Source organism: Genypterus blacodes, unplaced genomic scaffold, assembly GCF_046128005.1.
Source record: "Genypterus blacodes isolate CSIRO-AG114 ecotype Tasmania unplaced genomic scaffold, CSIRO-AGI_Gbla_v1 ptg000055l_1, whole genome shotgun sequence".
Classification (NCBI taxonomy): Eukaryota; Metazoa; Chordata; class Actinopteri; order Ophidiiformes; family Ophidiidae; genus Genypterus; species Genypterus blacodes.
Window position 1 is genome coordinate 5,819,766 of NW_027466867.1, and position 143,258 is coordinate 5,963,023.

The following is a 143,258-nucleotide window of genomic DNA, read 5'->3' on the forward strand; positions in this document are numbered from 1 at the left end:
CCATCACTTTCCTCCAGCTGTGTCTGCCTTCAGCCCGTGCATGCTGGGAGATGCAGTCCCTCCGGGGCTGTGCAGAGTTTTTCCGTGGAAAAAAAATCCCACTCCTCTCCTACTCCGAGGATCTTTAATGTATTCACGCTATCTGAAAAGCTGTGGGGAATCCGATAATTGGTATCCCTCAGTACTCTCGGCTGGGTTTTCACAGCAGTGGAAACAGAGGGCGTATATGCACTCTAAGCTAAGCTCAACCCTGTCAATCATGCACATATGCTAAAGAACCCCATCGATGAGGGGGCGGGGGTCAGACAATAACAGTGACACGATCGTCTGCTGTATAACCACATCAGCAGGTTCACCTTCTTCATGTGTCATTTGTTTTGATCCATCTGTCAACCGGATGGAGCTTTTGGTTAATGAGCTCCTTACTCCACTCAGAAAGACAGTGCAAAAGTCTTATTGCCACGGGGAGAGGAAATGGAAATGAAGTCAGGGTGCCATGAACGACACCAGCCCCCAATCAAATGCCAGCTTCTCCCACATCGAGAAGCCGATATTTTGGACACCTCCCACATAATGGCCGAGACGTGCGATTGCACTTGGAGGCATTGGAGACGAACTGGCATTTTTTTCCTTTTTTTTTTAATCTGTCTGACTGCTGCGGTGGCATTTGCACATAAGAAGAGATCTTTATTCGGCATCACAAGTTATTCCGCCTCTGCAATTTAACGCCGATCAATTGTAAATGTCACATGTGTCAGGCTTACTGGTGGGAGTGTGTCTGTCTGGTAGCTGTAAACAGTGTGATTCCTCTCCCCCTGGTGTGTTTTTCCCTCCAAGAATAAGAGGGACGGCGGCAGCGTTTGGTTGATTGCAGGCTGCCGTCGCCGTACGTTTCCCTTAGCATGGCGTGTTCCGCACGTGTGTGTTAGCTTGTCCAAATCTCAAATCTGTGGAGAGGACGCAGACACACACACATGTGGATATGAGATGTATGCTGGGTAGAAAGGTGCAAACACTTTCTCCTGCTGTTATTTTGATTTAGATCAGTACATTAATAAGTGTATTATTGCTTAGTCACAGTCAAGACAGTTGAGTTGATCACTGATGTGTAATGACGAGACAAATATAATATCATCTAAATGGATGTATGCATTTATATTGAATCCATCCATCATCCATCCTGTCCATCTTTATCTGTCCGTCCGTCAGTCTGTCCGTCCCTCTATCTGTCTGTCCATCTCTCAATCTATCTCTGTCTATCTATCTCCACCAATCTGTCAATCTCTCTATCTGTCCATCCCTCCCTGTCTCTGTCTGTCTGTCCATCTCTCTCACTCTCTCTCTCGCTTGCCCGCCTGTCTCATCTGCTCTTTCTCAGAGTGTATTCAGAGTTTGTCTCATTCATTTTCAGAATAGATCGACGCAATCACATGCCATTGATCCGATGTGATCTGTGTTTCAAATCAGTAGTTTGGTATTTATCCGTCTCATTTATGTAAGATCTGGTTTTAAAATCCGATCAAAGCTGGAAGTAAACGTAACAGCAGCCCTTCCCTTCCCTCACTGACCATGTCCCCTCACTAAACCCACCCAGCTACTTTACCTCACACAAGGTGAACTAATTTCACCTTCACAAAAAAAGAAAGAAAGAAAGAAAGAGGAGGAGGATGAGGAGTAGGAGGGGAGCGAGGAGGAGGAGGCAGGACAACCTTGATCGCGTTGATGAAGGCGATAAATAAGGACGGAGGGCGGAGGGAGGAAGATGCTGAAGGCAGGCGGGCGGGCAGGCAGCAGCAGCAGCAGCACCAGCAGCAGCATTCCCGGCGCCTCCATCATGTCAGAGTATGTATGTGCTTTACAGTGGTGGTCCTGTAGAGAGCGGTAGATCGTCTTCATACGCCGCCGCGTACACTCGCCTTACTGTACTGTACATAAGCAGGAGGGAGGAGCGACTGTGTAGTATTTCTTTTTTGATTCTTTCCCCCCTCTGTCGTTGCAGCCCATGCAAATGCTACTGGAAGGCAGCGAACGGGGAAAAACGACGCGGATCCACACGCTAGCTCGGTAGAGAGGAGGCGAAGCGGAGCGGAACGGAACGCGGCGCCACGGGAGCTACTTTGACGGTACGGAGGCAGGACGGAGCGGGGCTTTGGGCTCGGACGTGCCGCGGCGGTGTGGCGAGTGCTGCCGCTACACTTGTGCAGAGAACCCCGGGGGGAGAGCCCTGCCTTTGCCTTGGCTGACTTTCTGGCGCTTCTTCGTTTCCGCCGAATATCCCCCCCCACCCCCTCCACATACACACACACACACACACACACAAACACATACACACACACACACACACACACACCCCTCTACAACCGTGATCTACAACCTCGGACCGTGCGTGGAGACCCTGCGGTGAGTATTATATCGCTGTAGCGGGATTGACCCCACAGGACGTCCGCGGCGGCGGTGTGTGCATGCGTGTTTTTTTTTGCCCATGCTAGCTCCGGGTAGCGGGTTTGACAGATCAGCCCCAGCAGCAGCCCCAGCAGCCCGGGTACACACAGTCCAGCGCAGGCGAGGGTTTTAAAGCTGCTTTCTCGCCGTTCCGCCTCATACGATGGCGGTTTCCTTCCGGGTAGGGGAAGCGGCACCAACGACGCGGTAACACTGCGGGGTTGGAATGGTGCAAGGCCAACCGACCCATGCGTTTCTGCCGGATTGTTGTGCATAAATGTGTTGTTTGTGCAGACCGACAGGGCCCGAACTTGGATTGATGCCTGCTGCACTCCGGGGCGCGCATGGTCCACTCAGGCGCGCACACGCACTGAGACAAGAGACAAGAGACAGACAGTAAGACAGAAACCGGATCGATAGACATCACCAGCTATACTACACCCATAATGTTCCTATAGGGAGCCTTTGTTACATACGCACTGCTTAAGTTACCCCCTTTTCACGTTTCCTCCTAGAGGCGCTGCAGAATCCCGCGATAACCTTGTTGGCGCAATAGTCCTTGTTATTATGTTGTGATTATAAGGTTAATTTATCTGCACAGCCCACCTTGAGATGTACACATAGGAGGTATGGATGTGTTGAAGGGTTTAAGACACACACACACATCTTGCATTGGCCTGTACACAGACATATTTGGGTGATATGGAATTAATTGCACAGTGATTTGAGGATTCAGGCTCAGAGCTTTTGTGGTAGGATAAGTAGGTTTGTCCCTAATGGTAGCTGCACGTATTGTTATGCACAGTGATGGATTAAGTGTTTATTCATACTCAGGTTTGCAATCATAGGTTTGCAAATCGAAGTGGGATGCAAAATGTGCATGATTTTGGGGGGAAAGGCAGATTTCCTCTGGGAGTTAAAGGATTCAGCAACTTGAGCAATGATAATACAGACGCGGGGCATTTGAAAAAAACATTATAATTTAGTTGTACGCCTTATATTCAGCTGTTGGTGTGTTAAAGCCTTTTGTCGCCACGTTACAGCACGCTGCAATATTCGAATCCCTTAATGTAACCACTCCAGCTCCAGTCAGGGTCAAGGTTTAGAGATTCTCGCTCGTGTTGGTCTCCACAGTAGTGAGTTGCGCCGCGCTGATAAAACAGAAAGTCACAGTCTGCAAGCTGCGCGTCCTCTGGGCTCTGTTCGTCAAACCGGGGGGGGCGGGGGGGAACAGAAGCGTGTACACCGGCTGCTGTGAGTCTATCTGTGCAACGTGAGAGGACAAACACAGCGCTGTATAGAAATCAAACTTTAGCTGTCGTTCTCTGCAGCTCTGTATCTGAGCCGCTGAGCCAACGCAGACTTGAACACAGATAATTTTCACATCTGCTGGTATGGCCTCAAATGCCCACTATGCATTAATCATTAGCCATGGGTTTAAAACGCAGTGTTCTTTCCCCTGGGTTGATTATTAGCTTTGGCCAAATCACCATTCAACTATAAACATTTTCTCCCGGTGTATGCCCTGTTCAAATCGGTACATTGTGCACTTTGGAGAGGGCAAAAGCCACAGTGATTAAAATCCTGCTTGTGTCAGACCCACAAAAAAAAGGATTTCCTCATAAATGTGGGTAAACACAATGCAGCACTAAGAAGTAAACCTGAGGAGCTTTTGAGTCATTCTGTAGGATTTGTATCTTTTTTTTTTACTGGATTGTTTTTTTAGTTCTACTGGCTGTTTTTTTTTCTGTGTGTGCGCTGCCTCTGACTGTGATGTAACAGTGTAGTCGAGGGGAGGTGGTTGGGTCTTAGGCATTAATCTCACTGCAGCCCCATGTGACCTGGTCTACATTCTCTCCTCTCCTCTCCTCCTCTGCTCTCCTCTCCTCTCTTCTTCCTGTTTGTTTGGGGCTCCTTTAGGGGGGTGCAGAGGTGACCTTCTTTAGCCTCTCTCAGCAGCGAGCACCCCAACGGGCCTCTCTTTTTGTGACCCCACTGTCTGTTCCTGTCTGTTTCCCTTCGCTTTTCTCCCTGGCCTCCTTCTTTTATCCCCTCTCCCTCTCCCCCTTGTCTAACCCTCTTTCCCCTCCCCTCTGCCTGTGGCGGGGCGGCAGCGCCGCCTGCTTTGCAATGTATAGAGATCAGTTATATAACCTCAGCTGTGCAGTCGATGTCCTGGTCTGCCTCTGCTGTATAATGATGTCAGAGCCGTCTGGAAAGGCAGAGGGCATTCTGGGTAGACCAGCATGTCAAGAGCTACAGTAATCCTGAGCTGAGAGCGGTGAGTGCGGTGAATCTCTCCCCCTATGTCTCTGCGGGTGGAATGAAGGGTGAGGTGCAGCTTTGTTTTTTGTTTTCTTTCTTTTTTTGGCTTTTGAATCTATTACTTGCGGGAATGATGATGTCACTCTAATCAATTTTCAACAGTTCACTAATTGACCTTAACTAATTAACTTATATGTTGAACCCGACACCAGTGCTGGGTTGTTGATTTGACACCGTTCTGGTGTCAAAGGTGACATATTTGATTAACCCCGGAGTTCGCAGTGCATTACGTGTTTGCTTGACCTGACATGCCCACTGCCGACGATACAATAGGAAGACACGACGGCTGTTATTCTATTCCATTTATTTAGTTTGACCTCGGCCGATTGTTGCTCTTCCCATAGAAAACGGGGCCCCGAGGAACCCTTCCACATTGTCTGTGTTTTCGCCTATGGCTAATTAGATTATATCGCCCATATGCTGCAGACGTGCAGGATGTTCCTCGGCTCCATTCAGCCTGTGTGAATGCAGCCAACCAATAAATGTCATCTGATCATCACGGGTTTCTGCTCTGAAACTGGGTTTAATACATTGGTGGCAGCGTATATAGCCCCGTGTTTTTTTGGGATTCGTCCTCGCAACAAAGCCATAATACAGATTTGATAAGACCAATTATACTGCGGAATCTTGCCTTTTCATTATTCATGCAGTCCATTCTTTCCAGTCACCATAGGAATACAGATTTTGGCACAATGGTCTCAAATGTACCCTGAGTGCCCGCAGGATGGTATGCCCAATTTGTCCTCCTAATTCTGTGGAAAAAAAATATATTTAGAGTCCATTTTAATCCAAAGCGGGGCCGGACCACAGTGCATCAAATCACATAGACCTAATGACGATACTCATCAAAGAATATGCCAAGTCAGCTGATGCCAATATAATGCCCATGACTAATAAACACTATATTCTCTGTGCTCCCCCTCCATAAAGGAAACTTCATGCCCCCGCCCCTCCCGCCCCCCCTGCTGTACTGCTCCATGCACGTAATCATGCCGCCGTCCTTACTGGCAAACCTCATTAGCTGACAGAAATGAGATCAACCTCTCAGCGTGATCGGCCGAGTTCATTTGCGAGGCGTCTCGGAAGCCCCGGAGAAGCTCCACCGCTGATAAACACGCTGTTGCGGTTGAACACGACAAGAGATTATCAGAGCTCACTCCACTGGTCTTAACACAGGCCACTGGGGGTCCTGCTGTCCTCAAGATAACAACCGCCCCCCCCATGTCCCCCCCGAACTCTACCGCGCAAACACACACTCGCAGACACACTCGCAGCGCCCCCTCGGCCGCGGCGCGTTCCAAGTCTGTGGCTTTTCTCTTCTTAATGAGGCAGGGTTCCTTTTATTCTGCGGGTCATGTCATTTTTTATTCAGTTATTTCTGTTTAACAGTGGTGGTTTCCGCGCGGACGGCTGCCAGCAGCTCCCCCCCGCCCCCCCGTCCTCCCTCTCTTATTACTGTGTACAAAAACAGTGACACTCTCGGCCTCTCCCCGGCCCACGTGCCCGCCGGCGCTGCAGGAACGTGTAGCGTAACGTAGAAATCGAAATCACCAGGAGAAATGGCGTAACGTATAAAGCGGCCTTTTTTTACGGGCCAGAGAAAGGAGCCCAGGCCGCTTTACAGAGCCGCACTTTGCTCTTATTAACACCCATAAGCGCGGCTCTGCCCGGGTACGACTGGGGCCACTCACAACTGGCTTTTCATCAACGGGAATACTTGGCACCGGGGCCTCGAAAGGTTTATTTTTGCCAGGGCGAGGCAGAACGCTTTACGAGGAGGGGGTCCATCTGACATTTGCTGGCACAGAAGCTCTCTCTCTCTCTCTCTCTCTCCCTTTGATAGCTCCTTCACGCCGCCGAGTAGAAGTGAAGTCACTGAACATTTACAGACAAGTGAAACGAGCTTTAAATTGGATAATTTCTTTCTGCTGTGTCATAAACAAACACTCTGGCATAAATAAAGGGATTCCCATCATCTGGATTTGAGATTAAATCGGCAATAACAATATAAATATCTCTGCCTCGGGGGCACAAGTTAATCAATTTATAATCACCACGTTCCCAAGTGAAATGAATGTGTGTGTGATTATGAGTGTGTGGATGTGTGAGCATTAATGAAAAGAGAATTCAAAAGGAGACTAATAAGTGATAAAAGCAGATTGATGCTGGATTTGTAGTTATTTTGTTATGGCAGATTCATATTAGGATTAATTGATGCACACACAGCACCTGAGTGTGTACGCAGTAGGCTCTACCTGTATGTATGCACACACACACACACACACACACACACACACACACACACACACACACACACACTATCTTAGATACTGTATACATGTGTACCCTTATTCTCTGAGGCCAGTATCAACCACCTGCTAAAGGACGAAAGATGATGTCATAAGCGTTTGTGGGATTAGAGGCAAAAGAACAAATCAGTCATAACGCGGCCCACACTTGAAAATTTTCCATCCTTTAACTTATTATCTATCGAGGTAATGAGTAACTCTGAGCAAAGAGATGCTTATAAAACCGGACAATTACAATTTTGGCAGCGCTCCAAGTCCCGCCGCTTCTCCCCTGCTCTTCCTACAAGTATATAGGTCATCACTTCCTCGCCTGTACAACAGCTCGGGCCTCTTAATATCCACGGCTGCAGAGTGCTGCGTCCGTGTTTTCGTCTTCGTCATCGTTTTTTTGCATTATAAAAAAAAGCAAACCCCCCAAAAAAAGGCAGCTTCTTTTTCATGGCTGGCATCGTTCTCTCTGAGGAAGCTGCCGAGGCTTTTAAATGCGTCTCAGAACGCGGCTTGATCAGACGGAGAGAGGTACAACAGGAGGCTTTATTGCTCCCTGTTCCGTAATCTGTCACGCTTGAGGAAATTTGGATGGACTTGTTCCAACGCCTGATGGCTTTGGCAAAACTACAGCGCAAACTCCAGGCTCCTGATCGTGTCGTCTGCTTCAGCACTGATGCCACAAAAATGTATTCCTGATCTAACTGTGTTGCTGTCAGTGCGCTGTACATCCCCTCAGATTTGCTGTCAGTTCCAGGTTAATAATTGGAGACCCGTGTGTGGATTAATCTCCTGGCCGTTAAAGGAGATTGTGTTTTCTGTTATGACTGCGTCTGAAGTCAAAGTTCACCTTGGTCAGACAGTTTAGATGAGCTTCTCTGACGTGTGACCGGTGACCCACTGCCTGCCAGGGCCCCTGCATGAAGTAATTCTCTTTTGACATCGTCCCATAAAGCGGGAAGTGGGAATATTCTGTCTCGCACGCCGGCGGGGCTATTTTTTTTTCTTTCTGCCGGTTATTGTGACTTGTGCTTCTTTCAGGCAGAAGGTTGAAGTCGGCCCACTTGTTAAATTAGGTCAGCGCGTTTGCTAAAGGAATCACCCACAGCTGGGTCTTGGCTCCGAGTCCCCTTCCTGTGTGTGTGTGTGTGTGTGTGTGGATGTGTGTGTACGTGTGTGAGCGTCAGGGCAGAGGGAAGTTTGGCAGTTGGGGAGGGGAGGAGGGGGGGTGTTAGGATAATGAGGCAAGCGGAAGTTGCTGTTGTGAGGGTGGCGGGGGGGCTGGCTGGGAAAAGGAACTCCTCATGAACTGCTTTGTTGACGCCCGAGGCCAAAAAGCGCCCGTCAATACCTTCACCAGTCACCTATTCACACACTCGCTAGCTCGAACGCACCGGTTCACTTTATGAATCGGGAGGACGACGACATGTGAGACGCACAGTGGCGATAAGATGAGGCTGAAGATAAACTCCGCCCTCTCTTTGTTGCTTATCAAGATGATTGTAACTTCAATCAAAACACAGAGATGCAGCAGAATGTAACGCTGCTATTTTTTATTTACGCCTCATTTCAGGTTGTAGCATATCGATGTCAGGATAATAATTGGAGGTACATATTCCCGACACAAATTGATTGTTGGCGCTGTGTTAAGGTGTAACAGGAGTCCAGACGGCCTCTACTCATCCTCCAAATGAGTGAATCGCTGAAATTCACATGCTCCAGATGGTGATTGTATAGATTAGTGGGCACAGGCTGGGGTTAGATCACCTGACAGACCAGGTAATGCGGCGTAATCGGCACGACTATGGGAAGAGAAGCTGTATTTAATCCTGTTTTGGAGGGAAATAGCTTTTTAATAAGGCTGTGATTCATGCGAAGGCTATGCGCTAGTTAGGTGAGGAGGACATTTATTCAGACTTAGGTGTGAAAATAACATATCATTATAAACAACACAGGGGTGCTGCGCTCATGCTGGCACTTTGCCCTTTAAAATCAAGCTAATTTATGGTTACTAAAGGTGAAGAACAATAGCACGAGCGCTGACACATTTTTTTGGCTCGTGAATGCTACGTAAGGAATCCTCGAAAAGCTTGAATTACCAGTGTGAGAGCGATTTAGAGATGTAAACAATAATGCCTGCGGTATACACATGCAGACGATGAAGTCTTTTTCTGCTACCTACGGCTCGCACGTCGGCGTCCAAATTTAGACGCAACCGTGGAGCCGCGGCTTTGCCAGGCATTTCGCGTAAACCAAAGCGTTACTCTGGGATGGCCTCGGGGACATTTTAGCGCCACAGATTAAAGCAGACGTGACGGCAGGTGAGGGAGCCAGGCTATGCGTTTCATCTCCACATATTAGTATTTGCAGCCAAGTTGCGGGATGGAGAGAGAGGGAGGGAGGGAGAGAGGGAGGGAGAGACAAGGTAGGCGGTTCAAAATGCCAATGTTAGCTCCAAGGGCCCTGAGGCTGTGTGTGTGTGTGTGTGTGTGTGTCCATGCAGTGGTTGTTTATGCACACGCTGAGACTTTCGCTGATCTGGCAGGCGTACACATTCCTCATCTGAGTTGTCTCAACTGCAGCCAGATGAACAGAAGCAGCCAACAGTGAGCGCTAAGTGAGTGTTCGTGCAGTTCTCTCGCGCCCCTGAACGCAACACATCTCCTTTTGCACGTGTCTGCTTGGCATGTGGTAAGTACGGCGTGGTGTGTGCAGATATGTCTTTTTTTTTTGCATGTATGTGGAGGTCATGCACATCGGCTTTTGTGTTGTGTGGAGGACGGGGGCGGGCTGGGAGGGGGGGGGGGGGGGGGGGGGGGGGGGGGTGGGGGGGTACGGGGGGTCATGTTTCTTACATGACCCACTTAATATAAGCGTGAGGCAATCACTGTGATTAGCTCACACGACCGCCCCGCACGCCACGGCTTTAGGTCCAGATACACTGGACACTCAGACCGTACGGCCAAGTCATACTGAAGTGTGTTCGATTAGACAACACATAAAATGTTCACACACAACTATGCACAACTGGTATATCTGGAAATACACGTATGCAACATCAACGTATACAACATACATTCATCTGTGCAAACCTGCAGACAGCCATTCTTCATTCAGCCGTTGTGTCTCAGGCGCCCAGATTGGCATACAACACTGAATAACAGGTTGCCTGAGACGCACAATGTTTGCACACGAGGGAAAGGAACGCTATGTACCATACGTCCACCTATGCACAAAGACATTTTTCACCCGGTCACCCACCCTGTTTGGACAGAGCCGTCTGCTGTGGCTGCTCGTTGCTAAAACCCAACAACAAATGCGCGCTTTGACTTTGACTCTGTTTAATGCGAGATGACATTGAGCTGCCAACAGCGCCGGATAATTGGGTTAGCGGTTCGGTTCCAACTTCCTGAATCAAAACCATCGCTAATACGCCATTAGCGTGTCATTAATGATGACAAAATGCCTTTCAGTTAGGAGCGTTGTGTAAGATTTATGATGACTGTGAGAGATAGAACTTTGTGTTATGATGGTACAAAGCCGTAAAAAGTGTTAGATTCTAATGTCACTCTTTTGTAGATAATAAATGTAACAGGAATATGACTCCACCTGTCTGTCTGATTTGGCTCAGTGGAGGCTCAGAGTGAGAGACGGCAAGCCGACTCAGCTCAGGGGGGAGGAAGAGGAAGAGGTTGTAGATGCAGGTTGTGTTCCTTCAGCCGTTGCCCCTGACCCTTTGCTCCGGGGGTCTCGGCTGCCTCTCCAGCTCCTTCTGCCAACTCTCACATCTGTCTTCCTCTGTGCCGAAGCAGGCAGCCCCGACCCCCTGTGACCCTGAATCAGATGAGAGAGAGAGAGAGCGAGCACAGATCACGTGTCAGACAGCGAGTTAATGTATTCTCTGCATGTGCCTGTTTGTATGGGTATCATGTGAAAGTACATCATTTACAGTCCATTGCTCCCCCTTGTTATCGCTCGATGTGTGTGTGCGTGTGTGTGTGTGTGTACATGCAAGGATGTGGGCCGGTCCTTATCTGACACAGGGGGATTAGCTGACCGAAGGCGACCCTTGGCCTTCTCTACCCTCTGCCTGACTGTTCCTTTCCTATTGCGTTTCCATGGCTCCTCGGCCGCCGTAAACTTACCGGCCGCAGCAAAACGCCACTTTGCATTTTGCGTTAAGTAAGCCAGTTTGGTGAAAATGGACCAAAACTACCACAGGAAGAAAATGCAAATGTGCATACGGGCTACATAGGGACATCACTCTTCATGGATGTGATAACGTGTCTGTCTCAGGGCGAGTCTTCTTCGTCACGTTCATGAACTTCATTCCCATGTGCGAGACATGTCCATTAGGCCTGTGTCAACTCCCTTTATCATTACAGATGAGCACCACTGTTATTCCAGCCAGTGAATAATTGATTATTGGACCATTTCTTTTGGAACACAGGGCTCTCTCTCTCTCTCTCTCTCTCCCTCTCCCTCTCCCTCTCCCTCTCCCTCTCCCTCTCCCTCTCCCTCCCTCCCTCTCTCTCTCTCTCTTATTATGAATACTAATGAACACATACCAACACACAAAAGCTATAAAACCTTTTGGCAGCTCGAGCGTGGCATTGGTTGTTTTCACGTTCTATTTATTGCAGTGCCACGGATGAGGAGTGTGTGTGTTACAGTGCCTAAGCTTGTGGTGTGGTATGGTGTGTGTGTGTGTGTGTGTGCACATGTCCTGTGGCAGTGCTCCATCATTGAAATGCAGAGCTCGCCCGCAATGCCAATGAATGTGAGTCAGAAAGCTTCTTTACTGTAGAACAGAGGACGAAGAGAATTAGACAGAAAGGGGAGAGAGAGAGGGAAAGAGAGAGGGGGAGAGAGAGAGAGAGAGACACAGTGTGTGAGCTGAAAATGGGTCAGACATCTGAGAGGCAGGCCTTCCTTTTTCCTGCGATGGGTGTCTGTGGAGACATTACTGCACCTCTTTCTTCTCCTCTTCCTTGCTCTCTCTCTCTCTCTCTCTCTCTCTCTCTCTCTCTCTCTCTATCTCTCTCTCTCTCTCGCTCCATCGTCCTCCTCACTTTCCCCTGGCCAAGCAAAAGTGCAAAGAGAGGAGAGTGTTATTATGCTTGGAATGTCTGCAGAGGACGGGCCTCAGTTTTGGATGCGGCCCAGCTGATCAATCTCCACGTTGGCTCACTTACAGCACTCTCTGTGTGTGTGTGTGTGTGTGTGTGTGTGTGTGTGTGTGTGTGTGTGTGTGTGCGCGCGCGCGGGCGGGCGAGAGTGTGTGTGTGTCTGACTGCACACATAACAACCGAGCTCTTCAGCGACGTAAAACCAGCACTTTGCTCGAAAAGTGAACCGGCGTAACCACACACTGTTACACACAGATTTAATCCTGTGTGGAAATGACCTGTTCTCCACACGGAGCCGTGGAGGAAACGGTGGCCGTGATTCACCAGGTGGTTTGGCAAAGAGCGTCCCCGAGTCAGGTGGCGTAGCGCTCGCCGTAGCCGTGACGCCCACTCCCAGCAGCCCTAGCAGCCCCCGTTCGGCACAGGACAGCCAAAAGACAAACCGTCGAAAATAAAGAGACACACGTCAAATCTGAGCGTACGGCGTTTCGCCTCCAAGAGATGTTCCCGTTTTGGTTTAAGAATAGACAGCAGCCGTGACATTTAATATGAAGCGTTTGGCAGCCAGTCCTGTTCAAACGTCAGGATTTGTCAGCGGGAAACAATGTCTGCAGTGGAGTCTTGCGGGGATGCTGTCGTTTCTACAATGGGGATTATCTCCGTTTTCTTTTCGTTCTCGCCAACGATTCGGCATCGCAGCCCGCCGGCACATCCGACCCCTCGTGAGGAGATCGTTTCAGGGCGTTTGGCGTGATGCAGGATCACTTCCAGGACGCCGCCTTTCCCCCCTCTCTCCAGAATGTACGCCGCCTGTTCTCGTAACAACTTCACGTTTACAGAAATAATCCGTTATGCGCCCGCCGAGAGAATGAGTTCATGTCTCCTCCCCTTTTTATTCTCATAATGCGGTCAGGTGTACAGCCATAAACGGACTTTAAGGAACAATTAATATACTTTAATGCTTTTAAAGCCCTGAACTGTAATCTGTCGTAGCCATCTGGCCAACTTTGATACCATTGCGCGCTAAAAGCAAGTCACAAGACCGCGGCTCATGTGTAGGCAGTGTTGTGTCTGCAGCAATCACCACCATGCTAGGCCCAGGATTAGTTCTCTCTATACGATTGTCTGTTGCTTTTCACCGTTTTCACTCAGCGATTGCTTTTCTCACAGGCTCCCAGCAGGCAGTAGAGTAATAATAGCTCCGATTCTGTCAGAGTGTTACGATCTGTTCCAGAAATGTCACCCACCTACGGGCTCCTTAACCCGACTCCCTTTTTCTTGACTTTCTATTATTTGACTTTTATTTGCTCTAACAAACGGCTGAAATAATGTTTACCTGGTTTGTCTGTACTCCAGCGCCTGTGCACAGACGCTTTGTGACGGTAAGATGCCGAGCGAACGGGCGCAGATACAGACGTTTGAGTGATTTCTACGAATCCATACCTCTGTTTCGTACCTCCCCGTTTGCGGTTAAGGCAGCGTGCGGCAGCCTTTGGAGTGCTGTCAGGTTTCACCTTGCCTCCAAGCAGCTGGCGCTCTTATCTGGCCTGATTGTGCCGATGCATATTTATCCCCCCTGAGTGGCTGAGAGCTGGCTTAGCATATGGATTAGTTTGGGAATCAGATGCATGAACACACCGAATTGCCATAGGTGGAAACTGTCCGGTTAAAGCCAACCGCAGCGGGTTCGGTCAGAGAATCAATCATCTGCGGTTTTAGCCTATGACCTCTGACCTGATTTATGGAAACAGCAGCCTCTGTGTGCTGATGCAAATTCTGCCCCTGTGTCTCTTTAGATCTTTCGAACATAAAGCAATCGACACCTTTTTATGAATCAAGTGTTTGGCGTATTAACCCACCGACGCAGACCCAGAGACGGCAAGTCAGGTGATGGAGAATGCGTCAAGTATGCCAAAGATATACTGTGTGTGATTATGCAGCGATACCCACGTGTCGCTTCAGAGCGTCACTTTGAGCTCAGGTGAAACTTTGCAGCTAAAGATGTAACTCCAGTTCCAGAACAGAACCCTATTTAAAGTCTGTGTGCGAATTGTTTCTGTGTGAACGCGCACATGTGGACGAGGGTATTTGTGTGTGTGTGTGTGTGTGCCATTTCCGTCTGTGTTTGTGTTTTACAGAAAAGCCACAGATGGGATTTATTACTCGACTTGCCTCTGTCAAATCAATTACGCCTCCTTCAAAAGAGAGAGGCAGATTTGGTCCTGTTCAGCGTAAACTAATTGAATGTGACGTGCAATGGAAAACAATTTACTTTAATAGCCATACATCAAGCCCAGTGTGTTTGTGCTTTTATATTTCAAAAAAAAAAAAAAAAAAAAGTTCCTGTTTGTTCTCGAACACATCACGCATGTTCTGTTCTCTTTCGCCAGTGAACGCATCGTTCTCTCGGGACCTTTTCCTTGCTGTCGGGCGTTAATCATCCACATTTCTGGTGTTTGCCACCCTGAAATCTTCCCTTATATGATGTTTGTACAGTAGATGTAAATAACAGCCGTAGCAGCATGGGCCTCTACTTCACAGGAAGGTTCCTAAGGACATGATCAGGAAATACCTCCACCATGTAAAGCAGACCTCCGTCAGCATCACTGAACAAATATATACCTAGCTTTTGTAAAGTCAGGTTAGGTTGATATAACATAAACTCCCTTTGATTCCCCTGACAAGCCTAAGCCTTAGGTTAGACACCTCATTTGGCTAAAGGATTAGACGACTAAGCCTTTTAGCGGTAAGCTGGTCACATGAAAATCTAACATCGGTTAGCATAGACTAGAAAACCTTGCATCTCCTGTGGGGATTTTCACCTCTTTTGAACTCGGCTAGGCTCCGCCCACGTCATCCCTGACTTGGCAGAGCACGCATGGATCAGTGGCCACGTGGATTTCACTCCTCGTATAGAGGAGCTGAAGCTGCTACCTGTAGGATTTGGTTAACTCCCCTCTGTCAGGAATCGCTCCAACAGGCTTTTCTGTCTCTGCTCTCTGGAATGTTTGGCCCGATGAACACTAACGTTTATTCGCAGCGCTATGAAAGACTCACCGGTGGTCTGTTCTGATTACAGATCTCTTCCCGACCTGACCCGACCCACCCCCCCTCTCCACCTCCGAGACCTACGCTGGGATGAAAGCCGGAGTCAAATGTAAAGCGGCGGCGCTGGACTGAGAGCCAATCGGTGAGTACCATTTCCAAGTCACTCACTATTCCTGTTCCCGCACATAATTAATGAGCGCCGAACACACATCGGCGGGATCTGTTGCGTGTATAGTTACTGCGATACAGTACCGTGATAGTGCCACAAAGACGGGGGGGCGGGTCGGTTTTGTTTTTCTGAGCTGGAACACAGTGTCTCATTTCCACAGGTGCAGATATCGGTTTCGGTGTTAGGGGTGTGTGCGTGCGTATGTGTGTGTATGTATGTATGTATGTATGTACGTCGCCCTAGCCCACTGACAGATCCTGTCTGCTTCCCACATGCTTATGTGTGTCAGTGCGACGTGGTCGGGGTGTCGCGATACCAGCCCGTCCAACTGCGACGCTATACGTTGCGAAGTCTGGAAATTAGATCCCAATTTTAGATACCCAGGGTGGAGGGGGAATAGGGGTGTGTGTGTGTGTGAGAGAGTTAAAGGGTTTGGAGAGACGACACACTTGATGTTAAGAATCTCAAAAACTGGTCAACATATAACAATAGTGTGATAATGCAATTAAACGCAGATATGATTTCTGTAAGAAGTGACACGTTTGGACGAATGGAACCGTTTTAGAAATTCAGTATCCACTGTTTTATGCTCTTGATAAACCCACCACACGGTAAATTGGCAGAATATCAACATTGCAATGTGGATTACTGCAGTATCTGAATACTAAGAGGCTGCAGCTTTTACTCCAGCAAGCTTCAAAGAAAGATTTATGAGCTTGTCTCTCTCTCTCTCTATCTCTCTCTGTCTCTCTCTGTCTCTCTACCTGATTTTGGCAGCCTGTAAAGACGACGGGGGGGGGGGGGGGGGGGGGGGGGGGGATTTGTGCGCTGTCAAATCCTTGCGCACGTCAAACAAACAAACGCCGCTTTTTATTCAAGACTCAGCAATTCTTCAGGCGAATCTCCGAAGCGGCGCATACTAATTCACGTTAACATCCTTACAAAGTCAACTAATAGATGCGAGTTGATGTTTAGCCGGCGACTTGTTCAGCTTGTACTCTCTGAACCTTCGCTAACCTCCTCTGGAGCAGAGTTCAGTATGTTCACATCCTTGTACTTGGTGCGCAGCTCTGACGGCGCTGACAAGACAGTGAGTGGAATTCGTTTTGGTCGCTGCAACAGGTTCGCTCGGCCAGTTCTTTTTTTTTTCTCCTTTTGAAAGATCTGGTGGCGAGCGGCCAGCGCAGCATAGCACAGTCAGACAGACAGACCCGGGAGTTGCAACAGTCAGCACTCCTCACAGAAGAGGGAGAGAGATATCTCAACTTGCACAATGTGGAACTCACAAGCCGCCGCCGGTGTTTGGTGAATCGAGGAAAAGGAGCTCATCCGGGCGCGGGATCTGTCAGAAGGCGGAGAGGTGACCGTGGAAGGCTGCGAACAAAATACATCACTCCCTCGTGGCGCTCAGGTGGCAGAGAGCGAGAAAGAGAGGGACGGGGAGAGAAGGAGGGAGAGGGAGAGAGAGAGTTCTGTGGCACTCCCTGCCCATCTGTCATGCCTAGCTGGGGAATCACTTTCACACATACACACACACACACACACACACACACAAATACAGGCTCACGGATACAAATACAAACACACACGTGTAATCAAGCTGGCGAATACAAACATCTACATGCACGCGGGCAAACACACACACACACACACACATGCATTTTCACACACAGCCGGGCTGAAACGAGCACAATCTAGCGTTTATGTACAAACATCAGCGGCGTGATCTTTGAGCCACGCTTGCGTTCGGCGCCCTTCATCCGGGGAATACTGGGATCCATAAACTGGGATAGATTAAGAATGTGACTCGGCAAGCTGCCAGTGCTTGAATTACTCGACCCCCAGTTTCGACTTCGCCACCTGGCCGGGTCTTCCCAGAACCGTCTTTTTTGGACAGCGCCCATATTAAGACTCAATTTTAATTTAAAGGACCTGAATTTTCCCTCACACGTCCATTCAATCTCTCCCTGGCACTGACCGGAAAACTTAAGCCTTCCCGACCATTAATGCCGAGCAGGGGACACGGTGACATTTAGAGCGAAAAGCCTTACAGAAAGCATCTCAATTTATCTTTTCTGACATTTGAATAAGCAATTTTTCTTGGTAATCAATAGGCTAAACTAATAACCTGCGTTGTGGCTCTGCGATGTCTAGACGAGATATGTGGAGTTGTGGTAATTTTGTTTCTCTCTGCAAAGTCTTGGCTTCATTTGGAAAGATGTGATTTACCAAGCCAGCTGCTAAATGGCATTTCCAGGAACCCAGGAAAGAAGGAAGAGTGAATAATGGATCTCGCTAATAGCAGTTAGCAACCCGTCTGTCTTTGTGCCGCTTAATTGACGGCCGTCCAAACTCTGTGATTGGGCCAAGCGTTGACGCGGCGTAACCGCGGGTGTCTCGCATTGTGTTGTTGTTGCGAAGGCTGAGCGTAGCAACTCGTAGCCGCCGCCGCTGTAATGTCGGGGTTGCAGCTGCGTCGAGGTGGTGTAGGCGGCACTCGTGGAGACGGTGAGGTTTCTTGGACAGCTCTCTCATTCTCTGAAAGGAAGTGGGTTTTCGCTGCCGCTCCACAGAAAACTGAAAAGCACAAAACGCTCGCTCCTGGTCGCAACGCTCTTTGTTGTTTCTCTCATTGTTCCGCCGCCGTATCATCGTCTCTCTTAACTACAGGGCCTGTGTGGGGTCAGCAGGAAGGCACAGGCGGAAAGCGGGAAAACCACAACTGGCATACGGCCAGGGAGTGTTTAATATCATTCCTTGTTACCATTACTTACTGTGCCGTTAACAGCTCTATGTGTATTCTTACTTGAGTCGCTTGGCGTTACAAGGTCCAAAGGTCAAGTTAAGGTCTGTTTTATGTCATTTAAGGGCTGTCTGGAGATGTTGGAGGAGCTAACGGTGTCATAACAGCACTTTGGAGTGTGTAATGTGTCGAGTACAGCTTGTCTTTTCATCGCAGCGAAACACATTTCCGCGCCTCGATGCTCCATTTTCAAGCGAAGGCCATTACGGACTGCCGCATTTCTGAATGTTCAAGTATCATCACATCCTTTTTGGGCGCCGTGTGCGTCGGTGTTAAGAACGTGGCGTACGTTTGCCTCTGACCTCTTTAGATGGTAACCGTAACACCGCAGTGATTTCCTGTTTTTCTGGATAAAGGACACACAACGCTCCCCGCCAAGTCAAATATAGGCCCCGGCCATAGGTAATGTATCAAATGCTGAAATTGGCTCACGCTGCTCAACACCGTTTAATATCGCAGACTTACGTTCCTTTCAGGTGGAGGCTCCGTTTGAGATTTTTCTCTGTAGTTTTCATATAAAAAGGAATTTGTTGGCAGCTTTTTGGCACCGTTTCACCGAGGCCGCTCAGTTGGAGCACGCCAAGGCTTTATTGCTAACAAACTGGGATAACCCAAATGTTCTGGATGTGCGAACGCTTGGAACCGCATCGTCCAGCGTTGGGATGGTTTTTAAAAACTATGAGATCTTGTCCTCTTATTGGGTTGGAGTTATTTCCAGATGTGTGCATTAGCTGCTCTGCTTTCTCCAGCAGAGTCGTACGCTCTCACTCAAAACATACCTTTTTTTTTTTTAAGAAGTCTGTTTAGAAGATTGTTTTAATGTTTATGCCGCCAACGTGCATCTGGAATTCATTTATTTTCCATGAAAATACAACAATATGGACTTTTGAAGGCTCCAGTCAGGAGAAATCCAGAGTTTAACGTATGAAGACGATTTCCTCAGCTATCCTCCCGCTGCAAGATCTACAATCCTTTTTAAATATCAGTACTTTCACAGTTTGGCATGGCGTTAACACAACCTCACGGTAAATACAGGAGAATTCGACTCGGTTCTTCTTTCTCCTCTCAGCGTAAATCACATCCCTCCATGTTGCGTATCGCTAAGCTCCCTGAATTGCCATGACACCCGTCCAACCGGGTGTCATGGTGTGAAATGGATATGATTGTATCGAGTGTTACCCAGCAACAATGAGCGAGTTCTTTAAGCCGACCAGACTGGACGAGCTGTGCCAAGTTCACAATGCAGGCTACTGTAGTTGGGTTTCGCTCGGATTCCCCGTTTACTGACACGGTAGTAACGGCTCCCGTGTCCACCAGGTACATGTGTCCTTTTTTGTACGCGGACAAAACCGTCTTGTCTACTTATCCGCTCCATCTCCTGAGAACCCCCATTTAAGGATGACTTTGTAGCCTACTTATCGTCAACACTTAAATCAGCATTTTGGCCAGTCACGAGTGTGTTTTATGTAGGGCATGGAGCACAGACTTGGTCTTTGTTTAGGAAGGCATCAGCGTTTTGTAAAAATATCAAACAGAAGTGACTTTGACTCTTGGCTGACGCGCTCACTGAAGTGTCACGGGACTCTTTGGACCCTCCCACTTCCTAATTACAATGCATGATAGGGCATGTGATATAGATAACGGTAATGAACCATGTTTGAGGGGCATATAAATTAAATTGATGTGTGTGTGGGGGCCCCGCTGTAATCGCATCACCACAGCTCCCCTGGGCGATGTGCCTGCGATGGTGAGGATATTATCTCCTGGCACATGGCACTTCAGTTAATGTCCTGCTTGTTCCTGGCCGCATAGGCCATTTAATCTCTCCCATATCAGACATTATGACCGTCTATAATATCTCGGCTTGAGTATCAAATGTGTGTAAATGCGGATGGACGCCTCGCAATGTTCGTTCGCTTTTATAACGGGGGAATTCTCATAAGGGCGTTTGTCATTGGCACGCAGTAAATGGCTTCTTATCTAAGTATCTGACAACATCACTTAGTCCACTGTTTAAACACAAAACACAACCCCGCCGCATTGAACATGGCCGCCTGTGTTGGGAATAACAAGGGGCAAAGGGCGAAATCGCAGATACATTCTTAATTTCTGCCCCCGTAAAAACTGAAATAAGGTGGCAGAAGAAGCCTCAGAAACACACTGATAATGGTGAAAATCCCTAAACTGTGACGGCCCCCGAACCAGCGACTTAATGCGTTTTAATGAGTGGCATCATGCGGTCAGTCATGTGAATATTTATAAAACACGGCTGATGTCTCTGATCTGTGTGTGTGTGTGTGTGTGTGTGTGTGTGTGTGTGTGTGTGTGTGTGTGTGTGTGTGTGTGTGTGTGTGTGTGTGTGTGTGTGTGTGTGTGTGTGTGTGTGTGTGTGTGTGTGTGTGTGTGTGTGTGTGTGCGTGCGTGCGTGCGTGCGTGCGTGCGTGCGTGCGTGCGTGCGTGCGTGCGTGCGTGCGTGCGTGCGTGCGTGCGTGCGTGCGTGTGTGCGCTCTGAATACATGTATTTGTCTGAAATGTAAGACAACGTTCTGGTGTGTTTTCTCCTCTTGTTCCTTGCCTTCTCACCCCCGCTCCCTGCTTCACCTCTGTTTTTCTCCTCTCTCTGCTTAATCTTTCCCATGGCTCTGTCAGTTGAAGCACTGAACAGGTGCAGGAGAGAGGGGGACGTGAACTCACACAGTTAGCTGTGCTCGTGTCATACGTGTCTAATGTACAGTCCGGTCCGCCCCCGCTGCCGGCGCACTTGACATGGCAGGGAGAAAACGAGGTCAAAGTACTCGACCACGGCAACTGCGTCTCTCCTTTATCGGCGTCCCTGACTGTGTTTGCTCGCACCCTTAACTGTCTGCCAGGGTTCATCTCGATATATGATTGCAGATAAGCGGCGGGCATTGCTTAGACTTTACATAACATATGGCTGAGTCCATACATTGTCTTTCACCTCACGCTGAGGACAAAAATCCCAAGCGTCTGCTGGCTGACTAGCTTAATGAGTAACACGTCGCTGTAGATAAGCAGTGCTGTATGTCTTGATTTGATATAAACTAGGTCATTTTATTGCGAATGCCCCGAGGCACGACGTGTAAGAACACGCTGGCTCATACGCTTCTATACTGGGTGTATATGATTATATATCTTTACTCTGTAGGAGGTATTTATATATGTGCATGAAGCCCTGTGTGTGCCTGGGTGTATGTGTGTGTGTGAATATGAGCTGTGGTACACGCTGTTCTTTGGCTGAGTGATAATCTGAATGAAGCGACGGTGGTGCAGAGAGTTGGTGTTAATTTCAAAGCTCTCCTCTGCCCAAGAAAAGGCTCATTGTGGTCTCGGCAGCACTCTAAGACTCGGGGAGAAAAAGGAGCCTTTCTATCTGGAGTCAGCATGTTTATTATGTCCATATTGCAGTAAACACAGTTACAAAGCTCTGGATCCAGTGAACATTACCATAATCAAGACCAGCCCACTGCTGCTCGAGGGCCAGAAGACGAGATGAGAAAAGGCAGAGAGAACAGAAGAGTTGGAGAACAACTGGAGGGGGAAAAGGGCAGAAATGTCCTGAGAATACTGGGCAGCATTAACTAGTTTAGAGAGGGGCATTCCAGCTCCTTTGTTGTCGGCCCACAACTATTCCAGTCTTCCCTGCTCGCTCCTACTCCTTTGCCACACAAATGAGCTGAACTTTGGAGGACTCCCGCTAAAGGTGGTCTTCGTTAATCGGCGGGTCACGGGGAGAAGAGGGGAAGAGCCTCCGAGCGCCCCGAGGTCTGGGACGGAGGCTGGCTCACATCACACAGGGGACACTCGCTGTGACATTCATCGTCTCTGGTTCGAGTTTAGCGGTCGGGCATGCGGAGGGATTCTCTGGAGTCCCGGCGCCTTCGTCAGACACGGGCGCAGGAAAGAACCTAAGTTCACGAAAACCCTCGGCGACGCCTTGAACGCATACACGGGGGCACGTGAGCTCACCTGTGTACAGCACAGCATGCATGCGTTCCCCCGCAGGTGAATGCTTGCACAAACATGCAGCTTTGCAAGACATTCTTACACCTATTCCAACAGGTACAGAGGAGCCAGACAGAGGAATGAACCGGCTTACCTTTTTGGATTTGGACGCCTTCCAGATCAGTGAAGCATGTTCTACACCTTCTCATTAAAGACGAACAATGTGGCGAGATAGCGGCGCTGATTTTAACTCGCCGAGACTGGTCGGGCCGGATAAGTGGGCTTCAATTCATGCCTGGTTTCATTTAGGTCAGCGGTCGTTTGGACCCGGGCTCGTTCTCCATGAGGGAAAAATTAAAAAGGCCGGCTTCCGTCCTGATCAATCTTATTAGTTGGACATAAATCACATTAATCTAAGGCTGATTTAATAACGCAGAGCTCCCGACCAAGCTTTTCCGCAGATTAATGACCCACACACCCACATGGTCTCATTCGCCTAAGGGCAGCGGTGGATCCCAAAACAGCTCTCAAAATACAAATACACAGGCAACGACTGAACCCACTTAGCACCGTGCAGGATCACTTATTGGCTTTGCTGAAGAAGTAGAAGAAGAAGAAGAGAGCACAGCCGTCGTTTGACCATGTCCACATCAAGGGTGGGGGGGGGATCAGCTGGAGTGAAGCCGTTCGCTCACAAACCCTGAGTGGAGGCCGTAGTCCTTGATACTGCAGCCGGGGCGATGCTGTTAGCGGTGTCAGATACTGACGGAAGGCCACTTTAATGTCTCCTATTATCATTTATATTGCTCCCAAATGACTTTGTCTCATTCAAGGTCTCATTCTCTCGTTTCTCTTTTTGTTTTATATCTTTGTGTCACTCTCATTGTCCTTTCTTTTAGTTTTTAGCTCCCTCTCTCTTTCTCTCTTTCTCTCTCTCTCTCCCCGTCTGTCTGTCTTTGCACTCGTGGTTTTTATCTGTTTTTGCTAATTGCCGACGTGCCTTTTGGCAAAGCAACTCCCGCACAGAACCCTGGCCAAGTCTGCCAAGGTTAGCTTCGCTGAAAGGGTGCCAGTGCTTGTGTGACACACCTCCAGCGTGTGTGTTTGTGGGGGTGTGTGTGTGTCTGTCCAAGGACACACGTGTTTATTTGTTGGCAGTTACAAACTTCTGAGTGTTGCAGGTTTGTCTCATAAAGGTCCAAACACTTTGAGTCTGGACTTTTTCAATCTATGTTGCACCGCTGCAATATAATAAACACATTAGAGTGCGTCAGAATACAGATAAAGTCGTGTTTTGATGCAAATCACGTCTCCCAGCATGCACGTGTCCTCAGGAAACCTGCAGCCTCAGCAGCGACTTCTTACCCGTCTGTGCGTGCCGCGTGTTTGCGTTGGTCAGGCTCACTGATGGTGGTCCCCCCCCCCCCCCCCCCCTCTGTTTTCCTTTCTCGCCTTGACATCTACCTGCCATGCGGTCCCCTCTGTAATATTTCACGGCTCGGGTTTCGTTTGGAGAATGTGAGAGAAGAGAAGAGCGTAATGATGTCATCTCCAGACACCAACTGTGATTCAATAGAAACACCTTGAGAGAGATATTAGAATTCGTCTGATCTCTCAAACTATAAATGACTAATTCCGTCTCAGCTGATGTAGTTAAAGTGATCGCCTGATGACATCTGTGTCAACTGTGTTCTTACACATGGACTTTACTGTCTAGCAACACAATGTCGATTCTATTTTAGGGTGGATTTTCACTTTAATGTTGTACAATCACTCGTCTATTTAAGTCCTTGTAAATCTTCTTGTTTACGTGTCCCTACATAACCACATCGCCGTGCGCGTGTCCCCGTTTGTCCATGCGTATCCCTGTCTGCATTTGACCCTATATTTGTGTCCTTGTGTGTTAATGCGTCCTTCTCCGGCTGTCCCTGTGTGTTTATCACGGTCCGAGTATGTCCTTGTCCATGCGTGTGTGACTCATTTGTGTATATGTCTGTGCGCGTTACCCTCAGTGTGTGTGTGTGTGTGTGTGTGTTTGTCCCATCTAGCCTGTGCGTATAGCGGTGGGAGACGACTGCAGAGGCATTCCAGGGGACGTGGCCAGGAGTGAGGCCTGTGTTTTATGGAACATACTGTACTAAGCTGCGGTGCTGCAGTAAAGGTGCTATAAATAGAAGGTGCTGATAAAAAGGAAGAAAAAAAAAAAAAAAAGAAAAGGGGGGCTCAGTGTGAAAGACTCGCCAAGCCGGTTCCTGGATCGCTGCAAGTCCAGGCCGAGCCGCGACCGCTGCCAAGGCACACAAGAGCCGAGGACGACAAAGACCACCGTCCTCTCATTTTCCTTTAAATTAATGTGTTTACATTAAGGGTTAAGGGTGGAGTCGGGCTTTCAGCTCTCTTATGTACTTATGATATGGAAACATTGCATACATCCGTACGCAAATGTACCACACCGCAGAGGCATTGAGCAGTTCAGGTTCGCAGCCCACATCCGGCTCCTTCATGGAGGTCCGTGTCAAGATTTACTGAGAACAAATACGTGACGAATGGGACGAGAAATATGGACACAAATACGTTGGTTATAGTTAAATTCAGTATGAACAGGCTCTTGGTGGGATGAGGTGGATGTCTTTGGCACTCAGGATCAGGAACTTTATGATTTTTACACTCAAGTTTCAGTTCTGGTTCCGGGCGGGATGTGGGACCCCACTCACAGGAAGTGGATTGAACCAGAGGGCGGGGCCGGTATCTGCCACGGTTTAGCCAAAATACGCGACGGTTTTCGAGCTTTGGTTGGAGGGCGAGACTCAGCTGGGGCTCGACGGAATGAGATGGAGCTCATTGGCACTCGCGGCCCGGTCGAGCCTACGTGTCAATATACAGTATGATGTCACCTGAGCAGGACTACAGCTGGTAGGGGTTTCTCCTGAAGTCAGCTGAAACACAAACTGAGTCGGGACGGATCCGGTGCCGGCACTCGTTTGCCCCCATAGGGTCTCGTACTTGTTCCTTCATCTTGTGCCTTGTGCTTTAACCATGAATAATGCATGTAAAGATAAACCGATTCCACTTAAAAATGCTGCAAGAATAATAAGTCATAAAAAAATGTCTTAAACATTTTATTTGTTGACATTTGTTGCCCCTTTCTCTAAAACTAAGATGGTAATCGTAAAGAGAGGAAATCAGGCGTGTGTGTGCGTGTGTGTGTGTGTGTGTTTGCTTTTACTTTGCAGATCCAGATGTGACTGAATATGTGCTGGGGGTCAGGGGTCACATTTATGGAGCAAACAAAAGTAAACACAGTAACAGTCGTAAATGTCTGGATTTACATTGGCAAAAAAAAAAAATCCGGATCATATGCGCTCTCTTAACTCCCCCTGGGGTGTTAAACTGCATCGCTTAGCAACCAGACATGAGAATTAAGGTGGATTATAAACTGCAGAGCGTTTTGCAGTTTACCGCTTATTTTTGTGTCAATTTGCGGGACTCTTGTCTGAAGAGCCGCATCTGTCAGCAGACCCCCCCGGCCCCCCCAACTCTGAATTACCAGACGGATATTCTGGTCAGCGCTCGCCGCCAGAGAAGCTTGTTTACAGTAAAATGCGGCGAACAGTATTTTCCCGTAAAAGTAGGACACAAAATCTGGGTCGAAATCCGTTTTTTAAGTCCTCCTCCCCTCCCCCCACCATGCTGAGACAAATGACGCCAGTATTGGTTAGGGGGAATCGAGGAGCCTTTGAGCAAGGCGTCTTCACCCTGCCTGCCTGTGCAGTGTGCTGCAGCGGCCTAAATCCTCAGCTGACATCCAGCTCTCTGTAGCCCCTTGATGACCTTGTTTTCTTCCCTTTTTTTGCTCTCATCTGTCCTTTCAATCTCTGCTCTGACTTTCACTCTTTGTGTGCGCACGCTTACACACATTACACACAGTTATTTCATTTTCACCACATTCCTCTCTCTCTCTCTCGCTCTCTCTCTCTCTCTCTCTCTTTTAATACCGGAGTGGTGGGCCGGCTCTTTTACGGCCTGCCCTCCCTGCTTACTGTGTTCCTTCAGGAATTTTGGCCAGCGTTCAACAATCCTAAATCAAGTACAGGCCGCTACAGGACGGGGCCCCTTTTCGCTTCGCGTCTGTCACCCCACATGTTGACCCCAGGGAAGTGTGTGTGTGTGTGTGCGTGTGTGTGTGTGTGTGTTGTGTGTGCAGGGGAGCGGACTGATAGTCAGGCCCCCGTCCCGAGCAGGTTCTTTCCCAAACCAGTTTAGCTGTCAGGAGACGTTCCTCCTCCTCTTCCTCCTCCCTCAGGCTTTGCATCTTCTCTGCCCGATAGAAATGTCCAGATAAGATGTTTGGTCCTGCATAAATCTCCATCTCGTCAGCGATTGTAACTCCAGGAGCTCCTCGGTTACAACATCTCTCTTCATCTCTCAGCGTGTCTTCATCCTCGCTGAGTCGGCGAGCGTCTTCTTTTTTTGTCCGTATCCCTCCAGCTCCAGTTTTAGTCTCTTTGAATAACAATGAGGTTTATGGTTCTGTGAAACTGATAAAAAATTTACATTCTGCATCGGAGTGCATGAGCTCTGTCTTTGCAGCGCGTGTGTGTGTGTGTGTGTGTGTGTGTACTGCACATTTGGGAGCTCCTCACTGGTTTTGTCTTTTTCCTCCCCTCCTCCGGCTCCATTTTTCATCTCTCCAAAGCTCACCCTTGCATCCGCGGCTCTGTGATCCATTTTGCGAGAAAGAAAGAAAATCACACACACACAGAAACACACACACACACACACACACAGAAACACACAAATTCGAGTGGAAAGAAATTTGTTCTACAGATGTCAGAGCCCAAAGCTTTCCTTTCTCTTCCTCTCTTCCTCCCATCCCCCTCTCCCCCCCCCCATGAGTTGTCTGCCTTCCGTTTGCCCTCTACCTCTGCCTAACCCCTCTGTCTACCCCCTCTATCTGTCCGTCTGTCCGTCTGCTCGCCTCACCAGCGTGGTTTCGTACCAACATCTGTCGACGCAGTGCTCCCTCTGCCGTGCTTTTATGTGGTTTCATGAACATGAGACTGTGTGTGTGTGTGTGAGAGAGAGTGTGTGTATATGTGTGTGGAGGGTCAAATCTACATAGCATTGTAGTCTATTTGTGCCCGTGTGTGTGTACGTGCGTGTGCGTGCATGCGCATGACGCTCAGATGACAGGCCTGCTGCACATTACCGCCCTGATTTACTGAGTTTGGCTGCGGCGCCAAACATCACCACCCCACCCCCCCCGACTCTCCCCCACTCGTCCCTCTTCTCCCCAGTTCATCCCTCTATAGTAAACGACTCGGCGGGGCCCTTTAGTTGTCCATTGTTTTGGGGTCTGGTGCAGATTCTTTAGTAGGCCGGCGTCCTCCTATACGAGCGAGGGAGACATGTGCGCTCCGGATGTTGACGCTCCGCATCTCGCCCGTTTCGCGTCCCGTCCCGTTCTAAATCAGAGCCTAATTTTTGTCGCTCGCCAAAACACGCAACCCACCTGGCTCTTGTGCGTTATCTCGCTGCCAGTGCACACAACAGCCGTCATCAACAAATACAAATAACAGAAACAGAAAAATGGAGCCAGGTTGGAAAGAAGCAAAAAAAAGCGCCCTCAGCTTCTGGTTTCCCGCTTATTTGCAGTTGGAATGTTTTCAATTGTGGAAATTTGCATGGTATTGAACAAAGGCATCAAGCGAATTTAGGGTAAGAGGGATCGAAAACCCTTTGTGACAGGGAAGGGATGGTTTCTCTTTTTATCTGTCATCCCTTCATCTGCTCTTAGTCTGTTGACAGCGAGTGTTGATTCTGCAGCACAGGGCGGTGTTGACTCAGTCGGACTTGGCAGCGGCGGGCGGCTAAACGGCAGATTAGACTTTGCAAAGGAATCACATTTGCTTCTACCGATCTGCCATTATACGGTCGTTCCTGTCCTCAGTTTGTCCCGTTTTCGCGCGACTATCTGCCACCAGAGGGGACGAAGTGCATGTGATCAATCATCTCACACATACAGTTCAGTTTGATATTCTGACCCCTTTCAAATGAGTTATTTATCTACCTGTGCAGGGCTCTTATCAGATGCCACGCAGCCGTAACACACATGTTCCCTCGTAAACCAACAAAGCAGGGTTCCTGATCCAGAGTTCACACAAAGCGTTTGCCAGTTTATCACCGATTTTTATCACAGGATTACGTATCGGCGCACAAAAGACGGCGAGCTCACACCCAAAGGAGATCGCCCGCCAAATGATTGTAGCCGTTGTCGGGTTGTTATCTGATCCACCCAAAACATAGTAGCTCCTATGTTGGCCTATCAATTATGTACTGGGTCCAAGGCCTTCACAACTGAGTGACCCACCAAAATAAGAGCGCGTCTCCCCCCCCCCGCTCATCCTGAAAGACCGCGCCCATCTCGTCTTGTTAAAATTCTTCCTCACGGTTTATTCCATAGAGTTTTATGTTATTTGATTGTTACTTGACAGTCCCGAATTATCTATTGCACCACTGATTGGTACCTTGTTATTGTTGTAATATCACATTGGGGCATCTCTGGCAATTCCCACCTCAACATTTGACGTGTGAAGATGTTGTAGTTGTCGCTTTCCGTCGCCATCCCTCCCCCTTTTTCACCTCCTGACACGCCGCACGGTATCGGTTCGGCAGCACGGCGTTGCTGCTCCGCGTCTGGACTCTAGAAGCTGCCACAACAGCAGCACATGTACACAATCTAAGAATTTGGCAGAGCGGTGGGAGCGCGAGGCTGCCAATATTGACACTTTTTTTTTTTTTTTTTTTCTTCCTTCCCACCCGTTGCCTGTGGGTTCTCCTGCCAGACCGCTGCTCCACAGTTGTTGTGTTTATCCTGCGAGGAGGAGGAGAAGAAAGGAGCAGATGGAGGTGGGAATTGGCTCGAGCCTGAGAGGACTTTGGTTCGGATCAGCTGGGAGATTTTGGCGGCGGACAACCGGCACGCCGCATTAATGAGCTACAGTTTTTATTTATGACGCCCGGCTTAATGTTTTGTTTCCTCCCATCTCGATTTTTGCGACATACTAAAACGAAATCCGTGTCCCCTTTTTGAAATGAAAGGCGATTAATATGCATGAGCACAGTTTATTTCCTTTTGTCAGCCATCTATGAATCATGTGCTTCTAAAATAGCCCGTTATTTTTTAATAAAAAGCCTCTAACTGGCAGGTAATTTATTTCAAGGCTTCTCCTTGTGTGCACGGAATATTTTTAGCCGTTATAGCAATTCACTGGTCTAATGGCTAAAATTGCAGGTTCGGGTGAATTGTAGCTCTATTAATCATTCTATTAACTGCTGGCAGTTGAGCAGAAAGTGCTAAGTAATCTGGTGGCTTTACGTGAGAGCTGCTACTCCTCTGTAGCTTCAGTGTTGTGAGGCTGAGAGTTTTATTTAAATATAAGTCGGGGTGTAAAAGCTAAGCCGCAGAATCAGGAAGGCTCGGTGTAACCGTGTGTGCGCAGTGATAAAATATATAGATTGATGGCCGAGGGTTTAACATCGTAAACAAGCGGAGTAAAAGTGAGCCAGTTTTGGGTTTGAGCTGAAAGAAGGCTGTTCTGGAGGCAGGTTGAGGCGGTGCTGTATGTATTATGCAGCACGACGTCGCTGCCCTGACCTGAGCCGGGGCGTGCATAAGGAGGTGGTGAAGGACTCGGCTAGAGGTCAGCGGCTACAGGAATAATGTCGCCAGGCAAACTCCAACCATGAATCAGCTCCCGTCCACCCGTCTCCTCTCATAACCGGAGTCATTAGTAGAGAAATGGACTGACCCCGGGGTCGGGCTCGCATAGAGCAGTTTGTCCGTCCGGCGGAACGGTTTATGGATCGGCTATGACCTCACCCCTGGAAGTGAGGCGGGAGGACGGGAGGTCAGCTGGTGCTTGGCGAAGTTTGAAGTTTGCACGTACCTAACCCCTCCTCCCGCCTCCAACCAGCCCGCGTCTGCCCAGCAGGTGAGCACATCACGTTCAGCAATACTGATTGTTGATCGTTCTGGGAGATTCCTCTCTATAAAGAGTTAGGTTGCACACAAACCACTTGCATTTCTCACCCGCCTTGTTGCTACCCCGGGCCAACAAAAATTACAATGTGAGATAGGACTGAGTACTGTCCGCTGTCAGAGGGCCCATTACTGCATTTTAATGTTCACAGTTGGAGCTGACTGCATGGTGAATGGTTTTACGTCCTGCTGTGGTCCTAAAATGCGTAACGCTATGAAAAATAGGTGGCGGGGAGCAATTTGATGGCTGGAAATGACCTCATCCCCTCTTCCTCCCTCCCCTAAAAATGGAATATGCGACTTTTTCAGCCTGAAAGTATAATCTTCACATTATCACGGACGTGACGGCTTTAATGCGTGAGTCGGATCGCTCCAGTGTCTGGTCAGACCGTAAAAACACAGTTGGCAGAACAAAATTGTGCCCTTTCATCTATCTTGCATTCTAGCTAGATACTGTATTCCACCTTTTTCTACTCCGCGGGGAAGCACTGTGTAATCTAAGAGCTATAGGGCTGCAGAAATGACATGGTGCCGCTTAAGTGAAAACCTCCGTGTTGCTCGTACACAATAGCTCCTCTGGTGTGACCTCTGCAGCGATGACAGAGCAGTAAACACACACACAGGCAGGGAGGGAGGGGGGGAGGTGGGGGACCCTCACCGTGTAGAGCCACTTACAGACAGAGTGCACTTTAGCACAAGACAATGTGAAGTACACAGCCAGCATTACATTACTGTACTTGTACCATTGGAACACAGCCCATGGAGTGGTGCGCGCACACACAAACACACACAATAGGTGTACTCATACATGCACACATGCACAGCAGGATAGTATTAAAAGCCGGGGCCAAGACAAATACGGGTGTGTCCGCGCCGAGGCCTTTCTCCTATAGCATTGTTGCAGAATAGTACAGTTATAACATGGCCGCCGCAAAATGAACGCCTCTGTTACACAGCGCTCCATACCTCCCCCTCCTTCTCTCTCTCTCTCTCTCTCTCTCTCTCTCTCTCTCTCGATCTGTTTCTCACTCACTTTCTCCCTTCCTCTCACTTAACTCAAACGTCATGCTCTGGCATCTCCCCCACCCGTTGCCTTTGCCCTCCGACACCCACTTGGCACCCTGTCACCCCCTTCTCTTCTCGCTCTCCCTCTTGCACATCCGTCTTTGTTCAGACGTACCTACAGAGACCGTATGACAAAGCTGGCGGAGGCGAAAACGGTCGATCTCATAGGATTTATGTGCTACAATTGTGTCCTTTCACGCCGAGACGCCGAAAAAAATCCACAGAGGAATGCAGAGGGGAACACGAGCCCAGAGAAACATGCACCAAGATACATAACGTGTGTGTGTGTGTGTGTGTGTGTGTGTGTGTGTGTGTGTGTGTGTGTGTGTGTGTGTGTGTGTGTGTGTGTGTGTGTGTGTGTGTGTGTGTGTGTGTGTGTGTGGTGAGGTTTTATGACATTTCTGAATGGAGCCCATCACCAAACAGTGCAGCAGTGCTCGGGGTGTTAAGAGGATGAAGATGACATCAGGGATGAGTTGCGTAGTCTGGAGACTTTTTTTTGAATGGCAGCTTTTTATAACCTCTGAGTTTTGAGTTTGAACTAAAGGGAGTGATGTGTTATGAATGAAGTATTTCCAGCTATTTCTGGCCGGCGTGAGTGTGTGTTTTGGTCCGCGAGTGCCTGCCAGTGGAAATCAAATGTGTTTGTAAGTATTTAAAAGGGTAACAACCTTGTCTTCACTCATCTGCTCTGTGTGTGTGTGTGTGTGTGTGTGTGTGTGTGTGTGTGTGTGTGTGTTTCGTCTGTTTCCACAACTAAATACAGAGCAGAACAAACCTGCTGTTCCTCTAAATATCCGTTTGTGTATACCTGCTGTTTAGAACTGTAAGCGTTTCAACTCGGTGTGTGTGTGTGTATCAGTGTTACCAATGTGGCCGTACAAATATAACTACTATCCCAAATATAGTAAATGAATACTCTGTTTGACTGATTCCTCCATTGTATTCCCCTTTAATCGCAAGATGAATCACAGATGAGTGTAGTGCTGCTGTTCGTGTTTGGAAGTAATCATAGTTCTATTTCATCCTGACTTATTATTGTCGGTGTGTGTGTGTGTGTGTGTTTGTTCGTCGCCGCTCTGTGAACCCAGGTGAAGACGCCCTGAGATGGCTGCTCTCTTCTGCTCTAATGAGAAGTGTTACAGTCCCATACTGGCAATTCCTTAGGGAGTGCAAAAACAAATACAGTGTGTGTGCTTGTCCGTGTGTGTGTGTGTGTGTCTGTTTGCGCTGAAGGGAAGAAGAGGAAGAAGATGGGTTGGAAAATGGTGGCGCCTGTGTAAGAGAATGATTCAGGCTTCAGATAATGGACAGTGTGTGTAGACGTTGCTTATTGCGTCACGTGACATCATCCTATCATCATTATCACGTGATCGCTGTCATGATATTGCATTTTTCATCTGGCGTAATTTGCATCCGTTTAGTTTGTCGCAGTGTTTGAAAGACTAATTGTCTCATGGCGCAATCCTCAGCATCAGGGCCCCTCTGTGTGTCTCCCGGCTTTCATCCCGCGCGTTCTGACGGCACCCGCCTAAGCGCCCCCCCCCCCCCCCCCCCCCCCCCCTGCGGGTTATGTTAACGACATGGCCACACAAAGGAGCTGTCCGCTTTAATCGCGGGAGAACGTGGGGACTGGCGGCGTCCTCTCCCCGCGTTCCCTTTCTTTGATATTCCTTCCTCTCATTCCACCCAGTTCCTTCCTTTTTCCCCAACGCTCCCCTTAATATCGGAGCCTTTGATTGTGTTTCCCCCCCCCCACCCTCCAACGCGCTGAGGAGAGGTCGACTAATCCCCTGAATCGAACGTGTCACCTACTCTTAAGCGGCAATGAATAGGCCTTCGATGGCCGCTGGGCTCTAATCGCATTTAGCCGCCACGATGGAGGCTCCTGTGCAGGGTCGAGCCCCGGATCCCATTCAGTGCGTGTGTGGAAGTTTGTCGGGGCTTGTTGACACACACCTGTTGAGCCTTAGTCATCCTCACAGAGAGATGTTTGCTTTTTTTTGCAACGACAGGCAGGAATTCAAGTGATGTTTTGTTTGGAACGCGATGTTTCAGACGCCTCAACTTCTATTATCTGCCCAAAATCCACCTACGGAGCTCCAGGCCAGACTGTTGAGCGTCCAACAACCCCCACCGCCAATAACCCTAGACTCCCGCTTAAGGAGCTGGAATCTAATAATGTTCTGTCTCTTAGATGTGAAGCAAACCAATGAAGTGCCGCTAACATTTATCTCCTGCTGAAACGGGCAATTAAAATCACTCGACGCGGAAGAAACGGCTCCAGAAACAGAAGTTTGGTCGGTTCATTGACTACAGACCTCATCGTGAATTATCTCCATCAGCTACTCCATGAATTACCCGGAGGAGCTGACTCTCATCAGAGGATCGCCGTTTTTATCCGTCTCCTTCTGAGGAGAGGTTTAGTAGAGATTTCTGGGAGGGGGAGGGGCGGGGGGGATTGTAGGCCCCCGTGTCATCTGGTCACCCCGTCTCAAAAGCAGGTTACATGTCGGGGCGGGTAGCCGGACTAATTGCATCCTGTGCCCGTCTCACCGGGTACGACCCTGATTAACCTCCGGCGGCGGCGGCAGAGGGAAAGCAAAAAGGTGACCCTGTGCGTCTCAAGTCGCCAAACGAGTCGATTTATGAACTCCTTCGTTCCGGTTTCGGGAACGAGGGGCGAAAGGAGAAAGTGCTCGGGTCTGTGAAAGGAAATTACGGCGACCCGTTCCTCTCAGTTCCATCTAATTACCTCTGCCGTAATTAAATATAAGTCATGTTTACAACTTCTGAACTCTCATCTCGGCGTCGGAGAAGGAACACTTACAGGCGCCGTTATTTCACCTCATCATTACCCAGATTTCTTTGCGACGAGCCCATTACGCCGCCGCATAGTAATGGGTTTAATGAATAGTGTAATTAGGTCTGCGGGGTTTGGGACACGGTTTGCGATACATCCTGAGGTTTTATCAATACCGCCTTTAATCATGCGGCACGTGTTTCCTACTATTTTCCAACAATCCCAGCAGAGTGTACATGTCTGCGTATCGGACCTTGGTGAAGTCTCTTGTATAAACAGTAAAAACAATACCCGAATTTGACCTGTGACCTCTTCATTTCACACTAAGGGGCACTAGATGAAGCCTGATATAGGAATGTAGGAAGGAAGGAAATGCTTCCCTCTTGCTCGGTTCAGCATGTGGCAAACATTTATGCCTCTCCCGTAACGGAACCGATGAAACTGGTCAGCGCTACACCAAACAGAGCGTCCGTCTCTGTCTCGTGCGGCTACAGACCGTCCTCGCCGCTCCCCTCGCTGTCTTTCCGCACACGTTTACTCTATGCAAATGCGGCAGCGAGGGCGGCGGGCCAAAGTGCTATTTGCAGCTTGGACCAACCAACGGTACATTTAAATTCACCAACCCCCCCTTCGCATTGTCCTGGCCCTGGCTCTCTCCCTTCTCTCCTTCAACCACCCAGCTGTGCGGGCCCCCTCGTCAACGCGGCTTTGTCCCCCTCTCTCCCTCTCTCTCTCTCTCTCGTGCCCGCTCTTCCTCGTTTCCTCCTTATTGCGCGTCCGTCCTCCTCCCGAGTGCTGTGCATTTTACGACCGCCCGTAGACTGAATCTGGCCTTTCATCGGGACAAAACGGCCGCCCTTGGAGTGACACCGCGAACATGCGGCCACCCACCGAACCCCCCCCGCCCCGTCCCTGCGTAGACTGACACCCAGATGGCCTGAAGGACATTTACTGTAGTTTGTGTGTTTGTGTGTCAGGCCTGTGGGTGTTTTTGCATGCATATCCATGTGTGTGCAGAATAAACGGTTTCTAACCCACACTGGGCTACATTCTCTGCACATGGTTTGACATTTGAATCCTCCCTCAGAGTTTTTGGTGCTGGCTGCAGTGAAAGAATGCATTAAAACCCATTTGTTTTGAACTTCATGAAACATCTAAACTAGCATGAAGGAAACAATTTAAATCCCCAAAAGTTGCAGTACATCAATGCCAGATGCGCAGTGCTGGATTCCACAATGTGTACTGTGTTGTGCCCCATACTGTCACGCAGTACCCACCATGATGTGGGTACCAATGGCAGCATTGTACCACAGGCGTACAGAACGCTCAGGGTCTTACCGCGGGGGGCAGGAGCCACCGTTCATTCCGGAGGGGTCACGCCTAAGCCCCCCCCCCCCGCTCGGGTTAACTGCAAACCCGGGATCCCCTCACTCTCTTGATTAAGGTTGTTACCCCCTGAGGGGCTCGTGTACAAATCCTCAGGTGGCTTTGAAAGTTGGGTCTAATTTGTTGCTTTTTATGAGTGAGTGAATGGGGTCAAGGCTCAGCCCCCGGGGAGGAGGGGAGAGTGTGAAGGTAGTGATAATTGGCATTAGGGAGTCGGGTAAAGTAAATGCCACTAAGGAGGAGTTGTGTTTTCACAGCCGCTCTCACAAAGCTGTAGGCAGGGGAATCTTGACTTGCCAAGCCAGCGCACATTGTGTTTCTTTTTGCCCGTACGATGATGTAATCTGCTCCCACCACCATCTGAGTTTTATGTCAGAAAACAAGCAGAGGGGCGGAATCTTGGCTCGACATAAAGTACAGCTTAGATAACCAGTTTGATCAAAACCATTACGCTGGGCCCCGTCTTCTGTAAGCCCCGCTGCTGTGACTCCTCAAGACAAACGCTTTCATATCTCCAGTTATTAAGAGAGGAAAAAGGAATTGTCAAGAAGGCACCAAAGAGGATTTCTTGAGGTGTTTGACGCATCTTCAATTGCTCGCCTGTCTCACGTCCAATTATGATGTATTTTGCTGGAATCACAGGTGTAATTGCGGCCTATGTGTGTGTCAAGAATACCCCCCCCCCACCCCCCCTCCCCTCAAGAGTGAGTGATCTTCATGACTCGCCTTGTTTTGCCGGCCGCTTCGTCTGTAGCGCCAGAAGATCCCGTCCCCCCAGTCCCCCCCAGAGGCGAAACAGCCGAGGCAGGATCTGATCTTCTCCATCCACCATCAGTCACAGACATGACAGGCGGCGGGTGAATCCCCCCCCCCCCCTTTACCCCTCCCGCCCCTCTTCCCAGGACTTCAAAGCTTTACATTTGCCACCAGAGAGCAGTTGTGGAAGGGGAAGGAGGGTGGGGGAGAGGGAGCGAGGACAGGATGGTGGTGAACTTGGGGGCCCACTGACAGAAGTTACCCTCAAGATGTTTTCAGTTGGAACATCCTCTGAAGCGGGTGTACTTTACTGCTTCTGTTTCAGGCTTTCAGAGTCCACAGTGAGCGCTTTCGCATGGAGAGATCACGCTGCGGCGCTTTTCACCACGACGGATTTCAGTCTCTTAATGGACAAAGCAGAGGAAGCAGCCTGTATCAAAGACGCCGCTTTGTAAATAGTAAAAGTGCCATTTTAGTCTCAGCGTGAGTCAGAATCGTACAGAGGCAGCGCCACCGCCGCTCTCTCCGGCAAGCGGTCCAGCCTCTTAAAAGCTCCGGGAATGTGTGTTTACGGGGGATTTCTCATGCGGTGACGCTGTGTGTAGAGGGGCACGCAACCCGCTCCTCCTTGTGTCTGGTTGGGAACGCTTTCCCGGCTGAAGCGCGGGGCGGGAAAATTGAGGGATGAACCCAAAAAAAGACTTGAATAAGATAGAAACCACCAAGACCAATCACCCCCTCCCCCCTCCGGACTCCGATCACAACCGCATCTGTTCCTGATGGACGTCGGGGATGAGAGCCGTCGCTCCGAGCTTCGTGTGATTGTGTGTTAACTGCCGTTTCCAACAACTGTGAACAAGCACATCATAGTAACTCAGATTGCTATATTCCCTTGAAAGGTTTGGCATTTGATGGGTGATGACCAAAGCCACACACACACACATACAGTACACACACACGATTTATGACTTTCATGCCTCAATATTGCTGGAATTTGTTTTATACCTGCTTTACTCGACATTACACATAGTGGCTTTTAAAGTTCAACTATGCGCTTTATTGACTCAGTATTTTGTTTTTAGTATTTTTATTTTTATTTTTGAGTGTTTATTTCTAGTTATAAAGTTTTGAAAGGACTTGGAATAGTAAAACAAGCTCATGCTGCGTAGCTGTTTATGGTCTTGATGTTTTTTGCTTTATGGACTTCTCGTACACGAAATCAGCAGCTATTTTGTGCTTCGTCTCCTTTTCCTCTTCGCTTTCTATTACTGGGAACATATTCTGAACACCCCGGGGCTACGGCGTGACCTTGTTTACTGAAGACTACGCGAAAAAGTCCCTTTTCATAGCAGGAAACAACAACTTTAGGGTGGAAATAGGTTTAGAATAAGCTGCCCCCTTTAAGAAAAAGTCCCAAATTGTGACTGATTTTGAGCTTTCATATGCATCACCTCACTGTTTTGTTTTCTGACCTCACTTCTGCGCACAGTGACAGGAAGTAGGAGGTTGTTGTGTCGGCTTTACAACCCACTTTGCCCCGACCTACTTCGTGCGACAGTGTATCCACACACCAAAGCCACTTCGAGTGTAGAAGTTCTCGTGCGGGTGCGTTCAGCCGCCGTCGCTGTGCGGTGGCGTGCAGGTAGCTCCGCACTTCACTGGCCTGGAGGAGGGGTGGCGTGTGAGCCTTATTAGGGTCTGCAAGAGGCTCATCCTATGCTAAGCCTTATATGTGGACAGTATGTAGGCCCTGTATATGACATTATCTGACATTGAAGCTGAATCTGCTTAGATACACCAGATAAGATAACCAGCCGGTACAAATATAGAAACACCCATGTGATCACCTGCCGCGATCAATCCAGTGAAATTCAACCTGACACAGGGAAACAACTATCAGCGCTTGTATCGTGCCAGCAAATTTTCCGACGTATGGAACATGCATTTATGGCAGGACGGTCACCGGTAGGAGTGTAAACAATCGTAGGAGAAACTTAAATGAATCCCTAGCTTCTCCTGCTCCAAACGTTTCCACAATTACCCATTTCAAATGTTCTTCCAGTGTTTTCAGGCGGATGTGCTGTAGTTGGAAGTGTCTTAACAGCGTCGGAGCCGTTAACCGTGTCTCGGCACTCTATTTATTTCCTCACACTTATATCCGAGGTGCAGGTTTGTTACATTCCATTCGCGGCCTAATTGAAAATGAAGCCCTGGCAGTAGATTGGAATGAAAAGTCGAAATGAATTCCCGCACCTGCTTTTAATACGGCGCTAATGAACATACATTAGGTAATTATCCAATCTGCCGCTGCCGATGGGTAGAATAATTAGTGTTTGAGCGAGACTGTCGCACCGCAACAAGGCAATACAAACACCAACGCAAGGATTCATATCGGTGTTTGACAACTCATTGCTGCATTGCTGGCTAGCTGCCTGTCAGATGCCTGCCTGGGAAAACACCCTCTCTCTCTCTCTCTCTCTCTCTCTGTCTCACACACACTCCCGCGTGCACACACTTTTGTCCCCCCCCCCCCCCCCCCCTCCTCTTTTCAAGGTGCTCAAGTGATATGATTAGTTGACTTTGGCTCAGGCAGGAGGGCATCATATGACTGCTTTCCTGTTCAGCTTGCTTATTGTTTGCCTTCAGTTCCCTTCGCAGCAGTCGGCTACCTTTCCCTTTCTTTCCCTTGTCTTTTTCTTCTTCTTTTTTTTTTTTGCCCACACAAGCCTGCCGGGGAAGAGCCCTCCAGCTAATTAGAGACTTGCCAGTGGAATTTCACTGTGACAAAAGGAGCCATTCATGTCGGCGGGCCGGCGAACGGGCCAAGTTGGCAGCGGGCGCAGTATTGCTCGGAGGAGTTAGCAAAACGAAGAGACTTCACTTTTGAAACTTGTCTCCTTGAAAAGCTCAATGTCCGTCTCCCCCCCACCCCCTTTCCTCCTCCTCTGTTTTTTTTCCGTCGATCATCTGGTAGCGTGGGAGTGTGGATCCGAGCAGGCCCCCTGTCGCAAACTGTCAGCGCACCGGCTAAACCCCCATCTGAGCTGGCTGTCATCTGTAAAGCTGCTCCGGTGTCCCTGTGGCATGTCGCTCCTTGACTCCTGTGACACACTCTTCGTCTCGCACCTTAGTCGGCACAGACGGTCCCACAACGCCACCTTCCCTCCTAATCCAACATCCCACCGACCACCATGTCCCTCTTTCCCTCCTTCACCGATCAGCCCGACTATAAATCCGACCTCTCTTTCCCTTCTCGACGGAAAATGCATTCTTTATGTTCAGACTGAGGGGAATTCCCCCTGTGCGCACACACACACACACACACACACACACACACACACACACACACACAGGCAACATGCAACACCATCTTTAGTAACCCATCATCCACTCACCCAAAGCCACGCAAGTTCTTTTCCCTCACATTGCCACACATATCATCAGTGGGCACACACACATAATTAAACATAATAAACAAAAAACATCAACCCGTATGACATCACACACGCAAACCAACACACACTTCACAACACCTACAGACGGCGCACTCAGATTTCACTCTTTTCTCTCTCTCTCTCCCCATATGGTCCTGTCGCCATGTCTGATGGCCCCGCCCTCTCGCCACAGGCTCACACCAGTAGTGCCATTGTCTTTGTGTGTGTCGCCATGTCCCGGCAGCAAATGTCCCCTCGGGCTGGCATGCCTGCTGACGCTCGTGGGCACGGGCCCGTCCACTGTGGAATGTTCCGGCGAACACAAGCCGACTGTTTGTAGCATGGAACCGTCCGTAAATGCGTAGAAGGCGGCGTTACATGCGATATACGTGCAATAATCATGATTGTGATGTTCTGACACTGCGCCCATTCTGCTTAAAATTAGAAATGTGTGGGTCAGACTGGCATGCCACCCCTCCTTGATTGCTCGCAGTACACGGAATTTAATTTTGGCGTCCATTGTCTCATAAAACATCCCTATTGTCCCGGTTGGTGCACGCATAGCTTTGGTTTTGGTAGTTTTGTAACGCCCGCGCAACACTGCAGTACTGTGGTCACCATTTGTTTTGTTACATTCTTCTTCTCACCAGCTTCAGTGCTTTTTATTCTCCTTCCTGCTGGCGTTTCAAAATAAAAGCTGACTATTTAGTGAAGCGGCGGATGTCTTACGATGATGATATTTTGCAATTGGCAGCTGAGATAGCCTGAGCTGACAGGAAGTACACGTCCGCACGCACGTCGTCATGTTGCTCTGTAGGTGCTCTGGTTTCCATGCCGACATTAAAGCCAGCGATGCTGTCAGGAGGATGTTTCTGCTCCCGTTATGGCTTTTGACGCAGGCACTCGGTTTAATGTTTGGCTTTCATGTCTGCCTGTGAAGTAAACAGGCCGTGGCTCCCGAGGCCAGAGATGCGCTTTCACACACAGACGGGGAGTGGGGAGTGGGGAGAGGGGAGAGAGGGGGAGGGAAGAGAGGGATGGAGAGGAAGAAGGATGAAAAAATAAGGAGAGGGAGTGCAACGGGGCGACAGATGGAAGGAAAGCAAGGAAGGTCAACAGGAGAGGATGAGAGAAGACACGGGGAGAGAGAGAGAGAAAGAGAGAAAGACTGTGAGGGATGGAGGGAGAGGGGATCTCAGGGGGAGGAGGGGCTACGTGTCCTTGTTGGCCTTTGTACTGTATGGCCTTGTTTGTTTTCTTTATGCTATATCTCCCCCCCCCCCCTCTCCCCTGCCACTCGCTCGCCCAACCTAACAATTCTCTCTTTTTATTTTCTCCAGGGTGGAGACGAGGCCGACCACACAACGCAGGAGGCCCGGGGAAATCATTAACCGCACGCAAACACACGCGAGACGACTGGTAGGTTATTTTCAGTCCGTCTCCCAGCCTGTGTGTGTGTGTGTGTGTATGTGTGTGTGTGTGTGTGTGTCTGTCTGTGTCTGTGTGTGTGAGCACGCACACACACACACACAACAACCGACTCAGCATTTTCGGGGTTTAGAGTCCTACGACGACTCATTTGCTCTAATGCAGTTATAATCTTATCATGCGCACACACGCCTCCTTCACACAACCCCTTCACACACACCCTGTCCCCCTCGTGAACACACAATTTTGTAACTTAAATCTGCGCTTCCACTAAGCTGCAGCGGCTCCTGCTGATTGGCTGCCAGCCATTCCCAAATAGGGTCTCGCTTTTCCCCTCGACATGCCGCACAGAAATACTCTGATTATATGCATATTTCTGTCTTTGCCCTCCTCCTTTTTTCTCATATTTTCTGTCTTCAATACGGGATTGTTGGAGAAACAATGGAGGCGTGGGGGGGGGGGCTAGGGGGGGCTTGCACTGGCGCATAATTGCAGTGTAATCCTGCTCTAAGTCCCTGCAGCATTAGGAAAGCAGCGGAGGCATATAATGCGTAACAGGCGACGCAGAGTTAGATGGAATAGCCCCGCAGTTGCCGGGCCAGATGTTTGGCGCGAAGGGCTTTAATGGTCGAGAGCTGACCAACTGGCGAGCGGTGATGTCATTCCGGGCGAGATGGCCCCGTACCAATTGGGAAAAAGGAGCCACAATCGGTTCCCATTCATTCGGTGTCATCCAGTAACGCGAGAGCCCTTTGCCGTCTGCGCGGCATGTGAATTCTCCGTGACGAGCTTCCGCAGCCGCCAGCTCCGAGTGTCGCGACCTCTCCAGCCGGGGCCGGAGTGTCCGAGCGGCTCCCAAGAGGAAGGCCACGAGTGTGATTTCTTTTTTTTTTTCCACCGAAGGAGGAGGCGAGCTTTCGTCACCGGGGGGAAGAAAACCGTCGGAGGGAGCGGAATGAGGGAAGGGGGGATATTTTAGAAGGTGTTTTTTGCCGCAGGAAGTGCGTCTTTTAGGCGGGGGTGGGGGTGTTATAGACATTAGGCTTACACCTTAAGGTTCAGGGGTGCGTTCATATGAGTGCATGTCTGCTTGTGTGCGTGTGTGTGTGTGTGTGTATCTGTGCAGTATGAGTAGCTGGGGTGTTAGGAGGTGGGATCGGTCTCCCATCACTGGGCTACAGGCAAGCATTCTTAACACCTCATAAATCTCACCTGGTGCTACACGATTGCTGCTGACATGGCTGCTGCAGTACACACACACACGCACACTGACACGCACGCACCCGTCTACAGAATGTACAGCACACACACACACACACACACACACACACACACATCTCTGTTTTGGATGCATACTTGTGTAGTACACGCCTGGTATGAGTACACACGCCAAAGCAGCGATCTGAGGGTCGGGTCTTGTCAGTGGCGGCGGGATCGGAAAAATACGGCGATGTAGAATCTGAGCCGCGTCGGTTGGAACACAGCGGCTCTTGTCGAAAATGTGTTTTTGAGCGGCAATATTAAGTAAATAAATTCATAAATAAATTACATAAGTAGAGGATGAAGCAGACAGTTTCTTCTTTGGTTGCGTCGCGGTGAGTAAGAAGAACATGATGTGCAGGAGCGGAATGCCTTTAAATCGTTCCAGTTTAAGCGACGCACCGATGCTGATCGTGGTTCGGTTCCAAAAAGAAAAGGGAAAAGCGCAATAATATTATCTTTCCCATAATCCCAAACTGGCCACAGCGGGCCAGAAAACACACCAGGTTAGCGGCTGACACAGGTCGACACTCAGAGTTATGACCTCCACCTGTTTTCCAGACATCACAGGTGATTCATGTGTCCCTTTGACCTACGCTGGGACAGACGTCTTAGTGTTACAGTTGCCAGAACTCCTGACGGTCCGCGCAGCGCCGTCACGGTTACCTTGCGGGCGGAAGGAGAGGGATATCAGCGAGTCGGGTCCTGTAGCTTTAACTCAGGGACTGCGTTGCAACGCTCGATGCCCTCAGCCATCAGATGAAGTCATACAGGAATTCCTCGTCACAGCTGTTTGGCTGAGTCACTCAGACGACAACGTGTTGGTTTCGTGTATTATTCTTATCAGGTGATGTGATTTTATTGCTTATATTAGCGAGCGCTGGCACCGCATCAAAAAAAGAAAGCGCCCGGCCGTGTGGGATGATTTACGCTCCTCGCTCATTCCTCCTGAGAGCAGATGGCACCATGTCAACAGACAAATCCGCAACAAGGGACTGGCTACACGTGTGTGTCTGCCTTGTGTGCCTGGGTATGTTTGTGTACACCTTGAACAGACCTGTGGATCTATATATACGGTGCATAGCAACAGGTTTGAGGTCAGCCGCAGCCACCTACACACTAACCGGGCTCCCGTCTCTCTCTCCCTTTGGACACCAGGACCTACGGGACCCAGCAGCCATAACTGTGATCTAATCCTAACCCGTCTAACTTGATAGTAAAAATCGCTCCAAGTGATATTCAACCGCACAACATTATTTAATCCATTATTTGCAAAGACCTTGGGGAAATCATTTTGTTCAAATTTGGCTTTGATATTCAACATGCAGTAATCAGCATATTCACTCAGTCCTGATAAGTTTGATTGACTTTAAAGTGGCGCTCTGATAGGATTCATTTATTTTGACTTAATGTGTTTATGTTCCAACTCTGATTCCAACATGTCAGCCTTTCAGCACATTTTCCCAGACTTGTTCTCGATTTGGAAATGACTATAATCACTCCGCCGCTTTTCTGTTGTTCCTTTTCTATTTTAACGCCTGCGGCAAAGTAGCAAATTAAAGAAATAACCCCTCGCACGTCGAGCAGGATCAGTGCGGGAACAGTTACCGCCACAGGCAGCCGCTGTGCTTACGCGCCGCCGCTGTTGGAGCGCCACTCTCTGATCTGACAGAGCAGCCAGAGGGGTTTGTATAGATAGATAGATTCCCCCAACCTGTTTACCCTCTCATGTCCTGGAGGTGGCTCCACAGGTTTGGCATGTTTACCGTTGGGTCACAGGGTTTAGCGCTGAGTATAGGCGTCGCACACGCCCTCCGATCCATGTGTGTGTATGCGTCACGATAGCTATGTGTGCATATAATACTAACCGTGTAAAGAATACGGGTAAGTTGGAGTTGAGTCTGCGAGAGATAAGATTGCAATCTTTGGTACTGCCGGCGCTAAGACACACACACACGACAACCATACGCAATTAAACACACGCGCGGGGTGAATGTGGCGTATATCTGATAGCCAGTGACTTCCTTTATCTGCTGCTGCCGTGGCCCAAGACTGGCACCTTCATGTGCACACTGATAAACTCTCCACCCACTCAGGCCCATAGAGACAGACACACACAGATACAGAGGAGTTGTTCAGTACAGTACAGTATGTACCCACAGATGTCTCACACACACACAAACACACACACACACCGGCACATTTGTTTACGTCATTTGCATGGGCAGCGGCCGATGGATTGTTTTCTCAAGCGGTGTTTCGTCAGCTCGGAGATGTCAACACCTCTTAGTCCTCGGTGCGTTTGGTTTGGTTACGCAGCCTGCAAGATGCGACGCATAACGCGTATTTGCGGCGAAACGGCGCGCATGTGTAACTGCCGTTGGTTTGGCTGGTTCCCTGTGTGTCCTCGTGCGTTTTCCACACATGCAAACGACGCTTCTTCCCTGCCCCGGAGCCAAATTGATATAATTAAAGGCTACGTGCTGCCTCTCCCTCCTCTCTCATATCATATCACAGAGGCGTTGAGAGGACGGCACACACTGCCACACCCATCGCTATCCTCTTCTCACATGCCCACGCAGAACACACACATGCCTGTGAAGGCTTGCATTGTAACGGCAGGCCAAAGCCACCAAATCACACACTCCCACAGATATACACAGAATTGTACACATTCCACACACTCGTACGCCATCGCACAAATGCACTAGCATATGAGCACAGAGCCTGACATATTTAGGTTGTTTTTTCTTTAGAGTAAATTTATGCACAGATTCATGCTGCCCTCACACTCTGTGATGGACACACACACACACACACACACACACACACACACACGACTGGAAATACAGGCAGGCAAGGAGGAATATTGCCAGTGGCAGCAGCACAGTATGTACTGTAGTGCGTTTGAAGTGCTGCACCTCTGGCCACTGACAACCAGACACACACATGCACACACACACTTTCGCAGAGGATCATGGTTTCATTAGCCTCTAAGTGTGTTTGCTTGTCTGTCAAAGCATTATCAGTTGTACCAGCTAGCTGTCCCCTGCCACCCTATCCACAGTTCATTGATTATGGGCACTCTCTCTCTTTCTCTCTCTCCCTCTCTCTCTCATTGTAACCCCCCCCCCCCATTGCTTGGGAGCTATTTGCTAGTAGGCCACAGGGAATGGTTTCCTGGCAAACAGAGTGGTTCAGGGGAGGGATAGAGTGTGCACTGTTTGGCCGGCCTGCACGCTCAGGGTGAATGAAGTGAACACTTTTCTCTCTCTCTCTCACTCTCACTCTCTCTGCCTCTCCCTCTCCCTGACAGGAGTGATCTTAATGAGAGATTGAATACATTAGCGCAAGGACGCACACAGACGGCCGACCCCTCAGCTGACCGCCGCACTTCGCTGCTGCTGCTGCTGTTTGCGAGTGCGTGTGGTTATTTGCACACACAAGTGAGGCCCTATTTTGTGGTGGTAGGAGACCAGACTCATTCATTTCCTTGTGGCATTTTGATCCTTATTTGTGGATGTCAAACCCCCTGCCGCCCCCGCGCACCCTCCCCTACTTTCAGATGCTTATTTTGGGCGTATTTACCTTCTATTCCCAGACTTGGTTAGCAGTAATAAGCTGTTACGTTAGCCACTCGCAGTGGCATCTCGGCCACGGCATCGCCTCGCTCGCTTTGTGTCGGTACAAACTGTACTGTACATAAAGTAGCCGGGCTGGTGCGTTGTGTTTTCTGTGCGCTTGCTGCAAGGCTGCCCCCACTTGAAATGGCCTCAGAGTGGACAGATGCAGCACAGGGGAAGAAGACCTTCCACTAAAAGCCAGAACAGACAACACTCTCATTCAGCAGCACCTTCATATCCAGTTTCACTGCACTTTGCTGCTGGGCGCCTCGGCCTGAAGAGGCAACACGCCAATACGTGCTGCTAATTGTCCAAAAATCCGTCTACAGCCCTTCTACACAGGTGGCGGTGTGTTGTGTGTTTTTTCCCCTGACGCAATTTCATGCAAGGCGCGCTGCAGAGAAGGCGTGCACAGTGAGCGTAAGTGCGCGGACACGTTCACACGCCTGCATCTGACCATCCCTCCACTGAATGAAAGTGCTGTGCAGGGGAATCCTCCATCTTTCTTACAGAAAGCAATTTCAGATTTGTGCTGTGTGTGTGTGAGGCTGGGAAGTGTGCAGTGTAGTTATATTTACCTCTGCCGAGGAGGTCACGCTTTGGGTTGTGTCTGTTTATTTGGCAGTTTAGCTCAAAATGTTAACAGATTTTCAATAAAGCTTAAAGTGCAGGTCGGTCATGATTCAGGGAAGAATCCAATAGATTCATATACCAGCCGGCCTGATGGTGGTGCTGTGATAAGCACTTTTTTGAATCATTTAACATTCAAGTTGTAAGGTGTCCCCATCCACATCCATCGATCTTGGCCCATTTGTCAGGATCTTGAATTTCTCTTTGTTCTTTGATTTTTCTCCCCATTTCAGCTACAAGTGGCCGAGGCTCAATCTTGTACCTCATGAACGAATCGACCTGCAGTGACGCCTCGGCGCGGGCGCCCTCTAGTTTGTTCTGCCGTCTCTTTCCCCCTAGATGAAGCGCCTCAGTCATCATACATTTCTCTTCCCTGAGTACAATCATATCAGATAATGAAGTGGAACAAATGCGCCTCGCCGCCTTTCACTCCCGCCGCCCCTCCTTTCTCCTGCTGTGGCGGTTCGGGGACTAATAACTCCTCCGCATCGCCTCTACTCGTCTGTTGGCTCTCGCGTCTCTGCTCACGTGCCTGCCGTCATCTCACTTCAGGAAAGCAAGTGTGTGGGTTGGTTGTGTGTAACGTTAGCGTGCATGACAGCGAGAAAGAGAGAGAAACTGCAAAAGAGAGAGGAGGGTGTGGGCGTGTGTGTGTATGTGTGGACGTGCCGTATAATTGTGTTTATAAGCAAGTGTACTCGCGCTTCCTGTTGCTATTTACGATCCCTGAGAGGACTTAAAGTTAAAGTATGACATGAGTGTAAATATTCGCACTGCGCATTTAAATCCAAAATGGCTTCAGCATCGTCAGACATTCAGGAACAAATATGATGTGTTTAAAAACACGGTTTGGGGGCCAGAAGCACAAAGAAGCCCCTGTTCCCCTGCCAAAAACATGTTGCAGTCGTTTCTCCTTCCATTAAACCAACCAGAGCAGATGTTTCTCAGATGCATCTACCTGTTTTTTTCTCCTCCCCCCCCCCCGGCCCCTGTATGTAATAGTTTTACCCGGGCCCCTGCGTTGACGCCGCAGCACGCCGGGCGATCAAATGACCTCGCGTGGACACGAGCAGTGCCCTGGCCCTCGTCCCATCAATCAGCTTGTAAATGTCATCGCTGGGGACGTGGGACGTGGCGGCTACGGGGACAGATGAAACGCGGCCCAGAGGACTTTTATCCCGCACAGTGGGATACGGTGGGAAGTACGATGTACTCCAGGTTACGCCAGCTGTACGCGTTCAAGCCTGGTTTCTTTAATTAGCAGTTTGGGATCTGTGTTCGCATTGCTGGGCAACCTTAGGTGAGGCACCACGTGACAGAAAGAGTTAAGGGTGAAAGGTTGGGACTCGCAAAGCTCTAATATGTCAGGAAGTAAACATTTACAGAAGATTTCAAGGTGGAATAGAGCAGTGTGAAGTTTTAACTATATATGCAGTTCATCTTTATGCCAAATAACAAGGACAGAACAAGACATGCGGGGAAAGGTGTCGTTTGTGAGTACAAGGACTATCTGAGAGCGCACGGTAACAAAACAAGCTGTCGCAACACATTGCCGAGCTCCTGTATGCAAACACGGCGACGTGTGGGCGGCAGCAAACAACGTCGAGCTCCAGCTCAGAGACGGCGCGTCGTAGAAAAATTGAATGTGAACTGCACGTCCCTGATCCGCTTGTTCGTTACGCCGCTTGTGATTTCTTCACACACCTTCTCGTGTGCGGCGTTGTGTTTGTTTCGCCGTAAGAGGTAAACGTGTGATCGCATTTGATTTTGTGGAAGTTAAATAATACCTCCCTCCCGCTCCCCCCTCCCCCCCCATTGTTGTGGGAAATAGTTGGCGGTACGTATTGAACTTCACCAAAGCTGCAGAACTGGTTCATGCTTATAGAAACACATCTAGTTGACATCACAACGTAACACACCTGGTAACAACAACACAAACACACACACAGGCCAGTTCAAACAGAGCCAGCTTACAGAGACAAACTGGACGTTGTCCCTCAGTGTGCACAGTGATGCTTCGGCAGGGAGAGCACATTTGGATCAAGGTGTTTCTTGCACCAGAAAGCATTGCAAAGATTTCAAAAAGGCAGAGATGTTGGACTTGAGAATAGTAGCATTGTTCTTGTTATTGCGAAGTTATGTTTTGTTTCTGTGATTTCTAGTGCAATGCGTGCAAACCTGGCAACCTACTAGGACGTGGCAGACCAAAATTAATTTCGGATTCAAAGATTATGTTATAGATGCTGTTAGCAAGAGGAGAACTGCGTGATGAAAGGTCATCAGCTCAGAACTCACAACATCCAACTTTATCCGTCACTACAAAACCCCCAAAGAAAGGTACGTGAAAGTGTCTCTTTAGCTAACGTTACCTAGCAACCATACTTAGGCTATGTTAGACTTCAAATCAGTTACACATTTGGACATATTGTTCTTGAAAGGGCAATCGGGGGACAGACTCAGGGCCATTGAGGCAGTTAGACTACGCAGCCATGTTACTAGTTAACACAGCTGTGTGCTGGAGACCAAATGGAGAGTCTTGGTGTGTTATTTCGAAGTTTCGAGTTTTTGAAGGTGGTAGCTTTTTCATTAACTCTGGTGCACTTTCGCTGACTGTTTACGTTTCACCTCATGGCTGACTTACTGTATCTAATAGTGGATTTGACATACTAACTCTCCATGCACACACACACACACACACACACACACACAGATGCAGCCATACAAGCCACATAAATACCACATACACTCGCACCTAATGAAGCGGATTAGATCTCCACCACAGTGTGCGCCTGGTTCACTGTCTGTCTGTTTGATCAGCTAATTATCACCATTCCACACACACACACACACACACACACACACGTACAGACTACCCATGAGCTGCACACACAGAGCCGCTGGGCTTTCGCTCCCCTTTTTCCATTTCTTCCTCTCCCTCATCATCCCTCTTGTCCTCTATTTCTCCTTTTTTTTCTTTTTTATTCTCGGCCGCACAGTAGCCGAGGGAGTTTGCGAGTTTTCGGAAACCAAAAAACAACAACGTGCGGCCTTGGAAATTGTTAAATTTATAGTGGCCACAGACGGCGCCGTAATTGATTGGTTAGCCGCCTAGCATGAGGCTAAAGTGTAGCTCTCGCGCCGGGGATGAAATATGAAATGTCAGGCTCAGGGTCGGTGAATGTTGTGTTTTTAAAGGTGCTTAAATTGACAAACTCCTGTTATCTTAAACACTCAAATGCTAAACACTTAAATGCACATAAATGCTTTATTTGTATAAGACCTATTCGGGCTTTACCTTTGACCCTGTTGCATTATTTCAACATTTTAACCTTTCTTCTAGATAAAACAAATACGGATTTGACTTTGACCTCGGATTCTGTCACGGAGACAAAAAGTGTTGCCGCCTTCCTCTCCTCTGTTTTTTTAAACTCTTTATCCTTCTGTTCAACTCTCCTTTCCCGTCCCCGTCTGCGTTTCGCTCGCTATACTTTCCTCTCACGTCCGCCCTCCCCTCTTTCCTCTCTCCTTCATTTCTCCTCTCTGCGGGAACTGCAGGACGCAGCGAGTTTCCTCTCTGTTAATCTCCATAATCGACGACGGCTCGGTTGCCGCTGCCGCTGTGTTCCCGCCTCTGCTGCGCGGCCACATATATGTGCTTCCTGTGCCCAGGGGAAACAATTTACCGTCTCTGGGGCCGTTCTGGCTCAGCAGGATTAGGGTCAGTACCCGGCAGCAGGGCCAGGAATTCCACTCAGTGCATTATAGCCTTAAACTTTGACCTTTAGCGAGTAGCTTTAAAAAGCAAGGGAGGAAAAAAACAAGCTGGGGCTGAGGCTTGTTTGTGTATTCTTCATCAAATGTCAAACGTCAAAACGTTAATAGCAAAGGCCCCGATTCCAATACATACATGTAATTGTTTTTATAATCCATTCACGTAACAGTTTTCCTGATACGTGTCTACATTTTTGCAGCATTTAAGACGTAGAGTGTTTAATCTGCTCGAGGAGCTGGAACTCCCCCTGAATATAAGCTGCACCATGCTTGCAACCCTGTGTTTACTCGTCACATAAAAACACCATTTTTACATTTCCTTAATATCATTTCAGGCCATGTAAAAGGCAACCAAGCAGAACTCATGAAACCACATCTCTGAACCGCACTGTCAAGAGATGCTTATTAGGAAATGTTTCTCCTCCCTCTTCCTCCTCACGGCTTCTTGTCTTGTCATTCAGCTGTACACCAGGCGATGCAGTGTGAGGGTGCACAGCTAGTTTTGGTGGTCTCTGCAAACAATGTGGTTTTTAGGTGTTTAAAATGACCGCAATGACTCCTTTTTGCTGATTAGACTTCTTTTGTGCCATGGCAGGACTTGGACCATCTTTGGATTTTAGTTCCGTTTCGCACCACAGCGCCTTTAAGTACTTCCCTGACAGCCTATCAATGAATCAGCTGTGTGACAAAATGCACACACACACAGCGTTTGTAGGTGTGTGAGATGTGTTTTGACACAACCGCTCATTCCTGGCAGCTGTCCTCCACTACACGGCCCAGGTCTGGCCCTTTTGCTAATGCGCCGAGTCAAGCACGAGTGTGTCAGCGTTGTGTGTGTGTGTGTTTTTAAAAGTGTGTGTAGGCTGTTTGTGCGCGTGCATGTGAGTATGTGTGTGTGGGAGGGTGAACAGTCGCGTAACATAGATGCAAACCTCTAATTGCTGAGGCAGAAAGGCCAGGAGCTGGTGCCAGGAACCTCAGTGAGCATTTGGGTGTGGGTGTGCCGGGGGTATGTACTGCAGCCAGCCAATCGTCTCGCGCCTCCAACAGGAAGTTGTGGTTTGGAACACGTGTTGTTGCGGCAACAAGGGAACTGGAGGGATGACGGAGAGGCAGAGAGAGTGAGTGAGAGAGAGAGAGAGGGAGAGATCTGTTAAGCGGCAGGGTGCAACCCCTCTGCTGTTCATTTGATACTTTTCTTTTCAATTCACAATTCTATGGAAGTTATACAGTTACACTGACATCGTATACAGATACTGTTAAAAGTCAGTAATAATGGAAGGTGTGTGCAAAGGCAAAAGCAAAGGCTTGATGCACGCACACACACAAGTGATAAACGACATTAAGAGACGATCTGAGAGAGATTGAGAATTTGTTCTATGGCGACGGTTGCAGTCACGATGTAGCTACTAACTATCGACGCTATTGAAGAGGATAATTTAATTTGACACGTGCTCGTGTTAAATGAATGGAAACGGCTCGGACGCATTTGAGACTTTCTAATCTCCAGGCGGAGGAAAGAGCTCGACATGACTCATCATATGAAAGCTCTTAGGGAGGCTATTTTCAGGCTCTTTTCTCCCGGTGGACTGTGTGCTAATGGAGGACACGTTGCGGTTGAAGTCCACTGACAGCACCTTATAGGAACAGCACAGCACACACTAAGACCTAATAAACACCTAATCCACATGAACTAGGCTGCATCTTTACTCGATCAGAAGAACAAGATCCTTAGATTACCCACAATTCCCCGCCCCGAACAGATAGCCGCACACCTTTTATCTCACCCTTTGTGTCGCCCTGAATGTGTGGGCGGTGAGAAATTCCGCGTCTCACTTTTCACAGCTACGCTTTGTCATACGTGAATAAATGTCTCTTTGCAGCATTCTCACCACACTCTGCCATTGTCAGCTAATGGGCCAGCACAGGATTAAGCCACTATTCCCCAGTGACACATTACACACACACACACACACACGCACAAAAGGTATCACAAGCCATCCACTGTGCTCAATTATCACTGAGAGAAGACGGAGTGATATGATAGGCTATTATCAGCCTGCCCTAATAATGTCACGGTGATGGGCCAATGTGTTTGCGCGGCGAATCGGATGTGTTACCAAACTGACTCGAACGTGAACACTCAGAAGCAAGGACAGACGCTGGAAGGCTTTTGATCCGAGTCTCAGAGGAGCCTGGCGGAGTCGGGGAGAATTACCTGTCACTCCGGCTTTATGTAATATTTAAATTGCGCCGCTATACACGCTGTCTTTCCGCCCCTTTTGTCCTCACTCGACACCGTATACCGTCTGTGTCCAGCGACAAATCAAAGCAACGCAGCGGCCCTTGATCAAACGGCCGTCCCGATTCGCTGGCGTTTCTCTCCCTCCCTGATGTCCTTGACTGATGTTTGATGAAACATAACATCGCTCCCATGTGACAAGCGAGCATGTTTGAAATTGATACACCACATCTGCTCTTTCTCTCTTCGCCGAATGTCTAATAAGGCCCCTGAGTAGAAACGCAGCACGCCATTTGTTTAAAGAACGGCGGCAAAAGGATAAACGCTGTAACGCAGGCGTACGGGTGTTTTCCGCCGGCGTTTGCCTTCCGAACTGGAATTTAGGAGCAGGTCATCGTAATGGCAAAGATACATTTACCGTCAATGATGGTGCAAATTTGGATATGCCCAAAAGACATGCAAACATTTGGGTTTGTAATTCAAATGCCCACCAGGCTACCCAGATAATTCAGTCTGGTTTGGCTTTATTCTTGGTAATGAGATGTGTGGGTTTGCTGAAACCTTGTGTGGGAGAGAGAGAGGGATGGTGAGAGAGAGAGATTTTATTAATCAGATCTTCTTCATTTTATTCTCTCCATGCAGGCACAAATGGTTTCCCCTTGAGAAGCCGGCTGCCTGGCATTTCCTGCTCTGGAATGGCCCGGTCCACATTAGAGGAAATTGATTTAATGGCCTCGGTTTAATGGCTGAAAAGGCGAAATCCTCTGTGGCTACCTATTTCTCCTTGCCCTTCTTGTTCTCTTGTTCTTCCTCTGCTGTTTTCTTTCGCCTCTCTTGCTTACAGTCTCCCCCCGGCGCGTACGTTGTTTCCTCTGGCCTTTTTGTGCGACAGCAGAGTGACAATGTTGTAAGAAGCGTTACCACCAGCAGGTCCATGAGGTTCAGCAGAGCGAGAGAGAGAATGAGAGAGAGAGAGAGAGAGATTGTATATCAATATCAGCTGTAAAACAACACCAACACCGTGACCCCCAGTCCCAGCGGGTCGTTTCATTAGCTGGAGCTGGAACTCTCAGCAGGATTAGGACGTCGCTGGTCACCTCTAGCTTCATACAGACGTTAGAACACCACCCTGTGTGTCAGTGTGAGGCAACGTGCAGCTGCCAGTCAACCATGCCTGACCAGTTTGGGAAACACACGGTTATTCGCTCGTCGGCTGTTTGGTGTTGTTGCGTTGCCGGGGTGAAGGTTTACTGATTGGCTTCGTCGACCTGCAGAATGTACAGAATATATAAATATAGCTCTGTTTGTAGGCTTTAAGAATCATTCTTTATTGGATTAGATGAATTTCAGTTGAACTCACTTAATATGCAAAAACCATAAATTAAACCACTGTCGCTAAATAGTAGATTAACAATAATCAAATTAATAACTATGCTCAGTAATGATATTGCTATATTATTAATAATGATGGATTAATGGAAAAAAATGATAATTAAATCATGGATTAGATGTTTTAAAATGTTTGAATTGTCTGATATTCAAAGTTAATCCACCATGAATTGATTTGCGTCGTAATTAATAAAATCCAGAATGAGGGGGAAAGTTTAAAAAAAGCAGGAGACATGCCCCGAAGAAAGCTGATAGCCAGTGGAGGGCGACTCGATTGCGTTGCATTAGATTGTACAGGCGTCCCTTATAAACTGATGCCCGTCTGACTGGTTCAAACCTGCCTGGTATGTACTGTATGTATAAAAGCTATATCAGATATACGTATTTGGAGCGGTGTAATTAACCTGCTCTTTTGATTTGGGGCGTGGCCAGTGTGTGTGTGTGTGTGTGTGTGTGTGTGTGTGTGTGTGTGTGTGTGTGTGTGTGTGTGTGTGTGTGTGTGTGTGTGTGTGTGTGTGTGTGTGTGTGTGTGTGTGTGTGTGTGTGTGTGTGTGTGTGTGTGTGTGTGTTTAAGTGCAGAGTGGCACATGTACGACGGAGCCTATACAGGGTGTGTATGTACAGTATGTGAGGAATGCATATCAGCGCATGAATGTTTACTGGACGCCTCTTTCAGCGCTGGGATTCAAAATGGTGCTCGGGGTCGCAGCAACAAGCGCAGTACACACAATGAATCAGCGTATGATTTTTTTTGCTTTGTCAAAGTGAAAAAAACAAACAAATATTGTCGTAATAATTAGTCAAAGCAACTATTTGATGACGTCGGAGAGCAATAATTGTCTTTTAATGGCACAAGTTCCAGTGTAGTTAATTAAGCATGGACGTGACAGTGACACGTGGCCCTTCTACCAAGCAGCGTGACTCTTAGTAAAGATAACCCTGGGGTTTTTGGCTAATGAGTTGGGTAATTATGTCGCCACGTACAATGTGATTAGCCACAACGTGCAGACTTGGGGTCAGCGAGGGGACGCGCTTCTCAGCCAAGGTACGCAGTTTGGCTCTCAGCCCCCGGTTCCCTGAGGTCGCTTGTTATTGTAACATTTCCCATCTGACGCCGACCGCGCGTGTCCAGCGCCGCCGGTTAACACACGACGTCTAGGAGCTAGCGCAGCCGTGTGCGGTGTGCGCTCGAGTGTGACAGATAATAGGACGCGGCGCACCATCAAGGTTATTTATTGAGACGGCTTGTTTAGTCACAGAGAAGCCTCGGGGGCCGCGGTTATGAGCCATCACGCTACAATCTGAATCCTCCTCTTGTTTTCTGTTTATTACTTTAATACGCTGCTCCGATCATTACATTACGACTTATGACCACAGCGATGCACTTCCACATTGATTAGCCGGCTTGTTAACAACCTGGCAACACTAGCGGCAGCACTTGAGGTATTTTCCTGCCGGTAATTACAGTGATATTATGTTGTCGGCCAACTTTTGCTGTCTGAGGGTTTTGCACATAAATATCAGCATAACCGAGGAAAATGCACCTAACGAGGTCTCGCGTACGTCCGCTTACGTCTAAAATATTTATCTCGGAGCGACGCACTTTCTGGCAACGACCCTCAGTGGAACCTGGCAGTGGGAGCCGTGGCACAGCTGCGGCAGTCTGGTCGTGTCGGGCAAAGTTTACCGACTTTCCCTTGAAATCCCTGGATTAGGACTCAAAATTGGTTACGGTTCACTGCTCAGCCCGTGGAGGCGCAGCGAGGGCTCTGCACATCATTATATCAGTCGCACAAATAATGCATGGACGTTCAAACGCTCTCTAAATAACTCACTCGCCCATTGGGGGTGCCGCCTTCACAGCACCAGCCCCAAACCTCAGCCAGATCAAAGAGCACACATCTGCTTTATAGCCTAATTACAGCGAACAAGTCAAAGCTCACCTCTGCAACCTGTCCACAAACACTAAAAAAAACATTTATGTGTGAGGCAACAAAACTATCGCTGAGTGATATTGTCGTACTGGAATGGTTTTAATGACTCGCAATCACTCAGCTCGTTGAAAGGATTTCTGTCAAACTGCCATTGCCTGCTGCCTCTGCATCCCCAGCTCCAGAATGAAATAAGCTGAATATCTGATGTCGCTTGTGGCAATTGGTAAATATTATTTCATATTCATTCAAATTGCAAGCACAGCACATCCAGGGAGACTTTTAATATTTTACTCTGCGGGAAGGAAGGGATCGCAAACAAAAGGGGGATGGATGTTCCAATGTGAGAAAAGCAGAGAGCACAGTTTAAACACAGGATCACCTCATTTATTTGCTCACACGCCTCTCGGTCATACATGTTTGCTTTATGAAATGTAAATGCAAACTCCACCCGAAATGTTCCACTCGTATTTTCCCTGAAGCCATAACTCGTTCCCTTTCTGCTGCTGCTGCTGCTTTTCAACGTTGCGTCAATTTCCAGTGGATATGAACTGCGTTTGTAACATCCACACTCACTTAAGAATCTGATATCGTAAAACGTTGAAAAGTGTGTGAACAAGAGAGCGCCCGGCCCACTGTTGTTCTACGGTTCTGCTCTTCCTCGTTGGTGTAAACAGGCAGCAGGTTGCTTTCGATACGCAGGAAGGAAAGAACCATTTAGAATGTAGGACACAAGTTTGGATTGGCACAGACAGCGTAAACCAAAAGCAGAAAGTGTGTCCGGTGCGACGCTTACAGACTAAATGTTGATTTTAAAATAAACTGCGTTGCCGGGACGCTGGCTTGTTTTTTTCCACGCTGATCCACTCTAATAACGCACGCTCTAACGCCGTCTGAGCAAGCGATTGTGTCATTCCATAAGTTAGAACCAAAGATGAACAGGTGACAATGTCGGGAATAGTTTCATAGTTGATTTACATCCACATAAAAAGCAGGATATTAACAATACAATACACGCAGACAAGCCCTCTTTTGATCTTTTTAAGTAGAACTAAGCATCAGATGTGCATGAGATTCCTCCTGCTGTACAATTTTATTCAGCAGATAATTGCAGGTTTGTTTACCAATCCTCTTATAAGCCGGTATCGCTGCAGTAACATACAGCATTGTACGCAGATTCTGTTGTATTATTGCCTCCCATTCATATCTATATACAGCGAGTGTGTCTGTGTATGATATATGTACTTGTTGCGGTGTTAGGTAATGAGATGAATCTGTCATAACCTCGGGACATTGGCGGAATATTGCTCAGCAAATAAGCGGCGCATTCACAATGGTCTGATGCATTAAATGAAGCTTACATTATGGATATGTTGGCTGAGATCCATTCTTGGTTCATGTTTGCTTTGCGTGCTTGGACAAGTGATCTCCAAGCTTGATTTGTTCCAAGCGGTGCTGTTCTGTAACATAATTGCTTTTGCTTTCCCCGGGACTGGCGGCTACGTCGTGCGGCGGCGTTTTCCTCCAGTGGCGCTATCAGATGTTCATCGACTCTCTTGAGCAACGAGGGCAGAAATCCAAGCCGCTCTCTGCAGAGGAGCCACGCAAAAACAAAACGCCGGCGTCCTGACCGCTCATCGCTTAATCGAGAAAGGATCACAAAGAGGCCTCCAGCAAAAGAGATCATCGGTCAATTATGTTATTAATGGCCGTGCAGCGACCTGTAGATCTTCCGACATGAGCTCTGCTGGCATGTTAACATTAATCGACAGCCCATTAGGCTAATGACAGGTCACATGAGCTCCAGGCAGCTGGCATGGGCCTGCTGTTTATGATAACGCTACTGAAGCGGCCTGTTTGTCTTCGGTGCAGCTGTTGGAGGAGGGCTGCGGCTCGAGCATAATGGGCTCATTTAGCCGCTACATCTGGACGGACACGGGGGCATCGTGCTCGCAGACAACAAGCACGAGAAACGTCAACGCCAACGAAGAAGAGTTCAACCTTTTTGTTTACTCTGGGGCTTTGCGGACATGTTGTTGGTGCTAGACGATACTGAAGCGGTTGGAGAATAGAAATATTTTGCATATTTACCATATTTGCTGGCCTTTGTTGAGTCAGTATGTGTGTGTGTGTGTGTGTGTGTGTGTGACAGACGTCAACAGGAGGCGTGGCGGCACTGTGACACTCAGTTGATCGTCAGTGTTTGCTTTTGTCCCGAAAACTGCTTGATCCTGAATGTCTGGCTGCTCCGAGGCTCTCAAACAATCGCTCATTTCCTTATGACTGCCGAGATGTTTATCACCGAGTCACGAGATAGGACTGCATATATAGACTCCGCCTCATTTTATGCCCTCCTCCCTCTTCTTCTTCTCCTTCGTCTCTTATCACTGCCTTCACATCTCTCTCTCTCTCGCCCTCTCTTTGGCTTAATTGGATGAAGAGGCAGCTATAAGGGATGGAGCAGATTATACAGAGCGTTGCTGCTTTAGAGAAATTGGTATTTATTTAGTTTTACTTCAGTGCGCTCAAGTATGCTGAAACGGCAAACGCTGAAGCTGTGAATACGCTCAATTTTGGGGAGATTTGTGCATTTGTGTGTGTGTGTGTTATATGTGTCGCTCCATTCCGAGTGATATTAGATAGACATGAGACGGGGGGGGGGCACATCCTGTCATTACTGCGCCATGAAATCTATCTGCTTCACTCCCACACCTCCATCTTTCCTTCCACATCAATAACCTGCATCACGGAGATCATTGAGGGAAAATCACACGCCGCCTTTTCCTCGGCCGGCGGGGGCGGAACCTTGAGGGGGGGGGGCCGCGGCCGCTCCCTCAGCATTTCCACGCTAAATCCACACTCGAACCCGGACGACCGATCCCACACACCTTTGCCAGTGCGTTACCTCGCGGGTATATGCAGAGTTTGATCTCTGATGCCGCCCTTTCTGTTCTCCCAGTGAACAATAACAGAAATCTTTTGAGCACTATTCCCCGACTGTTTTTCCGCTTTTTGATCTTTGAGGGATTTCTAAGTTTACCGTAGCATCAACTGAGCCCCGCTGAGCCTCGCTGAGCCTGATCCTGACTAACAAAAGCCGTAGGACACACTGGCTATGCGCTAGATACATATGTAACTAGCAGTACACGCTGTGCAGAGCAGACTACTCTCTTGGTTTATTGTTCTTTCAGACGCAACTGTTTGTCTTTGATATCTTGGAACGGGTGAAATTTATAATGAAGTGTGTCATGTTTAAAACACGGCAGCAGTCTGTATATAACCGATACATTCAAGTCGTCTCTATGATCTCCATCCTTCTTGATGCATTGATAGTGCTTGTAATGAAATATTAATTTTCTGCTCTCCACTGGCTGATTCTGTAGTTGTTAGCTACCCGACACGCACACACACACACACACACACACACACACACACCCACCCCCTCAGGGCCTTGTTTGGAGTTAGTAAAAATAAATGTGTCCTTAAAGCTCAGATTTTATGCGTTTTAGCTCTCGGGGATGTTACCAATAACTAGAGGGAGCCTGGAGTATTGGCATGTATATTTCATGTCTGACATGGCGGCCATGTGCTCAGTCGTTAAAAGGCGGCGCGTGTTTACAGCTTCGGTAGTTCAGCGTTTGAGTGGCGAAACACAGGGGAGGGCTGTTTAAGGAACAGCTTAACCCATATCAGAGGAATATGTGCATATAAACACGGTCATGTGACGCTCCGGGGCCCCTCCCCCCCCACCCGAATCAGAGTTGCACTTTAGACATTTTGTACTTAATAGCTTTGAGGATCTAAGTTACATAGTAAACCACATCAAAATTCCATACATATATAGATATTACATAGACTGTAAATGAGAACGGCGCGGTGTGAAGCGGAGCGCGGCGCTGACCCCGTTTCCGTTTCAGCTTCTCCGCCGTCCCTCGGCCTCCTTTTCCGTCGCTGCTCTGCCTCGCTGTCCTCATTTGTCTCCCTATACCTTTTTTTTTTCTCCTCTTTTTGTCGTGCGGCGATGAGCCTGTGGGGGAGAGCGCGCCGGGGTCAGCGCCAGTCACGCTGACGCGCCGGTGAATAGTTGCTTTCTATAAGCGCGTGGGGAGGAAGGGGAGGAGGGGGGAGAGTGGGTGTGCGTGCGTGTGCGTGCGTGTGTGTGTGCGTGTGTCTGGTGCACTTCATCCTTCAGCAACCTAAAACGCAGCCCTGAGTGGAACAGTGAACTGAAGTGCACTCACCCCCGTGACCTTTTGTCGTGTGTGTGTTGTTTGTGCATATGTGCAGTACATATATGTGCGCTATCTGGGTTGGGTGTGTTTCTATGTACACGTGAGCTGAGTACACTCGCCGTGTACGCCTGCAGCTTTCCACATAGCATCATATGAACCCATGAAGGTATGTTTTGCGTGTTTATGGTCTTTGTGCTATTTTGAACACAGATTCTGTGAAGTGTGAAGAAGTCTTATCTCTGTGTATGTGTGTGTGTGTGTGTATGTGTGCGTGTGCGTGCATAGGGGGTAACGGCTGTTTGGTACAGCTGGCAGAACAGGACAGTATGTTCCCTCTTGTACCCTGTTGAGCAACGCACATGCAGCACCAGCCTCCAGCTCACATTCAGGCACTTTATGTTGTCATATACTTAACAGAGTGCGTATGAAGTAAGACGAGCAGACGGGCAAAAGGGAATAAGATATTTTTGGTTTGTTTTCCTCAGTCTGACGCCAAACATTAAGCGGTTCTACATGTAAGTAGGCTACGCATTCTGTCACATAAGCAACCTCGCATTCAGATCAAGGGAACAATCAGCTGAGTGTAACATGAAAGGCAGCGTGCGGTCAGGTTCACTGGGTTCTTCTCTGAGTGCTGTCCTGCAATGACCCACAGTTATTTCACGCTGCAGGCTTTAGCTAAAAATAACTTTCACCTTTTACTTAACACAACAGGACCCTCATTGTTAAAATGGAAATGAGCTTAACATGAAAGCAGATACAGTATATGTACGTGTGTGTGTTTTTCTGTAGCTTTCGTGCAAGTGGGTCCAAAGAACGTTTGTGCGGTTTGTGAGCTTTGATGGTGTTTACCGCCGTGGAGCTGGAGTTATGTTGTCGCCCACATTTGATGTTTGCATCTCCCAAAGCGATGACCCGATTTTGATGAAACTTTGTATAAGAGTTGGGCGTGGCCCAGGGAAAAGATACAAAATGATTTTTCATCTCTAAAAGGCATTTTTATTGGCTTTTGTGTCAATTTCTTCAGAGTTAACATGCTCACACTCAATGAACAGGTACATTCGGCACTTTTGGAGGAAAAGCAAGGCCGAACACAATCACGTACCCATACACACATACGTACTTGCAGTAGTCAAAGACAGATACAGAGTGGTACACATGTGCCTCACTCACATACACTACCTACATACGTACATACCAGCCTTTCCATACAGCTCATTTTATAGGGCCGACACTGGCGCCCGATCATTACGCCGATTCCCACGCAGCAAAACATCCGAGCAGAATCGGAGGTGACTCTGATGGCCCGATGACAGGCCTGCCCTCCCTCTGCCCCTCCTCCTCCTCCTCCACCTCTTCCTCTTCCTCTGCAGCTACCGTAGGTCCCCTAAAACCTCAGCTGATGAGCTAATGTAAACACGGCGGTGTGACCCATTGAGGAAATTGATTTGTTTGCAAAATAAGCATTGCGTTGTAGAGTGTGTGGCCTCCAAACGCAGTGAGATCTACGTGTACTTGTAGAGGGATTGCCACGCGTTGAATACATGAACCCCCGGCTTGTGTGTGTGTGTGTGTGTATGTACATGTGGTTGTGTGTGTAGGGGCACATTGGAATGAATATTAGGAGTCATGTGAACCAACTGCGGCGATGATGGATGACTGAAACGCAACCTCCTGAGGCGTTTGCAGACAGGTGTGGCCTGTTTCAACACAGACCAGGGAGAACATCCTGCTACCCTCTCTCTTTTATCCTCCCACCATTCATCTGCACAGTCGCAACAAGCACCTAGATTCACTGACATGTCTAAGTGGCAGTAAATGCAACCTGACATTCCACCTATTTTCATTTTCATACATGTCATTTCTCTGTCACGCTACCGCACCGTCTCTCATACGCGGCGGACTACCGCTCGCTCTCACACACAATGGGCAAACCGCCACGCCTTCCTCCCCAGCCCCCACCCCCCGACCCGTGTTCCGTGTGCCAGCAAACTCTGAGCGACCTCATACGTAGGCCACATAAAAACATTTCTCTTTCCTTTCTCGTACGATATTTGTTGCCTCAGGACAAAATCTGTATCCACTCTATCCTTGAGGTTTCTTTAGATGTTGTTACTGTGTGTGTGTGTGTCTATGTGTGTTCGTGCATATGGGAAATAGCCGTGAAAAAGAAAACAAGGAGAATGCATGGAAAAGATGAAATAATTGTGTAACTGTTCGGTTTTATTCTTCAGGGACTTTTGCCATGACAACTCTCCGCACCAAACTTTCAGCTCCGACAGCCTTGGCTCTCATGATCTCCCTCCACCCCTGCTCCTCTCTCTCTGTCTCTCTCTCCCTAGCTCTGTCTCGTTTTCTACGTTGCAGTTTTATTCCATTTCTTATCGGCCATATTGCATATTTATGAATCTATAAATCTGCAAACAGTCTCGCCTTCTCGGTCCAGACGTTCAGAGGAACAAGTGATTCTCTGAAAAGTAAGCATTGTGCTTGCACGCACCGAAGCCTATGAGTGCACTTTTGGATACAAGTATACGGTGCTTGATCTTTTGAGTGTGTTTGGGAGTATAAATGAAGTCTGAGCGTGTGTGTGTGTGTGCTCCAAGAGTGCACACACAGGCTATCTGCTGGCCTGTGTTACACTGCACATGTGGGCATCTGTGCCCTGTGTGTTGCATATGACAAGAGCTTGGTGCTAATCAAATCCAGGACCACACAGAGCGAGAACAGGGGCCCCCCCGACCCTCTGCAGCCCAGCCCGAGTCTCAGCCAAGAAAAATCACCTTTCAGCCGGTTGGCTCCACCTCTCGGGTCCCGTCAAGTTCTCTTCCCCTACCACCTTCTCTCCTTTCACAGGTTCTGCTGCATCCAGAGAGGCAGAGTTTGGAATTTTAGTGTGAGCGCGGCGTAGTTATGACTCTGGGGCCCCCGGGGGCCCCACAGGGCCTTGTAGGCTTCATTACAACACCCCTGGGTAGGAGGGGTAGGTGAGGGAGAACATGTGAGAAATGATCATGTTGTGGGTGTGTATATGTGTGTGTGTGTGTCTGTGGCCCCTTTACAGTACGTTTTATTGCTCATTACGGAGGTGGCTGAGATGTGGAGATGAATGGCAAAGCTTGGGGGTGGGGAAAGGTGACATGAGTGTGTGTGTGTGTGTGTGTGTGTGTGTGTGTGTGTGTGTGGTTTATATGTGGAGGTTTGTGCACATGTGTGTCTTACAGACTTACGTACATTTAAGTACTGTACGGTCCAAGTACTGTACGGTCCAAGTACTACACTGTTAAAGGGCCAGCACCAAATAGGACAACAAATGTCAACAAAGTGATCATGTGACCATCTCAGTATTGTCATTGGGTCTCATCCGTCATAGGCGGACAGGAGGCCTGCAGGTGGAGCCCCGCCCGCCCGGGTGCACTGCAGCCGATGTTGGCCTCCGGTATGGAGAGGCACTCTAACATAAATTAATATCTGGACTCATGACAGAGCGACACGCCTCTTGGCAGGAGCTGAATAGCGCACTCATTCGGTTTATCCAAGCGCAAAGTAAACAGCATGAAATGGAACAGCGGGCGTCAGAGCAGAGTGTTAACGCGCTCTGCTTGTCTTGTCTTATATGTGTGTTTGTGCTCCCAGCCCCGCCACAAATCCAAGAGAATGAGGACATGAAGAGGGGCTTAGTGACCAAACTAGTCGACCTGTGGACCTCCCAGCACCAAACCCCCCCTCCCGCCACGTCCATACGTTACACGGGCGCCAACACGCTGGCTCTCCCGTCCCAATTTGTTTGCGGCTTTGCTATTTCTTGCGCCACGAATTTGCACGTATTTATTTATATCAATTTATTTCTGTCCCTGTTTGCGCGGCGAACACAAGTCTGGTTTGTTTTATTTGAGCTGCGGCTGGTGCCTGGATAGCAGCCCTGTTTGTAAACCCAATACAAACCCGGCACACAATACACACGCTGAATGACACAATACACACACGCTGCCAGTCTGGCATCCTGCAAACTGTGCACGCACAGATGCACACACACACAGTCATATGTGCATGCTGCAACAATTACCGATGGAAATCCAGTTGTGAACGCCCGTCTGCACACGGATGGAAATCAATCAGTCAGTCAATCAGGATCAATTCTCACATTGATCATAAATACTGACGTCTGGCAACTTTGTCACAATTTTCTTGAACATATTCTGCTTTTCGTGTTTTTCCTCCTCGTCGCCGCAATTTTGGAGAGGTGGACGTCTACCCCCCACCCCCAGGGCTGTTGGCATGGCAACGGCACCTGTGTGGGTGGAGCAGAGAAATGAAGTGAGGAAAACTGGATGGAAAGCAGAGTAGAGTGATCTTCCAGATTGTTGGCACAGTTGGACAACACGTGTGTGTGTATTTTTGTGTGTGAGTGTGTGTGTGCAGTGGTGCAGTAGGTGCCACGCCTCCTCTGTCCAATCTGCTTAATGTTGGAGGCACACAGAAATATGAGTTCCCTCGTGGCTTTCCCCGCTAATTATGTATCCCCTGCACACGCTGACACAAACAGTCCCCCCACACACACACACACACTGCCCCTCACACCTTTTCCCCCCTTTCTCAGTGTGAGACTTGGCTCGCCGCTATCTCCACCGTGTACCTGCTGCTCGACTTTCGTTCCTCACCTGCGTCGGCGAACACACGCGGACTCACAACCAACAAATGCAAATAAACCAGCGGGCGTTAAAGCAGCATGAGTGTCTGTGCGTGTGTGTGAGTGTGTATCTATAGTTCTTGCACAAATTCCCTTGAAGATATCTTTGTTTTCGTTTTTATAACAATTTAGCAGTCAGACAGTTTGTGCAAATACAGAGAGGGGGGGTGGGAGGGGCAGTGTTTGCACATATAACATGCCGCGCCCTTTGACCCTGCTCAATGTAATTAAGGAAGATTGTGGTATCGACCTGTTTCAGCAATTAGACTGTTCCATTAGCTGTGAGGAAATGAAAAAAGTGTCGGGAAGTGGACGTCTCCATGAAAACAATTGGGAAAGCAAACATACATACGGTATCCAAAGGTTTCTCACAGAGCGTGTTTTTCTTAAGGTGGGCTGACGGGGACGTGCAATGTGTGTGTGTAAGTGAGAGTTGGGTCAGGAGAGGACAAGCTTAGCCAGGGTTGATAAATGCATATTGTTGTGTCATGTGAACTATTGAGAGCTGGACAAAAACATAAAAAAGAAGAAGGCAGCAGCGATGTGGGGGAGAGATTGATCCCTCTGAATGCCCTTTTCTTCCCCCCTTTTGTAGGAGTCCGGGGGGGCCCTGTGCAGAACTCGCCAGCACCACCTTAAAAGAAAGAGGAAAAGAGAACAAGAGAGAGAGAGAGAGAGGGGAGAAGAAAAAAAGAGAATCGAGCTGGATTTGTTTTCCAAACGCAGTCACATTCTTGGCAGCGCCTTGACTTGTCCTTGCCAAAAGAGGGTGGGATGAGAGAGAGAGAGAGAGGGAGGGGGCGAGAGAGTGGGTGGGTGAGAGGGAGAGAATGAGAACAGATTTGTTTTTCCTTTTTTTTCCTGCCTTATACATTAAACGTTAATATGTGAACGTTATCTATAGTTGTACTTTCACCTTTTGGCTCTCAGCGCCGCACGTGCGCCGTGGAAACGCTGCCGTCGCTCAGTTTAACCCTCGCAACTCCTCACAGCCGCGCCACCCGATCAGATAGTTATTCCCTCCTTCTTATTGACTTCTCCACGCATAAAAAATAACCGTTTAAGAGACTCTCAGGCCCTTGAGGCTTTCTTAACAACAGAATATAGCCGAATGTGTGTCTATACGTGAAGGCTGCATGCACGTGGGAACAAAATGGAAGAGCATGACCATCAGCATCTGTTGAAGTTTTTTATCACCCTGTCACAATGTCACATTTGTTAGCGGTTATATGGTCGGTGCTGCAGAGCGACGGCGGAATAAGAATAAACACCTTTTTATACTGGAGGAAGGGAAAGCGTTTAAGAAGAAATCCATGTGAATCAGCACTAATCTCCTCATAGCCAACTGGCAAACTCCCATCTTCCTATTCCAGCCGCTTCCCCGTCTGTGTCTCTTTATCTCTTTTTAACTACTTGTCTCTGTCACTCTCCGGCCTTTTTTTCTCTCTCCCTCTCTCCCTCTCTCTCTCTCTCTCTCTCGGTCCACCTCAGGGGCCTTGTTGCAGCGGTGCAGTGAGCGATTTTGGCACAGAGTTATTCAGGGTAGTGGAAGCAGCAAAGCCCTCGTAGACGTCCGGGGCTTTTCCCAGGGCCTCATCATCATCACCGTTTTCCGATAAGGTGGCTTTGAAAAAGTGAGCAAGGCGAGACGAAAGCGGTGATGGATGGATGTATGTATGGAGGGAGGGAGGGAGGAATAACTGGGGTAAAGGAAAAAGGAGAGAATAAGGTGAAAATGGGTGAAAAGGGACAAACGGGGCTGAGGGGGAGACGGCGAGATAAGGGGAGAGAGACGCAGACAGATATGGGAACGATGACAGAATCCTGCCAACGGGACTTTAAATTCGTTTTTGCAGCGTGTCCTATGCAGTCACACACACACACACAGACATACCCACACACCCACAATAGGAAAGTGTATCCTACGAGTCCCGGGGTCGGAAAGCTCTGTTTCTGTTTTCGGGCCGCGAATAACGTCAGGACCGTCGCGGATGGAAGTCCAAAGCAAGAAGCAGTCAGATCTACTTTTTTAAATTTAGCTTGCGTAGCGTGGACGCGGTCCAAGGATAAGAGCATCAGTCCAGGCTCCGGGCTGCTAACTGTCAAAGCATAAGAGATCCATTGTTTGCTTGTTTAACATCTGAATTTGGAACGAGTCTGGGAACTCTGACAGCAGCTGGGGGCGGGGGGGCTTGAACGCGCCGGCCAACGGCCAGACACGACAGGAGCCCTCGATCAGTCTTAAGTCAAACTGGGTCAAAGGTCAAACCCTGAGAACCAGCGCTCGTGCCGTTTAATCACTTTGTCGTCTATGAGCGCCTTTTGACGATCTCTGGGCGATGTGAAACGGGATCTCTCTCCGGGGCTACCCTCGGGGGTCGCCGGGCGCTGACCACTCGCTCGAGCTGTCGTGGTGTGAATTTTAACAGAGTTCGGTCTCAGGAGCCTGAAATTTGCTCAGAGCACCATCTTCTTCTATGGTGTGGACTTATGTGTCGTCTCTGCAAACACTCATTACACATCGATAATGAAACTTTGTTCGACTGCGATAAATCAGATTGAATTATGATCAAGATTAGACCACCATCTCCCCCTTGACGGACAAACCGACACTTTTGATTCCACTGTGTCCAGTTCCAAAGTAATTGGCTACATTTTACTGTTGGCACTATAGCGCCACCATCATGCCGATTGATGTCTCAATAGAGCGTTCATGACATCCAAACCAGGAAGGAAGATGAAGCAAAATTGTGTGAAAGTTGACACCAAATTGTAGGACAGGAGACAAAATCACACTTTCAACATGGCCAAAGATGTAGTCAAGCACAAATGGGCGTGGCTTATATGAATGACCCAAGGAATTCATGCAAAAAACATCAACAATCTTAATCTGATGACTTTCATTTCAAAAGCTGCAGGCAAAAATAACGTGCAATGCTCTGCTCACACTGAGAACAAATCAGCAGCAGTGTTATACACACAGTCGGTGCAAATCCAGACCGCAATGTTTCAGGTTTCCAGAGGCGCACGCTGGGCCCGCTCCATTACATCTTCGCAGACACGTGAGCCGCTCTACACGAGCGCTCCAGCAGACGGCTGCAGCCACCGCACAGCAGCCAATAACAGGTATCTACAGCTCCATCAGCTGCCGGGAAGGGAGGAACGCGAATTATAACCTTCAGGGACTGGCAACTTTATCGGCGTAGAAACTTTGAGGCGCAGCAAAGGTTCAAGATGTTGTTTCAGGGTCGTGTTGCCTTTTTAATTCAATCGATTCCTCCAGATCAGAACACAACCCGAGCATCCTTGAAGCAAACTATTCCTACTCATGCTTATTACTGCGGGATCCGTCCACCTCTCTCTGCTCCCTCTGAAGAACAGAGGTGCATCAATCCTGTTTTGGGGGGGAGGAGGCTGGAAAAGAGGAGAGATAGGTCATGTTTAATGAATTCCGACTTTCTCCCGGCGCCGACCTGCATTCGATAGTTCTCCGTTTGATGCCTTTCAAAGTCTGCGTTTCTGAGCGGGCAATTAAGCGCGAGCGTCACTTCAAGGGAAACGCCCGTTTGTTTTGCAGGCCCAATTAAAATTTGGATGGTTTGTCACCGGGGATGAGAAGCGTGCCGACGAGCCGTGTGAGTTGAAGTGTGAAGATGTGGATCTGTCTGTGCGTGTGTGTGATTGTAAGTGTGTGTTTTGATAGTGATAGCATCCAAGACACCTGAGATTTTACAAGGCAGAATTTAATTTCGAGGGCGCGCGTCAATATTGGAATGGATCAAATCAGGTTATAGTCTGACACACACACACACACACACACACCAATGAGCGCGCGATATGAGTTGAAATATTAAAAGCCCAATCAGGTGTGATAATAAACTGGAAGGTGTATAATAATAATACCGTCAAAGTGTGTGTCTGAGTCTGTGCATGTGTGTGATATCTCCGCCGCCATCAGCCGGTGAGCCAAGAATACATTCCTCCAATTCAGTTCTTTACCTCCTTCAAGTAAAATAAAAGCATCACATTATTGCGCATTACGACGAGCCCACTGATTAAAATCACGCCGGCTCTGGATATTCCACATTTTACAACTTTCATGTGCCCCGGCCCATAAATGGCGGCGTAATAAATGCGCAGCACGCACGCAATCCCCAACGTTTATCTATATATGTGCATATGTGCGCTCCAAAAGAGAACGAACACCCTAAATCTGCCACTGGACACGCCCCGCTCCTTTCCTGTTATTCCTCTTTGAGCTCTGATAAGTGAGTTTATTTTGTCTTTACGCCAACAATGACCTAAATCATGCTCCTTTTTTCTTTTCTTTTTTTACCTTTCATCACCTCCATTTCAGGCGACCCCCCCCCCCCCCCATTTCCCCCAGCGCCAGAAAATATACATTATCTCAAATATTCTTTATCTCCGTCTCTCTCTCTCTCTCACTTTTCCTCCTTATCTGCTCTCCCTCTCCCTCTCTCACTCCCTTTCCTCAGCCCCGTGTATGCTATCTGCTCCTTTTATGGCGAGTTGACAAACTGCATTTTCACCGGCCCGACCTTGGATATAGGGGATCGGAACAAAAGCGTGACCTCCTGGACCGGGAGACGGGAGGTGTGTTTAGCATAGAATTCGTCAAACTAATGCCGTGGCCTCTCTGGAAATCCCTTCATGTGATGACAACGTTGTCGACACGTTTGGCCCCGGGTTTGCGTGGGAATAAGACAAGTACGCCGTCGAGCTACAGAAGCGTCCAAAAATGTGAGATGAGGAGTGTTTTGTTTCCATGGTAGCCAATCCGAGATGACACCAGAGAGATTGACGGCAGTTAAGGGAGGCTCGTCCTCCCAACGTGTCCTCATCCGCTGGTAGAGCCTCAGCCTCGCTCGCTGGCAGACGTAGCCACGTTTCTTATCTCAAGCCGATGATGAGCCATAAATAAATTGACGCTGCCGTTTATATGGCCATTATGCGCTTGTTAATACAATGGAGGCTCTGGTACGCCATAAAACACTCACCTGAATAAAAATCAGGCTGTTGTCATACAAACACTTTTGCGAGTCACTCTTATCTGTAAATGGCTCCATCTGAGTGGTTCTTCAAATGTCATTAAGAAGGACCCCAAAGTACGGCAGCTTTCAAAGTGGATAATAAATGATGTTCTATTCCATTCACAAGACTTAACAGAAGCACACCATTTAGTATACAGCCGTGTGTATTAGTAAATGTCGTTTAGACCAAAGATCACATAACAATCTCTTTCTTCTGTTCTAAGCCATCAGCTTTGTGTAAATCTGCTGCATGAATCAGTGCCCCCCCCCCCCCCCCCCCCCCCCCCCTCATAATGCGACTTTATGATAAATGATATAATGGATGAAAAGCTCCTTTACCAGCAAATGGAAGTATGTTTGACTGTGACCTCTAATCTGTCTATTAGTGGCGACGGCAGTAATGACATCAGTCATTTCTAAGGACACTCTCATGGTCTGCGTCCCCCCCGTTCAGCGCCAGGACGCCACAGAACGGGGGATTAGCCTAGGAAAGAATAAAGCTTTCCTTGGTCAACAAAGGACAAGGGCACAGCCTGGTGAATAAAGACCTTCGGACTGTTCACTGACACACACACACACACAGTTACATACATTCACATATTCCCTCCCATCAACTCAGCACCTCGTCTCAAAGCTGCTTAACCTCGAGTCAGAGGCAGCATTCCGTCAGCAATTTCTAGGAAACATCCCGGCGCGACAAAGAGAGTTGAAGGTGAAAGAGGGAGGCCGGCGTTCAACCCTCAGACCTAAGGCCCTGTGTCGCCGGAGAGCGTGACGAAAACCTCTTCTTCATGTGACCAAGAGGTCATGTAATGTAATGTAGCCGGAATGCGAGTCTCGCTCACATGGGAGGCCAGAGGAGGTGACGGTGCGGCGCAGACATAACATGTGGTTGTGCGTTTAGGGAAACTCTTTAGGCTGCATATCTTTGGTTTATTGTGGATCAACTGAAAGAACGTCGGAAGAGGATCTCAGTGATGCATAGTTTGGCCATCTTTGTGCGTGCCTGAAGAGAAATCTGCATGCATCTAATCCCTAACCACCAAGATTTGGAGCTTAAGCTAAATATATGGTATTGTATAGCATTAATTCATTAAATTCTGTCCTAATCTGACCCTCGGTGTCGGGTCTGAAAGTGTCTCAGGGTATGTAGGATCATTCCACAGCGCTTGTTTGGGTCGATTTCCTTTCGTCTTGTATTGTTAAGGGAGAAGCAGCGTACATCACGATCTCTTCACTTCCAAGAAATGTGTGAAGGAAAGAAACACTGACTGTGTCCTTTGTCCTCTTCCAGAGTGGATCAAACCGGATCCCCGAGACCAACATCAGGCGCCAACGCCGGGGGCCAGCCGTTTGACCGCCACCGCCCCCCCTCCCCCTCCCCCTCTCAGGCAGAACCTCCTCGACGCACGGTCCTTCTTCACACCCCCTGCCCCCCTCCCCCTTCCCGTCCCCCCCCCCCCCCCGCCCCTCATCGACCCGCAGGACACCGACCTCGCAAGGGGGTCGACTCCTTCGCCGAGACCCCGCCCCCCTCCCTCTCCCTCTTCCCCCTGCCCCCCTCCCTCGCTCCCCCTCCCTCCCCTCCAAGGGACAGGACCCCCCCACCCCCACGCCATGTTTCACTAACTGACCTTGACAACCGGCGAATGACAAGCGTGCATCCGAGGGTGGGGCCCGCCTCAGTCTCGCATGATTGGCTGCTGGATGGAATTAAGGTGAATGGAACACATGCCCAAGGAGCACGACAGTAACCCATCAGAGGGAGAAGAGCAACGGTAAGCTCATCTTTGTTTGTTCATCTTTGTAAACTGCACACACACAGTCACACACACACAAGCAGTCCATCACGGTAAATATGTCTTCCTCATCCTAAGCGACTTGTTGCAAATTGTCTTTTTCCTGAGGCGTTCGCCCTCTTTGTCGCCTCTTTGTCACCCGGTCAGGTAAACGCTGTGAAACGTCCCGCCGGCCTCATCCAAGTCAACGTTTCCGCCTGACCTACATTGCGGCCCTCTGACATTTTCCCAACACCCCCCCCCCCCCCCCTGACTTCCTCTCACGTAAACTTGTGACCTCCATGGCTGAAACGAAGCAGGCGCGCCGCTCACCGTCTGTGTCGTGTCATTGTGTTATGGTGTTATGAATAGCCGAGGTTTTCTGAGGACATCAGGAATCGCCTGTTTCTCTTTCGGCCTTTCCTTTGATTTTCTGGATTCTCCTCGCGGCGCTCGTCTGTTTTCAGATCTCCGCGGCCCTTTGACCCCCGCAGACGAGCAACAGATTGCCGCCTTTTTCCCCGTTCATTTCCTCTCGTCCGACTTATTTTCCGAACTGTCAGACGATTCGGGCCCATCGCTCCGTCATGACCCCCAGAAACCCTCCTCGTTCTGTATTCTTTATTTTTTCACGTCAATGCGCCTATGAAGCAGAGCGGGTCAAGTCGGGCCCTGTACGCAAACAAACACGCCACTGTTTGAGCCTTTTTTCATTAATGAAAACATAATATTAGTGAAATGGAGCCCCTCTGGCAGCCCAAGGCCGCTGGGTGGAGCAGGGGGCGGAGCTATCGGTCAGCCAGCTATGTAGACTCTGGCAGGGCTGTTTCTGTTATTTTGAGGGGAAAGCGTCACCCATGATTCATTAGAATCATCAGAATTCAGCTCAGGATTCTGTTCTGTGCGGTGATGAAAAATGGCTAAATAAACGGACTAGTTTCGGCACTTGCAGGAATAAATAATATGATTATCCTAACGTTACACTGCGAGGCTGTTTTCATTGCAAACACTCAGACAGGACTTTAGTCAAACCGCCAGTTATCTAATCGTTTTCAACATTCTAGACTAATAGAGTTCATTGGAACGGTCCAACACAGTACAGTTTGACTCTATGCCATCTGTTCATTTTTGTAGGGGGATAATTCCAGTATTTTCAAACTCATTTTTTAAATTGTCCTGCAAGAAGCAAGAGTTCCATTCTGCAGGTTGGAGCAGCTCGGTGCTGCTTGGTCTCTAAAGTAAAAATATACTCACCTATAGCTGCTTTTAGTGTTGTTGGTGTTGCTTTCTTTGCAAATGGAGCTGGACTTGACGACCTATGGTATTTGCCTCTTTCTCAGAAGAAAGAGGATCTTGCAGCATGCGAGGGCGACATAGACATATAGGGTGTACTGTATGTCCTGGCTTTGAACTCCATGACTCTTGACCTTTATGTCTCTTGGCTCTCTCGTCCTTCTCCTTTGTCACCATTACACACATTCAATTACTGTATATCTGCAACTACATATCTGATCTATATCTATCTACATGTACTGTATATCAGATTCAGGTATCTTTTGCTGCCATGTGTGTGTTTGTGTGTTACAGCCATGTAGAAAGGGGGGAGGGGGCGGTATCCTAGAATACGGCATCAAATTCCCTTCTACTGTGTCTCCATGTGCTGTATTACAAGGCGTGTAAAGGAAGTCAAGCCACTGGAGCCTGGATAGATTCCTTGACTAACATGGACACCTGTCAATAGATTTACACTCCGGGCGCTGCAGGCAGCAACAGTTGGCGTGGTCATGCGGGCGCGCGAGGGCGGGTGTGCACGCCCCGCGACCAGGGCCTGTCCGTTTTCATCTGACGCGTCCCTGCGAGAGTTGAGGTCAGACGCGTTGTGTTTCTCGATGGATGTTGCGAGTTTGCTGTGCGTGCACGTGTATTTTTAATTAATATCGTATGTGTCCGTGTGTTCTAATACCTGGCGGAGGCCCTGTGCACTTCGGGGATAATTAAAAGCACAAGGAATTAAGCCCTCCAGCCTCAGATTGGACCTGCTGATACTTACCGTGGATATCAGCTGTCTGTGCGGCATTGACAGTGGATTTAATTAAATCCACCCCCCCCCCCCACACACACACACACACACACACACACACAGATTTTGTCAGCCTGTTGTTTTGAACTCGCTCGGCTCTTTGAAGCGGCGCTATGGTTACCGACCTGCAGATGGGGGGGAGAGCAGAAGAAGACGGCCTCGCTCCGCACCTATGGAACCTGCGACCTGCCAAACATCTGCTCCGCTGACTCGTGGATGCCTGACGTGAATTTGTTCCGTGTCAAAGATCCAACATCTTTAATAAACAGCGGTTTCATATACGGAGAATCGTTGGACGGTGGATGTTTTGGAAGCCTTGCGCAGCTTATGCAACGCTGTACAATGCTCCATGCTGTTTCTTATTTCACATAATAACACTGATTCATACTTTGGCTCCGCTCGCCTGTTTGGCTCCGTACATCTCTCGGGTTGCACCTTGTGTCGTGGCGGATTTACTTCAAAATGTCAATGAATATTTCTGCAGATTTCTTGACATCACTTCTTCCAGCGCGCGGCCAACGCTGATGCAACGCCCGCTTGCACCGCGTTGCATCCACGGCGACAAAGGCGTCCATCTGTGCGGCAGAAAAGCCTCTTCTTTCATATCTGGGAGTTATTATTCTGACATGTGTTTGAGCCGTTTGAGCTGCCAACATAATTGGCGGTTGAAAGGTTTGCTCAGTTGTCCGCCGTTGATGTTTTAATCATAAACACTGCAGCAGTCAGCGGTTTTAATTACAACCTTACTCAGGGAATCAGATGTGAATGTTGGTACAGTGAATCAGATCTCGGCACTGTGTTTGCTAACGTAATCTACACCCTGCAGTATCAGTGATGGAGGGAAACACACCCCAACCTGCAACCAATTCAGGGACGAGGATCAGTCAACCATGCTATTCTGATCAAAATCGACGATTCCCGCCAACGTAAATGGCAACAATCCTTCACACACACACATCCAGAGAGGGGGAGAGAGAGGGAGACATGTATAGAGAGAGGCAGAGACCAATCTTCCATAAAAAAAATATTTACATCTTGATACAATCTGTGGGAGAGCATGTGATCCAGTTTTCAAGGCACATATCCAACGTCTCTGCAAGAGCACGCAGCCCTTCTGTTGCTTCACCACCTCAGACGCAGCACGCCGGCCCCGTACTGTATTTTTCTGCCCGTAACAGCAGCCTCTGTGTCTCCATGTTAATCAGATTCTTTCTCCTGTTACGCCATGGTACGTCTCTGGTGCAACTGTACTCTCCGGAGACGTAAACAAGATTTGGACCCGTATTCTTTTTTCCTCCTCCTTGTCACCAGGATATCCTGCCTATATGGATACATTAGAAAGCTTTGGTTCATTGCCTCCCGATTGCAGATTTTAGGACTTTTAGTTTGTTCCACCATTTATTATGTAATTGTCCTTTACATCGAGCACTGGAACTGTTTCAATACAAGAGAGGGAAGGGTTCATACGTGTTTTATACAGTGTAAACTCACATAGAGTGTTGATTTACTGCTGATGTTTAGGAGTGTACCATATGGACCTGAACATAGAGCTGGAACTGCAGCGTACAATTATACACAAGGACTAGATGCTCTATGTTTAGTGTTTGTAGTGAGATGCAAATTTGCAACACTGTCTCACAAGAGGCTTTTGTAGTTACTCCATCACACACACACACACACACACACACACACATTCTGCATGTGACATCATACACCTCCACGAATCAATATATTTACTGAAGCGCTGCTAATTTGCTCCTCTGGGAATCTCAGCGACGCTCTGTGACATTTCCAAAACAGCGTTCGTCGTAGATTACTGGTTTCTGCTGCAAAATCTCGGGAAAATCTGATTCATGTCACTTATCACATGTAACTTATCACGTTTGTAGAGCGTTACCAGGCTGTGGTTGTATATGGTTGTATATATATTATAGGTTCTAAAATCTGGTCGTTACAGGACATGCTGTGCCGTGTGCGTTATGTTTAGCTACGTGTTTATTATTAGTTATGTGTGGCTTTCTATACTCTTCGGTATATTTGAACAGAGGGAGTTGTCTGGCTTTCATTCTGGGGAATGCCGTCCCTTTCTAGCTCGGGCTGTAATTTAGACAATGGCGGGGACATATGAGGGAACAAAGTGTCCATTAGTGCTTGGGGATGTATAGGATGAGACGGAGCCAGCTGAGGGCTTGTAGCATGCATGCTAAACAATAGGCCTCTGTGGTTGCTCTAAACATAGGACAGGGGGCATCATTCAGTGGCCGCTCTGGATATGATCCTCTGGACTATTTTGAGTGTGTTTGTATTGTTCAGTCTGCTGAAGAAGTGTGTACTTTAAAGCAGGTGTTTGTCAGGCCGTTTGGCTTTTTTGACTACACTGACTCGTACTCGTGTTTTGCATTGCTGCGGTCGCTCCACTGCATACACCCGTTTATATCATGTTGCTATGGCCTTATGGAAACATATACCGTCTTAAAAATAGCTAAGTCCCTATAAGCACTGTGAAACATTGCAAGCAGGCAGCCGTCCTACCTGTTTGGATGCCCTCAGAGCCGGTGTTACAGGTGGAGATGCTGGCAGAGATCCAATGGGGATAAGCTGGGTGGGACTAAGGAAGTAGAGCAAGGCAGTCCCACTGATGGAGGGCGAGGGCAGAAAGAGAGAGAGAGTGTGAGGGCAAGCAGGGTGTGTATTCGAGCGGGTTTTAAGTCAGCAAGCTAAACATAGCACAACTGTTTGAGGCATCGGGGTGTAGTAGACCTAGAAACACAGATAGACACAGTCTGAGCCTGAGCGAAGGCTGTTGAGCAGCCAGGCGGCTTCATCTGCAACTCCAGCCGGCTCTTCTTCTACTATGCATATTTTGCACTCCCCCTGCGTCATCAGGTCAGTGCTGTAAGTCTTTTTTTACATGTTGCTGTTGTGTTTTTTTGGAGCTTGTCCGGGTCTGTTCGGGGGGCTTAGAGCTCCTTCATAAGTCATAGACGTGGAACTGCTGCTCTCAGCGATCAACCTCTGTGTTATGTTGCATGGGTGGGGTGGGGGGGGGGGGGGGGGGGGGGGGGGTTGGGGTGGGGGTGTGTGCGGGGGGGAGTAGAAGCTTAATTTCTGTGGGTTGGTCTCACATTGCTGCGGTGGGCTCATAGAAGTGCAGTGTGCCCGGGCTGTCGCGCATTCAGAGCCGTGTTGCAACACATATCCAGGCGCAGTTTAAGCTGAAAATTGAAAAGCGCTCTGGTATGTGTGTGTGCAGCTCAAAGCGATGTGCCCCGACCTGCAAAAAACATAAAAAAAACAACAACCCTTGTTCTATCAAATAATATTCAATTGTGCTCGGCGTTTTCATTATTTTTTTTTCGCTCCTGTACTTGTTTGTTTAGCGCGTGGATAAGGATCGTTGATTAAACTCCCACACAGCCTCTTTAACCAGGCGTGTAAGCTGAACCTGTCTGTGGTTGTTTCCTCCGTATGCACTTTGCTACACCAAACTACTACACAAATAAGGGGAGCTAAGCCGAGAAAAGCCACCGGCAAAAGGATCAAGTTTGCATTTCATGTTGTGAGCAACTTTGAACCAGTCTTTGCCCTTAAGTTTGACTTATCTCTTTAGCATAATTTCATCAGCGTTAACCACATCCAATTCTGCTTAAAATGAAGCTTTGAAGACCTCCAGGTCCTCCTACAAGTCTCACATTTAGTGCAGAATTCTTGTAGGTGTGGCCTTTATACTGTAGAAATACTGTAGTCACAACTCTCCAATGCATTTTGTGACTGCAACCAATTTAATATAACTGCACTTATCAGCTCTGACGTCTGCAATTTGTTTGTTTTTTTTGCTGCCTTCAGTTCATGATTTAAGGTTTTAAACGTCCAAGTCTGACTCATTTGAAATGTTGCACATAAAAACAACAACTACTCATGGAAGTCCTGATATTCCCAGATAGGATTTGGGCTTCCTCCAAAAAATCAGGGCAGCTCCCAGGCAGTCAGCATCGATATCTTAAGTGTTTTTGATGCATATTAGGAACCAGATACAGGAAAAACATTCTCCACATATTCTGTGATTAAAATAACAACTCTAAAGGATTCACCGCTGCTGCTGCTGCTGCTGCTAGGGCACGTCATGTTACATCTCCCAAAATGAGTAATTACACTTATCTCAGTGCAGAGCGTCTCCTCTGTCCGGGCTGTTACCTCTGAGAGCACGGCGAGCGCGGATAAACACTTCTGAGGCCTCCACCAGTAGTGCTAATCTGTCTCTGGCTGCGGGGGTGCTAATGTTTTCATTAGTGCTATTTTGGAATTGACTGGATTTAAGAGAGGGTTAGAGCAGCAGCACAGCCACAGAGCTGCTGACTTGTATCAACACGCGGTCGCTGTTAGTCGTCGAAACTTTGCGGCTAGGAAAAAAACGGAACGCTGTTTGTTCCCGTGGAGGAAATTGACGCTTTCCCCCACTGATTGCCTTGCGTCAGCGGCGGCGACGGACGGTCAATGATGGGACGTGAGATTGCCGAGCGGTGCGGAACGCAGAAGGGGGAGAAAAGGCGGACAGAAAGAGTCCGTTTCCTCCGCTTCACGCTGCCTCGTGGGAGGACGACTGTCATGTCTCTGACAGTTTGATGGCTGTCAACATCAGCGGCCGTAAAGCCTCTGATGTGAGAGCCAGTTGGCAGACGGAGAGATATTCATGCTCAGATGGAAGTCCCTGACTGCTCGGCCTTGTTTTCATGATGCTCTAGCTGCTTCCCTTCTATATTTTATCAACCCCTGACATTTTTATCAGTCATTATTGTGTCCCTTATCCAAGGAGTATCCAAAAACAAGTTGTGCTTGATTTATCATGTTAGTTATCTCTTTCATGTGGTTTCATGTCGCGTTCCTCACTTCCCCTCCTGCATCTCAGCTCGAGAGACAGAGAGAGAGAGGGAGAGGGAGAGAGGGAGGGAGGGAGGGAGGGAGGGAGGGAGGGAGGGAGGGAGAGAGAGAGAGAGAGAGAGAGAGAGAGAGAGAGAGAGAGAGAGCTAACTTAATATCATTAGGTTGGAACTCACACGTGTGTTACAGATGCCACAGTGCCAACAAGTGAAGACTAATGATACCTTTGACTCATCGGGCCTTATATATGCATAATTGAATGCCTTGTTATGCCACTTGATGGATTCAGAATGTGGCAAAGGGAACAGCAATTAATAATAACAAGGCAGTTCTGTAATTGAAGCCAAGGAGGAACGTGAAGGACAGTTGAAGTTGGTATGTGACCTCAGCGGCAGCCACTCCTGAGGTAAAGAGGCAGTTGCTATGCTTTCCAGGTGACGCTTTCTTTACGTCTGTGCCTTAAATGTAGCTGTTGTCGCTGAAACCGCTGACAGAATGGACCCGGTGAGCCTGAGGCGTAGGTGGATGTTATTATGAGAAAACCAGATGATGGTAAGAATAGTCGGTCAGCATAATAAAGGAGAAGTATAAAGACGTTATTTCTTCGCTCGCTTTTCCCCCTGTGTTGAAAACGATCATAAATCTGAGCAGATATTCACCATAATCCAGATTTTGCCGTGGTGAGGGACGACTCTCGATTAGCGGGCAGATAAAAACCTAAAGCCCCCGCCGTGGATCTAAAGCGCGAGTGTGGCAATGTTTTATTTATGGGCCTATAATGGAGTCCTGCTCCCTCTCCTGGTGCTTGGCATTAAAGAGCTCTGGTCTGGGCGGAAAGCTGGGGCTTATCAGGACCGTCTGAGAGCCCAGAGCCGCGGGACCCTGGGGAGTCTGCACACATCCCCACCGTTACAGCATTACCGGGAAGCAATCACCGGCTCTCTCTCACCTTTCTCTCACTCTCTCTCTGTCTCTGTCTCTTTTCAGACCTCCTCTCTCTATTCCTCTCCTCTACCCTCTTCTCGCTCCCCCCGCCCGCCCGCCGCCGCTGTCTCTGAGCTTTCATCGTTCCCCGCGGAGAGAGAGCGGGTCGGCCACGTCCTGTCTGCGATCCACCGTTCCTTTCCACATGTGTGTTAGCGTGGTCGTGGGACTGCGTCAGTGTCTGGAGTACATGCTTTCAATTAATCTTAATGTGTGCATTCTGTGTGAGCAAGAGAGAGAGAGTGTGTGTGTATACAGTGCATAATTGTATACTATATGAAGGCTAAAGGGCAGACACTTCCGCTTTTGCATCTTAGTGATATAGGAGAGTTCCCCTGTGTGTGGAGATGCCGCTCTTCTTCTTCCTCTCTTCTTCGCAGCGGGAGGAGATCCGGGATAATTGCCGCAAGCTTTGCAGAAAAACATTCCCGGGCTTAGCGTCCAAATCCCGCCGCTGTACATTTTGCCACGTGTTCATTTGAGCCCGGCCTATGCCCGTACTGTATGTACTGTATGTACTGTATGTACTGTATGCGCATGTTTACTGTACGCGATGGCGGCCGTGGGTTTCCGCTCTGTTGTGATTGCGGGGGTTTCCCATGTGCTCCTTCGTAATTAAAGACTTGATGTTCGCTGCTTTTTTTCGTGGGGGGGGACAGGTCACTGAGTTTGTCCTTTACCCAGACTCTTTATGTCCTCCCTCCTTCTGTCTTGTTAAACTTTCGGGGGTTTGTTTTCCGTGTCACATCGGCTATTCCGTTTCGCTTCCCCGCGTAATCCTTTCACGTGTAACGTTCTTGTAAGAGACCCTTCAGGAGCGAGGCGTCTTCTGCCAAATACAGCTGGGCAACACAACCAAAAAACCCTGCGCTCCCCTTTGGAGTAAGTGTTATGGATGAATGTTTAATTGTTCTTCAGGAGAGATGCTCCATTTGGGCTTCGGTTAGAAAGGGAAGTCAGGCGAACCGGGCTCTCCAGCTGCTGCCTGGTTTGTGTTCTGGGGGCTTTTGTGTGTTCAGGTTTGGTTTTATGAATGTTTGCGTGTGTCGTAAGAACATATTTGAGAACCAAACGCTGGAGAAAGTAGGGGTCGCTTGTCTTACATGCGCTGTAATGTCTCTCTCTGTCTCTCTCTTTTCTTTCTGTCTCCCAGGTGGCTCAATGGCCCGAAGAGGAAGAGGAAGAACAGCCAATGTTCGGTGAAGAGTATGACCGGTGAGTAGCTGATGTGTGATGTTTTGATGGGAAGGGACCCCCCGGGGGCACGACTGTAAAGGTGCTGATGCCTCCAAAACGTCCAGTCTCCTCTCAGGAGAGGAGACACGGGGGATTCTTTATGTGAAAGAATAAATGCTCCACAAAAGAAAGAAGCTTCCCCAGCGTTTTGTGAAGTTGCTGATACATTTTGGAATCTTGCAAGACGATCAGCGGCGCTCTCACTCTCGCCGCAGAGCAGAAGCAAGAGGCAGATCCGTCACCTTGTCACCGCGTGCGTGTGTACACGTATGTGTACGTTGTGCGTTTTGTTTTTTTTATCACCGACAAGGAGGCAAAGCAAAGCATCTTGGCATCTGTCATCAATAAACAGGAGCTTTGTCGGCTCGCTCGTCCGCCTCAGCGCTCCGCCTGACTGACAGCTCCGAGTTGAAAGATGGCGGGTGGAAAGCGAGAGGGAGAGAGAGGGAGAGGAGAGAGAGAGAGAGATATTGAGACTGATAGGTGGAAGGGAACACAGCAGCGAAATTGAGTCAGGATGGTGTGTAAGGCCTTATAACTATACTGCTGATAACGGTTCCCCAGGCGATTTCTCTCCCTGACCAGTCAGGAAGCCCAGTAAGCCCCTCCCCCCCTTCTCCCAGCAGGCGCCCCCCTGTCCGTCTGAAGAGCTCACACCATATGCTCACCTGCACGCTCCATTTGAAGTGGGAAAGTATGACAATATGTCTGCGCGAGGTGGCAGGTCGGCGGCTGCTCGCGTTCGTTCGTCTGAGATGGAATCACCCGAGCCGCCATGATGTCATCGGAGCAGATGATGTTTTCCTCTATGAGGGGGGGGAGGACACGGAATGGACGTCGCTGTGCACACTGAGTGAAAACAGGTCTTTTTTGGAAAGTCTCTCCCGACAGGCTTGCTCAACACCCCGCCTCCCCTCCCCCCTCCCACGTAAACGTCTCGCCATTCTACTGCGTTGCGGCCGGTCTGGGCGTCAGTGAACCCGTAATGTATTTATATATGCTACTGTGCTGCTCTTTACGGCTCCTTTTATGACTTGCTCTTTGCTTTGCCCTGAAAATGATACAGAAGTCGACATCTATAGGGGCGGACCTCAAGTGTTGCAACTTTCATGATGGCCAACATAAACTAAACCGGGCAAAATAACAAAATCACAACCCCAGTATAAAGTGCAGACGCTGCTTAAATGACTAATGATCCGCTGACACACACTGCGCCGATTAAAATATAATTATTAGACAGTTTTCTGCGTGTTATTGCAATTCCCCGCCGCCCCCCTGTGCCTGTGTGATGGTATCGGCCGGTGTTATGTCAGCAGAACACAAACCGCCTGTAATAGCGTTGATGCAGCAAGTCGACGTCTCAAAATCCATGCTCCACTTAGAGAAGATAATGCGTCCCGTTTTGATAGGAGCGGCCCGTACGCCCACCAGACGCTCCGCTCTCGGCTGCGTTATGCAGAATCGAAACCCTTTTCGTGGCGAAGGAGATGGGGGACAATTTTTAGATTTTGAATTACAGTTGTTTAGGTCTTATTTCTGTGCCAGGCGTGGGAGGGAGGGGACAACAGCCACAGCAGCGGCGACGGCTCCTACGCCAGAGATCGTCTCAGTAGGTTTCAAGGCCGGCCGCCATGTTTGTTTGCACCTTGTTTGTTTGCCCCCCACCCACCCGGTTTGCAGACTCAGATGTCTCTCTAATCGGCGTTTCTGTCACGAAAACTGACAAAAACAACGGCGTGACACCTGATTCATACGAGGCTCGTAAAAGGTGAAATGATTATCTCCGCGCCGACGCTTCTCCTTCCTGTCTCCGGGTCCTGTCGGTGGAGGTAATGCAGCCTCCGGCGTGGGAGGGGCTGTAGCTCGGGCGCTGCAGCGGTATTGATTTTTGGGCTTGGCCTTCCAAACATCCACAGCAGAGCCAGCGTGGGATCGTGCTGCCGCTCGCCCTGCCAACACGCTGAGAGCTGACATCTTTCCTATATGATCCTCCTCTGCTGCTGTTGTTGTCTTCCCTTTCCCACTCTCTCTCTTGCGCGCTCTCTCTTCTCTCCTTTCCACCTCTTCCCCCCCTCCCCTTATCCCCCTCCATCTGTATCCAAGCCAACTGACACTGCCAGTCACCCACCACACACCCACCCCACACACACACACACACACACACTAATGTACATTACATGTCATGGGACGCACATATCACTGAAGCTCACACTGTGCTCTCTGTACAGAGTACAAAGATCTGCCAGTTGCTATGTGTGCGTGTGTGTGTATGTCTCTGCATGTGGGTGTTTGGACTTCATTTGCACACACGCTTGTGCATTTTGCTTGTACCATCTCTCCCCCCCCCCTCTCCTCTCCCCTCCCCTTCCCACCCCACCCCCTCCCAGCCTCGTGGCCATATATCATATGAAATGACTAGAAATCTGCTATTTCCTGTGTCTCCGTGCTCACTCCCTCCGTCTCGCTGCTGTTGCAGTCAGTATGGAAAAAGAACAAACTGTCCTATTCCCTGAGTTTACCGCGAGGGAAGGCTTGGCTGAGAGAGGAAGCTGCCTAGAGAGGGAGAGGGAGAGAGAGAGAGGGGAGAGGGAGGGGGGGGCAATCCTGATTCTTCCAATCTGCTCGCAGTCTAATTCGTTTATGGCTAATTATGATTATGAATTTAATTAAAGATCGACTTACACTCAAGCAAGCCAGTTCACATGTGAGACGCATGAAAGGAGCGAGGCGGCCAGCGGGGGCAGGGCTGTGCAGGATCACAGGGGTGAGGGGGGGTAAGAGAGGACAGGCGAGGACGACGGCTCCATAGTTCTGCGTGAGAGAGGAGAGGTCGCGTCGGTAAAGGCTGACGGAGGTTCAAATATGAAGTTATTCAGAGACGTTTGTGTATTTACTGCCGTGGATGCGTGTGTGTGTGTGTTCACTCTCACTGTAGCTGTGTGTGCTGACACTGAGAGCTGCACTTGAGTTTGAGAGCGCTCCTCGCTATCTGCTGATCTGTTTACTTCTGTACTTTTTGTGTTTGTAGTGAAGACAAACTGCGGTTATTGTCCTTGCTAACTCTCTCTCTTTATCTCTCCCTCTCTCTCTCCCTCTCTCTCTGTCTCTCTCTCAGGGTACATCCCTAGCTACCTCGAGAAGGATGAGCCATGTGTGGTGTGTGGGGACAAGGCCACAGGTTACCACTACCGCTGCATCACCTGCGAGGGCTGCAAGGTGCAAACACACACACTCTCACACACACACTCACACACACACACACAAACCCCAACAGCTTGATATTCCTACAGAGCCCTGGTCCAAACCCTTCGTCGCAGACATATGGGACACACCAAAGCGTAGATCTGCTAGATTAATGTCAGCGCGCGTGTGTGTGTCGTCTGTCTCCCTCCCCAGCGTGATGTCTGCTCACGCGTCTCACCACCTCTCCAACCCTCTCCGTCCATCTGTCTCTCTTAATCCCTCCGCCCCTCTGTTTTGGCTGCCAAATCTCCATCAATCCATCAATCCCTTCACCCCCCCCACCCCACGTTGATCTCTTGGTACGTTCCGGGCTGCAATATTTGTGGCTCCACTGATTGGATCATGAATAGCAGCGCTATCGCCGGCCACAAAATGTTTTAATTTGGTTAAACTGCATCCATCCTGATTTATTTACTGATATGTGACCAATACCACTGAGTCAGCATACTTTCATTTAGTAATAAGCTCTTCCATGTCAGCGTTTTTTTACTTTATTTGAAATCAAATCTCATTTTCAATTATCATGTGATCAGCTCCGTGCCACCCCGCCGCTTTTCCAGCAATTACGACGTCTTAATGTCAGCAATCGCAGAAATCGCCTGCGGCTTTTTATTACGTCACTTTTTATTTGTCACATGCGTGTCAAATTAGATGAAGTTTCACGTCTTAACACACATTTTGCGAGAGGAAGTAGCAGCGGCTTTTCCTGTTGTCTCTGTCTCTAATTTGTTCATTCCGCCTCCGTCACCCCTTCCACTCGCCTTCGCCTTCCCTGACCGTCTGTCCGTCTCTCCGCCCCGCAGGGTTTCTTCCGTAGGACCATCCAAAAGAACCTCCACCCGTCCTACTCTTGTAAGTACGATGGCTGCTGCATCATCGACAAGATCACCCGCAACCAGTGTCAGCTATGCCGCTTCAAGAAGTGCATCGCCGTGGGCATGGCCATGGACCGTGAGTGCTGCACACACCCACACCCAGCTCACACACACACACACACCAAGCACAAATAAGAAAAGAACATTCAGTAACACATCTTTGGACGCCAAATAATCTCACACACACACGCTCCTTCCTCCTCCTCCCAGTGGTGCTGGATGACTCAAAGCGAGTGGCAAAAAGGCGACTGATAGAGGAGAATCGCGAGCGGCGCAAGAAGGAAGAAATGGTGAAGACCCTGCAGAACCGTCCAGAACCCACCGGGTCGGAGTGGGAGCTGATCCGTCTGGTGACCGATGCCCACCGACACACCAACGCCCAGGGCGCACATTGGAAACAGAAGCGCAAGTTCCTGGTGAGGAAAAACAAATCAACATGTTCATATCTATAAATGTGGAGATTAGGAATGATCAAAGTGTTGATCGTGATGTAACCTTTAGAGGGCGCCAAAATAGTCAAGAGGAGACCAGTATGTCCCATCATGCAGTTGGGGATTTGGGTGATGCAGTCTGCTACCAGCACGATGTCACAGTTTGACATGAATGTATGCACAGTTGAGCTGCAGGCGCCACAGATACGACAGAATGTGTTTAACCCTCACAAAAAACCCGCGTCTGTTTCCTTCCACGCCTTCCGCCGTCAGATCGCAGCTCTTTATGTCGTCTGTCCCCCTCCCGTCTGTCTGCTTCTCTCGTTACTTCACCCAAATCCTTCTGGGCTATAAAATAGACCTAAGCCTTTAATAGTACTCCTTCTTTCTGCTTCTCTCTATTTGTGTTTAATCTCTCTCTCCCCCCCCCCGACTTGACTTCTTTGTTTCCCCTCCCTCTCTCTCTCTCTCTCTCTCTCTCTCTCTCTCTCTCTCCTGCAGTGTCTTTTCTTACTTTCCTCATATTTTGTCTGTTTTCTATGAGCTGCCTCCTTATCTTTGCCAAGTTAAATCCTCACTCATGTGCACTCGGCTGTACATTGGCAGGGCGCTGGCAGTCAGTCTCTCTCCCTCCCTCCCTCTCTTTCCTTCTCCCCCTCCTGCTCAGCTTCATCCCGAGCGACCCCGTCAGTGTGTCCCTGCCTCTTACTATCTGTCTTCCTCTCAGTCCAACACGCAAATACGGAGAGACGCTGACCGCATGTTTTGGCTTGGCATCATCCCAGGTGCTCACCCACATTCAGGTGCTCATTATCTCTCTCACAACACAATTAGTCTTCGGCCCGTCGCCAAATCACAAGCCGTCATTAAAAAGCCGTACCGCAGGAACACATGAGGTGTAGGTGGGCGTTAGATTTGAGGTAATGATGGGGGCTCATCGAGAGGGGGCTGGAAGTGCTCGTGGTGAATGACAGGTGTTGTGAAGGCGGTTGCTAGGCAACTGCGAGGAAGTGGCTGGTTTTGATGGAAAGGGGGACATATGGGGATTGGGTGGGGAGGTGTGAAAGCTCAAGCAAAGCTGAACAATTCGAAGAATTTCATGAATAAAGAATGGAAAGCTAAAGGAAGTGTGTGTGCGTGTGTGTGTGGGAGGTGAGTAAGTGTGTGTGAGCCAGTTCCTATCTGAGGTGAGGATTTGATTTTTGCGAGTTGAGATCATTTTGTCAGCTTTTCATGGGGTTGTGTTTTGGTTTAAGGACAGACTTAGTGTAACCTTCAGGGTGACCTTCAGGGTGACCGTCAGGCGCGTACGTGTCCGGCTTGTGAACGCCGTTTAGACAGGGGGCGGGGCTTTATCTATATACTTTGGCAAAGAATTAGTATTCTTTTATTAACTCGACAAAGTGGGAGCAGGCCGGTCTCCGGAGCACGGCCTCCCTAAACCAGGATTAAAAAGATGGATTAGCCCGTAGCCAACCATGCTGCTGTGAAATCTATGGTATCCCAGACCAGCTCGTCTGAATGGATAAACCGCCATTTCACACAGGCTTTACCCTCTGACGGGGCTCTCGGGGGTTAAGACTCTCATCTCTGCATCTGTATTTGCAGTTATGTGCTCGGCGAACCCGGATGAGCCGACGCAAACCCTCTGCCGCTCTCTCGACCTCGCCAACACGTTTAAGAATAAGAATCACGTGAGGAATCCTGTTCATTTACTCGATTCTCCTCGGCTGCTGAGGACTCGTACTGGACTACGACCCTGCTTCCTCCATTTCTAGTTAACTCTGTAATTAGTACTTGGGTTTTATCTCAATCTTGTGCTTGATCCAACCTCCCCCCCCCCCCCCCCCCCCCGTGTCCCCCATGGAGCCATGCCGGGCTATATGATGTCAACATAAACACAGCGTTCGCCTTCAGAGCGTGTTGTTCTTGGCAGGCGCCGGCGCCACATTCTCCCGGGGTGAGCGGACAGCGCCTGCATACGGCTTTACGTTGGTAGAGCAAGCACGGTGATGGACAAGCGCTCCCTCCTCCGCTCGGCACGCAATACGCAGTGGAAGATTACCAATGCATAGATCCAGAGAACGCACAGATAAAGATGTCCATGTGCAAACATTTAGAGGCCAGGCACCGTCTCAACACACACAGGAACACTTTATTTTCTGGCACACACACGCACAAAAAAAATCCACTCCCCTCTGCTCTTCCTCCCACTACAAGGAGAGAAAAGGCGAGGAATCACTGGGATCACTCGTTGCCGTGTCTCGTACGCCCACGGATCCTCCGCCCGCTCGCTGGTTGAAGCCCTAAATGTTTTTTTGGTGTTTTTTTCAGAGTATGAGGAGGAAAGTCAAAGCACCGACGGCTCAAAAACAAAGTGGTATCAGTGGGAGTGTGAAATCCTCTCATGTACTGTGTGTGTGTGTGTGTGTGTGTGTGTCAAGCTTTTCAACGTGCTGAACTGAGTAGTGATGAAGGTGCCAGTGATGATGGTGTTAGGTTTAGTGAAGAACTAAAACTGCAACTGACATCGACAGCGTTCTTCTTTAGCCATGTGGATTCTTCTTCTCCTGCCTTTCTTCTCCCCAGATCATCTATTTAAATGTCGGATTTGATTTGATCGGTGTTGCGATCACAGCCAAGCAGGCATCAGTCAGAATCAGACCATGGAAACATAACATGTTGCGTAATTGCAGTAGGAGCCAGTCTTCCTGTCAGGACAACTTAAGACGTTTACATGCCTGATTACATCTATTTGGGGGTTTGAAACTAATGATTTACTCCCTTATTCACAGTGTGACCAAAGTTTTCAAGCGCATGTAAACAATATCATTATTAAAACCTGTTTAACTTTTATGCTTTAAGCTTTATACTGTCCAAGTACTCAGCCAAGTCTCGAGATCTTCTGTATTCTGTGTGTGTGTGTGTGTGTGTGTGCGTGTGCGTGTGTGTGCGGGTGAGTGGGTATATGCATGTGTGTTTGTGAGCACATTTTTGGCCGGCTAGCACACTGGTCTGAGTTACAGTTACACAGTGTTCTCCCTCACCACTCTGTGGTCAGGCATCTGGAGAGGGCTTTATGAGTGTGGTGTGTGTGTGTGTCTGTGTGTGTTTGTGCGTGTGTGTGTGTGTGTGTGTGTGCGCCCACCTGTATGTGTTTAGAAGTAGAAGTAGTAGTTTGTTGGCCCCTTGTGTTAAAATATATTGAAATTCTTTATCTTAACCTCGTCTCTTGGCTGGAAAGCACAGTTGTACATTTTTGCGTGCATACCAAAGTGCACCTGCTATACTCGTCCGTATAGGGACAAAGCGCGTGTGTGTGTATTTGTGTGTGTAAGCGCCAGGCTTAAGTATAGTGTAATTCGGCCGGGCGAGGTGATTAATTATTATCGTCACAGCCAATCACATTACTCGTCCCAAAAGCTTTAACCATCTGTGCTAAGCGTGACAACAATGCGACGCCGCGCGGGGGAGGAAAGTGCAGACGGCGTCCTGTCGTAGGAAACCTGTCAGGGACATGCAGACGTCTCGCAAATATGAGGCAATATAAGGGTGTTTAGTGCTACACGGGCCCTTCCACGCCGACACAACCCATTCGCCCTTTATTGCACAGCTGTTGAAGCGTAAACCCCCACAGGCAATCGTTCAGTACGCACAAATCAGTTTATTTTCTGTAGGTCAGGAAGTCGCCGTCTTCATCTGCAGTAATTTGTCGTTGGTGTGAGCAACATGGTGCGAAACGAGACAACGCAGCCTGCTCAGCCTTTCAGAGGAGGAGCTCCAATGCAAATGTCGTCATTTCGGAAATGTGGAACTAACCTCTTGACGTACAAAAGACTAAGTTCACACCCTTGCTGCATCCCAGCCGTGCCCGCTGAGCGACAACAGGCCATTATCTTTACGGGGCTCTAACACACACTCGACTGGAGCTTGTGTAACCTGGTACATAACGTTCATTCCCCGTGTATTCACCTAACTTGTTTTACATAATGATGGCTGAGTTGGAGGAGTTATTAATTAGTTTGGCCTCCAGAAATTTCTTAATCTTGCAAAACAAATCATGGCGTCGGCAGTATTGATTAACAACTTGATTAATCACCCTCATATTCCACTTAATAAATCTTTGTATGTATTAATTTGCACTTGAATCACTACCATGTGGCCTCGTGACTCCTTCAGACATAAATAATAGTCACGCTGGTGAAACCATAGCAACTATAACTTGGTGGAATGCTGTAACCTACATAAACCACGAAAGTGATAAGTGAGCAGTAAAGTTTTTCCCTCCATTTTAACAACAGTTTATGGTTCACATGGTTCATGGTGGAAATTCCTGGCCGGTGCCAACAACCTGCTGGTGTGTTACGGGTGAATGGCCAGCTGCTTCGCTCTGCTGTGCCCGACGGCGAGGAGTTTCTCTGGGGCATGTTTTGTCCATTGCCGGCGTCGTAACGAATCAGAGGTCGGCGTGGACGTCATCCCTCGACAGCTCCCTCGACTGTAGGCAGTTGTTTTGTTTCCCTGGCGCCCCAGATGTCCTGACAAGGATATAATGAGAGTTGCAGGAGGAACCTCATTAGTCCACAGGACGGCGGGGATGATGGACGCCCGTGCTCCTTCTCTGTTTTGCTCGCTCTGCCTAATTGTCACGCTCGCTCTATCGTTTCAGTCTACTGGACGTTCTCCTCGCCGCTTCCCTCACTCAGCGATGAAAAGCCATTGGCACGCTTTGCATCTTCTTTATATACTCTGCGGAAACCGTTTGGAAAAAAGCACTCAATGGAACTCTCCCCGGGCCGGATCAGGTTCTTGCGTACGTCAAGTTAAACAATCTGGATATGCGCAGGAGACTCATCGGTTTGTTTCTGTCATATACATTTGGACGTTCTGGCAGACGTGACACGCAGCTGAACCTGCGGCCGGCGGGGGTTTGCTCTGTGGTCAAGACCATTTGAGAGAGAAGCTAACCTCCGCCGCTCTCTCCCTCCCGAGAGCTACTTTCCCAACATTTATTTGCCGTGACCTCCAACAATGAAACCGGTGCTTACTTTGGCCGGCGCTCCACAAGACGAGCGCTCGCCCCCGTCGAAGATATTATTGCGATTATTTACATTTTTTCCGTAGTGGCTCTGGCTCCGGAGCGCTCGGCAGACAATCGCCGTGATTTATTCAGTCCGTCTGGCTCTGCATTATGAATGATGATTCCATGTGTGAGGTGATCATTCCTCTCGTTTTATCTCGTTCCGTTCTTTTTTCGCCCAGGCCCGGTCTGAATAAATGACTCGGGCCACGACATGTTTTATTCACCCGAGCATGAAATAATATTTTTCATAGTCCTTGTTTTGATTTATCTCCCCCATAAGCATATATATTACCGGTCCTCTGCTGCAGGTCCTCCTGACCGGGGGGAGGACACGTCTGATGACACGTCTCCATTTCCCTTTTCTGCAGAGCACAATGCGTCACCGTTATCTCACACATCGCCGCTAATTTACAGGCCATTTTTCCACACAGGCTCAGAAAGGGTTAACTCCTGCTGCTCCTGCGTTTTACCTTTGTGTTCTTCCGCTTTACCCGCTAGTTTGTTGCTCCTCGGCTCACAGTCGGAAGGTTGGTCTGATAGTTCTGCTGAACCGTCGTCTCAGATCTCATCCGTTTCAATAAAACCTGTCAGCAAATGAGAGCGAGAGCCAAGGAACCAAACAAAACAAAGTGCTTGTTTGGCGTCGACCACAAATGTTGATTAAGAAGCTTAAGACTGAAACCCAATACCACTTTGTATGAATCTCAGGCAATTCGTGTTTCCTTTATTTGTTTTCTTACCCCTTTATATTATTACTATATTAAACTGTTTATTAGACCCTCTTCCCTCTCTCCTTCAGCTATTACTTTATGATTTTATTAAACCTGTTTTAAGCCTCTTTAATTTGTTGCCTTTAGCATTTTTAGCATTTGTGTTTTTAAATTTAAGTTTAATTTAATTTAATTTGTTTAATTTAATTTGTGTAATTGATTGTATTCTACTTTCCTCTTCTTTGACTGGAGTTTGATCTCGTTGAATCTCCTCTCCTCTCCTCTAACCTCACCCCTCCTCTATTCAAAGCAGATTTACGTCCGCTGCGCCTCACTCACTCTCTTTCCCACGTGTGTTTTCTCGTGCAGCCAGATGAGATCGGCCAGTCCCCAGTTACCCCCACGTCGGACGGAGACAAGGTGGACCTGGAAGCCTTCAGCGAGTTCACCAAGATCATCACCCCTGCCATCACCCGTGTCGTCGACTTTGCCAAAAAACTGCCCATGTTCTCTGAGGTGAGAGGTACTTCATAATTCTTGTGTGTGTGTGTGTGTGTGTGAGTGAGTGTGTGTGTGTATGTGTGCAATACAAATGAAGGGTAACATAAGGTGGGCGTGGGAGTGTCTGACAGAAATACACAGCAGACCTGGCCAGGCTTCCCGTCATGCTGTGAGGCGGTGTGATACAGTAATGCGCTCATGGTATCGCCCTACAGTTGATTGATAACTTCTGAGCCCAGAAAAAGGATGACTTCACAGCGTTGCGGTTAATTCTTTTTCCAATGCAAACTCCTCTCAGCTCCACGCAAGAGGAATTTTTTATCTCGCTTTTATTATCAACGGCCGTCCAAACAAAAACCTCCCGACGCCGAAGTGATGTCATCATCTGAGGGAAAACAGATTCAGAGGGAAATTTGGGAAAGTGCAGACGTCTGAGAGGGGTAAATCAGACGACTACTGGCACAGAACTTATCAATCAGCCGTAGTGTGTGTTAGGGGTGAATTTGGGTTTTGTAGACTGATACATAATATATCAGTTTTTTGGCAAAAGACACCAACGACCATGGCAGCTTCCCTCGCTCGTACTCGTCCCTTGCCAACCCACCGGCGACACGTTATGCCTGCTGACAATCAGCTCGACGCTCGGTGGCGTCCTGAGCTACCGGGTGTGTTTCCCTGGTTCGCCGTCGTGCATCTGTTTGTGCTACAATAATTAGCGAGTGCTAATCATGTTTTCTTGTCTCTGCTGCCTGTAATGAGAGCTTCTGTGATTGGATAATTATCAGGAGGGCTGAGGGATTGTCTTGCATGACCACATCTGTGCGTGTGTGTGTGTGTGTGTTCATGAAAGGAGAGTGGGAGTGTAACGTATTTTGAAAAATGTATTTAGATTCTGACACTGTTATTATGTTTTGGCTTTATTTTATTCACATTACATAATGACGATGACAACAGCGACATTCCCTAAACCGGCGATTCGTTTTCTTTAAAGGAAGCCGTAAATGCGCGTCTTAAATGTGCATTTCATCAAAGACGTGCCCTCAGGTACGACTTTCATGAGACAAATCGAGCCGTGGAGCGCCAAGGCAAACACTTAGGCAGCCGGTAGCAGTCGTAATAAAACAGGAACGAAATTGTACCTCCAAGGAGTTTGCACGTTGAAGATGAGACGTGACTGCGACAGGCCGGACGCTGCTCGCTCGATAAAAAATGTCTGGGTTTGTGTAAGTTAGGACGAATTAGTCTTCATCTTCGTGCTTTCCTGCCTCTTCACTTCACCCACCTCGACCACGTCTGTGGACCACGTCTACCCTCCCCTCCTGTTTCATTACTTCCTGTCTCCCCTCCTTCCCCCTGCACACTCGTCTTCTGCACGTTGACTTTCCCATTTTCCCCCCACTCATCTGCATTCCTCTCTCCCACTTATCGGGACATTTTCCCTTCCTCTTTCCCCTTTCCTGTCCCTTTAATGTGCCCGTTTACCGTCAAGGATAATTTCCCCCAAAATGAAAGAGCAAATGGTAGCAAATAGTTCTTTTCTACTCAAGGTGTCATCATTTTTCATTTTTGGTGAGATGAGCCATTGCAATTTTCCTCCTCGCTCTTTTTATAGGTCATCCTACCGTGTTTGCAGATTCAGCATGTTAAAAATATGTTCATTAAATGTATAACTTCATCATCAGCACTGGTTTGGTCGTGAAAAAGTTTCCAAACTGTGTGTGTGTGTGTCTTTCTCCAGCTGCCTTGTGAAGATCAGATCATCCTGCTGAAGGGCTGCTGCATGGAGATCATGTCGCTGCGCGCCGCCATGCGCTACGACCCGGAGAGCGAGACGCTGACGCTGAGCGGGGAGATGGCCGTGAAGCGCGAGCAGCTGAAGAACGGCGGGCTGGGCGTGGTGTCGGACGCCATCTTCGACCTGGGCAAGAGCCTGGCGCAGTTCAACCTGGACGACACGGAGGTGGCCCTGCTGCAGGCGGTGCTGCTCATGAGCTCAGGTTGTTGTTATACGCAATACACTGGATGCGTACTAATCTTGTTGCCGCCCTTGAAACTCCCCTGGAAGAGACGCAAACCCGCGTAACTCGTTAAGACAGCTGGCGTAGCGACCTCTGACCCCTGCGCCGCATCATATGGCGGCTGTGGGTTCTGCTGCCTGCGCTCTATACGTCCCGCCGTTTTTTAATGTGGGTAGCCGAGATCGTTTGGGGTTGATTCTACGTGGATAAATACAGGGGCTAAATATAATGTAAATGTCATTCCTCTTCGCCCTTGGACACACACACACTCCCCGCGTCAGCCCTTATTCCCAGTCATTACCTCCTGCTTTATATACAGCATATTGTATTGTAAATCAAAATGTAATTACGGCCTGAAGGTTGACGTCCACATAACGTATTCAGGGTTGAAAGGAGGAACTCTTTAACGTCTCCGTCCTACTTGTGATTAAAAAGACGTTTGGTTTCCATTATAGAAACGTTACAGACCTTCATCAGGGACTTTCTGAGGTCGCGTGAAGTTTTTTCGGGTTGTGACATCATTGGACGGAAAACGCAAACTTTCCTCCTCTTTTTTTGTTGTTTTTATGTGATGAAGATGAAGACTCGCCTCCCCTTTTTCTGGGGTTCATCAATCAGCCAGATAGACTAGAAGAATATGGGGGACTTTTCACTTTGCTGTGATGTCGTCTACATTTCCTCCCTTCCCTCTCTCACCGGCTCTCTCTCTCTCTCTCTCTCTCTCTCTCTCTCTCTCTCTCTCTCTCTCTCTCCTCCGCAGACCGCTGTGGCCTGACGTGCGTGGACAAAATCGAGAAGTGCCAGGAGACGTACCTGCTGGCGTTTGAGCACTACATCAACTACCGCAAGCACAACATTCCCCACTTCTGGCCCAAGCTCCTGATGAAGGTGACCGACCTGCGGATGATCGGCGCGTGCCACGCCAGCCGCTTCCTCCACATGAAGGTGGAGTGTCCCAACGAACTCTTCCCGCCGCTCTTCCTTGAGGTGTTCGAGGACCAGGAAGTGTGAACCGCCCTCTCCCCGTCGCCACCCCCCCACCACCACCACCACCACCTCCCCAGTTGCCACCGCTCCAACCAGGGGAGGAGGAAAGCGGGTCACATCGGGAGATGAAAAGGGCCATCGTTGTTTTTTTTACAGGGGAAGGATGGAGGGAGAGTCCTCTTAGCGGGAGTTGGTGTTCCTCTAAAATTACATTTACATGGTTTAAAAAAAAAAACTGGAAATAACAGCAACAACACACCAGCAACAGGAGAGTCGAGCAAACCGAGGATTTTTTGTTTTTTCGAACACCGTCTCCTTCGCCTCTTTCTCCTCCTTTTCCTTACTCCTTTTCGTAAAAATCTGTGTGGGGGCCCTTCTGTCTGAGCATGATGTCTTACCTAATGACAGTCGTAGCCATTTGCCAAGACACATACAGAAATACACAAACATACACACACACACGCACACGCACACACAGCCACAGCCAGTTCAACCTCAGCTCCTCCGAACAGAGCTCTGTGCAGGAGCCCGTTTCCTCTCTGGTTCTTTGTAGTGGTCGTAGATCACAGACTTACGCCTGCTTTGAAAACATACACACACACACACACACACACACACACACACACACACACACATGTTAGCTGGCTTCCAGGCTGGCTAACACCTCTCAGTATTACTTCCGGATACATATATCACACACAGTCGTTCAGGCACACGCAGTCGACAAGCACTGCACGTTTTGAAAAGTTTCAGCGGATTCTTAAAGCATTACTCTGGTGTATAAGGCTGTAGTCGAGCAAAGCTACCTGACCCAGTTATTACCAACTCCTCAACTCAAACTGAGCCGTTATAACTGTTTTGGAGCTTCTACTTAGATCCCAGTTAAACCGGTGCTATATTTATAAGGCTACTCCAGTTTTATGAAATTGTGTTGTCTACCTTTTTCAAAAGCGTAGACCGTGGCTCCATATCTACCTTCATTTCTGTCATCGGACCGGCTCCTGTGACATACAGTGCACACACGCACACACACACACACACACACACACACACACACACACACATGGGCAGACTTGCCTTGTTATTGCCTGTGCTGCTTTAGCCAGCAGCCTACCCTCTCCTGAATGACAATTGAGCCCTTCTCTCTCCGAGAAGTCACGGCATTGAGGGGAGGAAAGAAAGAAGAGAAAGAAAGGAGGAAGGGAGAGGTGCTACTGGCAGAGGGAGAGGAGGGCGGTGAGAGATGGATAGGAAGGAGCTGAGGGGGAGAGATGAGGGGGGTGTAAGATTTAATAGCTGGACAGGAGAGTCAGAGCCAGGGGTCAGAAAGTAAATCTAAGAGGACTCAGAGGGTTTCTATAGCAGCGGCCACAAGCAAGGCAGGGAAGCTCATTTTACACACATACACACTCTTTCTCTCTCTCTGTCTCTCTCTCACACACACACACACACACACACACACACACTAACATGAAAACACAACACAGCATCACCTCAGAGTAACGTGAATGCCTCATTTTACTGTATGCACTGCACAGCAGTGTTGATATATACTATATATATATATATATATCTATAAATATATATATATAGCCCTAACCTGCAGGGTTTCTACAGAGTCCCCTCCTGCGGGACTCATCTCAGTGTGGCCCCTCCAGGCTTCCATACACATTTGCCTTTTACTATGGGCATCACTGAGAGCAGGCAAATGCCAAGAAGGCTACCATTTACCTCAGAATGGACACATCCCCAGGCTGGGGCGGCTATACTGCCCCCGTGGTGTCAGGCACTACCTCACCTCTTTGGACACAGGGCAGCTGCCCACAGCCTACACACAGACATGCGCCATTCAAGTTGGCATGTTTAGAGAAACACACAAATGTGCGTAATTTTGCATGGGTGCACACGTAGTCATTGAAAGACAAAACACTTAAAACACAGACTCACACCCTCAGTGCTATCACCTGGTTAAAACTCAATACCACTGAAGACAGGAGGGCCAGCCATTCCCCTGGATATTAAGGTTTTACCGACTACAGGGGATGGAACCCATAACGTTTGGGTTATCTCTTTTTGTTATGTGGGACCAAGTGTCATCTTTGGACGTTTGGAATCAGCTGTTTCTGTCAAAACAGGAACCGACTCACAGAAGCAACGAAGGACAGTATGGATGTACAGCGCGGCTGACACCCATCAAGGCGAGTCGCTGGATGAGAGATGCTATAGAGTGACTGAATAACCCTGGTGGCCACGCCCACTGAATTAGCATGATTAGAAAGGGCAATTTCCTTGTGTATCATGGCAATCTCCCACAGTACACTTATGATGGCTGCCATTGGATGTTGATAATGTTTTCAAGGAAATAAGCCTCTTCTCAAGCATAAACCGCGCAAAAAAGGTGTTAAGTTCACAGAGCCTCTTCAATTCAATTCACCACTACGACAATAATATCACACATTCCATGGCAAATATCTTAGTGTACTCGCCAAACGACCATTGAAGAATGTTGACGATTAGAAAAACAAACGCCCGCTCTCTTCATTCCAATTCTGGGGCCAAGCCAAAACTAGCTGGGTTTACCACTCTCACAAGAAAGATGAAAGAAAGAAAGACTAAATCTATTTTATACTCAATGCCAAGCCGTAGTGTATACTAGGCAGTTGTACAGGATGGGTGTCCCGCACCCCTTAGAAGTACCTACGCAGTGGATCGAGCAGCAGGGATCGTGGGTAATCGTTACAGACGGCCAAGCCTCACTGCCTCAACCTTCTGGAGCGTCGCCGGGCGGAGAGTTGAACTGGAATGCCGGCTTTGGGCACAAACGGCAGAGCAACAGAGTCCTGCCCCCTCAGCTGGACGGACCTGCCCACCTGTCTCCCTCTCTGAAGAACCCCAGCCCCCACCGCCCCCCGTCTTCGGCAAATGCAACGCCGTCTCCGGAGATCCACGGATGGCTCTGCCCCGCCCCCAGCCTTGCTCCGCCCCCCCTGTGTGTCCCGCCCAGGACTATGCCCTTTGTGGAGCCCAGCTCAGACTGAATTGAAATCTCCCCTGACCCCAGCCCATATGATAGCCCCCACTCAGCCAGGCTGGTGGGAGCTTTTGCACTACTGCAGTGGTCCTCCCTTCAGCCCCTCCACATCCAAGTTTAACTCCCCACCCCCCTTACATGTGACTCCCCCTCCCAACCCCATCCTGACCTGCTCTGTGTAACAGACGCTGGCAGTTGCAGTGGGCTCAGTCCCAAACCTGTCATATTGTCAGTATTAGACCAACAGCACATAACCCCCCCCCCCCCCCATGCCCCCCAAACCCATCCAACCATCAACTCCAGGGGTGAAGAGAGGTGCCTGGGTAGAGGAGCCGAGGCGGGGCTGTTAAGCACTTACTCCCTCATCCTGTCCTCCTCCTTTCTCCTTCCTGTAGCAGTTTCGGCCCAGTGACGTTCCAAATCCCCAAGCCCTCCTCGAAACACCGTCCCGTCAATCATCATCCTCTCTTCCCCCACCCCAACTGGCTCCTTCAAGTCCCCCCCCCCTCCAACCTCCCCCAATTCGGCCCTGAAATCATTGCCACCAAACAGGATCGAGGCCTCTCCCTTGTGAGACAAGGCTTGGCCATACCTGCTCTATAGAGCGGCGCCACCGAATGAATGTGAACGGCAAAGCAGCATCGGGATAGAGAGACTGAGCGAGAGAGAGAGAGCGAGTGTGAGCATGCGAGGTGAAACGAGGAATCGTGGGACACGGGAGTGGGGGGTTCAACAAACCGAGGGCACGAAGCTCTCACCGCAATCATTGACACGGGTCAGGGCTGCGGCTGGTCGTAGAGACGATGTTACAAACATTTTGAAGGAAGGGGAAGATGTTGAAGTGTGAGCGTACGGTCTCCTCCGTATCCCACACGCCCCCCGCCCCAGCCCCCCACCACCACCACCCCCTCACACGCCAGCTGACGAACCCCACAAAAAAACGTCCCCCTGCCACCTTTTTCAGCTCCTTCCCCGGAAAAGAAGGAAAAGCCTCCGGGCGTTCACGCTTCTAGGAGCAGCGCGAGGAAAGAGAAGATCCCGGCATTCCCAGAGATGCAGGGTTTTGGAATTCTTGTGACGAAAGAACTGAAACAAAAACAACAAAAAAAAACAGTATATCTTATCTATCGATGTCCTTCGTTCTCGTGAGCTGACTGGGTATGTGTGTGTGACAGTTAGGGGTTAAAATGCTGCTGAGTCTGATTTAGATTAAGAAAAAGATATATGAAATGATTATAAATCCATAAAACAAAATGAAAAGAGATGACTTTAAAAAAGACTCCTGAACAAAAAAGGCTTGGAGATTAAGCTTTTTTTTTTCATTTTATCATCGTTTTTTCTTATTTTTTTTGTTTGTATTTGAAGCTTAAACTGCTCTGTGTAAAAGAGAAAAAAAACAGCTGTAGTCACTTTTTGACCATGCGTGCAGTGTAACATAGAAACTATTTCACTTCTTTTTCACATCTATAGTTTGTGTTGATAAGCCAACTGATCTGTTGTCTGTGTCCAACTGTCCGTCCCCTTTTATCAGGAGGAATTTACAACCAACAAAACAGGAACATTTTTTCTTTTTTTTCTTTTTTCTTTTTTTTTACATTTTGTTTCTTCTTCTAATTTTTTTTTTCTTTTTTTATAAAATACTTAAGAGAAAGGAAAAAAACACAAACAGGAAAAAATAATGCAACAGAAACTGAAAATACGTTTTAAAAAAAAAAGAAAAAAAAACTGAAACACAATCTTCTCATACCTCACACAACACAAAACTCAAAGGAACTTGGGAGGAGTCGTATTTTGCAGGCACATGTGAAAGTGCAGAGTTGCATAAATATATATAGATATATGAATATATAAAATGTATAAGATAATATGTGCTTGTGTGTACGCATCAGTAGAAGTTGCAAAAAGATTCTTCCCTCAATTTTTGGTGCTCTCTTTATGGATTTCTCAGATTCTGATATCAGATTTATGGGGAGGGGGTTCAAAGCAAAACAAATAAGGAAATATTGTGAATCATTAGACATAATTAGTTTGGGGTGGAGGGGGGGGGAAACAAATCAACAGCCCCAGAGATTGAGGGATTGTGACTTTTGTAATGGCTGAGTGTTTAAGGTATTGAATGTAGCTGACAGGAGGGAGCTGGACCTGAACCGGCACCCACAACCTAACTTCCACACACCAGCAGAAAAGTGAAACAGTGGTGTCACGTAGACGTTACAAACAAACAAACTGAGAATATATTGCCCATCTGCAAGGTGCAATAACTATGATGTATTTTTTTTTTTTTTGTATGTTTTCTGTTATGATTTTTATTTCATTTCATTTTACATTTTATTTTGGCCATTACCAAGGATGTAAATACAAAAAAACTACAAAAAAAACAACAAAAAAACGTACTATATACAACACAGAAATGACCAGATGTTGCAGAAAATGCGCAAAAGTTTAAAAACGCACCCGCTCCATCCCACTGTCATGTAAAGGAAAAAAAACAAAAAGAAAAAGCAAAGTAATGTTGTAATGCTTCATACGTTTGTATGTGTGCTTGCGTGCACTCTCACACACGCATGTTGATCCATATTCAGAAGTGCCCCGTGACATTAATCATAAACCCTGTGCCTCCTCTTGTTTGCAAAGAGATAAATTCGTTGACCCCCTACCCCCCGAACGACCCCCCCCCCCCTCCCCCCCGCCTCCATGCCCACGCTCTCACCGCGACATATGATACGCTAAACATGAATGCCTACAAGTGTGTGTGTCCGCCAAATGGATTCAAACTCGGCTCTTCCAGACTGTCGATGTGGGTTCGCAAGCAATCACTGTGGCTAAAATTTTAAAAAAGGGGGGGGTGGGGTCAGGAGGGTCAGCGGTTGTGTAGGTACGGATCTGATCTGAAAGGTGCGGGAGATGCAAAAGAACACGAGGAGATTTCTCGTTTTTTATAGGAGTGGGAATGTCGGCTAACCTGCTGGCTGCTGAATACTCACATCCATAGTTGGGAAACCGAACCCCCCCCGCCTCCCCCCATTTGTTGGCTGAGCCCTTTGTCTCCCACAGGTCAGCCCAAAACATGTCAGTGGCTCATTTTTGTTACAAGATTGTCTGGCAAACGTCTAGCGAGGATCCATGAGATCAGCCGACTAACGCAACTAAACGATAACAGTTATTAACATTTTGCGGCTCTGATTGGTTGAAACTCATCATCCAATCCGGTCATCTGCAAAGTGGTCCACGGCCCACTGATCAGAACCCTAAATTGATTGATTATTTTCTTGCCAGATCGCGATGAGCGGCGCTGAGGTTTCTGGGCTGGCGTTGCAGGGTAAACAGATTCCATCCCTCCACTTCAGCTTGGTTCTAATATGTTTTTGACACATGATGAGGGGCAGAGATTGTCTGTGATGTTTTTTGGTTTCATGGTTGTGTTTGATTCCCCACCCCACCCCACCCCCCTATGCCAAATGTAGAGTTTGTGAAGACATGCAAGTAGCACGATGTCTATGCAATTCCCCTCCGCAAGACGAGCTCAAGGGGGTCCAACAACCAGCCGGTCTTGGCATCCGATGTTTTTAAAAACCCAATTTGACCCGGCTCGATGTGCAAGGGGTTCTTTGCCGGACTCGGGGAGCGGTTGAGAGACCCCTCACTACGTGTTTCTGCGTAGCGTTGGTTCTAAGACCGCTCGCACAAGTTTGTCTGGGTCCCCAAAGAACAACCAGGAGGGATTCTGGGGATGTTGTGGAGCAAAGGATTCTTACGAGATGTGCTGTTTTTTGTAAACTGCTCAGACAGTGGTGTGTGTGTGTGTATGCGTGCGTGCGTGTGCGTGCATTTGTGTGTTCACTCGGGTACCCCTTCGCGTCTTGCCTGATCCGACGCTCTCATCGTTTGGTGGGTTGAGCCTCGTCAAATTAGTTTTGGGAGGACAAAAACCTCCCTGATTCAATCACTCCTTCAGCAATATGCCAGTTAAGCTTTAATCCTTCGATTCTATGACCATGTAAATGTAACGCGGAAGAGAATTCTGAGCGGGTGGTGACTGATGGAGGTCAGCGGGGCTCATTATGTGGCAGGTACACGTGATTTCGGCAACGGTTCAGCCCAATCTGCAGCCGCAAACCACTTATAACAATCTATATCACCCCACTCAAACGAGAACCCACAACCTGCCGACCCATCAGTCGTTTTTATAAGCACTTAGCTGAAAAGCACTTTGAATGGCCCAGACCAACCCATGTGGAATGTCTCCAAATGGTGATAATTGTGACAAAAATAAGGAAAAGAGGCAGAAAAATAAGAATCTTGATTACACATAAGCCAAAGTGGCTTTCTGCACTGTTTTAAATGTTATTTTTCTTAATTGGTGTAACCCGGCTGAGTAAACCGAGCCGCAGCACTCGGAGGTAAACCAGCGACAGAAAGTTTACAAGTTTAGTTTGTTTTAATGAAGTGCAATAAGTGAGCGAGCGAAACCTTTGGGTGCGTTCGCTCATCGCATCAGGTCCTTTTAAGACGGCTGCGGGGGAAATAAGAAAGGATTCTCCTGATCGCTTCTTTTTAAAGGCGCCCACCAACGAGAGCCTCAGCCGGCACGCGGACCCGCACCTCACACACACGCGCACCGACTGCACACACGCATGCACCGACGCACACACTCACACGCAAACTGTACACACACACATACACACACAAACACAGACCACTTCTTTGTGACTGGGTAAAGGAAGCTATTGAAGGATTCTCTCAGGTAAAAGAACATTTTCTAATAAATGATGATGAATCTTAGATGAAACCACCATTGTTAGCTCATCTTTATGTGTCGTCTGAATTCACAATCAGCAGTCTGTGCCCGTTTTTATTCTGTTTCTGTCATGCTATTTCGCTTGGTATGTCCTTTTGTTTTTCTTTTTTTTTTCGACCCGACCGCCGCAAGTGTCGGGGACGAAAAAGACGAGCGAGGCCCCGCCCCTCTATCACGCCTACCTCCACCCCCCAAAAAAAAATTGGAACTCTCGGCCCTCCTCTGAAAGAAACCCGCTCAGTGCCCCTCATTGCTTTCTTCCCCCTCAAACCAGAACATGTCCCCTCATGCGTGCAGGTGAGAGTGTCTTTGTGTGTCGCCTTTGTTTGGATCCAAGTGGGTTTAGTGCTGCTCTGCGGAAGCACACACATCCTTTATTTAGAAAAAAATGTTCATCCAAAAAAAGTGTGCTACAAGTCCATGAGCACACTTACACCCCCCCACACACACACACACGATACCATACACCCATCACTGCATTTTCTCCCTTTATGGTCAAAGAGCCAGCAGCAGCAATACCCAGCTCCCCCCTCACCCAGTTGGCTCATGGTGTACATACACTACATGGCTCCCATCCAAGCGTCGCCGCCGCCGCCGCCGCCGCCGCCGCCGCCCCCACACCACCACCACTACCACCCCCCACCCCCCCCCCCCCCCCCCCAGGACGGAGGAACCGGATTTGTTCCTCGGTCCGCCGCCTGTTCTATTTCAGTGTGCTTACTGTTTAACTCTGTGATGTACTGAAGGGTTCGGCATGGCTCAAATTAAGGCTGTGCATGTATATAAGCGTGTGCATGTGGATGTCGGCGTCCGTGTTCGTGTGAGAGAACGGCGTGCGTGCGTGAGTGCTTTTTTGCTATGAACGTCTGTAGTGCTGATATCTGACCTGCTTCGCTCCCCCCCCCCCCCCCCCCCTCCTCTCTCCTCAGCCCCCCCTTCCCTCCCCCCCTTCCCTCCCCCCGAAAGAAAAGCACCTTTTTAGGCCGCCACGATGTGACAGGAGTCTGAAACAAGAGTCTTGTCGTGGACTTATTTCCTTTTGAAGAATGTAACTAATATTGTAATCGGCAGGCAGAGCGAGAGAGGAGATATAGAGGGGGGGAGGAGGGAGGGGGTGGGGTATCCTTGGAACTATCGGTTGTAAAACACGGAAAACCGGAACGCCAGAGACGAGGCCGGTGTTCTTTAAGAGGAAAGCTGGAATGGCTTTTACAACGCGACAAGATTACTGCCTTTGTTGTGGTTGATTGCGTTGTGTGTGTCGCTCTCCCGGTCTGCAGGATCTTACGGTGCGCTGTGCAACAACAGGCACCTGGAGGAGTTGTTGTTATTAAGGCTTGCACTAAGAAAACGCACGCTGTGTGGATGGATTTCCTCGGAAAAGAGTGCATTAGTGTGCCGAGTCGAGTCGTAGTGTTTGAGGACTCCCTAGAGTGATTTTTAGATTATGGTTGCGCGCAGTATTAAATGACTAAATCTACAACAATACTCCCGTTGTGCCCTTACAAGTACAAAAGAATACATCGCCAATAATGGAAAACCTGCCTGGAAACGTCCCCGAATCCTTTAAAGATCTCCCGTTTCTATCATGGTCTTGATACGGACGCGTGCGCCTGACTGTTAACGTTTGCCTGGACCCCCCCGTTGTGTCTGACGCGCTTGTTCGCGGTCGAGTTAGCGGCCGTGTGTGAGAATATGTATCGGTTTGCGTATTAGCACTTTGCCACCTTGTCCCTTATCTCCAGCGGCACATGGAGCTGTATTCATTGCCCTGCACTATGATCTGGCCACGAGACATTACCAATAGCTTTGAGAGGACAAAGGACACTGTCCGCATCGTACACCAAATCCCACCAGCTGAGAGCACTTAACAAGTAGTTTTATGGTAAATAACTGGCAGACAACACTTATCGGTTCAAGACCTCGGTGTGCTTCAAACAAAAGTGCCTGTCGGAGCATTTCAAACCCCTAATTGTGGAATTTTTCGCGGGGTCCAGGGAATATCTTAAACCTCCCCCCCCCCCCCCCCCCCCCCCTCCGAAACGGTCGAACCCACAGTCACGCTGACTTTAATGGCTTTTATTCCCGTGCTGCCCCGTGAACGCCCTCCAAAAAAGAAGTGAAAGAAGCGTTTGCCGTTATGCTCACAGACGCACACGGATCACACGCCGCTTCCGCTCTGCTGTGTGAGCGTTCTAAACGTGTGCGAACGCGGCTGCTTAGCGATGTGGTCGGGGCGGCGCTTTAGGACGACTCGGTTCTTTTGAAGCATACTGAGCTGCTGCTGAGACTACCGACTATGCCTGAGATTTATGGTCACACGGATATTTTTTATAAACGGGTGGGAAATGCATGCCTAGACAGCGACGAATGTAAACAAATTAGGTATTAGCTTATCTATTAGCATTATCAATCAAGATGTGACGATATTTTTAACGATTAGATAATAAATTATGTGAATAGTATTATACCTTGAGAGCTTTGGGCTTACGAAAAAGATATGCAATGTTTGTCAGGTTGAATTGGTTCAGGACTGCTCAGGTTTGATACCCCGGCCTCAAAGGGTGCTTCCCGTCCTCTCTGTCCCCTCCGTCAGTCCCGACGCGTCCCTGTTCATTGTTTTTTCCCGCGACGCTCCCTCACACACATACGCCCAACTGTTGTATGCAAAAGCCGACAGGGGGCGGGGGGGGGAAACACTCCCCGCTCGTTCGGCTAGCTTTGAAACCTAAAGAAAAAGGGATCAAGTCGATTGAACAGTTTTCCACGATGTAGCAGGTCCAAGCCATTTTACACAGCACCAGCAAACCAACCACCAACGCCCCCCCACACACACACACACCACACCTCCCCCGAGGCTGCACGTCCGCCAGGAATGTCTCGTCACGCTCTCGCACCACCCCTCTGTTCACATTGTTTACAAAGGAAAAGGACTCACTATTGCATGTTCTTAGCATGTTTATATTTACTCAGAAACTTTTAGGAAATACACACTTAGCCTCAAATAGGTCCTCATCCGTCTCATTCAAACGCGTTCCAGGTTCAGACGTAACACTTTTTCCTGGTGGACGCGACTCTTTGTCCATGTATGCAGTCTTTGGTGCTGGTAGATGGTTTCATGTCAGACTCTATTTCTGGATGGGTTCATGTTGTACAAAAAATGTCTGTGAATTTTTCTGTGTCTCTTTATTCACTAATTTACAAATCCACTGTCCTGTTGCGTAGAGAGAGAGAAGCCTCGTGTGCCAGAAGGTCTGGGACCACTGGGGGTTGCAACACTACGACCTTTAAGCAAACCTCACGTGTTCTCTCACCGAGCTCGACCAGTAAGACGCACGCTGACGGCTGAACCCTCAAAGGCAGTGGAAGTGGAGTTTTCTCGGGGTTACATTGTGATTTGTTGTTTCTATCAGGATTTCTATTGTCTTTTTTCTTAGATTCTCTCTAAGGGCCGGCTTCAGTCGGCCTCAGCATATTTGTGATTTAAACAACATAAACCAGCAGTAGATACAGTATTTATAAAATCTGATGAAATAATGCAAACATTAACGTGAGCTATAAAAACCCTTCAGCAGAACAGGTAAACAACTACTCTTCAGGCTTTTCTTACTTTTGTATCACTTCTTCTAGAGTTCCTTGTTTTGGTGTGACTGCAAAGGCTTCTGGGTGGGTGGGGGGGGGACGGGGCGTTCCCGCCCCGTCCAGGGGTCAGGACCTGTGCGTTCTGGGGTTTAATGGTTTAGTCGGTAGGTGCCAAAGATGGTGGGTGTCAACCTGTTGTCACAGCTCTCCATGAAAACTGAGCATGACCGCGTGACGTTTGGGGACAACCGGGGAACGACACAGTGCGGGAGATCGAAGATGAGTTCACGCGGGCGGTTGCGTGACGAAGGGAGGCCTCTGCAGAAGATCAACTAGATTATCTTCTGCGGCGCCTCCGGATGATTTGACGCGCTTTCCTCGACTCATTCTAGCTGCCAGACTCTTAAACGTGGTAGTTAAGTACACTACGTGAATTTCTCTGATGCTACAAAACCCACCCGTACCCTTTTTCAGGTTGAAACAAACACAATGAAGTATTTGAAGTATTTGTTCCTCACCGCTCTCTCTCTCGTCGTCGTACTCGCCAGGCGATCGGCATCACCGGTAACAATAGTCGGGACTCGTTCCCGCCAAGCACAGGTGGGGTGGGGGGGCGGCCCGAGCAAACACACGCGCGAACTTACGGCCGAGCTTCAGGCGACACTTTGGGCTCAATAAATACACACTGTCTTTGAAATAAAACACACACACACACACACACACTAACAGGAAAACCTCCGATTATCTACTGTGATCTCCTCTCACACCACCCACACCTCTCCTGGACCTGTCCTCCGTGCTTTTAACCCCTTACCTGATCCCCCTGCCGTTCCTGAGCACCCACCGCCCCTCCCTTTACCTCTTCTTCTTCCTCTTCTTCCTCCTCCTCCTCCTCCCCTTCCCCCCCCCCCCCCCCCTCCTTCCAACATGAGTCCAGTGGGTGGTGTGATGTCAGGTTTTTGTGGTGGGCTGCTTATGACAGGTCCAGACAATCAGCGTGTTTGTAAATGTCAATGTGTGATTTTCAAATCTTTGTTTATGGTCAGGGTTTTAAAGGAAGATATTTTTATGGTAATTGTCGCTGGTCTATTTTACTATATATTTATGTAATAAATATGTGACTAAATTTACATCGCATCGGCTCTTTGGTCTGTTATTGCCTCTTCCCTCCACGAACAGCTGCTTCATGTTCTGGAAGGTTTTTATTAATGGACTAATAAATTCAACCCAGAAAAAAAATCACCTCAGTGTCTCTCTGTGTTGTATGAATTTGTGCTTGGATGCAGCATTGCTATGACTACACCAATACTCAGATGTACAGTATGTCTTACAGTTACACAAGTACACATGGTGTCAAAAGTCCAAAACACATTAAGTGAGTCGTATTTCACCTGCAGAAATGTGAACTTAATGCAAGGGGGGAGACAGGAGAGTCATTAATCTTTGATACTGATGTAAACATTCATCATTCTGGTGACATATGTACTAAATCCAGACAGCCCAGTGCGCCGCCGTCCAACAGAACGTCTCCATTCATGCACACGCCTGACTCACATTTGCCCTAATCAAACACTGACAAATAATTGTAGTATTGTGCGTGTAAATGTCAGCTAGTTTTCATTACATTACAAGCATTTGGCAGACACTTTTATCCAAAGCGACTTACATTACATTACCACCCTACGCAGAGGGGGGAGCAATTGAGGGTTCGGTGCCTTGCTCAGGGGCACCTTGGCAGGGACTCGAACCGGCGACCCTCCAGTTCCCAAGCGGAAGCTCTACCCACTGAGCTACTGCCTTCCCTTTGAAACAGCATTTCAAAATGCTGTTTCCCTTTTCTTCCTCTGACTATCAGCACATCATTTACAAACTCATTGCAGCCATAGTCTGATAAAGGGAGTAAGGTGTGCTGATGTGCTGCTGTGCTTCCCCCTGTAAGAAAGGAAGGAATCCTACAAATTCCATCAATGCTGTTTTGCCGCATTTCTGCCTTCAGGACAGCATTTGCGGTATAGAGAGCATGCTACTGACTGGCTCTGACACATTCTCCTCTTTGTTTTGGTGACATTTTGTTCCAAGGGGGTTCCAGATTAAACAGTATTCCGCTCCAGATGTGGGCCTTCGTCGGCGCTCTCTGGGAATAAATGTGATATTCAGCTTCTCTATCAGGACTGAATGGTGATGAGTTAAACAGAAACCCCCTGACCGCTGAAACAGGAGATTAGAGCTGGACGAGCCGGGCCGTATGTTTAATATATAATCCTCATTCCTGGCAAATTCTCATAACTGTCACTCTTCTATATATATATTGAGTTTGAATTAGATTTTATTTGGCCAATAAAAATATACTGCTGCTATACTCTTAAGAATCACTTATGTGTTTTCCGGGCGCTTTGCTCTCCTGACATGAGTTTGTTATGTTTGTGCCTTAATCTCGTTCAGACTGAGTGCAGCTACTGTATGTCAGGCGGTGATTTGTGGGTTCTGTAGGAAAATAACGTTGGTTCGAGTTACATACAGCACAGGGATGTAAAGTCACGGGGCTGACTTAGCGGCTAAATGAGGAGTGAAGCGGGTTTGTCTGCTCGAATCATTGTCAGGCTGGAAAACGTGGAGCTGCGAGCGCCATTCGCCTCATCCGCACATGTCGAGGCGCATCACGTCTGATTTATTGACAGATCCAATCAGATGTCTCTCGCAGTGCCGTGAGCTTTTCCCTGTGAGATGACAGCTGCCAGGTTCTACAGCCCAAACAGATGGAAGCACGCTTATTAAAAAATGCTTAATGTGGAATTTTCTCCCCTCTAAGCTACCCTCTCTCTCTCTTACTCTCTCTTTAACTCTCTCTCTCTCTCTTCAGCTTCACCAAAGCCATCAGCACAATCATGTTTATCTTGCAAAATCCTTGAATCCCTGAGACGTTTCTGCTCTAAATTTAAGTAATGCGTATGAGAGAAAACAAGCCAGAAACGGGCCGAGTTTGTAGTTATTTGTGTCATCCTCACCCAAACATCTTTATAAACCCTGAGGCGAAGGTAAATGGTCGTCATGAGAGATTCGGAATGCCAATTGACATTTTAAGATGCTTCTATTTTGAGAGATGCTCCCCCTTTCCTCCGCTGCGTGTCAGAGGGAATTTGTTACACTTTTCCCCTCACCACAGTGATCTGTTATGTCATAAATATGGCTGCTGTTATGTAATGTTTACACATTTTTCAACATTTTAGGAGCTCTGAAAAGCAGCCATTGCATGTGGTTTCAGTGGAATTCTTTCTTTCTTTCTTCCTCCTTTTTACTGCATTATTGATCTTTCTACTTAACGTAAAGGGGGGGGGGGGAGGCAGTAGCTCAGTGGGGGAGGCAGTAGCTCAGTGGGGGAGGCAGTAGCTCAGTGGGTAGAGCTTCTGCTTGGGAACTGGAGGGTCGCCGGTTCGAGTCCCTGCCAAGGTGCCCCTGAGCAAGGCACCGAACCCTCAATTGCTCCCCCCTCTGCGTAGGGTGGTAATGTAATGTAAGTCGCTTTGGATAAAAGCGTCTGCCAAATGCTCGTAATGTAATGTAATGTAAAGGCCTCCTGTAAACAATGCAGATGAGGGTTGAGGTCATGGGAGGTCACTGCTGGCGATCTGTCCACTCTGACAGTTTATCACCATCTGGTGGTGGAATGGTTAAAAGCAAAGAGACTGAACTCCTCAGTAACTAAATTAACTAAATCACCGTTGTAAATGCTGCTAGTTTCTTCTGTGGGGTCACATCAGGCTACATGGAGCTTCATATGTAATATATAGGTCAGCGTCTGTCCTCTTTCTATTGGCTGGGCTCAGCTCATTGTATATGACTGTTTGCTTTATGTGTTCCAGCCCTGTACATCAACACGCTCCATGACACACCTCAGATGTGTTTGTTCTCTTGGTAACCTGACATGACAGGTCAAAGTTCAGACTCCTACGTGACATAGGATGGCTCCTCCTCTATGTTTTTCCTCTCTTCTATCCCCCTAGAGCATTACGCAGCAGTAACGTGTTTGTTCTGCACCTGTGAACTCGCTCACCTGTTCACCTGAGCTGAGCTGCTGCTTGTCAAACTCAGGTTCTCACACTGAAATTTTAAATATACTAAGGCACTTGACACTTTGAGAGACATTAGGTAATTAAACCACATTCCTCCTTTTATGCATGCAGCAGTGAGGTCGATGCTGTGAGGGTGTGATTTTCCACTGTACACAATGATGCAGGCGTCTCTCTCAAAGTGGGTCAGAGATAGTTGCCCTGTTTGTGTGCGGGGGAGAGCCGCTCTGACCTCTCTGGAGAGGCCAGACGTGTAATTGGGTCTATTACTTTGCAGGAGCCGATGTGGATGACGCCTGAATGGTTGTTCTTCTTCAATGACACCCTTTTTTTTTTTTTCCATAGGAAGGGTGGGTCTTTTCACATGATGTCCGCCATGTGGGTGGAAGCTGTTGTGGGGGCTGTGATCTCACAAAGGCAGCTTTCCCGCCAACCAATCCCTCTCCGGCTGTCTGAAGCCTGGCCCCACCCACTCAGACCCCCCCCCCACACCCCCACCCTTCCTCTTTCTCTCCATTACCCTATGTGTCATGCGCACACACACACATACACACACACACTCTATATTCCATACCCTGTCATAGCAGGAATTTTCCACTCGGCAGCAGACGGACGCTGCAGCCAGCTGTGCTGTCAGTTGCACTATAGGCTCAAATCACAAATACAGTTTGCAAACTCGCTCTCTTTCTCCCAGATAGCTTTTTATGGTGATCCTCATGAGCGTGCACACATGTATGCAACCGCAAATGCACAGCACATGGAACATGGTGCACGCATGTCTGCCAGCGGGAGATTTCTCTCTGTACTCTTTTTTTCCCCCCCTTGGTAAAATTGCAACAAAAAGAACATCATGAACTGAACTGCCAATGCTCCCTGTCTTTGCACACACAAGCTGCTTCAAATCCAGCAGTAGTTCTCGTCTCTATCCCTCCCTCCCTCCCTCCCTCTCTCCCTCTCTCCCTCTCCCTCCCTCACTAATTCCCAGTCTCTGTATCTTTTTCATCATCAGCAGTCTTGACTCATAGAAAACAACAAACTCTTAGAAATGACCTGTTTTGTACTGTAAGTCTGGTCCGACCCCTCCTCTCTCCTCTCCCCCACCCACCCACTTTTTCCTTTTCCCTACTTCGTCTCAAATCGGGTCAGGTGAGGACAGGGGGAGGGTGGGAGGTAGGGGGAGAGAGAGAGAGAGGGAGGGGAGGGAGACAGGAGCAGGTCCCTGGTGCCCTTAAACCACCCCATCACTGAAAATGTATACATGATCTTGGAATCCTACACTACGTTGGGGAGGAAAGAGGAGAGGAGGGGATATTTGTGGAATGATTTGTATAAACATTGGCTGGATTTGTAGCAGAGAGCTGAAGGAAAAAATTAAAATGGACAGAGAAGGAAAACAAAAACACGCTGCAGGGCCTTTTAAAGGCACAACCTACAGAACAGTGGCCATATAGTCTGAGCTCAAGTCCAAGTTTTATGTCTGTCTTGGCGTAGACATTTGGTGTATGGTAACAAAACAGATCATATATACTGTAATATAGTAAATCCAGGGATATGCACAAAGTGTATGGCTAAATAAACTGCAGATTGTGCTTCAACGGAAGGCAAAGGGGGAGAAATAGTTGCAGGCGATGCACTGATTTGGAGGAGATCTTGTGGGGGTTTGGAGCAAAGGGACCGCCTGGGATGGAAGCCACTTTAAACAAAACTGACTTAAATCAACATAGGAAGACATAAAGAAACACAAACTGTAATTGTGTTAAAGTAGCGAGAGCGGGAATGTGACTGGAGCTCGGCAACAGAAATGAAAGAAATTCGCTATGGTGATCATCTTGTGTCGGCGCCACACGGAGCATTAGCTGTTTGTGTGACGGTGTGAAATGTTGCGAAAACACGAGAACACGCAAGAATGTGGGATTCTTAACCAACAATTAAGCACCTGTCTGTTAAGTAAGGGTTCTGTTTATGAATGGGATTAAATGTAATAAGGAGCTTAGAGCTAGAGGTCAGAGGGATTCAGTGTAGACTCAGGAAATCCGTGTGCGTGCATGTCTGACTGTGTGCGTGTATGTGTGTGTTTACACAGGGGTCCATGTGACTGGGTCAAGTGGGTGAGGATGTGCTCGGCACCATATAGAGGGTTATACAAGGACACGGGGGAGGGGAAACGCCTGTTTTTCCCAGCGATCCTGAGGCAATACATTCAACGGCGTATACAATGTGCACAATGTGAAATACATCTATTATGTGTGGAACAAGATAAGGAAGGAACCCGCACACATGTTTGGATCTGATCATTTATTGTTTTGACCTTCCTTTATAATAAAAGAATGTGATAAACTGAATAACAATTGCTTATGTTTTCTATAAGTAACTCCAGGCTTTCATACAAAACTACAGAAACATGTTTTTCAGTCAGTGTGCAGGCATCGACCAGGATAAAAGAGAGATAAAATCATTCTGTGTAGTTTAATCCCAAACCAAATGTTGGGGATTACATGGATTCTTTAATAAGAACTGGGAAATGCAGTTGAAGCCATCTGTGTAAATGTATTTCTCAAACCCTCTTGCGTGTGAACTGAACATTTTTCAATGTGTATCACATTGTTGTTCAACTCTTGTGTTTCTTCTGACTCTGTAAAAGTCTGACATGGTTCACTGAGGTCACATCTGAACGAAATGCAATCAGCAACAGCACTTTGAGCAATAAAGCCCACATTCAAAAGATCTACAATCCATGAATGCACTCTTCATTACACCGTATCAAATTATTTAGGCAATAAGGCTCCGTGAGATGTGGATTTTGTTATGTATCCCCAGACCCAAAGCTCAATCTGAGTAGAATAAATAAAACATAGGAGTTCAGTTATGCTTATGTCTGCACGCAACTCTATCAGGCCGGAAATCTCTGGAAAATTGTCAACTGCCAAGATGTTCTGTTATCAAACATAATATACATCTATAAATATAAGCCATAATGTATTATTACAAAAAATATTGGCCTGAGAGACATTTGCGTCGCATATAAACAGAAAATGAGCTTTAATACTGCATATACTGCCGTAACCCAGATGACGTGTTCAAACAAACGTGTAAACAGGTTGAGTTACACATTTAATTTAAGTGAGTTTAGCGCCACCGCGTGGTAAAAACGGATGACGGCAACGTATATCCGGAAAAGCCGGAAAACGGAAGTTGGTCGTGTTCAACATGTCTGCCGGTGTTAGCTTTAGCTAAACAAAAACACACTCGTGGAGGATGGCTGACGGCGGGGCTGACGAGCTCGAGCAGCTCGAATATCTATCTTTGGTGTCAAAAGTCTGCACGGAACTCGACAACCATCTGGGATTAAGCGACAAAGACCTCGGTGGGTAGTTTGTTGCTGAAAAAGACATTTAACATGCGAATAGCAGCGCTCACTGCTAGCACAATGCTAAGCTAATGTTAGCAACTGTGTATTATGCTAAGTCTCTCAACAGATAATTTACTTTATGTAGTGAAGTTACGTCAAAAAGATTTAAATTCGTGAGCCATTGATAACGAATAAACTTCAGTGTAAATGTTAATGTTTGATCTTTGTTAACGTGTTTGGTTCGTTCACAGCTGAGTTTGTCATCAGCCTTGCAGAGAAACAACCGTCCTTTGATGGATTCAAGGCTCTGTTACTCCAAAATGGAGCAGAATTCACTGTGAGTTTATGGTTTATAAATTATTATGAGTACATACAATACATATATATTTATTCAAAGAGGAATAATGCTAAATTTGAGGCGGCGATTGCTTTCTAATGTGTCTAATTGTGTTGTGTTGTCTTGTAGGATTCCCTGGTCAGTAATCTGCTCAGGCTCATCCAGACTATGCGTCCTCCTTCTAAGGCTTTGACAAGTAACGGTACGTACTCTGGGCTCAAAGTAATTCCTTACACCTCCCAAGGATGCACAAACATGTGTGTTGCTGCAGTTATTTATTACGATGATGATTTAACTCATTACTTAAGCACCAAAGTAATCAGATTACATTTCTGGGCTGTAATTATTGCTAAAAAAAAGTCAAGACAAGAAAGTCAGGAAACCTCAGGTCATGTTTACTTGTGTGTTCTCCATAAATGTGATTGCGTTTGCTGTTGTGAGTGCTTTGTGTCCATTTGCTACGGTAAACAAACAAAAGACAGAACAATGAATATAATGATTAAATATCCATTTTCTTGTAACAGACTGTGAGCCTGTAGTCAATGTGAAGTCAGAAAAGGACAAATTGAAGGAGTTGTTCCCTGCGCTGTGTAGAGCAAATGACCCAGTACCAAAGGTAAGTGGCTTCAGAGTGAGGTGTGTGTAGGAAGGTAGACGACTTTGTTAGATGATTCTGTAAAGTCTTTTTCTCTGTCTGACATCTGCAGAAACTGGAAGATGAAGATGATGTGAAAGTGGCAGCAGATGCCATGAAAGAGTTGGAGATGTTTATGCCCAGTATCAGCGGGACAGAGACCAAGAGCAGCAAGAGCAGGTAAGACGACCAAGACTAAACAAATGTGTCCTTCATCAAGGAGTAACATCACTACCATGAAGCATTTGTAATAGATCAGACTGATATACTGACACACAGGACACGACAGGACTAACAAAGTGATGTCATTCAATAAACTGTTACAACTGTGATGATACAGAAATCCGTTCCATTCCTGGTGTAAGTTCACCACATTAATGGCGGCCTGTGACGTTTGATTTTTTGCTTTTCCAGGTCGGAGAAGTCGAGGCGACACAGCCGAAGTCGAAGTCGAGAAAGAGAGAGGCATCGAGACAGGGATAGGGACAGGGATAGAGACAGGGATAGGGACAGGGATAGAGATAGGGACAGGGACAGGGACAGGGATAGGAGGAGACGCCACCGTTCCCGATCTCACTCCAGGTCCCGGTCTCGCTCCAGAGACAAGGACAGGGACCGCGGTAAAAGAAGGGACAAGTCGTCTCGTTGGAGCGAGCGTTCGCAGAGCCCGCGGAAAGACCAGGACAGAGAGGGCGATCGCTGGAAGGACAAACACGTGGACCGCCCCCCACCAGAGGAGCCGTCCGTCGGTGACATCTACAGCGGCAAAGTGACCAGCATCATGCAGTTTGGCTGCTTTGTACAGCTGGAGGGATTAAGGTTTGTGCCAAAACAACTGCAGGATAACCAACTCTCCTACTTCCCCTCCATAATTGAAGCTGACTCTTCTTCTTTGGCATTTTTGTGTGCAGGAAGCGATGGGAGGGTTTGGTCCACATCTCAGAGCTGCGCAGAGAAGGCCGAGTGGCCAACGTGGCTGATGTGGTCAGTAAGGGTCAAAGGGTCAAAGTGAAGGTGTTATCGTTCACTGGCTCCAAGACAAGTCTCAGTATGAAGGTAAGTAAGGACACACACACACACACAAGTCACACACAATTTTTTGTTGTTGTTGGCACTTGTCCTCATTTCTTCCTCCTCTCTTTGTCAGGATGTGGACCAGGACACGGGGGAGGACCTGAACCCCAACAGGAGGAGGAACGTGGGCCCGGACGGCGGCGAGGAGATCACCATGAGGAACCCCGACCGGCCAGCCAACGTCAACCTGGGCCACGCCCCCGAGCTGGAGCAGGACGACACCCTGGAGCGCAAGAGGCTCACCAAGATCTCCGACCCAGAGAAGTGGGAGATCAAACAGGTGAGATCAAACACACACAGACACACACATTATTGGGAAATCCCCCAGGAAACACTCCCCAGACCTCAGAGGATTATATTCATCACACATGTTTGCCTTTGCCCCCAGATGATTGCTGCCAATGTCTTATCGAAAGAGGAATTCCCTGATTTTGACGACGAGACAGGAATCCTTCCTAAAGTTGATGATGAAGAGGGTAAGACATTATATGATTGAACCTCCAAGAACCATGATTACAAGTACATTTGGCTTCGTTAGATGTTCATCTCTGACGGCTTTCTGATTGATTCTGCTTGTTGTATTTTCAGATGAGGACCTAGAAATTGAGCTGGTGGAAGAGGAGCCTCCGTTCCTGAGGGGCCACACCAAGCAAAGCATGGACATGAGCCCCGTCAAGATCGTCAAGGTACAATCACGCCTGTCTGAGCCCCCGCATCATGCAGTCCAGCCAGTAGAAACGCAGACGGCACCCGCAGGCCTTTTTAACGTACACGCTTTAACTGCTTCTCCCCTCTGCCGTCCGCTAGAATCCAGACGGCTCGCTGTCCCAGGCCGCCATGATGCAGAGCGCCCTCGCCAAGGAGCGGCGAGAGCTGAAGCAGGCGGCGCGTGAGGCGGAGATGGACTCCATCCCCATGGGCCTGAACAAGCACTGGGTCGACCCACTTCCAGACGGTTAGGAATCCATTGGAAGTGTGCATGAGTGTTTGGTTGTAGAGCAGCTGTTTGTGCTGAGGAGCAATTCATCAGACGCTGCGTTGCCCTGAAAACGTTTGGAAATGAGCACACGGATTCTTTCATCCTCAGTGTTTCTGTTCACAGCTCAGTTTGAGTCGTCTCTCTCTCTCTTTATGTAGCAGTGTAAGTTTAAAACATGCAAAGAGTTTTCATCCTGCCGGACCATTTGAACATTTCTGTGGTTTCTTAGGAACTGTAGTCTTAAGAAATACTAACAGAAGTGATCTTGACTAAATAGTTTAGTCTTTGCTTTTGTTCACTTCAGATTTAAACACTGCTAACCATTCCAGACTGCAGTTTTTTTTTGTGGTGGACTTTTGTTCTAAGCCCAAGCCGCAGCCCAGTCTGTGTGAGAACTGAGACTTCCTCTGTGATGGCAGATAGAACCCCTAATGCTTGCCAGTACTGGAGATGTTATCTGGTTTTCCTTCAGGAACAGATTTCCCATGATTCTCTGTGCCAAAGTCCCAAGGTGCTCTGCACATTTGCTCCCCTGCACAAACCCTGCAAACCGGCTTTGACTTAGAGTTTGTTTGGCGAAACAAAATCCAGCCCAGGGTTCGTCTTTCTCAAGGACACGTCCTCTCCTCTTTTACAGTCGATGGAAGGCAGATTGCCGCCAACATGAGGGGCATTGGCATGATGCCCAATGATATTCCAGAGTGGAAGAAGCACGCCTTTGGTGGCAACAAGGCCTCTTACGGTAAAAAGACCCAGCTCTCCATCCTGGAGCAGAGAGAGAGTCTGCCAATCTACAAGCTGAAGGAGCAGCTCATTCAGGTCAGTGATGTGGGAAGTGACGCTTTAGTTTGGAGTGAAAACAGACATCTAAGTAGCACTTTCTTACTAGATTTTGCTTTCCTTAATCTACCACAGGCCGTCCACGACAACCAGATCCTCATTGTGATTGGAGAGACCGGCTCTGGAAAGACGACACAGATCACCCAGTACCTGGCCGAGGCGGGTTACACCACCCGGGGGAAGATCGGCTGCACGCAGCCCCGCCGTGTCGCCGCCATGTCTGTGGCCAAGAGAGTCTCTGAGGAGTACGGGTGCTGTCTGGGCCAGGAGGTGAGCGACCCCTCTGCTGTCTCCAGGTTTAATGAATGTGAGTTATATGAATGAAGAATATAAATGAGTTCCTCTGTTGTCGTGTGTGTGTAGGTGGGTTACACCATTCGATTTGAGGACTGCACCAGCCCAGAGACGGTGATCAAGTACATGACAGACGGCATGCTGCTCAGAGAGTGTCTGATCGACTCAGAGCTGGGCCAGTACGCCATCATCATGCTGGACGAGGCCCACGAGAGGACCATCCACACCGACGTCCTCTTTGGCCTGCTCAAGAAGGTACAGAGACTTCTGGGACACCATGAAAAGAATAAAACCAAGGGTCACTTTACACAAGAGCATTATGCAGTGGAATTAGTTTTTGTGTTAATAGCCTTATGATAGTTTCCCATGGAAAGAGATGTTCTGTACACATACTAACGCTTCTCCTGTTTGTGGTAGACGGTGCAGAAGCGCACAGACATGAAGCTGATCGTGACATCGGCGACGCTGGACGCCGTGAAGTTCTCTCAGTATTTCTATGAAGCTCCTATCTTCACCATCCCGGGTAGAACTTATCCAGTGGAGGTCCTCTACACCAAAGAGCCTGAGACGGACTACCTGGACGCCAGTCTGATCACCGTCATGCAGATCCACCTCACAGAGCCTCCAGGTATCAGCTTCAATTCTTAAAAACAGGAAGTGGCACAAGGGACAGCGTACAGTGGACACTTAGGTTCTCATTGTCCCCCCTGTCTTTTCGTCTCTGTCCAGGCGACATCCTGGTGTTTCTCACGGGTCAGGAGGAGATCGACACGGCCTGCGAGATCCTGTACGAGCGGATGAAGTCGCTGGGGCCCGACGTTCCCGAGCTGATCATCCTGCCGGTTTACTCGGCTCTGCCCAGCGAGATGCAGACGAGGATCTTCGACCCTGCGCCCCCAGGCAGCAGAAAGGTGTTAACACTTTCAACAATTTAGAGACCCAAAGAGGCATTCAGACTATTGATGAGCCCCAATGGTGCTGCTACTGTATCTTCATTAAGTCCAGAATCCATTAACAATAAATGGCCTTTGTTTATTGTGTGTGATGTCACTCTACAGTACAGGCTTCTAATTATGTCCCAAAAGGGTTTCGGCTTGCATCTAAGTAGCCTTTAGTTGTGGCTACTAAACTAATGTAAATTCCCATTTTTATATCTGTATCAGAGGACATCACATGACAGTGACCTTCTTTTATTGTATTATTGCTCAGGTGGTCATCGCCACAAACATCGCAGAGACGTCGCTGACCATCGACGGCATCTACTACGTGGTGGATCCTGGCTTTGTGAAGCAAAAAGTCTACAACTCCAAGACCGGCATCGACCAGCTGGTGGTGACTCCCATCTCACAGGTACGGCCCCGTTCCCCTGACTCCATGTTCCCCTGCCTGTTTCTCACTCAGGTCTGTGTTTTTTTAATACCGTTTTGCTTTTTGGCGCCAGGCCCAGGCCAAGCAGAGGGCGGGGCGAGCCGGCCGGACGGGTCCAGGCAAGTGTTACAGGCTTTACACCGAGCGAGCCTACAGGGACGAGATGCTGACCACCAACGTGCCCGAGATCCAGAGGACCAACTTGGCGAGCACCGTGCTGTCCCTGAAGGTAAACGAAGCCAACGGCATCATAATTCTATCAACATGCACATGCTACTCCTCCTTCTTAATGTGGCAGTAATCTAAGTCGTGGCGTTCTGGCCGATCCTTCTGGCTTTATTTGACTTTAACAACAGATGAGTTTATCAGCAAGGATTCATTGCTGCTTCACACGTATAAAGAAACCGATTAATGTGGTGGAAAAGTGCAGTTAAACTTCATTTCCCGCTTGAGTGTTATGTCCTCAGCGTTGATGCTCAGGGTTAAATTCACCTCATCCATTTTAATGTTCCCTCTCCTCCAGGCGATGGGCATCAACGACCTCCTGTCGTTCGACTTCATGGACGCTCCGCCCATGGAGACTCTGATCACGGCCATGGAGCAGCTCTACACTCTGGGTGCTCTGGACGACGAGGGCTTGCTCACGCGGCTGGGCAGACGGGTGAGGAGCCGTACTCCATCGGTCAAATGTCGGTCAATTCATACGATTCCTCTTGCGTGCCGTCGTCTTCTCAAAGAGCGGCGTCAACAAAGATTTAGCGCATGGCTGGGCTTTCTCTCCTTCAAATGCTGAATGTCAGAATAACCTTCCAAAGCTCATACCAGAGGCAGCAAGTCATGTTTGTAGGTTTTCATGTGAATAAACTATTGATGTGTCGGTGCAGATCACAATAACATGTTTGCTTTTCCCCCTCTCTCCTCTCCAGATGGCTGAGTTTCCTCTGGAGCCCATGCTGTGTAAGATGCTGATCATGTCCGTCCATCTGGGCTGCAGCGAAGAAATGCTGACCATCGTCTCCATGCTGTCTGTGCAGAACGTCTTCTACAGGCCCAAGGTAGGTTAGAACACTAAACAGAAACGTACGCACAGAGCAAGACGCCTCCAGCTGTGTCTGCTGGATCGCACACTTCCCCAGGTGGAGTCCAACATCCGCTCACGCACAAACTCAATCTGACATCTGCTGATTGCTTGCATGTTTCTTTATTATACAGGACAAACAGGCCTTGGCCGACCAGAAGAAGGCAAAGTTCCACCAACCAGAAGGAGATCACTTGACCCTGTTAGCTGTGTATAACTCCTGGAAGAACAACAAGTTCTCCAACCCCTGGTGTTACGAGAACTTCATCCAGGCTCGCTCCCTGCGCCGAGCCCAAGACATCCGCAAGCAGATGTTGGGTATTATGGACAGGTAACAAGGACCCACACTGACCACACACACACACACAGGCTGTAATGCCAAAACCTTTCTGGCGCCTCATGCACATTCTACGTTTGCTTTCCCCCTGCAGACATAAACTGGATGTGGTGTCGTGCGGCAAAGCCACAGTACGAGTCCAGAAAGCAATTTGCAGTGGTTTCTTCAGAAATGCGGCCAAGAAGGACCCACAAGAAGGCTACCGCACTCTCATAGACCAGCAAGTCGTCTACATCCACCCCTCCAGCGCCCTCTTCAACCGCCAACCTGAATGGTACGTTCTCATGCTTGTATATCCTTTACTGCAGCCATGTGGGGATGAATGTTTGATAGAATCTTGTTTGTGTGGAGCCTGTAGTGCAGTCTAATACACACAGTGACAATAGAACCTCTCACCTTTTCTCGTCCACAGGGTCGTGTACCACGAGTTGGTGCTGACCACCAAGGAGTACATGAGGGAGGTGACCACCATCGACCCGCGCTGGCTGGTGGAGTTCTCGCCGGCCTTCTTCAAAGTGTCCGACCCCACGCGCCTCAGCAAGCAGAAGAAACAGCAGCGCCTGGAGCCTCTGTACAACCGCTACGAGGAGCCCAACGCATGGAGGATATCCCGCGCCTTCAGACGCCGCTGAACACTTTGACAACGGCGCGACAGACGGCAGTGATGAAGACGAGCACAGGATCCCCCAGGCCAGTTATTGCTGTGGGAACATGATCATACAATAAGATCCTGCTGGTTGGTATGTGTGAATTTACCATTTGCAGACCAAAGCATTCAAAACAATGAATCATTATGTGTGAAGATTGATTTTGATTTGCTATGATGCAAACCTCAGCAGGTGTAATTTTCGTGCTTAAGTTATTTTACAAAACGTTCACATCACTAAAGCAGGCACAAAAAGAATACTTCAATATCGACTTAGGCTTTATGATGAATCTTTAGTGAGGACGTTCGGCAAAATAACAGACTTTATGTTGACTGTAAATTGTAACATTCTGCTTAATGAAGTGACCTAATAGACAGAAATCCTAACCAGGTCCCAAAGCTGTTTCAGTAGTGATTGAATGATTATTTTAATGTCAGACCATCCAAACAGTTTGTATTTTCTATGTTTTGTACTATAACATTCACTTACATGTTGGCATTGTGTCTCTGAAAATGTATTTCTGTACTTCTGCCATTGTAACAAAAGCAAATTTGTCCATGAATCATTAAATACAGAATTTTCCTAAATCTCTTGGGAGTTGTTGTGTACTTAATGCAGATGTGTAGAAAGTGTCAATTTCGACAAGTAGATGTATTTATGTTTGCATTCTATGGACAAACAGCTCCTGTGTGTGATAATGTTGAAGTCCTTTTGTTCACCACGAGGGGGCAGCAACACCAAAACACGGCGTTCGCCTGCGTGAAAAGAAGAAGAAACCCTTCCTGGCCAGCCAAAAATAATAAACATGGCTGCTTTAGAAGAAATCAAACGTTTAGAATACTTATCGTTGGTTTCTAAGGTGTGCACCGAGTTGGAGAATCACTTGGGATTTAGCGAGAAGGATTTAGGTGAGGTGACACTACGTGGCGGCGTAGTTTTCTTATTACATTTAATGATTGATTGCAAACAAATGTGAAGCTTTTTAGCACGTCTATCTATTTACTGTGCTAAACTACCGTGACTGCTGCACTTTACAGCGGAATTCATCATCGATTTGGCCGAAAAACACCCGACATTTGAGGCATATAAAGCGTCTCTGTTACAAAATGGAGCAGATTTCACAGTAAGTACAAACAAACATCACATTCAGCCAACACGTGACGTTCATTCGTACTTGAACCTTATTTCTATTTGACAGGATACACTTATTGGTAACTTACTCCGACTTATTCAGACTATGCGTACAACGCCATCTACAAGTAAAGGTAAAGAACAAAAAAAAGGTTTTCACACAGTTGATGTTTTCTTTTGGCTGAGGCTGTAACGTGATGTTTTCTTGTGTTGTGGCTCGCAGCATCTCGGCCAAAGAGTGAGAAGGACAAGCTGAAAGATAAATATCCTGCTTTATGTACACCTGATGATCCTGTGTGGATGGTAAGTTAAGTAAAACGTTTATCCACATCTATATTCAACATATATTCCAGTTCTGATGTTCAGCAACTGCAAGTAGGCGTAATGTTTGGGTGTCCACATACTTTTGGCCGTGTAGTGTATGACGTTTTGGTCCGCGGGCAGCAACATTGTGGATCAATAATTAAAGTTCTGGGTGTTTAATGCACTTTGAGGGATTCATTTTGGATTATTTTGACCTTCATCAGGCTCCCACAGGTAAAGATGATGAGAAGATTGCGGCGGCGGCCATGATGGAGCTGGAGATGCTGATGCCGAGTGCGAGCGGAGCAAATAACAGGTGAATAACCCGGGAGGAAGATGATGAAAGTGATGAACGTGAAGGGTTTTGTTTTCGCTCATGGAAAACCGATAACACAAAAGTGGTGCAGTATGAATTTAAAAGCATTGTAAGTGAGTTAGACCTCGGCTCTTCTGTCCTTCAGGTCAGACAAGGATCGGCGAGGTGAGCGCTGTCGAGACCCGAGCAGAGAAGGCGGACGCAGGCGTTCTCGTTCTCGCTCCTGGTCCCGGGAACGCAACCAAGAAGCAGATCACAAGCGCAGGAGGAAACGCCTGTCCCGCTGGAGCGACCGGACCCCGAGCCCGCAGAGGGACGACGACAAGAATGGCAACGACAGAGACTCAGAGCGCTGGCGGGACAGACATGTGGACCGGCCGCCACCAGAGGAGCCTGTTGTGGGCGACATCTACACTGGCAAGATCAGCAGCATCATGCAGTTTGGCTGTTTTGTTCAGCTGGAGGGGCTCAGGTCAGTAGTGTAGTATGATGCTCTATTTGATGCTCTGTGGGCGTGTGAGGGTCCGTCTATAGCGTGATTGCGTTGTCTGCAGGAAACGCTGGGAGGGCCTGGTGCACATCTCCGAGCTGCGCAAAGAAGGACGCATCGCCAACGTGGCTGACGTGGTCACCAAAGGTCAAAAGGTGAAGGTCAAAGTGTTGTCGTTCACTGGAACCAAGGCCAGCTTGAGCATGAAGGTGAGACATCATCATCATCGTCGTCATCACGTGTCACAGTGCGCATGGCATACGAAGATTTACAAGTAAAAATCGTCTGCCAGGATGTGGACCAGGAAACGGGAGAGGACCTGAATCCCAACCGGAGGAGGAACCTCGACCTCGGAACCGGAGACGAAGCCATGAGGAACCCCGACCGCCCGCTGGAGCCCTGCATACAGGAGGAGCTGGAGGAGAACCCCACGGAGCGCAAACGCCTCGCCAAGATAACCGACCTGGAGAAATGGGAGATCAAACAGGTGTGGATCAAATCACACGCCTGGGCTGCTTCCTGTTTCATCTTCATCCATCTGCTTCTTCACACGCCTGGGCTGCTTCCTGTTTCATCTTCATCCATCTGCTTCTTCTCCTTTCAGATGATCGCCGCCAACGTGCTCCCTAAAGAGGAGTTTCCAGATTTTGACGAGGAGACCGGAATCCTCCCCAACATCGACGACGAAGAGGGTAAAGCATGAAACTTTGTCCTGAAATGTTTTCGCAAAACGAGAGCGGCGAGGATGAAACTGTTATGATGTCGCCAACAGATGAGGAAGTGGAAATCGATCTGGTGGAGGAGGAGCCGCCTTTCCTGAGAGGACAGACCAAGTGGACCGCCAACATGAGCCCGGTCAAAATAGTGAAGGTACGAGTCTGCAGGTAAACAGCCACGCCCCCCCTTGCCCCGCCCACCTTCCCCTCCTTTAATGCGTCTTTGTCTCCGTCAGAACCCGGACGGCTCCCTCTCCCAGGCGGCCATGATGCAGAGCGCCCTCAGCAAGGAGAGGCGGGAGCTGAAGCAGGCGGCCCGCGCAGAGGAGATGGACTGCATCCCCACGGGCCTCCACAAGAACTGGATCGACCCGATGCCAGACTGTAAGATGTTTGTAAAGGTCACCCTTCTGTGTAATTTAGGTCTATCTGACCCTGGAGTGTGCACTAAATCTTTGTGAGGCCCATTAGCTTAGTTAAAGCAGCTTCCTGTGGCGCTGCTGGAGATGATTATCATGTTTAAGGATGAGTTAGAGGGGCAGCAGAGGCACAAGCAGGCAGGAGCTCCATCGCCTCAGGTAGAGTCGGGAGATCATGATGGAGATGAACAGGTTCCTCCCGTAAAGATGCTTCATCCTGATGAAACACAGGAGGCTGCAAGTGTTATCTAAGAACGATCCTCTCTTCCTGCGCAGATGAAGGGAGGCAGATCGCCGCCAACATGAGAGGCATCGGTGCCATGCCCATCGACCTGCCGGCGTGGAAGAAATACGCGTTCGGAGGCAACCAGGTGTCCTACGGCAAGAAGACGGAGCTCTCCATCCTGCAGCAGAGGGAGAGCCTGCCCATCTACAAGCTCAAGGAGGAGCTCGTCCAGGTTTGACCACTTCCCCTCGTCTTTAGTTACTCACTTTGGGATAGAACAAAGCCTGAAACGTTCTCCTACACTTCTCTCCTCTCCAGGCTGTCCACGACAATCAAATCCTGATTGTGGTCGGGGAAACCGGCTCGGGGAAGACGACGCAGATCACCCAGTACCTGGCGGAGGCAGGTTACACGGCCCGGGGGAAGATCGGCTGCACGCAGCCTCGTCGTGTGGCCGCCATGTCTGTGGCCAAGAGAGTCTCTGAGGAGTACGGGTGCCGTCTGGGCCAGGAGGTGAGCGGCCGCAAAGAGGACACACGATCTCGCTTCCTTTTATCATCGCTGTGATTGCTAACGGCGTTTCCCTTTGTCACAGGTGGGTTACACCATTCGCTTTGAAGACTGCACCAGCACAGAGACGGTGATCAAGTACATGACCCACGGCATGCTGCAGAGGGAGTGTCTCATAGACCCGGACATGAGCCAGTATTCACTCATCATGCTGGACGAGGCCCACGAGAGGACCATCCACACCGACGTGCTCTTCGGCCTGCTAAAGAAGGTACCTCACCCTGGAGTTTGTGCTTATAGTGAAGTGCACAGTAGGTGAGTATGTCCTGACCTCACCTGCTCTCTCAGACCATACAGAAACGCAAGGACATGAAGCTGATCGTGTCGTCGGCCACGCTGGACGCCGTGAAGTTCTCTCAGTATTTCTATGAAGCTCCCATCTTCACCATCCCGGGCAGAACGTTCCCAGTGGAGGTCCTCTACACCAAAGAGCCTGAGACGGACTACCTGGACGCCGGCCTCATCACCGTCATGCAGATCCACCTCACCGAGCCTCCAGGTATCAGCCAAAGTCGCCGCTCGCCTTAAGTTTCCCCGTGCAGTCCAGTTGAGACAGGCTCTTACGTCCTCTGCTCGTCCTTTCGTCTCTGTCCAGGCGACATCCTGGTGTTTCTCACGGGTCAGGAGGAGATCGACACGGCCTGCGAGATCCTGTACGACAGGATGAAGTCGCTGGGGCCCGACGTTCCCGAGCTGATCATCCTGCCGGTTTACTCGGCTCTGCCCAGCGAGATGCAGACGAGGATCTTCGACCCTGCACCCCCAGGCAGCAGAAAGGTGAGGGACTAAACAGGATGTGTTTAGGACATTTTAGAGGGAGATAACTGAAGTTTTGACTGTAATAACCACTACCCATCACTTGTTAAAGCTGTACCTGTAAACATTTTGTGTGATTTTCCCTCCTTTAGGTCATCATCGCTACAAACATAGCAGAAACCTCCCTCACCATCGATGGAATCTACTATGTGGTGGATCCTGGTTTCGTCAAGCAGATCGTCTACAACTCCAAGACCGGCATCGACCAGCTGGTGGTGACTCCCATCTCACAGGTCACTCATCCATTCAAACTTCAGTTTCGGAATCAGTCGTGTCCCTTTTCTTCCTGTCCCTTTGACCTCAGTGTTTGGTCGTCGTGGTGTTTTGCGTTCTGTTGGTTTCAGGCCCAGGCCAAGCAGAGGGCGGGGCGAGCCGGCCGGACGGGTCCAGGCAAGTGTTACAGGCTTTACACCGAGCGAGCCTACAGGGACGAGATGTTGACCACCAACGTGCCCGAGATCCAGAGGACCAACCTGGCGAGCACCGTGCTGTCCCTGAAGGTGAGCACCACAGTTTGAGCCACAGTCATAGCAAACCCCGAGTCGGTGAAGGTAACAATGACAACATGTTAGGATGATGATGGATGTTGCCGTCCTTGCTTCCTCAGGCGATGGGCATCAATGACCTGCTGGCGTTCGACTTCATGGACTCTCCTCCCATGGAGACTCTGATCATAGCCATGGAGCAGCTCTACACTCTGGGAGCTCTGGACAGCGAAGGGTTGCTCACTCGGCTGGGCCGACGGGTGAGAACCACAGGGGAATCGGTGTCGTCCTTTTTGAACTTGGCTTTGTTCATTTGTTGACAGTCGTCTCTCTCTCTCTCCGTGCGTCAGATGGCCGAGTTTCCTCTGGAGCCCATGCTGTGTAAGATGCTGATCATGTCCGTCCATCTGGGGTGCAGCGAAGAGATGCTGACCATCGTCTCCATGCTGTCTGTGCAGAACATCTTCTACAGACCAAAGGTTAACACGCCTGGCCTCAAAGTTCATGCCTAGTCTCTGGTTACGTGGAAATGTTGAAATGTTTGAAACCACAGATCATTCCTCCATCTGCAGGACAAACAGGCCCAGGCTGACCAGAGGAAAGCTAAATTCTTCCAGCTGGAAGGAGATCATCTTACCCTGCTGGCTGTTTACAACTCGTGGAAGAACAACAAGTTCTCCAACCCGTGGTGCTTTGAGAACTTCATCCAGGCGCGCTCCTTAAAGAGAGCCATGGACATTCGGAAGCAGATGATGAGCATCATGGACAGGTAACGCATGTGTTTGATTTCCTCCCAGTTTAAAACAAAACCAAAGGAGAACTCGTCAATATATTACAGATTTGATCACTGTAATAAAGACAAATCAATTGTAGATCGTGGGTGAATCATGTACAATTAGTGTTATGAAAAGGGTGTGTGTGTGTGTGTGTGTGTGTGTGTGTGTGTGTGTGTGTGTGTGTGTGTGTGTGTGTGTGTGTGTGTGTGTGTGTGTGTGTGCGTGTGCGCGTGCGTGCGTGTGTGCGTGCGTGCGTAGTAAACTGTGTGTCTGAATAACTTTCAGGCACAAGTTGGACGTGGTATCTTGTGGAAAATCGACGGTGCGGGTCCAGAAGGCCATTTGCAGTGGTTACTTCAGGAACGCGGCGAGGAAACACCCTCAGGATGGCTACCGTACCCTCATTGACCAGCAAGTGGTGTACCTTCACCCCTCCAGCACTCTCTTCAACCGCCAGCCAGAATGGTGAGACTGTTCACACAGCATTCTCCCTAAGCAAGCGAGTGCAGGCGGAGAGATGTGTTATCCTGAAGACCTGCGTGTGTTTCTCTGCAGGCTGGTGTATCACGAGTTGGTGCTGACCACAAAGGAGTACATGCGTGAGGTGACCACCATCGACCCGCGCTGGCTGGTGGAGTTTGCCCCGGCGTTCTACAGGGTCGGCGACCCCACGCGCCTCAGCCGACAGAAGAAGATGCAGAAGCTGGAGCCTCTGTACAACCGCTACGAGGAGCCCAACGCCTGGAGGATCTCACGAGCTTTCAGGCGCCGCTGAGGAACACTTTGTCTTCACCATCCAGGTGTGGATTTACCTTTGCAAAGCAGAATCTTGGACTCAAGATGGACAATTTTGCTGTTGAAGCCCAATTAATTTTCAACAGTTCACACTTCACTTGGTCAACATTTCTTGTGTTCTTTAGACATAAAGTGATCGATGATGATGATGCTTCGTCATATTTGTGTTCTGAATGATCTTCTGCCTGGTTTCAGGGTTCGTACGGTCCCTTGGAATGTGGCGTTTAAAGTTTGAAAAGAAACAACTTGTTTCTTTAGATAAAGAAATCAACCAGTGAGTCTATCATCACAGCTGTGTGTGTCTTTGATATATGCTGCTGTGTTCTCTTGCTGTTTGCATATTAATTAATTTCAGGTTCTCAAAATTAATACAATGTTTTAAATCAGACACTGACAGATGAAAACACCCGATTTCATTGAGAGGAACAATATAACATCTAAATGTTGAATCAAACTTTAATCAAACAGTCCACTGTAAAATATTACTCCTGTAGAGTCAAGATTTGTGAACTTCGTGACAAAAAACTTCAAGAAGCCTAATTTTCACACGGTCAGTGCAGTGCCCTGTTGACCCCCATGGTCCCGTTGGCCCGGGTTGATTCCGGGCTACCACAGATAAAATACTGTCTCATTATTCTTTTATTTATACATCAAATATAGACACAGCTTAAAGAGTAACATCAGCTGAGCTACATAACTGAAAGGACCTGCTTGTTTGTGATGTGGTGGTTGTTGGTTTGATGCAGCCAGTAGTCTACCTTGCTGTAGTAGAGTGCACAGCAAGTCTGTGTAGGCAGTAGATTCCAAAGAGTCTACTGCCTGCAAGGGCCTGCTGCAGTTGTACCGGACACCCATGCTTCTGAGTCATGATGTCATGAGAGTCTGGCACAACTGCTGCTGCAGGTAGGCAGTAGATTATTCTGAGACTCTTTAGATTCTCCTGCCTTCAAGGAGCTGATGTGCACTACAACAGCAGGCCACCAGAGCCACCAGAGCCACCAGAGCATTGCTGAGCTGAGTTGCTGTGACGCTCCGCTCGTTTGCTCATCACTAGATTCCAAGTCCATTCTATTTAGGTCCATGTGTGTGTGTGTTTGGCACAGAATTTATCAATTATCCCTCATCCACACCAGTTACTTCGCCATGTGGTGAGGGAGAAACAGCAGAGAAACATGGGAGAGTTCTACTCAAACGATCTTTAATTTAATGTCGTGATCACTGCAGTAAATGTAAGTATTGCCTTTCTATGAAAATGACATCATATATCATCGATCCTCTTCAGATTTAATTGATGTCGAAAAATGTGGGAATAAGAAATAATTATTATCAATAAGCTCTAGATCTTAAATTCACCAAGATATAGGCTTTTTATATAAACAAACAATTTGGTCCATGGTTACAGTTTGTTTCAGATGTTCTAGCTGACACAAATGTTTTCCGGCCACCGTGACCACCGTCCGAAACCACCAGTGTGTCAAGCGCCCCCTGTAACCTCCTTGAAACCTGTGGTTACTACACTGCTCAAAAAAATTAAAGGAACAGTTTTTTATCGGGGTATGGCATGAATTCAATTGCACTTTTCTGATAATGATTTGGTCAGTTAAGTGGCAGAGGGGGTTGTTAATCAGTTTCAGCTGCATTGGTGTTGATGGAATTATCAACAGGTGCACTAGAGGGGCAACAATGAGACGACCCCCAAAACAGGACTGGTTTTGCATGTGGAGGCCATTTCAAGTTTCTCCCTCTTGATCTTTTTGAACTGGTTTTCCACTAGTGTTGGCTTTAGCTAGAGTCATTATCACGACTGGGAGCATGAGGCGATTTCTTAACCCTACAGAAGTTGCACAGATTGTCCAACTCCGCCAGGATGGCACATCCACGCGTGCCGCTGCAAGGAGATTTGATGCGTCTCCCAGCACAATCTCCAGAACATGGAGGAGATTCCAGGAGACAGGCAGTTACTCTAGGAGAGCTGGACAGGGCCGTAGACGGTCCTCAACCCATCAGCAGGACCGATATCTGCTGCTTTGTGCAAGGAGGAACAGGTTGAGCACTGCCCGAGCCCTACAGAAGGACCTGCAGCAGGCCACTGGTGTGAATGTTTCTGCACCAAACAGTCCGAAACAGACTTCATGAGGGTGGCCTCAGGGCGCGACGTCCTGTAATGTGCCCTGTGCTCACTGCCCAGCACTGCGGAGATCGATTGGCATTTGCCATAGAACACCAGAATTGGCATGTCCGCCACTGGCGCCCCGTGCTTTTCACAGATGAGAGCAGGTTCACCATGAGCACCTGTGATAGACGTGAAAGGGTCTGGAGAAGCCAAGGAGAACGCTATGCTGCCTGCAACATCGTTCAGCATGACCGATTCGGTGGTGGGTCAGTGATGATCTGGGGAGGCATATCCATGGAGGGACGCACAGACCTCTACAGGCTAGAGAACGACAGTCTTACTGCCATTAGGTATCGGGATGAAATCCTTGAACCCATGGTCAGACCCTACGCTGGTGCTGTAGGTCCTGGGTTCCTCCTGATGCACGACAATGCCCGGCCTCATGTGGCAAGTGTGTGCAGGCAGTATCTGGAGGATGAAGGAATTGATACAATCGAATGGCCCTCACGATCACCTGACCTAAACCCGATAGAACACCTCTGGGACATAATGTTTCGGTCCATCAGAAGTCGTCATGTTGCTCCTCAGACTTTACAGGAGCTCACTGATGCCCTTAGACAGATCTGGGAGGACATCCCACAAGACACCATCCGTCGTCTCATTAGGAGCATGCCGCGACATTGTCAAGCATGCATACAAGCACGTGGGGGGCCACACAAGATATTGAGAAGCATTTTGAGTTGCAGAAATTGAATTTTGGCAAAATGGACTAACCTGCCACATCATTTTTTCACTTTGATTTTTGGGGTGTCTATATATTGAGCCTTCTGTAGGCTGAAAACTTTTATTTCCATCAAAAGATGTGCCATCCTTTTGTTCCTAAGACATTAAACTGTCCATATCAGTATAGATATCCAACATATTTCTTTTTCACATTGAAATCTGATGTGTTTTCAAAGTGTTCCTTTAATTTTTTTGAGCAGTGTATAATATCTAATGAATGTTAGAAATCTCCCCCTCTTTGAAGGAGGTGTGGTTTAAATACAGTTGTTGAAAGTTTTGCAGTTGAAACCTCTGGTTACACGGGGATGACAGGGGGGATGATATTAAACCCGGCATCGGTTTTGCGCGCGCGGGCGCCGAAATGTCAGGGACAATACGCTTTTGCTTTTAGATTACTTCCGGCCTCCAGGACCACCGTCCCTATCGCCCCCCATCGGTCATGTCATGTCACTTCTGGCTAAAATGAGGAGCTGCTGTGTCCAGGTAGGAACAAAAGTCACTGACGGTAGTCTACGCATCAAGTCCTTGTAGGCAGTAGCTTCCAAAGAGTCTACTGCCTGCAAGGGCCAGCTGCAGTTGTGCCAGACACAAATGCTTCTGATTCATTACTTTGAGAGAGTCTGGCACAGCTGTAGCAGGCCCTTGTAGGCAGTAGACTATTTAGTGTTGACTGCCTTCCAGGGCCTGCTGTGCATTACTACAGCAAGGTAGACTACTGACTGCATTAAACCAACAACCACAGGAGCACTGCTGAGCTGTGTTACTGTGACGCTCTGCTCGTTTGCTGTTGGGGAGGGGAGTGACTCAAAGACTTTGAGGACAGTTCCCTGAAATGTATTTATCTGTGTGACCATGAGCCAGAGAGGCACTGCCCTGAGTGACTACCCCGTCTCAGACAACACAAAGTGTTGCGTAGAGCATTGCATGCTCTATGTGACCAGGGTAGCTCAGCTGATCTCCTCAGCGGGGCTATTAGCTACAGTGGCCTGACTGCGGTAGACGACCTGTTGGATGCCCAGTTGGCTCACGTAGCCGTCGTGTTAGTAAAATGTTTTGCAATAAAGGTTATTTTGGTGAAGTATGTTTGATGTTGTTCCACACATTTAACAGATGTCTAAAGACTACTGGTTCAGATCTACAGGACCAGAGGAGTCCACACCGAGGACAGGCTGAAGCAAACATAGGGACTGAATCAAGTAACGTTAGGACAACATTCAAGATCAAGAGCAAATGACAGTGAATGCAACATTTCATGAATTGAATTCGTCTTGGTTTAAAGTCGAATCAGGGGGCAGGGGGCGGTGTCTCAGAAATGACCATTATGGTCCATAGTTACAGTGACATTTTGTGTGAATTTGAGTAAAAATTAAAATTTCCCCAAACTTAGAGCAATGTATCCTTATGTTGCTAGATGCCATGTGTGAAATTGTCCCTGCAGATGAGAGGCCAAACATCTTCAACTTAACCCATCTACATGATGGATGACTGTTGTGGCGAGTTAAAACCGCCTGAACAATTTGAATGTTTGGAGCTAACTTCATTAACGATATGAGAAGTGTATTGGTGCAGTGTGTCTTCACTGCAGGAGTCTCTGGCTCTGGCTCTTCTCACCCTGGCTGTCTTCCTTTCTCTCCTCCCAGGCGACAGTGGCAGCACAGCTGGTATTGCCTGCTGCTTCTGGGGTCTCCTCTACCGCACCCAGGGGGTGCCGCACCAAGTTTCTTTTGCCAACCTGGAGAACAGGGAGCGACTGGAGAGCAGCGCTGAGAAACTCTACACCCTGTCACACTGAAAAACAGCAGAGTGGTAACAAATTAAAGGAAACACAAGAAGGCTTCATAATTAAAAAATATGTCACCCGCCTGTGTGTAGATTTGGCTGAGCCAATAAAAAGGATTCAACGGTAGATGGGCAAACTTTGAAGTTGTATGTATCTGTATATGTCACACAGCGCTCTCTTGTGGTTAAAATAGAATACTGCATTCTCAGCAACTCTTCAGAAAACAGTTAAAGAGAAAGAAGTTGCTGATCACAAGTTGAGGATGTGTTTATTTGGAAAATTAAATGTTAATCATTTGTATTTTAATGGGGATTCTGACTTGAGCCCCAAACTAAAATGAGTGTGATCCCCCGGCTCTAAGCTCTTTCCATTTGCTCCATGGTTACACTGTCGTTTTGTTTTTGGAAAATCGGACCAAAAATTGAATTTGCCCCAAACGTACAGAAAATTATCCTTGTGTCTTGAAGATGCTGCGTTTTTTAAATTTGAGAGAACCTTGCGGCGAAGAGGGCAGCGGTGGAGGGAGAGAAGAAAAGCATTTTTGAGGTTTTATTAATTTATTTCCATCCATGTTTACATTTTGTCTGCATTTTGCTCTGAAACATGACACCGACTGCACTGTATGATGTCTAAACGTTTTACATGGACAAAGAGTATGACACGGTTCAATGTTTCATAGAAAAACATTGAAAACGTGGTTCAAAATGAAAAAAGAGGTATTCAGTTAAGACCATTTGTAATAAACGCTATATTTTGAGTCTTGCTTTTCACTTTTGCAATCCTATGAATGTAACTTTTCATTCAATTTAATAGGTCAACACAGCTTTTGAATCTGTTGTGTACATTTAAAAAACGATTTCACTTGTTATGTTGTACACAAAACGCTGAAAGTGTATCTTTGTTTGAATGAATTAAACATTTTGCTACAATGTTCATTGTTGAACGTTTCGTCCCTTGCCTGTCACTTCTGGCTGAAATGAGGATCTGCTGTGACCAGGTAGGAACCATAGTCACTGACGGTGTTCCCGACGGAATCTTACACGGATGCACGTTCCATACGTCCCCAAATTGTAAACAGACAAACATGTTGAGCAGTGTTGCCACTTTAGCGACTTTTTCGCTAAATCTGGCGACTTTTTTTGAGACAAAAGCGACTAGCGTGTTATTGGAGACTTTTGGAGACTTCTGGTGTTTTGGAGACTCTGACGTATCGTTCCGCGGTTACTGTCCACCTTCTCTCCTCCAGCGTCCATTATAATGACATCCAACACGCCAATTGTGCAAATTAGGTGAGTGTGTCATATGGCGACTTTTAGGACAGCTTATAGCGACTTTCCTTACTGAGGAGTTTGCAGCAGTGGGCTTGTGGATTTATTCAACAGGAGAAAGGCGTGCAGTCCTTTGGTTGGACTTTTGAACAGTAAGCGTACAGAGGTATAATGTAGTCGCTGACCTCATGATTACATCAAGTGATGATCCCACGGTTTATTTTACTACACTCAAGTATTTTCAGTCTGTGTCTTTTGGGAGGACTTGACCTTTAACCATAGTCCCTGGGCATATCTCCCAAATCTCCACCTGGAGTTGTTTAAATCCTTTAATACAACCAAATGTGTCAACTGCATGTCAATAGTCCATCCATGCTTGAACCTCTTGAACCTGGATGCCTCCAGCTGAGTGTCCTCCAGTAAGGTCAGGGAGACAAACTAGATCGCCTCACAGCACCTTCCTTCCTGATCCTCCACATACATTGATTTAATCATTACAATACATGCAAGATGAATGAGTTAAGAAGCAGATATGAGATGGGGAGATGGGTTGTGTGTATAAATGTGTGAGATCACAGATAACTAGTGAGCTACAAACTAGAATTGCATTGGCATTTTGTGATTTGAAATACTTGTTTTATGTTTAAAAAACACATTTCAGCCTGTGCATTAAATTCATATTGGTTTAAAGTCGATTCCTGCTTTCGCCAGTCGGGGGCGTTGTCGCCATTTCAGACCACGAAATCAGCAGGTGAAACAAGCGAACGAGAGAACCCCATGTGATTGTTGTCTTGTTATTTCCCTGTTATCAGGTCGGTGCTGTGCTTATAAGCACCTTCTGCCTTCTCCTTCATCTTCAGCAAGACGGCTGGTGTGGCGCTGCTGAGGTCTCTGCTCCTTGGGGTGTGCGCTGCATGCCCTGCGGGGGGCAGATGTTGTTAACATCGAAGGTTATTTATGCTTTTCAAAAAAACACTTTTTTATTATTATATATGTTACCTGTTATTTGTTTTTTACATTTGAGTCCACACATGTTATGCTTTGTGGCGCAAAAGATTCATCTCAGTGGTCAGTTTTTGAACACCACAATGTATTGAATAAATTCAAATACTGGGAATAAACACTTTTTGACTTTTTTGCTGATAAAGTTGCGAGTACAAATTGGATTCCCGTTTATTATTATATTTAAATGTTCACGTAAACTGGCTTTAAAATGGACGCATATAATGTAAAGTTGTGATTGAATAAATAATTTGTTAATTTGAAACAAGCGTGTGTATTCTCAAAAAATCACCACAAGATGGCTCCTTTTCCTGGTGTAAAGAGAGAGAGAGAGTACTGCTAATATTTTTTGATAAAGTAGAACTTCAAACTCTAAACTGAGGTCGAACGTCCTCCTTGGCTGAGTTGTGGCGCAGTGATCTTGGTTTCACTCCTGTTTATGGGAGGAGCCTAATGTAGAGAAGTCAGGATGTCTTGGTTTTAAGTCGAATCTTGGTTTTAAGTCGAATCCTGCTTTCGCCACTAGGGGGCAGTGTCTCCATGTGAGAGCAGGTAATCAACAGGTGAAACCAGCGAACGAGAGAAAGCCGTGTGGTTGTTGTGTCGCTACCAGGTCGGTGTTGTGTTTACAGTTCATATATGTGCTTGATGTGCTACAAGATGTTACTGCACTCTACAAACAACAGGCAGGAAGTCAGGTGTTTATGTTCCTGCTGAAAGGTCACAGCCGTTTAGCCTTCGTGGCGACGCACCGGTATTGAGCCATTACGGTGTGTGCGTGTTAAATCCATGCTACGGGGGGTACAGAAGTGTGTGTATGTGTGTATGTGTGCCTGTGTACGTGTGCATGTGTGTGCGTGTATGCGTGTGCTGTTTTAAATGTTTGCTGTACTTCTCAAGCTGTGGTATTTGGATGCTGCGTTTGAAAATTTTAGAGCTCTAGCTCTTAAACTGACCAAGATACGGGCTTTTTAAAAACAAACGATTTGGTCCATGGTTACACTGTCGCTCTGGAAAACTGGACCAAATACTAAATTTTTACTTTAATCTTACTGCTAATTTATTTGAAATATGTTCAATAAGTAAATATATAAATGACTTTTTGAGATGTGAACACGTAGTTGAGATCCAAACAAGACATTACCATATATGCTAAGTCGATTGAATAACTGAAAATATCCTGTTAAAGTCATATATGAAGTAATTTAGGAAAATGGGACCAAACTTTTTTTTTTTTTTTTTTTTGTGATGTCAGCTCCAAATCAAAGAGACAAAAGAAAAATTGAGGCTTCTACGGTTGGGTGGGCAGTGGCTCATTGATAAGGCACGCGTCTGGGAACCAGGCACACGCTCCGGTGCTGGTTCGCCTCCAACCTCGGTCCCTCACTCTCCAGCTGGTAGCTGGAGAGTTGCCTGTTACCCTCCGGTCCAGAGCCAGTTACCTTCCTGTAACTGGGACTTGAACTCCCAACCTTGTGATCACCAACCATCAGCTTAACCCTCTGAGCTAAAGAAAAAAAAAATTTCACAAGCTTTTTCTGCCATCTATCTTTCTCAGTGAAACACTAAGTGAGTTTATTTAAAAGCACCTCCTCTTCCGCACCCTGCCTGCCTGTCTGTGTGTCAGTGCCTATGTGTTCCTATATGTTCTATCACAGTGCATCACTCGTTCTGGTGCCAGACACAAGAACTGTGCCTGCCACGCAGCCCGAGCGACACACTGTGTGTCCCTAAATCTACGTGACGTGTTCTACTATGACTATCAGTCTCTCGCTATGTGTCTGTCACTCTCTCTGACAGACTGACTGAGTGCAGTAGATTCCGTGCCTAGGTGGGCGCGGGGACCGGAAGGTAACTGGCTCTGGACCGGAGGGTAACAGGCAACTCTCCAGCTACCAGCTGGAGAGTGAGGGACCGAGGTTGGAGGCGAACCAGCACCGGAGCGTGTGCCTGGTTCCCAGACGCGTGCCTTATCAATGAGCCACCGCCCACCCAACCTTGGAAAGGTTCAATTTTTCTTTTGTCTCTTTGATTTGGTGCTGACATCACAAAAAAAAAAAAAAAAAAAAAAAAGTTTGGTCCCATTTTCCTAAATGACTTAAACAGGATATTTTTTAGTTATTCAATCGACTTAGCGTATAAGTCGATATGTGTTCACGTCTCAAAAAGTCATTTATATATTTACTTACTGAACATATTTCAAATAAATTAGCAGTAAGATTAAAGTAAAGTAGTTAGTCTAAGTGTAATATAATATATATAATAACAAATACTTTACCTTATTTTCAAACGCAGCTTCTACAGGACACGAGGATCATCTTCCGTAAGTTTGGGGAAAATTTAGTTTTTGGTCCAGTTTTCCAGAGCGACAGTGTAACCATGGACCAAATCATTTGTTTTTAAAAAGCCCGTATCTTGGTCAGTTAAAGAGCTAGAGCTCTAAAATTTTCAAACGCAGCATCCAAACACCACAGCTTGAGAAATACAGCAAACATTTAAAACAGCACACGCATACACACACACACACACACATGCACGCACAGACACACTTACACAGGCGCACATACACACGTATAAAAACATTCACACAACAGTCACTACTGCATACACACACACTACTGTACCCCTCCGTAGCATGGATTTAACAGGCACACACACACCGTAATGGCTCAACGGCTCTAACCTTTCAGCAGGAACGTAAACACCTGACTTCCTGCCTGTTGTTTGTAGAGTGCAGTAACATCTTGTAGCACATCAAGCACATATATGAACTATAAACACAACACCGACCTGGTAGCGACAAAACAACCACACGGCTTCTCTCGTTCGCTGGTTTCACCCGCTGATTACCTGCTCTCACATGGAGAGACCGCCCCCTAGTGGCGAAAGCGGGATTCGATTTAAAACCAAGACATCCTGACTGCTCTTACATTAGGCTCCTCCCATAAACAGGAGTGAAACCAAGATCACTGCGCCACAACTCAGCCAAGGAGGAGGTTCGACCTCAGCTTAGAGTTTGAAGTTCTACACCCAGTAACTCAGCTCAGCTGTGCTCTGGTGGCCTGCTGTTGTAGACACACAGCTGGTCGTTTTAGGCCGGAGAATCTAAAGAGTCTCAGAATAGTCTACTGCCTACAAGGACCTGAAGCAGCAGTTATGCCAGACTTTCACAAAGTCATGAATCAGAAGCATGAGCGTCTGGTTCAACTGGACAGACTCTGTGGAGTCTACTGGCTACAAGGGCTTGCTGTGCACTACTACAGTCCAGCTACTCAAGTCAGAATAAATACAAATTATTTACATTAAAGTTTCCGAATAAACACATCCTCAACTTGTGATCAGCAACTTGTTTCTCTTTATCTGTTTTCTGAAGAGCTGCTGAGTGCAGTATTCTATTTTAACCACAAGATGGCGACATATACACATCCAACTTCAAAGTTGACGTGGTTAAAATCGATATCATAATAACTATATATACATTGAAGAATCAAGATTGACAATATTGATTATTATTATTAAGAATAATTATTATTTCTTATCCACACATCATTCAACGTCAATGAAATCTGAATAGAGGGTCGATAGATTCTGTGCCAGAAGCACACACGGGCCTAAATCTGAACTATTCCCAGTGGTTTGGACTTCTTAGACTGGACTTGGAATCGAGTGATGAGTTGACCTGAAAAGACTTCACACAATGTTTGATAAATGCAAACACAACGTCCAGAAATCTGTTGGTGAAACAGTTAATACAACACACACACACGCACACATTACGTACACTGCTAGCCAACATAAGCACCGAGCTACCTAAGTGGGGAGAGTTCATTCGAACTTTAAACACGCAAACAAACTTTATAACTCTTCTTCTGACTCAAATGCAGTGGCATCATGTAGTGAACATGGCGCTGCGTGTTGTGAGCACATATCTGTACTTATAAGCACAATGCCGACCTGATAACAGGGAAATAACGAGACGACAACAATAACATACCGTTTCACTCCTTCGCTTATTTCACCTGCTGATCAAGGTCTCAAATGGCGACAGCGCCCCTACTGGTGAAATCAGATATCGCCTTTGAACCAACACGAACTCAATTCAATAAACAGGCTGAATTATTCAACGGTTCAATGTTTCATAGAAAAACATTGAAAACGTGGTTCAAAATGAAAAAAGAGGTATTCAGTTAAGACCTTTTGTAATAAACGCTATATTTTGAGTCTTGCTTTTCATTTTGCAATCCTATGAATGTAACTTTTCATTCAATTTAATAGGTCAACAGAGCTTTTGAATCTGTTGTGTACATTTAAAAAACGATTTCACTTGTTATGTTGTACACAAAACGCTGAAAGAGTGTGTCTTTGTTTGAATGAATTAAACATTTTGCTACAATGTTCATTGTTGAACGTTTCGTCCCTTGCCTGTCACTTCTGGCTGAAATGAGGATCTGCTGTGACCAGGTAGGAACCATAGTCACTGACGGTGTTCCCGACGGAATTTTACACAGATGCACGTTCCATTCGTCCCCAAATTGTAAACAGACAAACATGTTGAGCAGTGTTGCCACTTTAGCGACTTTTTCGCTAAATCTGGCGACTTTTTTTGAGACAAAAGCGACTAGCGTGTTATTGGAGACTTTTGGAGACTTCTGGTGTTTTGGAGACTCTGACGTATCGTTCCGCGGTTACTGTCCACCTTCTCTCCTCCAGCGTCCATTATAATGACATCCAACACGCCAATTGTGCAAATTAGGTGAGTGTGTCATATGGCGACTTTTAGGACAGCTTATAGCGACTTTCCTTACTGAGGAGTTTGCATCAGTGGGCTTGTGGATTTATTCAACAGGAGAAAGGCGTGCAGTCCTTTGGTTGGACTTTTGAACAGTAAGCGTACAGAGGTATAATGTAGTCGCTGACCTCATGATTACATCAAGTGATGATCCCACGGTTTACATTACTACACTCAAGTATTTTCAGTCTGTGTCTTTTGGGAGGACTTGACCTTTAACCATAGTCCCTGGGCATATCTCCCAAATCTCCACCTGGAGTTGTTTAAATCCTTTAATACAACCACATGTGTCTACTGCATGTCAATAGTCCATCCATGCTTGAACCTCTTGAGCCTGGATGCCTCCAGCTGAGTGTCCTCCAGTAAGGTCAGGGAGACAAACTAGATCGCCTCACAGCACCTTCCTTCCTGATCCTCCACATACATTGATTTAATCATTACAATACATGCAAGATGAATGAGTCAAGAAGCAGATATGAGATGGGGAGATGGGTTGTGTGTATAAATGTGTGAGATCACAGATAACTAGTGAGCTACAAACTAGAATTGCATTGGCATTTTGTGATTTGAAATACTTGCTTTATGTTTAAAAAACACATTTCAGCCTGTGCATTAAATTCATATTGGTTCAAAGTCGATTCCTGCTTTCGCCAGTCGGGGGCGTTGTCGCCATTTCAGACCAGGAAATCAGCAGGTGAAACAAGCGAACGAGAGAACCCCATGTGATTGTTGTCTTGTTATTTCCCTGTTATCAGGTCGGTGCTGTGCTTATAAGCACCTTCTGCCTTCTCCTTCATCTTCAGCAAGACGGCTGGTGTGGCGCTGCTGAGGTCTCTGCTCCTTGGGGTGTGCGCTGCATGCCCTGCGGGGGGCAGATGTTGTTAACATCAAAGGTTATTTATGCTTTTCAAAAAAGCATTTTTTTATTATTATATATGTTACCTGTTATTTGTTTTTTACATTTGAGTCCACACATGTTATGCTTTGTGGCGCAAAAGATTCATCTCAGTGGTCAGTTTTTGAACACCACAATGTATTGAATAAATTCAAATACTGTGAATAAACACTTTTTGACTTTTTTGCTGATAAAGTTGCGAGTACACATTGGATTCTCGTTTATTATTATATTAAAATGTTCACGTAAACTGGCTTTAAAATGGACGCATATAATGTAAAGTTGTGATTGAATAAATCATTTGTTAATTTGAAACAAGCGTGTGTATTCTCACAAATCACCACAAGATGGCTCCTTTTCCTGGTGTAGAGAGAGAGAGAGTACTGCTAATATTTTTTGATAAAGTAGAACTTCAAACTCTAAACTGAGGTCGAACGTCCTCCTTGGCTGAGTTGTGGCGCAGTGATCTTGGTTTCACTCCTGTTTATGGGAGGAGCCTAATGTAGAGAAGTCAGGATGTCTTGGTTTTAAGTCGAATCTTGGTTTTAAGTCGAATCCTGCTTTCGCCACTAGGGGGCAGTGTCTCCATGTGAGAGCAGGTAATCAACAGGTGAAACCAGCGAACGAGAGAAAGCCGTCTGGTTGTTGTGTCGCTACCAGGTCGGTGTTGTGTTTACAGTTCATATATGTGCTTGATGTGCTACAAGATGTTACTGCACTCTACAAACAACAGGCAGGAAGTCAGGTGTTTATGTTCCTGCTGAAAGGTCACAGCCGTTTAGCCTTCGTGGCGACGCACCGGTATTGAGCCATTACGGTGTGTGCGTGTTAAATCCATGCTACGGGGGGTACAGAAGTGTGTGTATGTGTGTATGTGTGCCTGTGTACGTGTGCATGTGTGTGCGTGTATGCGTGTGCTGTTTTAAATGTTTGCTGTACTTCTCAAGCTGTGGTATTTGGATGCTGCGTTTGAAAATTTTAGAGCTCTAGCTCTTAAACTGACCAAGATACGGGCTTTTTAAAAACAAACGATTTGGTCCATGGTTACACTGTCGCTCTGGAAAACTGGACCAAATACTAAATTTTTACTTTAATCTTACTGCTAATTTATTTGAAATATGTTCAATAAGTAAATATATAAATGACTTTTTGAGATGTGAACACGTAGTTGAGATCCAAACAAGACATTACCATATATGCTAAGTCGATTGAATAACTGAAAATATCCTGTTAAAGTCATATATGAAGTAATTTAGGAAAATGGGACCAAACTTTTTTTTTTTTTTTTTTTTGTGATGTCAGCTCCAAATCAAAGAGACAAAAGAAAAATTGAGGCTTCTACGGTTGGGTGGGCAGTGGCTCATTGATAAGGCACGCGTCTGGGAACCAGGCACACGCTCCGGTGCTGGTTCGCCTCCAACCTCGGTCCCTCACTCTCCAGCTGGTAGCTGGAGAGTTGCCTGTTACCCTCCGGTCCAGAGCCAGTTACCTTCCTGTAACTGGGACTTGAACTCCCAACCTTGTGATCACCAACCATCAGCTTAACCCTCTGAGCTAAAGAAAAAAAAAATTTCACAAGCTTTTTCTGCCATCTATCTTTCTCAGTGAAACACTAAGTGAGTTTATTTAAAAGCACCTCCTCTTCCGCACCCTGCCTGCCTGTCTGTGTGTCAGTGCCTATGTGTTCCTATATGTTCTATCACAGTGCATCACTCGTTCTGGTGCCAGACACAAGAACTGTGCCTGCCACGCAGCCCGAGCGACACACTGTGTGTCCCTAAATCTACGTGACGTGTTCTACTATGACTATCAGTCTCTCGCTATGTGTCTGTCACTCTCTCTGACAGACTGACTGAGTGCAGTAGATTCCGTGCCTAGGTGGGCGCGGGGACCGGAAGGTAACTGGCTCTGGACCGGAGGGTAACAGGCAACTCTCCAGCTACCAGCTGGAGAGTGAGGGACCGAGGTTGGAGGCGAACCAGCACCGGAGCGTGTGCCTGGTTCCCAGACGCGTGCCTTATCAATGAGCCACCGCCCACCCAACCTTGGAAAGGTTCAATTTTTCTTTTGTCTCTTTGATTTGGTGCTGACATCACAAAAAAAAAAAAAAAAAAAAAAGTTTGGTCCCATTTTCCTAAATGACTTAAACAGGATATTTTTTAGTTATTCAATCGACTTAGCGTATAAGTCGATATGTGTTCACGTCTCAAAAAGTCATTTATATATTTACTTACTGAACATATTTCAAATAAATTAGCAGTAAGATTAAAGTAAAGTAGTTAGTCTAAGTGTAATATAATATATATAATAACAAATACTTTACCTTATTTTCAAACGCAGCTTCTACAGGACACGAGGATCATCTTCCGTAAGTTTGGGGAAAATTTAGTTTTTGGTCCAGTTTTCCAGAGCGACAGTGTAACCATGGACCAAATCATTTGTTTTTAAAAAGCCCGTA

General features: G+C 48.0%; 3 protein-coding genes and 1 long non-coding RNA gene across 6 annotated transcripts; all 4 read left to right on the forward strand.

Moving 5' to 3' along the window:
• Positions 1-1,990: 1,990 nt before the first annotated feature.
• LOC143002196 (uncharacterized) lies at positions 1,991-71,287 on the forward strand. Its single transcript, XR_012963761.1, has 4 exons — positions 1,991-2,400; positions 15,273-15,383; positions 41,002-41,080; positions 71,203-71,287. It is a non-coding gene; the product is annotated as an uncharacterized LOC143002196 (long non-coding RNA).
• A 192-nt stretch (positions 71,288-71,479) lies between these two features.
• LOC143002248 (thyroid hormone receptor alpha-B) lies at positions 71,480-104,694 on the forward strand. The gene is made up of 8 exons (XM_076152269.1): positions 71,480-71,686; positions 80,782-80,843; positions 83,980-84,080; positions 84,911-85,058; positions 85,193-85,398; positions 91,576-91,722; positions 93,446-93,704; positions 94,486-104,694. The coding sequence occupies exons 1-8, from the start codon at positions 71,631-71,633 to the stop codon at positions 94,734-94,736; spliced, it is 1,230 nt and encodes a 409-aa protein (XP_076008384.1). The 5' UTR covers positions 71,480-71,630; the 3' UTR covers positions 94,737-104,694.
• An 8,681-nt stretch (positions 104,695-113,375) lies between these two features.
• LOC143002283 (ATP-dependent RNA helicase DHX8) lies at positions 113,376-121,714 on the forward strand. Its single transcript, XM_076152316.1, has 23 exons — positions 113,376-113,554; positions 113,791-113,876; positions 114,006-114,078; positions 114,401-114,492; positions 114,584-114,690; positions 114,925-115,329; positions 115,422-115,566; positions 115,658-115,864; positions 115,973-116,060; positions 116,173-116,270; positions 116,392-116,539; positions 117,201-117,382; positions 117,479-117,673; positions 117,767-117,952; positions 118,115-118,325; positions 118,427-118,608; positions 118,907-119,047; positions 119,139-119,294; positions 119,589-119,726; positions 119,992-120,120; positions 120,278-120,474; positions 120,575-120,754; positions 120,893-121,714. The coding sequence occupies exons 1-23, from the start codon at positions 113,446-113,448 to the stop codon at positions 121,110-121,112; spliced, it is 3,675 nt and encodes a 1,224-aa protein (XP_076008431.1). The 5' UTR covers positions 113,376-113,445; the 3' UTR covers positions 121,113-121,714.
• Positions 121,715-121,914: 200 nt separating this feature from the next.
• LOC143002284 (ATP-dependent RNA helicase DHX8-like) lies at positions 121,915-129,594 on the forward strand. Of its 3 annotated transcripts, XM_076152317.1 has the most exons (23): positions 121,915-122,035; positions 122,165-122,250; positions 122,326-122,392; positions 122,482-122,561; positions 122,786-122,877; positions 123,023-123,349; positions 123,432-123,576; positions 123,660-123,854; positions 123,972-124,059; positions 124,140-124,237; positions 124,320-124,467; positions 124,779-124,960; positions 125,047-125,241; positions 125,324-125,509; positions 125,587-125,797; positions 125,894-126,075; positions 126,207-126,347; positions 126,459-126,614; positions 126,722-126,859; positions 126,950-127,078; positions 127,172-127,368; positions 127,661-127,840; positions 127,931-129,594. In XM_076152317.1, the coding sequence occupies exons 1-23, from the start codon at positions 121,933-121,935 to the stop codon at positions 128,148-128,150; spliced, it is 3,546 nt and encodes a 1,181-aa protein (XP_076008432.1). In that variant the 5' UTR covers positions 121,915-121,932; the 3' UTR covers positions 128,151-129,594. The 3 variants fall into 3 exon arrangements, with proteins under 3 accessions (XP_076008432.1, XP_076008435.1, XP_076008434.1); XM_076152320.1 differs by lacking the exon at positions 127,931-129,594 and having other exon boundaries at positions 127,634-127,756; XM_076152319.1 differs by lacking the exons at positions 121,915-122,035; positions 122,165-122,250; positions 122,326-122,392 and having other exon boundaries at positions 122,487-122,570.
• The last annotated feature ends 13,664 nt before the right edge of the window (positions 129,595-143,258 follow it).

What these genes read in the sequence shown, in the direction of transcription:
- LOC143002248 (XM_076152269.1), top strand. Translation starts at nt 71,631, where the DNA reads ATGGAACACATGCCCAAGGAGCACGACAGTAACCCATCAGAGGGAGAA. An exon ending in TCACCTGCGAGGGCTGCAAG is followed by an intron (nt 84,081 to 84,910) that starts GTGCAAACACAC and finishes TCCGCCCCGCAG; the next exon opens with GGTTTCTTCCGTAGGACCAT. An exon ending in AACTGCCCATGTTCTCTGAG is followed by an intron (nt 91,723 to 93,445) that starts GTGAGAGGTACT and finishes GTCTTTCTCCAG; the next exon opens with CTGCCTTGTGAAGATCAGAT.
- LOC143002283 (XM_076152316.1), top strand. Translation starts at nt 113,446, where the DNA reads ATGGCTGACGGCGGGGCTGACGAGCTCGAGCAGCTCGAATATCTATCT. An exon ending in AGAAGTGGGAGATCAAACAG is followed by an intron (nt 115,865 to 115,972) that starts GTGAGATCAAAC and finishes CTTTGCCCCCAG; the next exon opens with ATGATTGCTGCCAATGTCTT. An exon ending in CCACCTCACAGAGCCTCCAG is followed by an intron (nt 118,326 to 118,426) that starts GTATCAGCTTCA and finishes GTCTCTGTCCAG; the next exon opens with GCGACATCCTGGTGTTTCTC.
- LOC143002284 (XM_076152317.1), top strand. Translation starts at nt 121,933, where the DNA reads ATGGCTGCTTTAGAAGAAATCAAACGTTTAGAATACTTATCGTTGGTT. An exon ending in GCGAGCGGAGCAAATAACAG is followed by an intron (nt 122,878 to 123,022) that starts GTGAATAACCCG and finishes TCTGTCCTTCAG; the next exon opens with GTCAGACAAGGATCGGCGAG. An exon ending in CCACCTCACCGAGCCTCCAG is followed by an intron (nt 125,798 to 125,893) that starts GTATCAGCCAAA and finishes GTCTCTGTCCAG; the next exon opens with GCGACATCCTGGTGTTTCTC.